Raw genomic sequence first — 135,674 nt, forward strand, 5'->3', positions numbered from 1 at the left:
GTGGCTACAGCTCTGATTGGACCCCTAGCCTGGGAACCTCCATATGCTGCGGGAGCGGCCCAAGAAATAGCAAAAAGACAAAAAAAAAAAAAAAAGAGAGAGAGAAATAAGGGGCACCCTAGCCTCAGTCTCTGGGCTTCTTGGGGACGGGGGACAAGAGGAAGACCCCAAACCCAGTCCGGGCAACACCTTTGTTTCCTCTCTGCTCCGGAAGTTGAGCTGTCACTTAATCAACAGGTCCCCATCTGATGGGGAGACGACATGTACGCCTGGGACAGAAAGTGCCCCCGTATCCATTCACTCCCTGTTTTCACACATGCCCTGCCCATCGGCCTCCCGACACCCGACCCCAACCCCGCCAACCAGTCTTGTCTGTCTGTCCATCAGTCTCAGTGTGTCCACGATATGCGTGAGCCCACCCTGCCAGCCGCTGAGTCAGGAGCGCAGAGGGTGGCCTGAGTATGCAGGACCTTAGGCAGGTTCGGAGTCAGGACAGTGAGTAAGGACTCCTGGGCTGGGCGATGGTCCAGGGACAGAGAACTCCAGGGAGATGAGGGAGGCGACATTTAATCCTCATCAACTTGAGACCATGATGTACGTGGACATCCACCCCTTCAGTGGTCCTTCTGGACTCCCATCCTGCGGGCTTGGCACACTCACTTCTGGGGGCAGCCAGGCAGAGGCCTCGGACAGCCCCGGGGGCAGGGACAGGTACAGACGGTTCCCCTGCTGGTGGGGCCTTGGCCCATTCTCTTGACCCAGATTTCTCACTCTTCACACTTGACATTTGGGGACAAGATATTTCTTCGTCGCGGGGGCTGTCCTGTGCACTGTGGGATGTTCAGCAGCATCCCTGGCCTCTGCCTACTGGATGCCAGTCGCCTCCCCTGCCCCACACCCCAGTCAGGACAAGCAAGATTGTCCTTAGACAGGAGTTCCCACTGTGGCACATAGGGATTGGCCCAGTGGATTGGGGATCCGGTGTTGCCAAAGCTGTGGCTTAGGTCACAACTGTCTCTCAGATCTGATCCCTGGCCCAGGGACTCTGTATGCCATGGGGTGGTCAAATTAAAAAAAAAAAAAAAAAAAAAAAGGAGTTCCCATCGTGGCGCAGTGGTTAACGAATCCGACTAGGAACCATGAGGTTGCGGGTTCGATCCCTGCCCTTGCTCAGTGGGTTAACGATCCGGCATTGCCGTGAGCTGTGGTGTAGGTTGCAGACGCGGCTCGGGTCCCGCGTTGCTGTGGCTCTGGCGTAGGCCGGTGGCTACAGCTCCGATTCAACCCCTAGCCTGGGAACCTCCATATGCTGTGGGAGCGGCCCAAGAAATAGCAACAACAACAACAAAAGACAAAAAAAAAAAGTCCCTAGACATCACCCAAGTGCTTCCTGGGGCGTGACTACCCCCTCTCCTCAGGGAGAAGCACTGACTTATCCTCTCTGGGAACCATAAGACCAAGCTGGCCAGGAACAGTCACTCCTGCCCTGCTGGCAATGCTGGCTGAGGATGAAGATGGGGAGATGGTGTTAGGTCCCCTGGCCCGACCTTCCTGCCAGAGAGAGGCACCTCCCTCAAGGGCAGGGAGGGATGAAGCTCACAAGCCTAGCTTGGGTCTGCAGTCAGGCTCAGTCCACCCCCACCCTCTCCCTGGGATCGTGGGCAGCTATGAAGCTCAGGGCTCCAGCTTCCTGTGCTGGTAGCTGTGGGCATGCCCAGCACAGAGCAGGCCCTCTGGACTGTCAGCCCTGCTGTTCTAACCCTGCTCCTGGCCTGTCAGCTCAAGGGAGATGCTCAGCTGAGACCCCCAGCTCCCATCTCTGAGGAACGCAGCCCTCTGGGGGGGTCCAATCCAGTCTCCCCTCCGGACAGCCCAGGAGCCCCCTGCCCCTCTGCAGCCGCTCTCTTTGCCTCGCTCTGGATTCCTCTCACACCCCAGCCTCAAGTGGACTCTGTTTAGCCTAGACCACATCCTTTCTCTTTTGCTCCTAAGCACGTCCTTATTCCAGAGGCAGCTGAGAATGTGGGGAGTCCAGGGGACCAGCCTGTGTGGCGTAGGACTGGAGATTCAGGGTGGACCTCGGCTCTGGGGCCTTACCTCCTCTTCCCCCTCCTCGGCATTCACCCCCCGGGTCCACTGTTGGAGTCAGTCCCGTGGGAGTCTGGGGGCAATACTCAGGAAGGATGGAAGAGGTCACAGTTGCTCTGGGACAGGAGGGTCCTGGTCCCCTGCCACCCACTGGCCTGGGATCTGTTGGCCCGTCTGACTGTTCCTCTGAGACCCAGCCATCCCACCCACTAGGCCATTCCCTAACTGGACCCTTCCCCACGGGCACCCCCTTCCCCTCAGCCCTCCTGCCCTCTACATTCCAATTTTCACTCTCCCCAAAAGGCAGTTATCTATTTGCATGGTCTGAAGCTCATTTTATTTTATTTTATTTTATTTGCTTTTGAGGGCCACAACCCTGGCATATGGAGGTTCCCAGCCTAGGGGTCCAATCGGAGCTATAGCTGCTGGCCTACACCACAGTCACAGCAACTGCAGATCTGAGCCACATCTGCGACCTACACCACAGCACACAGCAACGCCAGAACCTTAACTCACTGAGAGAGGCCAGGGATCAAACCTGCAACCTCAGGGTTCCTAGTCAGACTTGTTTCCACTGCGCCATGATGGGAACTCCTGAAGGTCATTTTTCAGGAGTTGTTTTATTGACGTGGTAATAATAATAAAATACATAATTAAATAATTGTGTATTTTACTATTAAATAAATATATTAGTAATTAAATATAATATAATTAAATGCAATTAATTATAAATATATTATATTTAATGTACATAAATATAATAATTATTAAATAAAATAATATAATACATGATATACAAAATAATAATTATGACATTGTGATAATTTCTGCTACACAACAGAGTGATTCAGTTATACGTATACACATCCATTCTTTTTCAGATTCTTTTTTTTTTTTTCCTTTTTTGGCCACCCCAAGGCATATGGAGTTCCTGGGCCAGGGATCAGGTCCAAGCCCAAGTTGTTATCTAAGCCCCAGCTGGGGGCAACCCCAGACCCCTCAGCCACTGTGCCAGGCTGGGGATCGAACCTGCAACCCAGAGCTCCCGAGATGACTCTGATCCCATTTTTCCCTAGTGGGAACTCCCATTCTCAGATTCTTTTCCCATATGGATTATCACAGAATATTGGGTAGAGGTTTCCTCTGCTGTACAGCAGGTCCCGTTGGCCAATCATTCCATATACCTCAGGGTGCATATGCTACTCCCCAACCCCTGAAGGTCATTTTTTAAAAGAGTTCAATTGAAATATGATTCACAAACCATACAATTCACCCATTTAAAGTGTGTTGTTCTGGAGTTCCTGTCATGGCTCAGCGGTAACGAACCTGACTAGTATCCAAGAGGATGGAGGTTTGATCCCTGGCCTCGCTCAGTGGGTTAAGGATCCCCCATTGCTGTGGCTATGGCATAGGCCAGCAGCTGAAACTGATTAGACCCCTAGCCTGGGAACTTCCATGAGCCTCAGGTGCAGCCCTAAAACCAAAATAAATAATAAATAAATACAGCGTGCAGTTCTCAGTTCCTGCTCTGATGCAGTGGGTTAAGAATCCAACTGCAGTGGCTCGGATCACTGTGGAGGCAAGGAGTGGATCCCCGGCCGGGCACCATGGATTAAAGATCTGGTGTTCCCCGGCCCAGGAACCTCCATATGCCACAGGTGTGGCCATTCAAAAGAAAGAAAAAGGATCACACACGCTGTAGTCAGAGTATGTACACACATACAGCGATTGGCTGGCGAAAGGAAAGAAAACGTAAAGAAAGTGTGCGATTCCATGGTTTTCAGGAAATTCACGAAGTTGTGCCACTATCACCACAATCAATTTTAGAACATTTTCATTCTCCCCACAAAGAAACCCCATAGCCTTTAGCCATCAACTTCCAATCCCCAAGCCCCTGAGCCCTAAGCAAGCACAGGTGCAAGTCCCTTCTCTGTATAGATTGGGCTATTTGGGGCATTTTACATAATCGGAACCACACAATACGAGGTCCTCTGCCACCACCACCTTCTTCACTTAGTGTAACGATCATCCATGTGGTGGCTGCACCAGTACTTCATGTCTTTTTATGGTTGAATTATTTTCCTCATTTTGTGTGTTCATTCATCAGCTGATGGACATTTGTGTTTTGTTCCCACTTTCTGGTGCTTGTGAATGATGCTGCTATGAACATTTTTGTACAAGTTTGTGTGTGGGTGTATATTTTCATTTCTCTTGGGTACACAGACCTAGAGGTGAAATCGCTGGATCAGATGGTAATTCCACGTCTAACTGAGGAGAGCCCAGACTGTCTTCCAAAGTGTCGGCACCCTTGTACGTTCCCACCAGCAGGGTACAGGGGCTCCAGTTTCACCGCCTCCACGCCAACACTGCATGTTTCCAGTCTTTTTGGATTATAGCCATCCTAGCGGGTGTGAAGCAGTATCTCATTGTGACCTTGACTTGCGTTTTGTTTTTTTGGTTTTTTTGGTTTTTGTCTTTTGTCTTTTTAGGGTCGTACCCGCCACATATGGAGGTTCCCAGGCTAGGGGTCAAATCGGAGCTGCAGCTGCTGGCCTACACCACAGCCACAGCAACAGAGGATTTGTGACCTACATCAAAGCTCATGGCAACACCGGATCTTTAACCCACTGAGCGAGGCCAGGGATCAAACCTGCATCCTCATGGATACTAGTAAGATTTGTTTCCGCCAAGCCACAATGGGAACTCCTTGACTTGAGTTTGATGATGAACAATGTTGAGGATTTTTTTATGTGATTATTGGTCATTTGTATGTATACTTCATAAAAATACCTATTCAAATCCTGTATCCTTTTTTTTTTTTTAGCGCTGCACCCACGGCATATGGAAGTTCCCAGGCTAGGGGTAAAATCTGAGCTACAGCTGCCAGTCTGCACCACAGCCACAGCAACAGCAACATAGGATCCAAGCCATGTCTGCAACCTACACCACAGCTCACTCTCGGCAGCGCCGGATCCCCAACCCAGTGATCGAGGCCAGGGATCCAACCTGCATCCTCAGGGATTCTAATTGGATTCATTTCCACCGTGCCACAAGGGGAACTCCTTCTGTCCGTTTTTTTAACTTGGCTGTGCCTAAGGCATACAGAATTTCCCCGGGCTGGGGATCGGACCCAAGCCACAGCAGTAACTGGAGCCACGGCAGTGACAATTCCAAGTCCTCAACTGCTAACCACCAGGGAACTCCCCTTTGCCCATTTTTGGTTTGTTTGTTTGTTTTTGGCCATAGCATGTGGAAGTTCCCAGGCCAGAGATCAAACCTGTGCCACCCAAGCCCCTGCTATGACAACACCAGATCCTTAGCCCGCTGCACCACAAAAGAACGCCAACCTTCAGCCCCCTTTTTTTTTTTTTTTTTTTTTTTTTTTTTGGTTTTGGCCAAACTTTTTATTTAGTATTCTGTAGTTGCTTAACACACACTTAAAGGTCTTATTGAGGGAGGGGGAAAGGAAGGGTTTCCTTGTAGATTCCCAAGGAAATGTCAGAAAGGCAAAATACGGCCATTGTCCATTTGTTTTTTTGAGTGTTTACTGGGCGAACAGCACTTTCCTTACATATAAGCATCTGATCTCAGGTGTTTCATACTGAGAACATGGAGATTTTTGTTTGAAGACATTTGGAAATCCTAAGAGGAGCATTCCCCAACCACCCTCTAATAGCTAGCTTGTTTGAATAGGCAGGAGGATTCATCTATTTTAGGTGGCTAGATATTTTGTGGAAGAGCTTAGAATTGCTTGCCTCATCATTTACGGGGAAAAATCTTAAAGGAAGTGGCCTTTAGCGACACCCTTCCTTGGAAAATTACAACGCTAGTACACATGTCACATCTTAACACATTTAACATGTGCTTGTTGAAAGCAATGTCATAAACTCAAATATGATTTAACATGTTATGTTTTTCCTCACAAGAACATAAAAATTATGGCAGGGGAACTTAACAGGAAATTTGAAAAAGGCAACACACTTTTTCCTTTTAGTCCTTGGGTCATGATGACAGGCTCGGTTCCACTTTTGTTTGTTTCTTTGAACAGGGATTTTGGTCCAAAGTTTCGTTTGTTTTATAATATCTGCTTCCGCCTTCCCCTCTATCAGATTGGCTTCCTCCACGGCCACCACCTCTCCGTGCTCTGAGGCTTGACCTGCCATGGGACCCTCGTGGAGGAGGGTACCCCCTTTCCATCGAAGGGGGAAGCCCTCTTTCTTGTCTGCCAACCCCGATCACGCTCAGTCCATTTTTTAATCGGGTTCTCTTTTCCTTATTAAGCAGAGACCAGTATCACTAACAAGGGGATAGCGGCTCACATAACCCAGAGCCGACTAAGGGCCAAAGGTGTGGGCCAGCAGCACAATGCCGAGAACTACAACAACCAGAGCTTTGAGGAGCTGCGAGCAATCTGCCTACGGAAGGGGCTGCTGTTTGAAGATCCCTTATTCCCTGCCGAGCCCAGTTCGCTGGGCTTCAGGGAACTGGGCCCCAACTCCAAAAATGTGCAGAACATCAGCTGGCAGCGACCCAGTGTGGGTACTGGGAGGGGAGGCACGGACTCATGGGGCGGGGGTTCTAGTGACACCCCAGTTGCTTGGATAATCTCCACACACCCCCAATCTGGCCCTGCACTAGGATCCACCTGCATCAGGGCTGGGATGGTTCCGGACACGCTTAAGCAAAACCACTCAGACAATCCGGGAAGGCCACTCCCTGACCTTTGCTGTCACAGACTCCATGTCACATGCCAAGCTCCCCCTGCCTGCCATCCATGTCTCCCCCTAGAATCCAGAGGCGGGCTTTTTTCCTGGAGGTAGGAGGGAGGTTTGGGGGGCCGGGTATCTAACTCTCTGAAACCTTTATTCCTTCACTGCAGCAAATCACCAGCAATCCTCAATTCATTGTGAATGGGGTCAGCCCGACAGACATCTGCCAGGGGGTGCTTGGTGAGCGGGGAGCAGGAAAGCTGGGGGTTGGGGGGGATGGGGGAAGAGGGCTGAGGTAGGGGAGTGTCAGAGTGTCTTTTTTTGTCTTTTTTCTTTTTTTCTTTTTTTTTTTTTTTTTAGGGCCACACCCGTGGCATATGGAAGTTTCCAAGCTAGAGGTCCAATCAGAACTACAGCTGCGAGTTTACACCACAGCCATAGCAACTCAGGATCCAGGCTGTAACTTTGACCTACAGTGCAGCTCATGACAATGCTGGATCCTTAACCCACTGAGCAAGGCCAAGGACTGAACCCACGCATCCTCATGGTTACTAGTCACGTTTGTTACTGCTGAGCCACAATGGGAACTCCCAGAGTGTCATCTGAGGCTGTGGGACCGCCAGCTCTAGGTTCAGACAGGCTCTTCTATTTCCCAGGCTCTTCCCCTAATCCCAGTTCCACCCCCATCTGCTGCCCTCTGGGTCTGGGAGTAAGCTGGGGTGCTATATTATCCATTGCTAGGCAATCGATTGCTCCAAGACTCACTCAAGATACCAGTTGGGTTTGTTACCACTGAGCCACAACGGGAACTCCCTAGACTTGGTGATTTAAAGCAACAACAAATATCTATCATCTCACCGTTTCTCTAGGGCAGGAATTGAGAAGCAGTATAGCTGGATGGGTCTGGCTCAGGGTCTCTCCTGGGGCTTCGGTGACCTGAAGGTTTCATGGAAGTGGGAGGGCCCCCTTCCAAGGTGACACACTCACTTGGCAAGAAGCCTCAGGTCCTGCCACACAGGCTTCCCTGTAGGACACTAGAGTGTCCACACAAGAAGCTGGTGGTAATGAGTGCACAATCCAGCCCACACTCAAGGGGAGAGAAATTAGGCTCCTGCTCCTGAGGAGAGGATGATCAGAGGACTTGTGGGCACATATTAAAGCCACTGCGAGGGGTTCCCGTTAGGGCTCAGTGATAACAAACCAGACTAGAATCCATGAGGACTCAGATTCAATCCCTCACCTTGCTCAGTGGGTTAAGGATTCAGTGTTGCCATGAGCTGTGGTGTAGATTCCAGATGTGGCTGGGATCTGGCATTGCTGTGGCTATGGTGTAGGCCGGTAGCTGCAGCTCTGATTCGACCCCTAGCCTGGGAACTTCCATATGCCATAGGTGCGGCCCTAAAAAGACAAAAAAAAAAAAAAAAAAAAAAAAAGGTCACGGCGAGTGCCACGACTTCCTCAGTCTGGGGTATCAGGTAAAGGAGCAGCCCACCCTCCTGCAGGCTCCCATGGACAGGCCCCCAGACATACCTTCCTCCCTAAGCCCCATCCTTTCCCACAGTTTCCTCCAAAGCCCTCGTTGAATCTCTAGGGATGGAGTTCCCATTGTGGCTCAGCAGGTTAGGAATTTGACTAGTATCCATGAGGATGAAAGTTCGATCCCTTGGTCTTACTCAGTGGGTTAACTTTCCATAGTTGCTGCAAGCTGTGGTGTAGGTCGCAGACGCGGCTCGGATCTGGCATTGCTGTGGCTGTGTGGAGTGGGACGGCAGCTGTAACTCCAGTTGATCCCATAGCCTGGGAATGTCATATGTCATGGGTGCGGCTCTGAAAAGATCAAAAAAAAAAAAAAAAGAATCTCTAGGGATAAGGCCAGGGTGGGCTTTCTCTGAGGCTGAATTCTGTCCTCTTTGGGGCAGAGGCAAGGGCAGGATGTGGGCAGGGCAGAGGCCCAGGAGGCTTCAGGCCCCATGGCTGCAGCAGAAGGGGCTGGGGCTCCAGGAGGGGCTCCAGAAGGAGAAAATGCCTCTTCTAGGTGCCCTTTTGATGATAGCAGTTGGAGCATCCTTCACTTTCCCTTCCCACCCTATGCTTCCCTCCAAGGGCATCTCAGGCAGCCAGGAGGCCCTGGTCATCACAGAAGCTTTCCCAGTGCCCTCAGCCTCAGCCAGGCCCTGGGCCCCACACAGGGCACCACCCTGCCTCCACAGCCCCACCTGTGATCTGAGGCACCCCCCCACACAGCAGGAGAGATGGCCGCAGATGACCTCAGACCAAGAATCCTGCCCCTGTGTCCCAGCTGGGGTACAGACTGAGCCCCCTGGGTCTCCAGTATTATGGGGGTGACCCAGTTTAATAATGAGACAGAGGTGGGGGTCATGGGAAAGGTGACTGGCCTTGTTCAAGGGACGGGAGATAATTGACTGTGCCCACCCCCAAAGGCAGGTCCCAGAGGGAGAAGCAAGACCAAGGCCAGAGGTTCCCTTCATGGCCCAGTAGAAACGAATCCAACTAGGAACCGTGAGGCTGCGGGTTTGATCCCTGGCCTCGCTCAGTGGGTTGGGGATTGGGCTTTGCCGTGAGCTGGGGTATAGGTGGCAGATGCGCCTTGGACCCCCGTGTTGCCGCGGGCTGTGGTGTAGGCCGGCAGCTGTAGCTCTGATTCAATCCCCAGCCTGGGAAGCCCCATGTGCCAGCCTAAAAAGGGTACAGCCCTAAAAAGAAAAAAAAAAAAAAGACCAAGGCCGAAAATACCTTCTCTCCCAATCCCAAAACAAAAGTGATTGACTGTCATTTGCGAGTCTCTCACCTAAGAGAAGGCTCTCACCTCTAGAGCCTTCCCTTCCGCTCTCGCTCTCCCCCGGCTGGCTTCCCCCGCAAACAGCCCTTAGCAGGAGGGCCTCTCTAGCGGGGGAGGGGGGCCCTCAGAGCCAGCTCCTGCTCCTTGGGGTCTGGATTCTGAGTTACATGGGGAGCCCTTCTGTCTCTCCAGGGGACTGCTGGCTGCTGGCTGCCATCGGCTCCCTCACCGTGTACCCCAAACTCTTCCACCGTGTGGTGCCCAAGGGCCAGAGCTTCAAGAAAAACTATGCCGGCATCTTCCACTTCCAGGTGAAGGGCAATTTGAAAGCCAGAGTTGTGTGCGAGGGGTGCGTGCATGTGTGTGTGTGTGTGAGAGAGAGAGAGAGAGAGGAGGGAGAGAGAGGAAGAGAGAGAAGATAAAGAATGTGCACATGCTGGATTCCCGTCATGGTTCCGACTAGGGACCAGTGGGTTAAGGATCCGGTGTTGCCATGAGCTGTGGTGTAGGTCGCAGATGCGGCTTGGATCCCGAGTTGCTGTGGCTGTGGTGTAGACCGGCAGCTGTAGCTCTGATTAGACCTCTAGCCTGGGAACATCCATATGCCGCGGGGAGCGGCCCTAGAAAAAACCAAAGGAAAAAAAAAAAGAGAATTGGTACATGCTTTGAAGTTCATCTTTTTCGTATTCTTTTTGAAAAATGACATTTACTACGATGGATTTTTGCCTAATTATCAGCAAAACATCTGCTCACTGGAAGACATCATGGAAGCTAACTTTTTTTTTTTTTTTTTGCTTTTTAGGGCCACACCTGCAGCATATGGAGGTTCCCAGGCTAGGGGTCATATTGGAGTTGGAGCCACTGGCCTATGCCACAGCTCACGGCAACGCTGGATCCTTAACCCACTGAGGGAGGCCAGGGATCGAACCCAAAACCTCATGGTTCCTAGTTGGATTTGTTTCCGCTGCACCTCAGTGGGAACTCTGGAAGCTAATTTTTTAAAGCCTCCAAAGAAAACAATTATCAGTCTGTGGCTCTTCCTCCTTTTCCTCTCCTTGTCCTGCTTCTGTCTCTGTCTCTTCCTCCAGGGGAGATACACACGTGTATATGCACATTTACATGTATATGCATATGTATAGGTATGAGCGTATCCGACATTGGGAATTTCTGCCATGTGATTTTTGGACTCTGTTCTTTTAAGTTAAGCGACATATGGACAAATTCCTCCTGTCATAAAATATTTCCAAAAATCACAAGAGGTTTTTTTCTCATCTTTTTAGGGCCGCCCTCGCAGCCATGGAGGTTCCCAAGCTAGGGGTCGAATCAAGAGCTGCAGCTGCCGGCCTATACCACAGCCACAGCGATGTGGGATCCGAGCCCCACACCACAGCCACAGCAACGCCATGCACCCTCATGGACACTAGCCAGATTCGTTTCCACTGAGCCTTGACGGGAGTCTGTGGCACAGTGGGTTAAGAATCCAGCAGCAGAGGCTTCGATCCTGGCCCAGCACAGTGGGTTAAAGATCCAGTATTGCTGCAGCTTCAACTCGAATTCTCTCCCTGTCTGGGGAATTTTCATATGCCATGCGTGCAGCCATTAAACAAGAAAGAAAGAAAGAGAGAAGGAGAGAAAGGCAGGCATCCTAAAGTTCATTCAAGGTCAAAAGGTGGGCGGGTCCCTCGGGAGCCCAGGCAGAACCTGGAGATAAGGATGCTGGGGAGGTTCAGGCCTTTTTAGGGGATGGGCTCTCTGAACTGGTGTGTCACAGAACCTGCCACCAGAAGGCGCTTGTGTCACAGAGTCCTCAGGCAAGGAGGAGAGAGGGAGAGAGAGAGAGAGAGAGAGAGAGAGAGAGAGAGAGAGAGAGAGAGAGAGAGAGGGAGAGTGTGTGTTTGTGTCTTCGCGCGCGCACTCTTGGCCTGGCACAGACAGATATCCCACACTCGGCTGAGACTCAGCTTGCTACCTGCAGATCTGGCAGTTTGGCCAGTGGATGGATGTGGTGGTGGATGATCGGCTGCCCACAAAGAATGGCAAGCTGGTGTTTGTGCACTCAGCCGAGCGCACTGAGTTCTGGAGCGCCCTGCTGGAGAAGGCCTACGCCAAGTGAGTGCTCCAGCCAAGGGGTTGGGCTGGCCTCCAGGTCTGCCCTGACCGTTGGCAGCAATGGGGACAGCTGGAATCAGGGGAAGAGGCATGGGGACCGCAGAGCATCCTACCCTCTCCTCAGCCCACCCTCTGATGTCCAAGCTCACAACTGCCTCCTAGAGCCCAAACAGTGCCCTCTCTGTGCCCACAGGCTGAACGGATCCTATGAAGCACTGTCAGGGGGGAACACAATGGAAGGCTTTGAGGACTTCACGGGGGGCGTGACCCAGAGCTTCCAGCTCCAGACACCCCCTCAGAACCTGCTGAGGATGCTTAGGAAGGGCATAGAGCGATCCTCCCTCATGGGCTGCTCCATTGAAGTAAGCTGTACTTGGTCCTGGCTCAGGGCCTTTGCACCTCCTGTTGCTGTCACCTAGAAAGCTCTTTCCTCGGATACCTGCATAACTAGCTCCTTCTCTTTCATTTTTCAGTTCAAATGCCTCTTCCTCAGGCTAATCTTCTCTGTCTCCCAATCTAAATTAGCTGCTCTTATACTCATTGCTTCTTTACTTTGATTTAATTTTCTCCCCAACATTTATCATGAGCTGAAACTGGCTTACTTGTCTGTGTGTACATTCACGACCTAGCTTCTCTCGACAATTCTCCTATTCCATGAAGGCAGTGACCTTATCTGTCTCACTCACTGCTGGGTCCTAGGACTTAAGATGGTACTTACCATGCAATAGATGCCCAACCAGTACTTGTTCAAATAAATAAATGGAATAAATTTATTTATTCCATTTATTTATTTATTTTTGCTTTTTAGGGCCACACTCGCGGCATATGGAGGTTCCCAGGCTAGGGGTCGAATAGGAGCTGTAGCCGCCGGCCTACACCACAGCCACAGCAGCATGGGATATGAGCCCTCTCTGCAAGCTACACCACGGTTCACGGCAACACCGGAGTCTTAACCCACTGAGCAAGGCCAGGGATCGAATCTGCGTCCTCGCGGTTGCTTGTCAGATTCGTTAACCACTGAGCCACAACGGGAACTCCAATAACATAAAATTTGAAAAATAAAAAGAAATGAACTGTTGATACACACAACAACTTGGATGAATCTCAAGGAATGCATAAAAAAAACGCCCATCCCCAAAGGTTCCATACTGTATGATTCCATTTATGTGACAATCTTGAAATGACAAAAATTTGGGAATTGACAATTCCGACTCTGTAGAACTGAGAGCCACAGAGTCTGGAGTTGTCAGAGGCTGGGGAAGAGGTCAGAAGAGGTGGATGTTGGTTATCCAAAGGCAGCACGGAGTTCCCGTCGTGGCGCAGTGGTTAACGAATCCGACGAGGAACCTTAAGGTTGCAGGTTCGGTCCCTGCGCTTGCTCAGTGGGTTAACAATCCGGCGTTGCAGTAACCTGTGGTGTAGGTTGCAGATGCAGCTCGGATCCCGCGTTGCTGTGGCTCTGGCGTAGGCCAGTGGCTACAGCTCCTATTCGACCCCTAGCCTGGGAACCTCCATATGCCGAGGGAGCGGCCCAAAGAAATAGCAAAAAGCCAAAAAGCCAAAAAAAAAAAAAAAAAAAACAAACAAAGGCAGCAAGATGGATGCTAGTGCTGATGAAGCTGCTTTGCATCGTGACTACAGCGGTGGATCCAGGAAAGTACACATATGATAACACTGCACAAAACACACATAATAAGCACAAGCAAAAGTGAAGACCTGTATAAGACAGACAAATTGTGGAGTTCCCATGGGGGCTCAGCAGGTTAAGAACCCCCATAGCATCCATAAGGATGTCAGTTTGATCCCTGGCCTCGCTCAGTGGATTAAGGATCCAGCATTGTCTCAATCTACAGCTTAGGTTGCAGATGTGACTCGGATCTGGTGTTGCTGCGGCTGTGGTGTAGGCTGGTGACTGCAACTCTGATTTGACCCCTAGCCTGGGAACCTCCATATGCCACAGGTGTGGCCCTAAAAAAAAAAAAAAGACAGAAAAAAAACAGGCCAATTGTGAAATTGTGTCAACATCAGGATCCTGGTTCTGATATTGTGTTATAGTTTTGCAAGATGTCACCACCCAAGGAAATTAGATAAGGGGTGCAAGGGCTATCTCTCTGTTATTTCTTACAATTACATGTGAATCTACAATCATTTGAAAATACGAAATTTAATTTTCTTTCTTTCTTTCTTTTTTTGCTTTTTCGGGCCATACCCACGGCATATGGAGGTTCCCAGGCTGGAGTCTAATTAAAGCTATAGCTGCCGGCCTACACCACAGCTCACGGCAACGCCGGATCCTGAACCCACTGAGCAAGGCCAGGGATCGAACCTGCAACCTTATGGTTCCTAGTCGGATTCAGTTCCACTGGGCCACAACGAGAACATCATCTCTATGTTATTTCTTACAACTGCATGTGAATCTACAATCATTTGAAAATACGAAGTTTAATTTTCTTTTCTTGCTTTTTTTTTTTTTTACTTTTTAGGGTGGCATATGCATATGGAGATTCCCAGGCTAGGGGTCAAATCAAAGCTACAGCTGCCGGCCTACACCACAGCCACAGCAACGCCAAATCCAAGCCCCATCTGTGACCTACACCCCAGCTCACAGCAATGCCCAATCCCCAACCCACTGAGCAAGGCCAGGGATTGAACCCGAAACCTCATGGTTCCTAGTTGGATTCGTTTCTGCTGTGCCACATTGGGAACTCCCAAAGTTTAATTTCCTTAGAAAAGGAAACCAGAGAGTCATCACCTCTCTTTCTGGTGCCCCCGTCCCTCTGATCAGGTCCTGAGTTGGTTTCCTTCCTCTCTGTACGGTAGGTCACCAGCAACAGCGACTTGGAGTCGCTGACACAGAGGATGCTGGTAAAAGGACATGCTTACTCGGTGACCGGCCTTCAGGATGTGAGTCTGACCACAGCACCCCACCTAGAGGGGCCTGAGGAGAGCCTCGCTGACCCTACACCCCTGACCTTTGTCCATCCTCCACCCAGATCTGGTACCACGGCAAGACAGTAACACTGATTCGGGTCCGGAATCCCTGGGGCCGGATTGAGTGGAATGGAGCCTGGAGTGACAAGTAGGCGGCCCTGACCAGCACTTGGGGTGAGGGGTAGAGCACATGCAGGCCCTCCAAGGCCATGCCACAGGGGGACTGATTGGCATCCAGTCCCCTGGGCATCGGGGCAAGTGAACCCCACCCCTCCAGAATCTCCATCTAACCGGGACGTTCAGGGATGGGGGAATCCCTGGAGGAGGAACAAGGTGCCCCCTGACCCCTGCCCCTCGCCTCCCACTGCCCGTCTCCAGTGCCAAGGAGTGGGAAGAGGTGTCCCCAGACTTCCAGAGGCAGATGCTGCACAGGAAGGAAGACGGGGAGTTCTGGTCAGTGCCGCTTGGATGGGACCGCCTCTGTCCCCACACCCTGTCCCACCTGTGCCTTGGATGGGGAGGCTGGCGGGGGGGCTGCGTGCTGCTGATGGCGCTGTCCCCTCCACCACAGGATGTCCTACCAAGATTTCCTGGACAACTTCACCCTCCTGGAAATCTGTAACCTGATGCCTGACACACTCTCTGACTACAAGAGCTGTTGGCACACCACCTTCTACGAGGGCAGCTGGCGGAGGGGCAGCACTGCGGGGGGCTGCAGGAGCCACCTCGGTGGGCACAGGGGACTCCGGGCACAGGGAGCAAGGGATGGGCCACTGACTCACCCCACAAGCAGGCCTGGGGGGGAGGTCACAGGGGTCAGGGGCCATCAGATCCCCCCGGGTCCTGTTGAGGAGGCAGCCACGTGGCTGGAAAGGCCATTCCCGAGGGGGAGTACAGAGCCGTCCGGACCTGTTTCCTCCACAGACACGTTCTGGACCAACCCCCAGTTTAAGCTCTCTCTCCCCGAGGAGGATGACGATGACCCAGAGGCCGAGGAAGCCGTCTGCACCTGCCTGGTGGCCCTGATGCAGAAGAACTGGAGACGGGGGCGGCCGCACGGAGCCCAGCTGCAGACCATCGGCTTTGTCATCTACACGGTGAGCACCCAGCTGGTCCCCCAGCCACTCTTGCTCCCTGCCCCCACCCCATGGCCTCCCCTGTGGGGCCACTGCCCACCTCCGCCCCCTGCCAACAACAGTGACGCCCTCCCATCTCCTCCACAGTCCTGATTTTTCTTGCACATGTGTTGCTTTTAATCTGAAACACTTAGGGAGCAACACACACACTTCATCTGTGCCAAGCATTGTTCCAAAGGCCTCTTGAGGAGTTCCCGTCTTGGCTCAGCAGAAATGACTAGGAACCATGAGGTTGCGGGTTCGATTCCTGGCCTTGCTCAGTGGGTTGAGGATCCGGTGTTGCCATGAGCTGTAGTATAGGTTGCAGACCCGGCTCGGATCTGGGGTTGCTGTAGCTGTGGTGCAGGCTGGCAGCTGAAGCTCCAATTGGACACTTAGCCTCCATATGCTGAGGGTGCGGCCCTAAAAAGACAAAAAAAAAGACAAAGGCCTTTCGAGTAGTAAGGCCTTTAATGAAGAGGAAGGAGATTGGGCCCCAGAGAGGTGGGGTCCCCGTTCCCACACACTCGGATTTCTCCACAACCCCCAGGCTCCCCACAGATGCCCCCCTGGGAAGCATATCAAGTATCAGGCGGCCAAGAGAAATCCCTGTCAAAAGGATCCCACATGCAGCTTCACTAACTCCTAGAAACGCCCACTTATCCATTCAACATGGTCAACGATATTCATGGAACCCCTCCCATATGCCGGCCCCCAGACCAGCCCCAGAGTGTCGATCAAGCACAGTGCAGACACCAGCAGTGTCCCCCTCCTAGGCTGTGAGTCCCCAGGTTAACAGACACCTCCTGAAGCCATTGCCAAGGTTAGAAGCAGCCCTTCCAGGAAAGGCTATATTCACACACTCCAGTGCCATCAGCATATTAAAGGTTTGGGGACATCCCTGGAAGAGAGCAGCTATTTTATCTTTATTTTATTATTTTTTCTTTCTATAGATGCACCCACGGCATATGGAAGTTCCCATGCTAGGGGTTGAACGGGAGCCACAGCTGCTGGCCTGCGCCACAGCCATGGCAACACCAGATCTGAGCAGCATCTGCAACCTACACCACAGCTCACGACAACGCCAGATCATTAACCCACTAAAAGAGGCCAGGGATCAAACCCGAATCCTCAGGGATACTATGTCAGGTTCTAAACCTGATGAGCCACAACAGGAACCCCAAGCAACCTATTTATCTTCGTTTAACTCGCCTTTTTTAACAAACTTCTATGTGCTCATCCCCTGATTTCAATAATTCCCTATTAACTTCCAACAGGAGGTGAGTGCTTAAAGGAAAATGCTCTCCCAGTTTTTTTTTAATCCCAGGTCCTCCACTGTCCAGCAGTGTGAGATTGAGCAAGTTATCTCACTCTGAAGGATTCCATTTCCCATTCTTAACCTGCAGTGGTAAAAATCTCCCCCTGGGAGTTCCCTTAAGGCACAGCAGGTTAAGGATCCAGCATCATCACTATAGCAGCTGGGGTTTGATTCCTGGCCCAGGAACTTCCACATGCATGGGCTAGGCCAAAAAAAATTTTTTTTAAACCCCCCGCCCCGGGGAGTTCCCATCGTGGCTCAGCAACGATGAACCTGACTAGTATCCATGAGGACACAGGTTCGATCCCTGGCCTCACTCAGTGGGTTAAGGATCCAGCATTGCCAGGAGCTGGCGTGTAGGTTGCAGACTCAGCTCGGATCTGGCATTGCTGTGGCCCCGGCGTAGGCCGGCAACTGTAGCTCTGATTCAACCCCTAGCCTAGGAACTTCCATATGCCGCAGGTGCAGCCTTAAAAAGAAAAAAATAAAAATTTTTTTAATCAATAAAAAGAAACATCTTCTCCTGGCAAAATTTTGTGTAAACCATACTCTGCTGTCAGTAGCTGAAGGGTTATCAATGCTGGGACTTTTAGCTATTAGAGCCCACGCACCTCCCCACCACCAGCATCCTAGTGCCCCTGACACAGCCCCCTCCCCTAAACACACACCCGGCTTCCACTGGCCTGAGCCCCTTCACCATTCTGAGGATCCAACCCTCCTCTCTCTTCCCTTTCCAGATCCCGAAGGAGGTACACAAGACATGGGGCTTGATCCTGGGCCACCCCACCTCTGGCTGCACCTGGGTGGGCAAGGGGTAGAATTCTAGGAAAGGCTCTGGGGGCCACTGGGTCAGTCCCCCGGCAGGAGTCAGGAAAGGAAGTGAGCACACCGTGGTTACCTGCCAGCTGGGCAGTGTCCAGACCTCTTGGCCCTGCCGAGCCAGGCCTCATGGTGGGGATCCCTCCACCCCTCCCCCTCCCACCCCCCTTGGGCCCGGTACCCACCCCCAGGGCACATACAGTTTCAGAACCTCCAGGATATCCACTTGAAAAGGGACTTCTTCGAGAAGTATCAGGACCTGGGCTTCTCAGAGATCTTCACCAATTCCCGGGAGGTGAGCAATCACCTCCGGTTGCCTCCAGGCGAATATATCATCATCCCCTCCACTTTTGAGCCGCATAAGGATGCCGACTTCCTGCTCCGGGTCTTCAGCGAGAAGCACAGCGAGTCCTGGTGAGGGGCCCCACCTGACGGTTCCAAGGCTCCCGGCCCCAGAGCTGTACGATGGCAGGCTCAGGGAGCAGTCACCTGGCCCCATCCTCACTCTGTCCCTATTTTACAGACGGGAAAACTGAGGCACAAGGCAGGGAAGTCCCAGGTAGTAGCAGAGCCAGAACCAGAACCCAGATCCCACAGAGCCCAGGCACCTGACAGGATCTCCCGACGCCCCACCCACTGGAATCCCCGTCTCTCTGCCCCCCACCCCCACCCCTGCTCACCCCCAGCTTTCACCCACTCTTGCCCAGGGAACTGGATGAAGCCAACTGCACTCAGCTTCTGCAAGAGGTGAGGGGAGGCTGTGGGGCTGGGGGCTTGGAGGCAGCAGGTGGGGGTGTGGAGGAACTTTCTGGACTGAGTCTCCTCCCCTTCTTTGCCCCCCAGGAGACCATCTCGGAGAATGAAATAGACCAGAACTTTCTCCATTTGTTTCAGATAGTGGCTGGTGGAGAGGTGAGGCACAGAGGGCTGGGGGCTGAAAGGAGGTGGATGCGAGTGGGCTGAAGGGGCCAGAGTAGAGGTTTAGGGCTCCCCTTCCTAGGATAAGGAGATTGGCGTGTACGAGCTGCAGAAGCTGCTCAATAAGGTGGCATCCAAATGTGAGTCCCCCACCCCCTACTCACCACCCCTGCCCCACAGCCGGCGCCCCACCTGACCCACCCCGCCCCCCACCCCTGTTCCCCCCACATCCCATCAACCCGCTACTCACTCCTCCTCTCCTTCCTGCCCCTTGCCTCCCTCAGTCAGACACCTCAAAACCAAAGGCTTCAGCCTGGACGTGTGCCGCTGTATGATCAACCTCTTGGATGTATCTTCCAGTCCAGTGGGCAGTCCTATCCAGCGCTGTCCCGCCCAGCCCCCTACCCCTGAGCCTGGCCCCTGAGGTTGTAGGAATTAGGCTCTGGGGTAGCAAAATATGCCAGACCGGCTGGCTGTAACCATAGTTACCATACAGGACCCTGGTGCGTCACCTCCGTGAGCCCCTTCACTTCCCAACCCCCAGGACGCCCTCCAGCCTCTCCTCGGATATCCTTGACTACCCGCCCTTCCTAGAAAGACAGCTCTGGCAAACTGGGGCTTCAGGAGTTCCAGATCCTGTGGAGAAAAATCAAGAAATGGACGGTAAAGGGCCTTGAGGGGGGCCCGTTTATGGGGCAGAGAAAGAGGCTATCAGGAGAAATGAGGACTAGTAAGGATGAGGCTGGAACAGGAGCCCCTGACTAGACACACACACACACACACACAGCAGGATGGAGCTGTTGATGTGTTGGTTATTTTTCTTATCTTTCGGTGTTTTGTTTTGTTTTACTATTTAGGGCCACATTTGCAGCTTATGGAGGTTCCCAGGCTAGGGGTCGAATCCAAGCTGTAACTGCTGGTCTACACCACAGCCACAGCAATGTCAGATCTGAACCGCGTCTGTGACCTTATACCACAGCTCATGGCAACACCGGATCCTTGACCCACTGAGTAAGGCCAGGGATCGAACCTGCATCCTCATGGATAGTAGTCAGATTTGATTCTGCTGAGCCACAGTGGGAACTCTGATGTGTTTGTTATTAACTAGTCAAAGTATTCAGTAATAAGTACAGTCCAGGTATTGGCCAACATAAAGGATACAGGCAGGAAGCCTCAGGCAGCGGTACCAGGGTGCCAGGATGCCAAGAACTAATCCTACACTCACCAGGTGATAGGAATACTGGAGCTGGGGATGGGGTAGAGAGGAAGCAGCAAGCTGGGGCGTGGGGGGAGAAGACAACGTGGGGGCCCCCCAGGGTCTTGGAAAGCAGTTGCTTCAGCCTTTCATCCCTTTAACCACCACACCACGCACACAGCCCTGCAGCATCTGTCTGTCCCTTCAGGACATCTTCCAAGAGTGTGACCAGGACCATTCAGGCACCTTGAACTCCTATGAGATGCGCTTGGCAATTGAGAGAGCAGGTGGCTGGGGGGGCAGGGAAAGGGCTTCGGGGCAGGGACGGGGGAGACAGTGGCCAGGAGGCTGGACTCTCCGCCTTGGTACTGTTCTCTCTCCCAGGGATCAAACTCAGTAACAAGGTGACACAGGTGCTGGTGGCCAGGTATGCAAATGACGACATGATCTTGGACTTTGACAGCTTCATCAGCTGTTTCCTGAGGCTGAAGGCCATGTTCAGTGAGTCAGACTCCTGCCCACCCCCACCCTAGGCCATGGGACCACCGGCTTTCTCCCACTTTCCCCCACAAGAAGCCATGCTCCAGAAGCACTCCTCTTTCTGGGGCATGGATGCTCTGAGTTCAAATCCCAGCCCCTCCACTTGCTGGCTCTGTTGGCCTTGAGCAAGGCATTTATCTCTCTGTGCCTCTGTCTGCCTTATCTGTGACTGCAGCTAGCAGTAGAGCTCACCTGGGATGGGCGTACACGTTACAAGAGATAGTATTTTGAGAGCACTCAGAACTCGGCCTGGTTCTTAGGGAGGCTGTGGGAGTCCTTGTCATTCATCCTCTGCTGGGCTGGGGGTTTAGCTGGGGAGCAGGAAGGAGTAGCTTCTGCCTCCCTTTCTGATGTCCTCCCTTTGTGGGGAATGGGTCTTGCAGATGCCTGACTCGGCTCCCAACCCCTCTCCCTTTGCCCCTCCCCCCAAAACAGCGTACTTTCTTTTTTCTTTCTTTCTTTTTTTTTTTCTTTTTAGGGCCACACCCACAGCATATGGAGGTTCCCAGCCTAGCAGTTGAATTGGAGCTACAGCTGCCAGCCGATGCCACAGTCACAGCAAGGCCAGATCCAAGCCACGTCTGCAAACTACACCACAGCTCACAGCAACGCCAGATCCTTAACCCACTGAGCGAGGCCAGGGATGGAACCTGCAACCTCATGGTTCCTAGTCAGATTCATTTCTGCTGTACCACAATGGGAACTCCCAAAACAGCATACTTTCTAACCATGGACCCCTTCTCCCTTTGCCTCCTCCCCACCCAAAACAGCGTACTTTCTAACCATGGACCCCAATAATACTGGCCAGATTTGCTTGAACCTGAACCAGGTACAAAGAAGTGATTTTGGGGCACCTCAACCCATGGCTCCACCTGCCCTTCCCTGCCCCCCCCGCCCCCCTCAGCCCCTGCCCCCCTGCCCCACCCACCTCTCCCATCCTCTGAGATCCTCTCTCCCCACAGTGGCTGCAGATAACCATGTGGGGATAGAGTCCCTGCAGGAGCCTGGCTTCCTATTGCCACCACCAGCACCAGCCCCCCGGGGTTCTGGCCTGGAGGACGGGGTACCCCTTGCCACGCTCAGCTCTGCTGTCTCTGCTGATGGAATGGGCCCCAGACGCCATGCTCACTCCAGCCGAGGGACCTCCAGGCTCACCCTCCCAGCTCCAAGTGCTTCTCTCTAACCCCAGCCATCTAGTGGCTGGATTCCCCCCCAGTCTTCCTTTCTGAGTCTATTTCACTGAGGTTAATTGACACTTCCCCAGTGTCCCCTGGCTGGGGAGACTGTCCATGCTTCCTGTCCTGCTCATGCCCTCCTGCCTCATGGCCCCCCTCTTCTTCCCCTCACTCGGGGGCATTATTATAATTAACAACATGCCACTGGCTTCTGAGTCTCTGTGTTTCTATGGCAGAAAAAGACTGGCGGGGGTGTGAGTCGTCTCCTCAGCACCAAAGAGGGGCACCCAGTAACTCTCAGTTGGGGTGATACCACCCCACCTCCAAGGAGCATTTAGAAAATCGAGGTTGTCACAGAAGCTAGAGGGCATTGTTGGCATTTATGGGCAGTGCCAGGGATGCTTAAGGCACAAGGGTCTCTGCCTGTGAACCGTTAACAGAGAGCGGTACCCAGAGCAGCATCCAAGGAGCGGGCTGAGCCACAGGGCCCAGAGCCTCCTCTCCCTCTCCTCCCTCAAACTGGGGTCTCCAAAGGTGGCACTACTGGGGTCTCAGAGCTCCAAAGTCCAACACCTGCAAGAGAGAGCAGGTCCTAGAAATGAACTGCCCCTCCTGGGTGTGCAGCTGAGAGGGGTAAGGACTGTGAAACAGGTGAGTTCATTCCTGCCTTAAGAGTGTTCATGGGGAGTTCCTGTCGTGGCTCAGTGGTTAACGAATCCGACTAGGAACCATGAGGTTGCGGGTTCGGTCCCTGCCCTTGCTCTGTGGGTTAAGGATCCGGTGTTGCTGTGAGCGGTGGTGTAGGTTACAGACGCGGCTCAGATCCCACGTTGCTGTGGCTCTGGCATAGGCCAGGAGCTACAGCTCTGATTCGACCCCTAGCCTGGGAACTTCCATGTGCCATGGCAGAGGCCCAAGAAATGGCAAAAAGGCAAAAAAAAAAAAAAAAGAAAAGAGTGTTCTCGGGAGTTCCTATTATGGCTCAGTGGTAAAGAAACCCACTCGTATCCATGAGGACATGGGTTTAACCCACTTGGTGAGTTAGGCATCATGGCATTGCCATCAGCTGTGGTGTAGTCAGAGATGAGGCTCAGATCCCGTGTTGCTGTGGCTGTGGTGTAGGCCGGCAGCTGCAGCTCTGCTTTGCCCCTAGTCTGGGAACTTCCATATACTGCAGGTGCAGCCCTAAAAAGAAAGAAAGAAAAAAAAAAATAGGGTTCACAGAGTTCCCTGGTGGCTCAGCAGGTTAAGGATCCAGTGTCGTCACTGCTATGGCTCAGGTTCGATCCCAGGCCCTGTGAGAACTTCCACATTCCACATTCTGCATGGCTCCCCCACCCTTCCCGCCCTGCCCCAAAAAAGGTGCTCAGATTCAAACCATTCTTATTTTTAGAAAAATGAGCTTGCTGCCTGCCAAGCTATTGTCCTCACGGGAGGGAGGGAGGAAGGGAGGGAAACTTGGTCCTCCTGTCCTTGACTTTTGAGTCTCTGCCCCAGGTGCCCCCAGCTTGAAGACTGAGGCCACCAGCAGCACCGTCAACTGTACTTCTCCCCTCCTTCCAGATCTCTCTCTGATGTCCCCTTCTGGGGAACTGAACAAGCAAGCATCTCAGCCTCTTGCCTAGAGACAGCCTCCAAATTCCCTCAGATTAGAGACTGATGCATCTAACCCCCAAATGAATCAGAATCTCTCCCGTGTCTGTGTGCTTTCCGCTTCCTGGGGTCACTCACTTCCTTTCCTCCTGCGGTGCATGCTCAGAGGCTTCCTTCCACTGGCACTAAACCCCCTCACCCTGCTCGTGCTTAGTGGGAGGGCTGGGAGTCCAGTCTTCCTGGGTCTGGGGACTGATTCTCTGTGCCAGTGCTGCCCCCCGGCCTCCTGTGTGCCTTCAAAGACTAAACTCAGGCAACTGCCCCATTGATTCATTGTCGTCCCCCCCCCCCGCCACCACCCTACTGCCTCCTGAAGAATCACTTCCCCCACCTGCTCCCGAAGTGCAGTCTAGTCTGAGACACAAGGTTAGCAAGTTTCTTAAAGACTGGTTATGGATTTCCCATCCTGGTTCAGTGGTTAACAAATCTGACTAGCAACCATGAGAATGCAGGTTCGATCCCTGGCCTTACTCAGTGGGTTAAGGATCCGGCGTTGCTGTGAGCTGTGGTGTAGGTCGAAGATGTGGCTCAGATCCTGCATGGCTGTGGCGTAGGCCAGCAGCTGTAGTTCTGATTCAATCCCTAGCCCAGGAAGTGCCATATGCCACAGGTGCAGCCCCAAAAAGCAAAACAAACAAACAAAAAAAAACAAAACACTGATTCCTCCAGGAGTTCCCATTGTGTCTGTGGAGTAACGAACCCAACCAGTATCCATGAGGACATGTGTTCGATCCCTGGCCTCGTTCTTTTTTTTTTTTTTTTTGTCTTTTTGTCTTTTTGTTGTTGGTGTTGTTGTTGCTATTTCTTGGGCTGCTCCCGCGGCATATGGAGGTTCCCAGGCTAGGGGTTGAATCGGAGCTGTAGCCACCGGCCTACGCCAGAGCCACAGCAACTCGGGATCCGAGCCGCGTCTGCAACCTACACCACAGCTCACGGCAACGCCAGATCATTAACCCACTGAGCAAGGGCAGGGACCGAACCCGCAACCTCATGGTTCCTGGTCGGATTCGTTAACCACTGCGCCACGATGGGAACTCCCCTGGCCTCATTCTATAAGTCCGGAATCGGGTATTGCCATGAGCTGTGATCCAGACGCGTCTTGGATTCCGTGTTGCTGCACCTCTGATTTGACCCCTAGCCATATGCTATGGGTATGACCCTTAAAAAAAAAAAAAAAAAAAAAAAAAAAAAGAGGAGTTCCCATCATGGCTCAGTGGTTAACCAATCTGACTAGGAACCATGAGGTTGTGGGTTCGATCCCTGGCCTTACTCAGTGGGTTAAGGATCTGGTGTTGCTATGAGCTGTGGAGTAGGTTGCAGACGTGGCTCGGATCCCACGTTGTTGTGGCTCTAGCAAAGGCGGGAGGCTACAGCTCCGATTAGACCCCTAGCCTGGGAACCTCCATGTGCCGAGGGAGCGGCCCTAGAAAAGGCAAAAAGACAAAAAAAAAGTCTGAGTCCTCCAACCCTATCTTGCCCCACCTTTCTCCTACCGAGCAGCTAAGGAACAAAGTCCCTAGGTGGGGGAGGGCTGTTTGATGGAGGCCTGAAAACTAGCAGGTCCCTTGAGCTTTTGAGAGGACTAGGGAGACCCAGTAGGTTCTGGGGGGCCCAGCAAGGTGCAGACCCCTCCCCTTCTCTGTCCCTTACCCTAGGGTGAGATGTTGCCAACTTCCAACTGGGTAGCCTTAGTCAAGTTATTTATTTCTCTAACAGAGTCTCTTTTTTTCTCATCTGTCAGTTGGGGGTGACAGTGCCTATCTCAGAGGGGTGAGATTATGAGGGTGAATCCCACAGAGGGTAAATTTATCTTTGTTACCTGAAAACTGCACTCTCCTCTTGGTGGGTATCAAGCCAAAAGACCCAACCAAGCCACAGAGCAGGAGAGGGATGAATTAATTATTTGTAGCAAGTAAGGAGAACATGGAGTTCCCATCATGGCGCAGCGGAAATGAATCTGACTAGGAACCATGAGGTTGCAGGTTTGATCCCTGGCCTCGCTCAGTGGGTTAAGGATCCGGCCTTGCTGTGAGCTATGGTGTAGGTTGCAGACAAGGCTCAGATCTGGCATTGCTGTGGCTGCGGTGTAGGCCAGCAGCTGTAGCTCCAATCAGACCCCTAGCCTGGGAACCTTCATATGCCACGAGTGGGGCCCTAAGAAAAAAGTAAGGCGAACCTCAGGGATCTTTTTTTTTCTTTTCTTTTCTTTTTCTTTTTCTTTTTTTTTTTTTTTTTAAGGGCCACACGTGCAGCACATGGAGGCTTTAGGCTAGGTGTTGAATTGGAGCTGCAGCCGCCAGCCTATGCCACAGCCACAGCAACACAGGATCTGAGCCACGTCTGTGACCTATACCACAGCTTATGCTGAAAGGATGAAAATGCAACCTGACCCTCCCAGAACCCAGGAAGTTAATAAGAAGCTCTAAATGCCCTCGAATTCCAGACCCTGTTCCCTATAGGTAAAAGATCATACTTTTTGCTGTTTTAGGGCTTGCTTTCTGTTCTGTACAAAACTATGTGGAAGGGGAAAAACAGGCCCCTGAGTATGTGCCTCTATGCATGAAACTTCTTGAAACTGCTTGAGATAACAGGGAAAAGGGTTCCTAACTGCTTGTTTGGCTTCTGTAAAGCTGCTTGCATAAGATAAAAAGAGGAAAAGTTAATCACCTAACCAACCCCAGTAAGTTTGGTTGCGCCACAATATGTTGAAAATCCTGATAAATATATCTTGGCGACAATATGTCTCCCCAACCCAGGGACAGGCACAAACACGTAACCCCAGAACAACTTAAAATTAATTGGTCCACGAAGCGCAGGCTCTCGAAGTTTTGAATTGACTGGTTTGTGATATTTTAAAATGATTAGTTTGTAAAAGCGCGGGCTTTGTTGTGAACCCCATAAAAGCTGTCCCGACTCCACACTCGCCGCCGCAGTCCTCTACCCCTGCGTGGCGTACGACTGTGGGCCCCAGCACGCTTGGAATAAAAATCCTCTTGCTGTTTGCATCAAGACCGCTTCTCGTGAGTGATTTGGGGTGTTGCCTCTTCCGAGTCCGGACGAGGGGGATTTTCACTCGACTGGCCTTTCAATGCAACACTGGATCCTTAACCCACTGAGCGAGGCCAGGGATGGAACCTGCGTCCTCATGGACGCTAATCAGATTCATTTCTACTGAGCCACAACAGGAACTCCAGCATCAGGGATCTGGCTCAAAGCAGTGTCTGCCCTGAAACAGCAAAGCTGGGGAAGTTTTAAAGGTACTTTCCTATTCCTGAAGGGGCTTGAGCAGAGAATTCAGGATAGAATTGGGGAAAATTTCCAGAGTCTGAGCTTCAGCTGATTGAAGTCATCAGGGTCAGAAAAGGTCAACATCACCATCCTTTAGATTCTAGATGGTCGAGTGCTTCAGGCTAATCTTTACCATTGAAATAGAATTGAGTCTTTTTACAATAGATGTACTATCTTTGTCATTGTTCCTTCTCTCGCCTGATAAGTCATTTGTTCTTCGGTTCCCTTAAAATCACTACTAGGAGACCTTTTCAAGGGCAAACATCGTGGCCAGGCTCAGACCACAAAATGGCTTAGGTCTAAAATGGTTTCTCTCATGTCAAAAAACCTCTATCTGGGTCTTTTCCTCTGGGGCCCCCACCCTTTCTGCTTATATCATCTCCACACTTAGATTCCAGCAGAGGGAGTTCTTGCTGTGGCACAGCAGACATGAATCTGACTAGTATCCATGAGGATGCGGGTTCGATCCCTGGCCTCGCTCAGTGGGTTAAGGATTCGCCTTTGCCACGAGCTGTGATGTAGGTTACAGATGGGGCTCGTATCCTGTGTTGCTGTGGCTATGGTGTAGGCGGGCAGCTACAGCTCCAATTGGACCCCTACCCTTGGAACCTCTATATGTTGTGGGTGTGGCTCTAAAAAGACACACACACACACATACACAAAATCCAGCAGACCCCCATATACAATCTGTGCTCTGAACAACCAAAAGGGAGGTCATTCAGATTATGATGTGAGGCTCCCCCACCCCGAGTTTCCCACATGACTGCCCTGTATTAGAGAAGTGAGATGAACTAGCAGACCTGATTCATGCATGCGTGTCTAATGTGTATGCAAACATGCCTGCGTCACATTCTTCCACATCCAAAATCTGCAACAGAAGTACTCCCCCTCCCCGCCCCCTCCACCAGCTATAACCAGCCAAGGCTGCTCCCTCCTCCTACCTGTCCAGTCTGCTCTCTGCACACACACCTTCACCAGCTCCTTCTGACTTCAATCCCAGTTCAGCTTTGCTTGGTGGAGTTTTGCTAGACCATGCCACCTGCCCCCTGCACCAGGCGCCGGGTGACCTTGATTGAGGCCACGTGCTAATCTGGGGTTCACCTCTGGACAATTCACTGCCAAGCTCCACAGTGGCAGCCCCCTGTTTCCTTCAGACCCTCTGAAGCCTCCGATGTCAAAGACAAGGCCACAGCAGGGAACAGAGGCCCCTCAGAATAGCTCCAGAGCTTGGTCTTCCAGGCTCTGAGGAAGTGGGGTCAAAATGTGCCAGAAATCCAGCCATTTGCAACAACATGGATGGACATGGAGGGCACTGAGCTAAGTGAAACAATTCAGATGAAGACAAACCCTGTGTGATCTCACTTATATGTGGAATCTAAAATATCTGTATACATATACCTTTTTTTTTGGACACACCCACAGCATACAGAAGTTCCCAGGGATTAAACCCGAGCCACAGCAGTGACAACACCCAGTCCTCAACTGCTAGGGCACAAGGGAACTCTCTAAAAATATCTTTGGGAGTTCCCGTCGTGGTGCAGTGGTTAACGAATCCGACTAGGAACCATGAGGTGGCGTGTTCGATCCCTGCCCTTGCTCAGTGGGTTAAGGATCTGGCGTTGCCATCAGCAGACGCACCTCGGATCCCATGTTGCTGTGGCTCTGGCACAGGCCAGCAGCTACAGCTCTGATTGGACCCCTAGCCTGGGAACCTCCACATGCCGCAGGAGTGGCCCAAGAAATGGCAAAAAGACAAAAATAAATAAATAAATAAAAATATCTTTATGAGTTCCCCTTGTGGCTAAGTGGAAACGAATCTGACTAGGATCCATGAGGATGAAGGTTCAATCCCTGGCCTTGCTCAGTGGGTTAAGGTCTGGTGTTGCCGTGAGCTGTGGTGTGGGTCGCAGACACAGTTTGAATCTGGCATTGCCGTGGCTGTGGTGTAGGCCAGCGGCTACAGCTATGATTCGACCCATAACCTGGGAGCCTCCGTATGCTGCAGGTGCAGCCCTAAAAAGACAAAAAATAAAAAATCTTTAAAAATCAGAACTTTCAGGTTTCCCTGGTGGCTCAAAGGGTTAAGTATCCTCTATTGTCACTGCTGTGGCCTGGGTTCAATTCCCAGCCCAGGAACTTGCCAAGAGTGCAGCCAAAAAATTTTAAAAGTTAAAAATTAAAATAAAAAATCTGGGAGTTTCCGCTGTGGTGCAATGGGATTGGCAGTGTCTCTGGAGCACTGGGATGCAGGTTCAACCCCCACACACACACACACACACCCAATAAGTTAAGGATCCCAGCATTGCCACAGCTGCAGCAGAGGTTGAAACTTTAGCTTCGATCCAGTCCTTGGCATGGGAATTCCATATGCACAGAGCAGCCAAAAAACAAAGAAACTGAACTCATAGATACAGAAAAGAGTAATTAACATCTTATTTTAGTGCAATATATTTGTTATAATTAAGAAACCAGTATCAGTACATTAATATTAAATAAAACTCGCATTTATTCAGATTTCCTTAATTCTTACCTAATGTCCCTTTTTCTGTTCCAGGATCCCATTACACTTGGCTATCTTACTTCCTTAGGTTCCTCTTGGCGGTGACCATTTCTCAGACTTTCCTTGTTTTTGATAACCTTGGCAGTTTTTAGGAGTACTCGTCAGGAGTTATGTAAAAATGTCCCTCCAGTGGGATTTTTTGATGTTTTTCTTACAATTAGACTGGGGTTTTCCATTGAGGGGAAGGAAACCACAGAAGTAAAATGCATTCTTTCTCTTTTTTTTTCCCATTTCTGGCAGCACCCACGGCACACGGAAGTTCCCGGGCCAGGGATCAAGTCTGAGCCACATCTGCAGCCTGTGCCACAGCTGCAGTAACGTCAAATCCTTAACCCACTGCACCGGACTGGGGATCAAACTGGCCACTCATAGATACAGAGACAAGCGGGATCATTAACCCACTGCGCCATCCTAAAATGCCATTCTTATCACATTCTATCCACATGGTTTATCACTGTTTTGTTTTTGGGTTTGATTTTGTTTTTTGCTTTTTTTTAGGGCTGTGCCTGTGGTATATGGAGAGTCCCACGGGGTGAATGGGAGCTACAGCTGCCCGCCTACACCACAGCCACAACAACACAGGATCTGCAACCTACACCACAGGTCGAGGCAACACCAGATCCCCAACCCACTGTGCGAGGCCAGGGATCGAACCCACAACCTCACGGAAACTAGTTGGATTCATTTCCACTGCACTACAACGGGAACCCCCATCACTGTTCATGTTAACCTTGATCATCCTCCTAAGTCCTGTTCTCATCATGTTTCTCTGCCACAGAATTACTCCTTTCTCTTCCTTCCATACTGTCCTCTTTGGAAGGAAGTCACTATGTGTGGCCCACACTTAAGCAGCAGGGAACTAGCTCCACCTTCGACGGATTCCCATCATTATGGGGGTTTTGTGTTCGTTTGGTTTTGCTACTTTTTTTTTTTTTTTTTTTTGTCTTTTTAGGGCCACACCCATGGCATATGGAAGTTCCCAGGCTAGGGGTCGCATCGGAGCTACATCTGCCGGCCTACACCACAGCCACAGCAACCCCAGATCTGAGCTACATCTGCGACCTACACCACAGCTCACGGCAATGCTGGCTCCTTAACCCACTGAGCGAGGCCAGAGATTGAATCCTTGTCCTCATGGATCCGAGTCAAATTCATTTCTGCTGAGCCACAACAGGAACTCCTTTACTACTGTTCTTTTTGTTGTTGTTGTTTTAGTATTTCTGCACTTTCTGGCAATACCAGATGTTCCATGCTCATCCTCTGTATTTCCTGCCCCATCCTAGAGTCAGACATGTCTCTAAGGAGCCTTGATTCTGTTCATTGGAGAGTGGTATTAGAAACCAAGAGCTGGAGGTCCCATAGTGGCTCATGGTTAACGAATCCAACAAGGAACCATGAGGTTGCGGAAACTTCCATACGCCGTGGGTGCGGCCCTAAAAAGACAAAAGAAAAAAAAAAGAGACCCCTAGCCTGGGAACCTCCATATGTCATGGGAGCGGCCCTAGAAAATGCAAAAAGACAAAAAAAAAAAAAAAAAAAGAAACCAAGTACTGGACACTGGGTGTGCTTATTGCTTCTCAAGTGTTGTCATTCTGGGGCCCTCTCAGCTGACTATGGAAATGCATACTAACCCTGGTATATACACACACCTATAGATATATTTTATGTAATCATCTCTGTCTATATTAAACTACACAAGAGGGAGTTCCCGTCGTGGCGCAGTGGTTAACAAATCCGACTAGGAACCATGAGGTTGCGGGTTCGGTCCCTGCCCTTGCTCAGTGGGTTAACGATCCGGCGTTGCCGTGAGCTGTGGTGTAGGTTGCAGACGCGGCTCGGGTCCCGAGTTGCTGTGGCTGTGGTATAGGCCGGTGGCTATAGCTCCGATTCGACCCCTAGCCTGGGAACCTCCATATGCCGCGGGAGCGGCCCAAGAAATAGCTAAAAAGACAAAATAAATAAATAAATAAATAAAAATAAACTACACAAGAATTCATATTGCTATTTCTTTTTTTTCTTTTTTGGTCTTTTTTTGTCTTTTCTAGGGCTGCACTAGAGGCATATGGAGGTTCCCAGGCTGTGGGGGGTGGGGTCTAATAGGAGCTGTAGCCGCCAGCCTACACCACAGCCACAGCAACGTGGGATCCGAGCTGCATCTGCGACCTACACCACAGCTCACGGCAACACCAGATCCTTAATCTGATCCTGATCGAGGCCAGGGATCAAACCTGCAACCTCATGGATCCTAGTCAGGTTTGTTAACCACTGAGCCACAAAGGGAACTCCCAAGATGTTTTTTAATTGAAAAAAAGGAAACTATGGACTGATGAGTAGAATATGCTTCCTTTTATGCAAAAAGGGTGGAGAAATGCTATGTATTTGTATTTGCGTAGAGTAACTCTATAAGGATATATGAAGATCTACCAAGAGAATTGAAAATGTACATTCACTGCAAGGAGGTGAACTCAAGGTGCTGACTCGGAGGAACATTTTCCTCCGGCTCATCCCCACAGCAGCCTCACTCTCTCTCCTGGACCCCTGGCCAAGTTCTTCCTGCCCCAACCCCACCCCACACGCCTGCCACAAATGTCAAACTCTTGGTCTCAGAACCACCTTGATCGACAGCTCATCAACCCATCCCCCGCAAAGATGCTGGTTTCCCTCCTTCTGTTAGTGAGACCAGCCAGGCAGAACAGCCAAGACTCACCCAAGCGTTGTTTCCAGCCCACGTCTCGACTTGTGTGCAACATTTCCCGAATTTAGCCGGCTCTGTTTGGCCCCCTACTTTGTTGTTGCTGTTGGTGTTGTTGCTGCTTTTTAGGGCCACACTGGCGGCCTATGGAAGTTCCCAGGAGAGGGGTCGAATCAGAGCTACAGCTGCCAGCCTACACCACAACCACAGCAACACGGGATCCAAGCCAAGTCTGCAACCTACATCACAGCTCCTTAACCCACTGATCAAGGCCAAGGATTGAACCTGAGTCCTCATGGATACCAGCTGGGTTTGTTGCCACTGAACCACAAGAGGAACTCCTGGCCGCCTGTCTTCCTCGCCTGGACCAGTCCCCTTCCAGCAGGTCTCCCAAGCCTGTTTGTCACATGCACCCCATCCTCTGCCCCCAGGCGCCCCTGCCTTCCGTATCCTCTTGAGTCCCCCACTTCCCTGGCTCTGTCCTCCAGGAGGCCTCCTCTGAGAAGCTGCACGTACACACACCCCAGGCCCCAGGCTGGCAGGACGCCCCAGGTTCCCAAGATGCCAGGCACTTCCCCTGGCAAAGCATTTATCTCTCTGTATTGTAATTTCCTGTTTACTTCTCTGTCTCCCCACTGTCCATACACTGGGGGCAGGACAGACTTTTTCATTGACGTATTTCGAGTGCCTGCACGTATGAGCACTAAATAAGTTTGTTGACCAAGGAAAGGAATAGTTTCCCGAGCTACTGTGATCATTCCCCACTTTGAGCCTTCAACGCGCTCCAATGCAGATGCCTCCTGGAAGGCCAAGGTGGCCCAGCTGGAACTGGCCCTATCTTGGATGATGCAAACTCTTCCACATCGAGGGAATGTCTTCCTACAACCCTCTTCCAACTGTCACCGAAGTCCTCTCTGAACCTCAGTTTACTCATCTGTCTAGAGAAGGGAACACTCAGGGGAAAATTCTAAGGACCAAGTAAATCACAGACTTTATAAGTAGCAAAGTGATAAGTGAATACGTAGGGTGGGTACACGATAAAAAAGAGTGCTACTTTTCATGGAACATGTTTTCTATTCTAGGCACTTTTCTAATATCTAACTCTTTTTTTTTTTTTTTTTTTTTGCTTTTTAGGGCCGCACCAGCCGCATATGGAGGTTCCCAGGCTAGGGGTCAAATCAGAGCTGTAGCAGCAGGCCTACACCAGAACCACAGCAACTCAGGATCCAAGCTGCGTCTGCAACCTACACCACAGCTCATGGCAACGCCCAATCCTTAACCCATGGAGCAAGGCCAGGGATGGAACCCCTGTCCTCATGGATGCTAGTCAGATTCATTAACCTCTGAGCCACCACAAGAACTCCTAATATATAACTCTTAATGCCTCTCATCCTAACAAATCAGCTTCCTCTCATAGGAAAGTACACTGAGGCAAAGAGCAGTTAAGGATTTACTTGCCTGGAAAAACACCACACTTGGAGTTCCTTTCAATTAATTGCCCCTCTCTTTCAATTAATTGCACCTTCAATTAATTAATTAATTGGGTTGTAGCACCCAAACATACAATCGCCTTCTCCTGGCATGATTCTAACTCTAATGGTAATTTTGGTTTTTTGTTTGTTTGTTTGTTTGGCCAACACATGGCATATGGAGTTCCTGGTCCAGAGGTCAGATCCAAGCCACAGTTTTGACCTATGCTGCAGCTGACCTATGTGGTAGCGAAGGTTCCTTTAACCCACTGTGCTGGGCAGGAGATCAAACCTGCGTCCTGGTGCTCCAGAGATACCTCTGAACCCATTGCACTGCAGCAGGACCTCTTAAGGGTAATTCTGTAGGTAGATTTTTGTGTAGGTAACCACTCACCACTCAAGAATGGAGACATGGAGTTCCCGTCTGGCTCAGTGGTTAACGAACCCAAATAGTATCCATGAGGATGCAGGTTCAGTCCCTGGCCTCTCTCTCAGTGGGTTAAGGATCCAGCATTGCCATGAGCTGTCATGTAGGTTGGCAGCTGCAGCTCCAATTCAATCCCTAGCCGGGGAACTTCCATATGCTCCAGGTATGGTGTGAAAAAAAAAAAAAAATCACAGAGGAAAAGGGTAGAGGTGAGGGGACCAATACATGTTCCATTATTAAACGACTAATATGCAAAATAAAAATAAGACACAGAGGGCAGTTCCCTGGTGGCCTAGAGGTTAAGGATTCTGCATTGTCACAGTTGTGGCTCAGGTTACTGCTTGACATGGGTTTGATCCCTGGCTGGGGAACTTCTGTATGCCGTGGGCACAACCAAAAAAAAAAAAGATGCATAGGACAGCAACTAATATAACAGAATACTTCCACATATTTAGCACGAAGATTAAACAGTGTTTAGCATTTTACCGTATTTCCTTTAGCTTTCTGCACTTGTTTTTGTGTTTTTGTTTTTTGGGGGTTTTTCTTGATCTTTTTAGGACCATACCCACAGCATATGGAAGTTCCCAGGCTAGGGGTCAAATCGGAACTGTAGCTGCTGGCCTACACCACAGCCTCTGCCACACGGGATCTGAGCCACACCTGTGACCTATACCATGCTCATGGCAACGCGGGATCCTTAACCTAGTGATGGGGGCCAGAGATGGAACTCACATCCTCATGGATACTAGTTGGGTTTTGTTACCACTGAGCCACAACCAATGGGAACCCCATTTTCTTCACTTTTTCAAGAAAGATGATATATTACATACCTGGCTATAATTCCCTCCCATTTCCTGGACCATCATTCCCAGTCCCTCCTCCCTTAGAGGGAGCCAGTCTCCTGGAGTCCTATCTGTCTTTTCCATCTGTGTTTCTACTTTTACAAAATGGGCATATGTGGGTATAGCCGCAAAAATATATACTGCTCATGCGTTCCGCATTTTTACACAGTTGGTATAATTTGGCTTATATTCATTTGCCACTTGGTTTTATCATACTCAACATCATGTTTTCAAAACTTATTCGTACTGATACATGAGTGCATTTCTTTCTTTCTTTTTTTCTTTCTTTTTTTCTTTCTTTTTCTCCTTCTTTCTTTCTTCCTTCCTTCCTTCCTTCCTTCCTTCCTTCCTTCCTTCCTTCCTTCCTTCTTTCTTTCTTTCTTTCTTTCTTTCTTTCTTTCTTTCTTTCTTTCTTTCTTTCTTTCTTTCTTTCTTTCTCTTTCTTTCTTTCTTTTGGCTGTGCCTAGGGCATGCAGTTCTAGAGCCAGGGATCGAACCTGTCCTACAGCAGCAACCCAAGCCACAGCAATGATGCCAGATCCTTAACCCACTGAGCCATCAGAGAACATCTTTTTTTTTTTTTTTTTGTCTTTTTAGAGCCATACCAGTGGCATATGGAGGTTCCCAGGCTATGGGTCAAATTGGTACTACAGCCACCGGCATTCAGCACAGCTCACAGCAACGCTGGATCCTTAACCCCCTGAGTGAGGCCAGGGATTGACCTGCATCCTCATGGATACTAGTCAGGTTCATTAACCACTGAGCCATGATGGGTATTCCCTTTTTTCTTTTTTTAGTGCATTCATTTTTTCTGCTGAATAGTATTCTATATTGATTAAGTTCATGTTCTCCTGTTGGTACACAGTGAAGTTGTTTCTACTTGTTATTATAAAGACCACAAAGGGATGTTGTCACACACACACACACACACACACACACACACACACACACACACACCTCCCCCCACCCCACTCCCTGAGCACATCGGTGAGAACGCCCATGGAGTCACACCTAGAAGTAGAATTGTTAGGTTCCAAGGAAATGTGTGTTTCCAGCTTTACCAGATAATGGCCAAATTGCCCTCCAAAACAATGGTACCGAATTAACTCTCTGTCCAGTACTCCATGAATTTCTGCTTCCCAGGGTGTGAAAGGAGAGCTCTTTCTAGATAGTTTGCATTTCCACAAAGCTAGTGTGCGTAAGTCGCTTTTCACAGTCATGAGCCATTCATGTTTCCTCTTCAGGAAATGACCTGCCCACATCCATTGTTCAACTTTTCTGGTGTGTGTGTGACTTTTTCATACATATTTTAAAAGCACTTTATGGAGTTCCCATCGTGGCGCAGTGGTTAATGAATCCGACTAGGAACCATGAGGTTGCGGGTTCGATCCCTGCCCTTGCTCAGTGGGTAAACGATCTGGCGTTGCCGTGAGCTGTGGTTTAGGTTGCAGACGCGGCTCGGATCCTGCGTTGCTGTGGCTCTGGCATAGGCTGGCAGCTACAGCTCCGATTAGACCCCTAGCCTGGGAAACTCCATATGCCGCGGGAGCGGCCCAAGAAATAGCAAAAAGACAAAAAATAAAATAAAATAAAATAAATAAATAAATAAAAGCACTTTATGACTGATACTAAATCTTTTCCTGTTACGTGAACTGCAAATCTCTTCTCGGGAGTCTGTGGGGTCTGTATTTTCAATTTGCATTGTCTTATTTTTTTCTTTTTTGGGCCGTCCTCGTGACACATGGATATTCCCAGTCCAGGGATCAAATCCCAGCTAGAGCTGTGACCTACACCACAGCTATAGCAGTGCTGGATCCTTAATCCTTTGTGCCACAGCGGGAACTCCTATAGTTTTTTGTTAATGGAAAGTTTTTGAATTATTATTATAATTTTTTTTTTGTCTTTTTGTCTTTTTGCCTTTTCTAGGGCCACACCCGCGGCTTATGGAGGTTCCCAGGCTAGGGGTCTAATCAAAGCTGTTGCTGCCGGCCTATGCCACAGCCACAGCATTGCCAGATCCGAGGTGCAACTGCTGATGGCAACGCCGGATCCTTAACCCACTGAGCAAGGCCAGGGATCTAACCTGCAACTTCATGGTTCCTAGTCGGATTCGATAACCACTGCGCCACAATGGGACTTCCTTGAATTGTTATTGAAGCTGGGTGATTGATATTTGGGGGTTCATTATTCTTATTATTTATTTATTTACTAGTTTTTGGCTGCACCCAAGGCATGCGGAAATTCCAAGGCCAGGGATCGAACCTACACCACAGCAGCGACAATGCTAGATCTTTAATGAGGCACCAGGGAACACCCTTTAAACATTGAAGTGTAGTTGATTTACGATATTTCAGGTATAGAGCAAAAAGATTCATATATATATATTCTTTTTCAGATTCTTTTCCATTATAGATTATTACAAAATATTGAATATAGTTCCCTGTGCTATACAGTAGATCCTTATGGTTTGTTTTATATATAGTGGTGTGTATCTATTAATCCCAAATTCCTAATATATCCCTCCCTCCCCTCATCCCCTATGGTAACCATAAGTTTTTTTTTTTTTTTTTATGTATGTTAAGTCTATTTCTGTTTTGTAAATGAGTTCATTTGTATCATTTTTTTCAGACTCCACTGTAGGTGATATCATATAATATTTGTCTTTCTCTACCCAACTTACTTTACTTAGTGTGATAATCTCTAGGTCTATCAATGTTGCTGCAAATGGCATTATTTCATTCTTTTACAAGGCTGAGTAATATTCCATTTCATATATGTATATATATGAATGTGTATATATATACACTAATATTATATATAAGGATATATATATATGTATATATATACACATGCCACATCTTTATCCATTCATCTGTCAATGGACATAGGTTGCTTCCAAGTCTTAGTTATTGTAAATAGTGCTGCTATGAACACTGGAGTACATACATCTTTTCAAATAAGAATTTTCATCTCTTTCAGGAGTTCCCATCGTGGCGCAGTGGTTAACGAATCCGACTAGGAACCATGAGGTTGCGGGTTCGGTCCCTGCCCTTGCTCAGTGGGTTAACGATCCGGCGTTGCCGTGAGCTGTGGTGTAGGTTGCAGACGCAGCTCGGATCCCGCGTTGCTGTGGCTCTGGCGTAGGCCGGTGGCTACAGCTCCGATTCGACCCCTAGCCTGGGAACCTCCATATGCCGTGGGAGCGGCCCAAGAAATAGCAACAACAACAACAACAAAAAAGATAAAAAGACAAAAAGACAAAAAAAAAAAAAAAAGAATTTTCATCTTTTTCAGATATATGCCCGGGAGTTGGATTGCTGGCCATGCCCACATGGGAAAGTTCCTGGGCCAGGGATCAAACCCATCCCACACCAGTGAAAATGCTGGATCCTTAACCTGATGAGGCCCCAGAAAACTCCTATTTTTAGTTTTTTCTTTTTTCTTTGCTTTTTTTTTTTTTTTTTTTTTTTTGCTTTTTAGGGCCACACCCGCAACATATGGAAATTCTCAGGCTAGGAGTTGAATCAGAGCTGTAGCTGCCAGCCTACACCACAGTCACAGCAACGCAGGATCCAAGCCGTCTCTGTGGCCTGCACCCCAGCTCACGGCAACACGGGATCCCCGACCCACTGAGTGAGGCCAGGGATCCAACCCCCATCCTCGTGTATACTAGTCGGGTTTGTTAACCACTGAGCCACGAGAGGAACCCATATTTTTTAAGGAACCTCCACACTCTTTTCCATAGTGGCTGTACCAATTTACATTCTTACCAGCAGTGAAGGAGGGTTCCCTTTTCTCCACACCTTCTCCAGCGTTTGTTATTTGTAGACTTTTTCATCATGGCCATTCTGACCGATGTGAGATGATACCTCATTGTGCCTTTGATTTGTACTTCTCTCATAATTAGCAATGTCCAGCATATTTTCATGTACCTATGACCCACCTGCTATTTTCTCTACTTTGGTGTCATTTTGAAAATTACCCCAACAAAAAGTTTTGTAAAAATCTATAAAACAGGAATTCCTGTCATGGCACAGCAGAAACAAATCTGACTAAGAACCATGAGGTTGTGGGTTCAATCCCTGGCTTCACTTAGTGGGTTAAAGATCCGGAGTTGCCACGAGCTGTGGTGTAGATTGCAGCCGTGGTTCAGATCCTGTGTTGCTGTGGCTGTGGTATAGGCCGGCAGCTGTAGCTCTGATTAGACCCCTAGCCTGGGAATCTCCATATGTTGCAGGTGCAGCCCTAAAAAGAAAAAAAAAAAAAAATTATTAAACAGGTAATTCTCTACCTTTCCAAATTCCTAAAAATCAGCTCCTATATTTCATAGTTTTACTTTCCACTTTTGGGTCTCTAATGCCTCTGGAATTTTTTTTTTTGTGGTTGGTGTGCCAGAGGATCAAATATTATCTTTCTTCCATAGGTGGCCAATTGTCCCAGCTCTATTTCTGACCCTTCTCGTCTGACCAGAAATTTCTCCTCTGCCTCATATATCCGTGGGTATTGTTTCCAAGCTCTCTGTTCTGAGCTTTAGTCACTGTGTCTATTCTTGCCTTTTGCCAGTTTTAATCCCCATATGACCAGTATCTCTCAGGCCAGATTGGTCTCCTTGCTTCTTTTTTCTTTAGAATGACATGGCTATTCTTGACACTTCTTCCTTCCATATGCATTTTTATGATCAGCTTACCCAGTTCCAGAAAGGGAAAATACCCCACACTTTGGGGTTAATTGGAATGGCGTTGGATTTCCAGATTCATCTGGGGGAGAACTAATATCCTTATAACATGCCACTTCCACTTTCCTGACTACCTTGGCACATCTGTCCACATCCAAGATTTTCTTTTTTGGTCCCTAGGTAGAAATTTTGCTTGTGGTCTCCACGAGGGTCCTGCTCAGTCTTTGTTAGACATGCTCCCAGGGCCTACGGGGGTTTAGGGCTCTCCCCTCCCCCACACCAACCCCGCCCAGCGCCCAGCGGCGCATCCTTCCTCGGCCCCTCCCCCAGCCCCAGGGGCCACATCCTCCCCTCCCACCGTCCAGGGAGCAGCTGTCCTACTCCAACAGCTGAATGTTCCTGGGAGCCTCGCAGGAGTGGACAGGGCTCCCACCTCCCACCTTGGGGCCCCGTCAGCTGAGTCTGGGGAGAGGGACAGTTGTTTCAGTGGGGACAATGAGCTGCATTCTATTCAGGTCCCTCTCTGGGCCTCCCCTGGGCCTGGCCAGGGCAACTGTTCTGGTGGGTAGAGAAGGGCTCCACCTGTCAGCTCTACTTACGTACTCTTTCAGGCAACATCCAACTCCCTGACCCATTTTCTTTCTCGGCTTATTTATTTATTTATTTATTTATTTTTGTCTTTTGGCCATTTCTTGGGCTGCTCCTGCAGTATATGGAGGTTCCCATGCTAGGGGTCGAATCGGAGCTATAGCCACCGGCCTATGCCAGAGCCACAGCAACTCGGGATCCGAGCCGTGTCTGCCACCTACACCACAGCTCACAGCAACGCCAGATCCTTAACCCACTGAGCAAGGGCAGGGATCGAACCCGCAACCTCATGGTTCCTAGTCGGATTCGCTAACCACTGAGCCACGACAGGAACTCCTTTTTAGGCTTTTTAGGGCCGAATCTGAAACATATGGGGGTTCCCAGGCTAGGGGACGAATCGGAGCTGTAGCTGCCGGTCCACACCACAGCCACAGCAACAACAGATCCTTAACCCACTGAGCAAGGCCAGGGATCAAATCCGCATCCTCATGGATACTAGTTGAGCTCATTTCTGCTGAGCCACAACAGGAACTCCTCCTCACCCATTTTCTTCTTGTCTTACAAGCCTGCCTGGTTTATGCCCTCTGGCCCGATAGCCTGTTCACGAGTCTGTCATTGCCTGGAGTTGGTGTAAAAGAATGGCGGCTGTAGGTAAGGTTCCATCCTTCTCTAACCTCAGAGGAGCTGACATCCCCACAGTATTTTCTTAGTTGTTACCTCCAACTAAGGAACTGTCATGTTCAGTCCCACTCCAGTAGAACAGTGTCTACTGTTTCAGGCAGAGAGGTGCAGTGAAAGGTGACAGGGCTGAACTCCCAATTCCAGGCTAGAACCCGGCCCTCCCGCCAGCATGCCCTATACCTGGCTGGCCTCTGCACCTGCTCCCCTCAGCACTCCCTGCCCTGGATGGGGCATCCCTGGCCTCTTCAGAATCCTTGTCCAGGAATTAGCCCTCCCTCAGTTGGGAAGGGCTGCAGGCCAGTGCTGATCCTCCAGGGGTGATGACAGGCCACTGGAACATGGCAGAGACCAACCCGGGCCTCCAGGGCTTCTTCAGACTTTAAATGAGCCCCAGCATCCCCCAACGCCCCCGCCCAGTGGCTGTTCCCGAGCGTCGGGATGCCTCATGGCAGGTCTTCAAGGCCCATAGGGCTGGCCTCAGACATAGGGGCATTGGAGGAAAACCCCAAATGATGGAAGAAAGGAAACTCTTATTTATTTATTTATTTATTTTTCCACTGTACAGCCTGGGGACCAAGGTACACACACATGTAGACATACTTTTTCCTCCCATTGTTGTGTTGCGATGTGAGTATCCAGACATAGTTCTCAATGCTACACAGCAGGATCTCATTGTAAATCCATTCCAAGAGCAATAGTTTGCATCCGTTCACCCCAAGCTCCCACTCCCTCCCACTCCCTCCCTGAGCAGCCCCAGCGGGTCCCAGAGCCGGCATGCGGATCCAGATCCAGGTGACCATCAGTGACCCCTGTGCGGGTCAGAGCAGAGTGAGGGGCCAAGCAGTGGAGTGTTGACCCCTGGATGGAGACAACAAAAGGAGTGGGAGGAGCAGCCGAGTGTTTCCAGATCTCAGGAGAACCCATTACAGCTCTCCCCACTGCATCCTTAGTTTGCCCATCTGATTGTTTTGTTATTGTTGTTGTTTAAGGGCTCCATCTGTGGAATATGGAAGTTCCTGGGCTAGGGGTCGAATCTCAGAGCTGCAGCTGTCGTCCACACCAATGCTGGATCCCAGTCGAGCCCTATCTGCAACCTATGCAGCCAATGCCAGATCTTTAACCCCCTGAGTGAGGCCAGGGATCGAACCCGCAACCCCATGGTTCCTAGTCACATTCATTTCTGCTGTGCCACAATGGGAACTCCACTTTTTTTTTTTTTTTAATTGACTTTTTAAATTGTGAAACAGGAGGTTTGGCCAATTTCCTCCCCAACTAGCAGAAGGTAGGGGGCAGAGGTCAGGGCTGTGCAGACAGGCTCCATTACTAAATCAGGAACTAGAAGGAACTGCTCCCAGGGAGCTTTGTGGCCAGAAGGGATGGTTATCTTTCCAGGAAGGGCTGAGGAAATCCTTAGGTTTTCTGCCTTGGGGCAGGCCAGGATGGGGAGGGGGGAGGGGGGTTAATCTCAGGAGTGGGTAGGACAGAGTTTAAAATGGGCGTTAATCCCAGGAGAGGTAGAGGGGTAGAGAATAAACTCAAACCAGTTGCAGACCCTGGACACAGCCGCTGCCCCTCCTCCACCAATCTTCCCAACCCTCTGGGGTTTCCCATTGTTACCAGAGACCGCATCCTGTTTCCTTTACCTACCTCACTGCCCCAGGCCCCTGGAGCCCCTCACTGTTTACATGGGGGCAGGGGTGTTCCAGAAGTCTGTCCCTAGGCCCTGGATCCTAGGATCTCACAGCTGGAAGATCCTGCAGCGATGGAAACTGTACTTGAGGGGGGGGGTGCGGGGCAGACTTGCACCGAGGTTGCAACTGCACATCTGGGCCAGCACTTGGTGGGGCCTCCGTGCTTCCCTGAAGGATCCCAGAGGGAACCTGACTTTCCCTCCTTCAGGCTCCGCCTGGTCAGTTCCTCTCCTCCAGGCGCTCTCTCCAGATGAGTGTACTCTCTTCAGCTGAGTGTGGCCTGCGGTGCTCTCACATGCATCCTAGGAGTGCGTTTGGCTCCACGGAGCTCTGGGACAAGCAGGCTGGGGTTTGGATCCCATCACAGAAAGGTTTTTTTTTTGTTTGTTTTTTGTTTTTGTTTTTGTCTTTTTAGGGCCACACCTGTGGCATATGGAGGGTCCCAGGCTAGGGGGTCCAATCAGAGCTGTAGCTGCTGGCTTATGCCACAGCCACAGCAACACCAGATCTGAGCCTCAATTTCAACCTATACCACAGCTCATGGCAACACCAGATCCTTAACCCACTGATCGAGGCCCTGGGATCAAACCTGCATCCTCATGGATGCTAGTCAGATTTGTTTCCACTGAGCCACGAAGGGAACTCCCACAGAACTTTTTTTATTTCTTCTTACAATAAATGTTTATTGGAGTTCCCGTCATGGCTCAGTGGTTAATGAATCTGACTAGGAACCATGAGATCGTGGGTTTGATCCCTGGCCTCGCTCAGTGAGTTAAGGATCCTGCATTGCCTACAGCTGTGGTGTAGGTCACAGATGTGGCTCAGATCTGGTGTGGCTGTGGCTGTGACTGTGGCATAGGCCAGCGGCTATAGCTCTGATTAGACCCCTAGCCTGGGAGCCTCCATATGCCACGGGTGCAGCCCTAGAAAGACAAAAGGACAAAAAAATAAAAATAGGGAGTTCTCTGATGGCCTAGCGGGTTGAGGCTCCTGCGTTCTCACCGCTGTGGCTCTGGTTGCTGCTGTGCGGTGTAGGTTCAATCCCTGGCTCAGGAATTCCCACATACTGCCTGTGTGGCAAAAAAGAAAAAAAAAAAAAAAAACAAGAGAGAACCTGAAATAAACGTTGCAACTCTCAAAAAAAATAAATAAATAAATAAATAAATAAAAATAAAAAAATAAAATAAATGCTCATTGCCAAGGATGGGGGATACAGCAGCAAACGAAATAGACAGAAGTCCCTACTCTCATGGAGTTTACATTCTACTGAGAGTGGCAGATAATCAACAAGGTAAGGAAGGAATCTATATAGCCTGCCAGAAGGATTTGCCGAGGAGATAATGCAGAGGAGGGGCTGTAGAGAAGGCAGCAGGAGATGGGAGTGGAGAGAATGTTAGATAGAATGGATGGGTAATATCTGGGCAGACTGAAAGGAAGTGAGAGGTTGGAGCCATGTGGATGCCTAGAGAAAGAGCCCTGTAGGGAGGGGCAATAGCAGGTGCAAGGGCCCTGAGATAGAAACATGTCTGGCACAGTTAAGGAGCCGCAGGAGGCCACTGTGGCTAGAGCAGAGAGAGAGAGGCAAGGACTAGAAGTTGACTCAGGAAGCAAGCCAGGGGGAGGTCAGACACCCAGGGGCTTACAAGTCACAATTAAAGCCTTTGGCTTTAACTTTGCCTGAAAAGGGAGCCATTAGACCATTTGAGCAGGAAAAGGACAGGATCTGACTCATGTTTTTTTAGAATGATCATTTGGGCCACTGTGTGGAAAAGAGAAACAAGAACGCCAATTAAGAGGCTGCTACAATTCAGATGAAAGATGACATGTCAGATAAGGCTCGTGGGGGTGGCACTGGTGAGAAGTGGCGAGATGCTGAGTATTTTGAAAGCGGAGCCACCAGGATTTATTAACATGGGTCGTGAACTAGGAGTCGAAGAGAGGCCAAGAATAACTTCCAGGATTTTAGCCAGAGTAACTAGAAAGATGCAGTAGCTACTTGTAGAGATGGGAAAGCTTGAGGGAGAGGGCAGGTCTGGGGGTGGGCGTGGTGGGTGGAGACCAGGCCATTTCTCTGCTGTGGGATTCTGGGGAAGTTGCTTAACTTTTCAATGCTGGTTTCCTCATCTGTACAAAGATTATAACAGGCACTCCCCTGCAGAGCGGTGGCAAGAATTGAATGAGATCACCAGCTCTTAGGCATGATGCATGCAGGTAAATGCGTGCTCAGTGCACGTCCCATCCACTGCCCAGGGATGACAGTGACCATCACAGCTTCTTAGGAGGACATAGGAAGGAAAGGGAGACTCTACCTATGTCTGTATTCCAGCTCCTCTCCCCAACTTCCTCCAGGTAGAAAGAGGACAGACTTTTCGGACAAAATTGGAAGTTCTCTCTCCTCTGACAGGTTCCCTGGAGGATGGAGACAGACCCTGTTCACCTTGGAGACCTGCTGTGGACACCCCCTCCCAGAATGTGGCTGCTCCAGTTGGGCATCAAGAAACAATGGCCAGGAGTTCCCGTCGTGGCGCAGTGGTTAACGAATCTGACTAGGAACCATGAGGTTTTGGGTTCGATTCCCTGGCCTTGCTCAGTGGGTTAAGGATCCAGCATTGCCGGAAGCTGTGGTGTAGGTTGCAGATGCGGCTTGGATCCTGCATTGCTGTGGCTCTGGCGTAGGCCGGCGGCTACAGCTCTGATTGGACCCCTAGCCTGGGAACCTCCTTATGCCCTGGGAGCGGCCCTAGAAATGGCAAAAGAAAAAGACAAAAAAAAAAAAAAAGAAAGAAAGAAAGAAAAAGAAAAAGAAAAGACAAGGACCTGCAGAAAACAACTGCCTGCATAGATGAACCACCTACAAGGCTTAACTGCCCTTTGTCATGGGACTCGACGCCCCTACCCCTCCCTTGACCTTCCCCTCCTCCTTCTTTGTTTTGTTCCTGCCATGATCTCCATCCAGCCACAGATTCTTTATAAGCCCAGCATTTCCTCCAAGTCAGAACTGGTGCCATCGTGAGCTCAGCCCGTGCCCCTCTGATGCCTTAGTAAATCTCTTTTGCTTCACTAACTTGGCCTGCCTCGCGCGTTCCTCCCTCAGCAAATCCAACATCCTCGAGGTCTTTGATGGTTTTGGAGAGGGTGACGGAGCTAATAGCGGATGGTGGTGGGTTGACGATAGATTCTATTCCCATGACCTTATTACCAAACACTCTCCGGACCATTATCTCATCTCAGTCCAGCAAGGCAAAAATTACACCCATTTTATGAAATAGAAGAAAGAAGCATTTAAAAACAAAATAAAACAAACTCAGACCTTTTCTACCTAGCTAACTCATGGAACCGCATTTAATCTTGAGGGGAAAATATGGGAGAAGAGGGGCTTAACATGGGTCTCCCTCTTCCTGTCCCCGAGTGGGAATGCCACCCAGCTGTGTCCAACTGGGTCCTTCAGTGAGATGGGCTGTGACCCCACGCCTCTATCCCCAGGAGAGGGCCCATGGGTGCCTGCCCTGATCCTACTCTGTCTCAGCCACTCTGAGCACGCCCCGGGGGCTGCAGCCTTACTGCATCTGAGGTTTGGGTCAGTAGAGCTCATCACAGTCCCATTCCAGTTACTCCTCCCAGTTCCTCCTAGTTACTGAGGCATCGGACAAAGGCACCAGGAACCCAGAAGAATGAACGTGCCTCAGGTCACACCGTTAGAAAGTGCAGTCTGGAATTCCCGTCATGGTTCAGTTCCTACTAATCCGAGTAGGAACCATGAGGTTGCAGGTTCGATCCCTGGCCTTCCTCAGTGGGCTAAAGATCTGGGGTTGCCGTGAGCTGCAGAGTAGGTCGCAGACGCGGCTTGGATCCCACATTGCTGTGGCTGTGGTGTAGGCCAGCGGCTACAGTTCCGATTAGAGCCCCTAGCCTGGGAACCTCCATATGCCGAGGGAGCGGCCCAAGAAACGGCAAAAAGACACAAAAAAAAAAAAAAAGAAGAAGAAGAAGAAAGAAAGAAAGTGCAGTCTGGCTTCTGACTCTGAAGTCTGCACCCAGCAGGAGGAATTCCTGCATCACTTCTCCCAGCCCAGCTGCCCTGTCCCTTCCACATACCAGGTGCCAGAAAACAGCTGTCTCTGCCTTGTTCCCCCAGCCTCGGCAAGCTGTCCCGGGTGGGGCTGAGCTGGGTGGGGCAGCCCTGTGTAGTGTCCAGTGAGGCTGTGGCTCCTGCAGGCAAATTCAGCCAGACATTGATGCTGAGTGGCTGCTCGGACTGGTGAGAGCTGCTGCCCATCCGTGGGGGTGGGGACCTGGGAGGGTAGGAAGCCTCAGGTCTGGGGGGATCGAGATCCCTGAAAAGAAAACTTAGACCTGCCCAGGGAAGAACTCCTGCTGGACTGAGGCACAGGGGTTAGGGAACGCCAGGGGACTGAGTGTGCCTGAGGAGGGGGTGAGTAGAGGAGGGGAGGTTCGAGGGACAGTAGGAGACCCCTGGAGGCTGGGAATGGCGAGCTGCAGGTCCCAGCCCCCTCTTTACTCTTGCTTGGCTCCCTGTCTCCCTCTGTACTACAGTGAGAACCCTCCTGTCCCAGCCCCCCTTCCCAGAGGAAGGGCTCCAGGAAAGCAGAAATGACCTATGAATTGAGACCTGGGGGCAGGAGGGTGTAAACATAAGCAGGGGTGAAATCTGCCCAGCCTTTGTCTTGGCCAGGTGAGGAGGGAAGCAGGAAAGACAAGCCTAGAGTCTGGATCGCCTTGGCAGTCACTGACCATGCCCGCTCCGCTGCTCCCGCTGCTGCTGCGAACGCTGCTGGCCCGCCTGCTGCTGCCCGCTGCCCGCCTGGCCCGTCGGCACCTCCTGCCTCTGCTGCGCCGGCTGGCCCGCCGCCTGGGCTCCCAGGATATGCGAGAGGCTTTACTGGGCTGTCTGGTGTTCCTCCTCAGCCAGAGACACCCGCCAGATGATGCCGCTGCTGCCGGGGAGGCCTCCAGAGTGGCCCGCCTGGAGAGGAGGGAGAGGATAGTTTCTCAAAAATGAGGCTGCGAATCCCAGCAGTAGCTGTATTCATTGAAATGCTTTCTTTTGGAGTAAGACAGCCTTGGCCCCTTCACTGACCGCAGCCTGCCCAGTGGGCAGAAGACATGGTGGGGGCACTGAGCCTGAGAGGGGTCTAGCCCAGACGTGCCTCCTCTCTCCCAGCAGAAATTGTTGGAAGGATGCTCTCCGTATCTAGCCGAAAACCATCATTCTCCCTCCCTCCCTGCATTCTTCCCAAGTCCATTTCTAATCACCTCGGGCCTCTGGGGGAAGAACGGACTCTCCTCCGCCACCCTCCACCCCCAGGCTAACAGGAACATGAGACCCAATGAGGGCCATTGCTTAACCCAAGGACAGGCGATTTAGCTAATCCAGACTGTCTGTCTGTGAGTCAGGATTCACCTTAAAGTAATAAGACCTTTGTTCCTTAGAGAGTCAGTCCTGCCCTCAAAGTCCAGCATGCAGCAGGTGCTCAATAAATATTTGTTGCCTTGAATTCTTGGCATGCCTTTTCCTACCTATTCCATTGTCCCTCCCCATCCGCTTCGCCCGGAATTTCTCTTGTCTAACTTGAGTAGATGACACTGTGACCCAGCAGTCTGTGATCTGGCTGGTCAGTTCAAGGTAAGGAGGTAAAAGTCCTCGGGCGACGGAGGAGACTCTTGTCAACTGGTGCTGTGGAAAGAGGGAGATCTGCTTGCTGTGGGACCCTGAGGGCATCCACCCAGAGGGGCCCCTGAGGGGTGCTCTGCCCAGGAAGGGACTTGGGGGGTAGGGAGCTGGGTGCGGTGTGATCTGAAGAATTCACCTCCCCATTTCCCCTCCCCAGTGAGAGGCCCTGGGGCATCAAATAGGAGTTGTCAGAGGCATTTGCATGCCAGCCTCCGGATAATTTGCTTAACTTTCCCAGGCAATATTCCTCTCTCCCCATCCCAGAGAGTCCTGGGCTCTCAGTTCAAAGGGGGACAGTGAGGAGACTACAAGGCCCCTTTCAGGACCGTCATCCCGTCAGCATAGCCCTCAAAGGTTGGCCTTGGGGAAGAACCGAGACCAGGGCCCGGCGCCCCCAAGCTGGCCCCGCGGGGCTTTCCGCCAGACCCCCGCCTCCCTACCCCCCAGCGCCATCTGTTTCCACCCGGAGTCCACAGAAGCCAGCGCACGTGCTCGCCCGGCTCCGGAAGCTGGCCTCGGGGGGAGGGGCAGGGTGAAAGGGGTTCCAACACCTGGTGCCCTCCGGGGTCACAGGCGCCTTTATTTATTTATTTATTCAGCCGTACTCTGGGCCTCGCCTCCCGCTGGCCTCCTGGGGCGCTCCCCGCTACCGAGCAACGCCGGCGCTGATCGGAACCGAGCCGGCCGCGGGGCGCTGGGCGAGCGCCAGGATCGCCCGTTGCTGCTCCTTCATTGCCGGGGAAGGGGGGCAGAGACCGGTCAGACCCGGCGCGGGCTACGGTTTCTGGACAATGGCGACGGTCCCAGTCCTGAGATGAGGAGGCCAAACTGGGACTAGGGGCCGGCAGGCCCGGGAATTTCCGTCCCCGCTCGCCGACTCCGGATGCCCCTCCGAATGTCCCAGCAGGTGCGCGGGGAGCAGAGGCGGGGCGGCGGCCAGAGGAGTTGTCTACGCAGTTCCCCCGAGGGCGGGGCGGAGAGCGGTGTGGGCGGGGCGGAGAGCGGAGAGCGGGGTCCTTGTGGGATGGGGAAGTTAATGGAGTCCGTGGCATCTGCGGTTTCTGGCGGAGGAGATCCTTTCCTTGGACTTTGGAGGCCCTGCTTAGATGACTGCCCTATTTTAACCATATGCAGATGTCCCCAAGATCAGCGACCTCCCCACAGCAGAGGGTTGGGGCAGAGGTCTGAGAAAGACAGCTGAAAAACCAAGCCCAGACTGGTGAACAAAGAGTTGAGTCTTCCTGAACCCTGACTCCTGTACACATCCATAAGGAAAGTGAGGGACTTGAGGTGTCTGACTCTGAAAGGGCCAGATCCTACCTTTAGCTTATTTATTTATTTATTTATTTTGCTATTTTAGGGCCGCACCTGCAGCATATGGAAGTTCCCAGGCTAGGGGTGAATCCCAGCTGCAGCCACCAGCCTACCCGCAGCCACAGCAACATGGGATCGGAGCCGCGCCGCGTCTGCAACCTATGCCACAGCTCAGGGCAGTGCGGGATCCTTAACCCACTGAACGAGGCCAGGGGTCCAATCCACATCTTCATGGATATTAGTTGGGTTCTTTAGGCTGAGCCTCAACAAAAACTCCCTAATTGATGTTTTGTTCATGGGTTTTTTTGCATTAACTTTTGACTTTTAAAAAAATATTGCGTTAAAACATTATCTGAGAGTTCCCATAGTGCACAGTGGTTAACGAATCTGGCTAGGAACCATGAGGTTGCAGGTTCGATCCCCGGCCTTGCTCTGTGGGTTAAGGATCCGGCGTTGCTGTGAGCTGTGGTGTAGGTCGCAGACACAGCTCGAATCCTGAGTTGCTGTGGCTCTGGCGTAGGCCGACAGCTACAGCTCCGATTCGACCCCTAGCCTGGGAACCTGCGTATGCCGTGGGAGCGGCCCAAGAAATGGCAAAAAAACAACAAAAACATTATCTGAGGAGCTACCTCTGTGGCACAGCGGGTTAAGGGTCTGATTGCAGCTGGTCTGCTGCTGCAGGGGCGCTGGTTCCACTGCCAGCCTGGCACAGCTGATAAGGATCCAGTTTGTCACAGTTGCAGCTCGGTTTTGATCCCTGGCCTGGAAACTTCCATGTGCTGTGGGTGTGGCTGAAAAAGGGGGAGAAAAAAAAAACAACCCACAATCATTATCTGGATTCTGGAATATTTGGGTGCCCCCTTAAATTCTGCCCCCCAGGCAAGTTGCTTCTCTGGCTTCTACCTAGTCCCAGCCCTGCCACAAGGCAGTGGAGATAGTGTTGCAAACATGACTGAGAACATAGTCATGAGATGTGCTGGTGACAAACTGCAGAGCCAAGCAAACATACTTCCAGCAGACACAGATGGAGGCAGGGCTGGGGAGATAGGACTGTGGGTAAGGTGATGAGGCAGGCATGGGGCCTGGAAGGGGGAGGAGGGTGTCTGGGGCAAGCCACCGTCTCAAATAGGTGGGGGATAGGGTGGGGGGGGGTCCAGCTGGATCAGCCCTACACCTTACTCCTGTGCCAGGGACCTGGGCAGCCCAGGGAGGGAGGGAACCCTAAGACTAGGCAGAGTGACAAGGACTGGCTGAGCCTGGCGGGCTCTGAGGCTGTCCAGCAGAGGGCCCTGGCACTCAGCAACCATCTCTGCATAGGGAGTTGTCTCCAGAGGGGTGTGGGTGTTGGCTGGGGGCCCAGGCAGGGAGACTGCCAGTCAGGCTTCTGTCCAGCAATAACAGCCCTGGCTGTCGCTATCCAGTGAGCAGGCCAGGCCTCTGCGGGGGTGGGGAGAGGGACCAGCCTTCCGCTGTCTGGCCTGGGACCCTTGCCACTTCCCTCCAATTTCTTCCCACTTCCAGCCCCCTTTGCATACAACTGTCACCTCTGGCTACCAGCCATGGCGGATCTTGTTTGACCACTAAAGCCTGCCACCCCCGCAGACCCAGAGACAGGGGCCAAGCCAGAGGCCAAAGAAGGGCCAGGAGAGGACGAGAGAGAGGCTGGACAAACACAGGGTAGGAACGGGGGTGGCGGGTAGACCCAGACATGAAGCTGCCCTCAAGCCATGGGGCAATGCCTAGAAAAACACCACCCATACCCCTCTTCCTGCCCAATGTTTGGGTAAGGCTGGAGGATGATGGTCTGTTATGTCTCTGTGGGGCCAGGAGCCAGAAGGCTAGAAGCAGCCCTTCTGAGTATCTTGGAGCGAGTCCATTGATCAATCCGAAGTAGAAAATCTACCCTACCCTCAGGACCTGCTCTGTTCTCTGGGCAGAGAGCGTGACTCTGTCTTATTCCTGCCATGTAAAGGATGTCAACACTGCTAATGGTTAATCAGTGTCTGCGGCTTTTCCAGGGGACAGGTGTCAGGCTGGACTGGATTTTCTGTCCTCGGCACCTCTCTAGCCCCCCAGGACTGAGGACTGCTCTAGGGACTGTGACTCCTCTGTCCCTCAATTTTACTGACCAACAAAAGCGGAGGAAATCCTTCCTCTCCCTTGGAGGTCTAAGAAGGGACCGACCCACTTCTTCCTCTGCCAGGGAGGATGTGGGGCTCAGCAAGACTTCTGCCTCTGAGCATCAGGACCACAGCTTTCACTCCAGGATGTAGGCTGTTCCGGGCTTTTTCTCGTCCCATTCCCAGCTGTGCCTCAGCTTTTCCAAAGTTTTGGATTTAGGAAAGGGTGAATCACGAGGGGGCTGCAGGGCTGGGCCTCCCCCCATTCCCACCCCGGGCACACATCCTCAAGTCAAAGTTGTGGGACAAAGTGTCTGTAAGTGTTAAAGGTGGGAAAACCCAGGTCACACATCATACTGATTCTGTCGGAGGGATCCCACAGCGTTGGGGGGGGGGAGGCAGAGGAGCGCATAGTCTGAAATGAAAGTGGCACTGAAAAGCGAGGGGGCCGCTGGAAAGGCAGACGGGGCGGTGTTGAAGAGAGTCGTGTGGGAGAGGGCTTGCGGAGCGATAACCTCAGAGATGTCAACCTCTTAGAACATCTGGTATACGGAGGCCGGGGAGGGGTGCGTCAGGACCTGCCCGAGCAGTTAGTCGCCGGGAGAGTCGCGAGACAGCTGTGTAGGAGTTTGTGTAACCCCCGCGAGGAGGCCAGGGGTACCCACTGTGGGGCTGTACCCTCCAGCCCCACGGGCTCCACGATGGGGCAGGGTTCGGCGTGGCAGGGCCGCCAGCGGTCCTATTTGCAGAAAGACCTTAGAATGTGAGCCAGGCGTCGCTGGGGGGGGAGGGGGCACTGGGTCGCGAGGGAGGGTCTCACGGCGGTCGCAGCTGCCGAGCAGGGGGCGGGGCGGGGGCAGGCGGGGCGGGGCCGCGGCGGGCGCTGCGAGCGGACGCGGGCGGGGGACGCGCCGGGGCGGGACGAGCGGAGGGCGGGTTTGAATGTGCTCCGGCGGGCGCGGGAAGCTGCCAGGAGAGCGCGCCGACCTCCGCGCCGGAGGAATCCTTCCCCTCAGGTGCTGCCCTGGGTCTGGGGTTCGGGGGACTGCAGGGCGGTAGGGGCCGCTTGCCGCCTGCCACGAGGGCAGGGAGGCCGGACGTGGCAGCTGCGCAGCCGGGAGAGGGGACGCCGAGTAGGGCCCCGGCGCGGAGCCGCGGCGCACGTGGCGCGCCGGGGCCAGGACGCGCGGGCATCCTGCCGGGATCCTGGACCCGAGCCGGGGTGGGCGACCTGGCTCCCGGGCTTGAAGCCGGCTGTTGCCGAGCTGACCTCCGCAAGGGGCGGGCGAGTTGATGGTTAATCTCGATCAATCTTGTGGTTGGTACTGGGGAGGGGCCGCACCCGTTAACTGAGCTGGGTGCGGGGTGTGGGGATGTGAGGCCACGCGAATGGAGGTGGAGGAGATGTCTCTTTAACCGCTGCTTTTTATTGGCTGAATTCGTGTCCCTGGCCTCCCCTTCCTGGGCGCGTCCTCATTTACTCTCAGAGAGAGGACCTTGCTTCACTCAGAGAAAGGACAAGGACATACCCCAGATTTTCTTCTCGGGGCGAAGGGGAGCATGGTGGTGGATGAGGAATGATCCCACCCCTGCTCCTCACCCATCTCGGGGCTGCCCCTTTCCCCATGCCTTCCAGTCCCCTCTAGACCCTCTGGCCTGTGCTCCTGCCCGGTGTGAGCTCTCCTTGCCAGGATGTGTGCGTGGTGGGTGAGCCTTACACTCAAGTCAGCCTGGAGATGACCTCGACCCCTAACCTTATTTTTACCCTCGCCTCCCAGTGTCCTGGGCTGGCTGGGAAGCAGCCTTTAATACCTCCCTCCCCACCCGGAAGGAGACAAGAGTAAGCTGCACATTGGGCTTGAATTCCAGCTCACCCATTTATTAGCTCTAATACTTTAGGCAAAGGACTTAACCTCTCTTGAACCTCAGCTGCTCGCATCTGTTCACTGGAGACAGACAGTTTTGTACCAGCTTATGGTGCTTGGGAGGGCAGCCAAGGGCAGGAGAGGGTATCTGCAGAAAGTGGCTGGCCCCACACGGGATCCAAGGAAGTGGTAAATCTGATGCTACCACAAGGGTGTCCATAGAAGTTGGGGCACATGAGAGGTGCTGGGAGCCCCCAGGTTGGGGAGGTGCTCAGTTGGGTGGCTGCTTTTTCAGCAGGCCAAGGCATGACTGGAGGGACACCAGATGCTCTGAGCTGGTATCAAATCCCCTTTGCTGCTGGGCAAAGGCAGACAAAAACAAAACACCTGGGCTGGCCAGCTGAACACCAGGATGTGGGCAGGGGGAGCTGTTGGCCCCTGGAATTGAATTGTGCCCGCGATTGGGGTGGAGGCAGCTGAGAAGAGAGCAGAGGTGTCCCTGGGGGCGAGGTCAGAAACAAATACGTCTCTGAGTCAAGACAGGTTTTACTGAGGAAGGGGAGACACTCTCTCCTCCACCCTAGATGCCCGTCTGCCTTGAAACCACTTGCTCTTGACTGCCAGGAACCTTGCTGGTGGGGGCGGAGGGTGGAGCCCAGGATGGGCTGAGGTGGGAAGCTGGGGGTTTCCCCTAACTGCTACCTAACAGAAAAGATGAGTCCCCAGTCTCTTCTGCCCATCCCCCAGCATAGAGCCTTCTCTCCCCCTGAACCTCTAGAAAATGTAAAAACTGTCGTTCACCGCAGTCCCAAGTGCCCAGAACAGTGCCTGGCTGGCGTGCTGAGATCCTCTAAATATTTGTCAGAGGAAGAATGAAACACGCCCTCAGCCTCCACCTGGAGGTGTGGTGTGTGCTCTGCTCCTCCCCTCCTGGTCCTATATCCCAGGTTGCAGAGAGAGAGACACGGGACAGACTGAGGAAGGCCTTTGGAGAGGCTGGAGTTTACCCAGGGAGGGGGAGAAAGGCCCACTGAGGTCCTTTCGTGGGGTCTCCAGGGCTGGCTGTTCCAGGCTGGGGCCCGGAGCACTGGCTGCACCTGTGAGCTGACCCACCCCCTCAGCTCCCCTGCTGGGACGGCTGGTGGTCTTATCTCCCAAGCTGCAGGGCTGGGTTTTTGTTTTTTTTTTTGTCTCCCTGGTTGTGTTTGTGTGCGAGGCTTCTCAGAATGGGGCTGCTCCCTCCCACCTCGAGGCCTGGGGGGGTCTCTCCGGAAACACCCCGTGCCGCCTCCTTCATTCTGGATCCTCACCCAGGAGGAGCCCATGGACAAGGCCTGCTGCCTGAGCCTGAGCTAGGACCACCTCCCCCGGACCGCCCGGACCCCCTCCGCCCCGATCCTGCTGCTGGCGAGTCTGGGCGTCCGGTGAGTGCTGGTCTGGTCCAGGCGGGTGAGGAGGCCAGTCCTCAAGGGCAGACCTGGCTCCAGGGCTGGGCCCGCACGTGGGGGATGCGCCCGCACACGCCCGCCCGGCTTTCCATGCCATCCAAGGGAAAACTGTTTCCTCGGCTGGTGCCGGGGAGCCTCCCCCTGCCGAACACAGAGCAGAGGAGGGATATAGAAGGGGGAGGCTGGGCACCCGGGGACTCCGCCGCCGCCACCGTCAGGCAGCCTGTGCTCTCATCCCTCCTCTTCTGTCCAATTTCACTCTCAGAAAGGGGAAGAGGACAGGGGCCTGGGAGTGAGTCAGAGAGGAACTGAGGGGGGATGGGGTGACCCTGGGGCCAGGCCAGGACCAGGGGGTCGGGGGAAGGAACAGGCTAGACTCCAGGAGGCGCTGTGGCCCCACACCCATCTTCAAGTCTTTTCCTGGAAAACTGGCCAGGAACCAGGAAGCCTCGGGGCCATGGCTGGGAAGGATGGTAAGACGCCACCCGCAGAGAGGCTGGAGTCTGGGGTGCCTCCAGGAGGGGACCAGCTCTCCAGAGCCCACCCTAGCCGTGAGCCCAGGGGTGCTCTTTCTGGGAGGGCAGAGAGGTCGGACTTGCAGAGGGACCTGAGGAGGGAGGCCTCTCTGGCTCGGCTTGGGTCATGACCCTTGGGGCTGCTGCGGCTCCTGTGGATCTGTTGTTCTGTGTCCTCCCCCTCCCCTCCCCCCTCCCCCCGTTTTCTGTTTCCCTCCTGTGTCCCCTTCCACTGTCGTCACATCACTGTCCCTGACCCCTCTCCTCCTCTTCCTTGCCTGTGCCTGCTTCTCCCTCCCTCTCAACCCTACTTCCCCCTCCTTCCCTCCCGCTCTCCACCCTCCGGTTTCCCCTGCTTACAAACTGCTTCGCTGCTGGATAAAAATAGCAGTGGCAGCGGCCAGGCCAGGCCGGCAGCCAGGTAGCTCCGGAGCTGGAGTGGAGCAGGCAGGGGGGCCCAACGGGATGGGCCCGAGGGGTCAGATTGATCAGTCCTGAGAAGCAGGGCTGGGAGCAGGGGGGGCCTTCTGGATTCTTCGTTGGTCTGCCTGCTCTGTCTGCCCCCATCCCATCCCTCCCCAACACCCCTGGAGAGTCTGAAGAGGCCTCTGGGGAAGCAGGGCCAAAACAAGGCCTCACACTGTTTCTGCCCCCAGCAAGCACCAGAAGGAGGAAGCTCTCAGCCAGGCATAACCGAGAACGCCGTCACCATGACAACCAGTCACCAGCCTCAGGACAGGTACTGGGGGACCTGGGCTGGGAATCCAGGGGAGCGGCAATGGGTCTCCAGGGCTTTGGGTGCGGTGTCCTTTGGAATTTGGGGTTGCCTTGGCTGATGGGCCTTCCAGCCAGGTAGCTGTGAGTCAGGTCTGCGTCCAGGGTGGGGGCCCTGCGTGCTGAGGCTGGGTGCTGGCTGGGGTGTCTCTGGGAAGGCTCAGGAGTCGGGGCTGGGGGGGGTACGGCAGCCCCTCCCAGGCCAGTCAGTGTTTCCACTGCTGCTCTCCAGCGGCTTCCGGCTCCTCCCGCCACCATCGAGGGGGGACTTTTGGCAGCAGCCCTCCTTCCAGAGCACATCTGGCAGGGCTGCCCCTGGGGCCTCTGCCTGAGATGACCTTGGCCCAGCCTGGTCCTCGCTCTGACCTTCCTCTCACTTCCCCAACCCCAGAGCCTGAAAGTTCCCTCCAGTTAGACCCCAACCGTGATCATGCATGGGGTGTTTTGGAGGAAGAGGATTCGAGTTCTCCAGGAGTCTAGGCCCCCAGAAGGCCGATGAAGCCATGCCTGGCGTCCCCAACATCCTTCCTTTCCGGCCTCCCAATCCCACCACGTCGCCGCCACTCATCCTGTCTGCCCTGTGCCAAAGGCCACAGAGCGAGGCCACTTCTGGCTGTGGGGCCTTGGGCACTTCACTTGATCTCTCTGGGACTTTTTCCCTCCTGTAAAAGAGAGGCGAGGTGTATTCATATGGGAGGGAAATTTTTTTATTTTTAGGGCTGCAGGTGCTGCATATGGAAGTTCTCAGGCTAGGGGTTGAATCAGAGCTGCAGCTGCCAGCCTATGTCGCAGCTGCCACCGCAGCAACGCCAAATCCGAGCCACCTCTGCAACCTACACCACAGCTCAAAGCAACACTGGATCCTTAACCCGCTGAGCGGGGTCCAGGGATCAAACCCGTATCCTCATGGATACGAGTTGGGTACGTTTTCCACTGAGCCACAGTGGAACTCCTGGATGGGATGGAATCTAAGTACAGGCCCCAGGTCATTGGTTGGTTCCCTCCCTGGTGTCCTCCGTTCCCAGGCTGCCTGCCGCCCCATCCCCAGCACCCCCACTCTGGTGGCAGCTCTGCACCCCTCTCCCTTCCCCATCAGCCTTGTGGCTACTCACCCAGCCCCACTCTGGCCCTCCAGCCTGTGTGATCTCGGCTGGGAGTTTCTCCCTTCATCTGGGCCTCTGAATCAAGCCCTCACCCCTCTTCTTCAAGGTGGGGAATATGTGAGGGGGGGCCGGTGGGGGGACCGCGCTTGTCAGGGATCAGACCTACCCATTTGGGGTGCTCTCCCAGACCTCACGGTCTGTGGGGCCAGGTCCTGCGCCCTGGCCAGACCGTGCCCTGACTGCCTTGGGCTTGTCCCTGCCAGCTCTGTAAGGAACATGGTTGTGGGCTCCGGGGAGAGAGTGGCAGACAGACATGTCTGGAGACCATGTTGGGAAGGTCCAGGGCTGCCTGGGGGAAGCTGGAAGCTGTCTGATCCCAGACAGGCCCTGGGGAACAGGGCTTGGGGCAGTGCTCTCACCCAGGCTGGGTGGTGACTGTTTACACCCTGGGGCCCAGATGATGATGTCCAGTGGTCTGGCCCCCCCCGCCCCCGGCCCGCCTATCTTCCATGGTGGGCCCTACAAAGCTGGTTCTGTCTGGACCAGGAGAAAACAGCTCCCTCACTTCCCAGCACCCTGCCTGCCTGCCTGCGTGTCCCACTAGGTCCAGAATGGTCTGGGAGTTTCCTGACCTCAGATCCTATTTGGAGAGCCACCCAGCCTGCCCAGCCAGCATAATCACTTCCAGCCTGCCCGGCAGGGGTGGAGGACACTTGTGTTTGCTTTCTCACTCATCCGCCCACCCCTCAGCCTTCGGCAGGATTTCCAAAACCACCTCCGGATGTGTGGGTCGCCCTGGTTCCCAAGCCTGCAGGGTCCCCCGAGTCTTCAGGGCTGAGAACCAAGGTCCTTAGGGCCATGCCCTTCGGTCCTGTGTCCCTGGTCCCCTTCCCCCTCGGGACTCCTCTGTGCCTTTCCTCCCATCCCAGGCCTCCTCCTCCTCCCTCTCCTCCACATACACCCCTAGGAGGCTGCATGCCCTGTGCTCTGGGACAGCTGAAGAGGACAGAAGATGGGACAGGGGGTGCCCCAGGTTTGATCTGGGAAGGAGGATGGGCTGGCGGGTCACCTGGTCCCATTCTTCTTTTCCATTCCCAGGTACAGAGCCGTCTGGCTCATCTTCTTCATGCTGGGGCTGGGGACGCTGCTGCCCTGGAATTTTTTCATGACAGCCACTGCGGTGAGACGGGAGGGCAGGCAGGGGCTCAGGGGCCCTGTCCACTGGGCACACAGGGCCTGGGTCTGAGCTTGCGGCCACAGGGAGAGAGGGTCCAACACTCCTCTCTGCCACCCTCAACAGTATTTCACAAACCGCCTGGACATGTCGCACAATGTATCCTTGGGCCCTGCTGAATTGAGCAAGGACGTCGAGCTCTTGGCCACCTCCACAGCACCCTTGGCCACCTCCACCACACCCTCGACAGAGCGGAACTATCTCAGCGCCATTTTCAACAACGTCATGACCTTGTGTGCCATGCTGCCCCTGCTGCTGTTCACCTGCCTCAACTCCTTCCTGCATCAGAGGTGAGCCCCCCATCCCTCGCTGCCTCCTGCCCTCCCCCCACTGAGCCCCTGCCCTGTCTTCACCGCCCGTCTCTGCCACCGCCACTGTCACGGCCTCTCCGCAGGATCCCCCAGTCTGTTCGGATTCTGGGCAGCCTGGTGGCCATCCTGCTGGTGTTCCTGATCACTGCCATCCTGGTGAAAGTGTCCCTGGACCCTCTGCCCTTCTTTGTCATCACCATGATCAAGATCATGCTCATTAACTGTAAGCGGGGTGGGGAGAGCTTCCCATGTGCCCGCCCCCTGCCTTCAGACCCGCAGTGGGCATTCCTCCCCCAGGGGGTCAAGGTTCAGAGGCCCAAGTGCTCACGGACCAGGGCCGGGAGTGGGATGAAGAAAAGGGAGTAAAGGAGTTCCCGTTGTGGTGCAGCGGAAACAGATCCGACTAGGAACCATGAGGTTGCGGGTTCGATCCCTGGCCCCACGCAGTGGGTTAAGGATCTGGTGTTGCCGGGAGCTGTGGTGTAGGTCACAGACGCGGCTTGGATCTGGCGTTGCTGTGGCTGTGGTGTAGGCCGGCAGCTGTAGCTCTGATTATCCCCTAGCCTGGGAACCTCCGTATGCCACAGGTGTGGCCCAAAAAAAGACAAAAAAGAAAAAAAAAAAAGACTAGAAAAGGGAGTAAAGCAGGAATCATAGGGACCTGTTTTCCCAGGGCCCCCCCCCACCCATCCGGCTCCCCCCTCCCCTGCTGATGCCCACCCTGTCCCCCAGCGTTCGGTGCCATCCTGCAGGGCAGCCTGTTTGGCCTGGCCGGCCTCCTGCCCGCCAGCTACACAGCCCCCATCATGAGTGGCCAGGGCCTGGCAGGCTTCTTCGCCTCCGTGGCCATGATCTGCGCCATCGCCAGTAAGTCTTTCTGTCTGTCTGCCTGTTGCCCAGATTGTGGGGGAAGAAGGGGTGGGACCTGTCTCTGATCACTGATACCCTCTACCCCAGGTGGCTCGGAGCTTTCGGAAAGTGCCTTCGGCTATTTTATCACAGCCTGTGCGGTTATTATTTTGACCATCATCTGTTATCTGGGCCTGCCGCGGCTGGTGAGCGCCTGGAGAACGCTGGGGTTTGCGGTCTGGGGGTGGATCCAGGGCTCCAGACCCAGGGTATTCTGAGGCCTAAACCTGGGGGAGGTGAATTCTGGAGATTCCGAATCTGAATCCACCTCCCGGTCTCCCTCACTTGATAGGAATTTTACCGCTACTACCAGCAACTCAAGCTTGAAGGGCCTGGGGAGCAGGAGACCAAGCTGGACCTCATTACTAAAGGTCTGAAGAGCCTGAGGAAGCGGGGGGTGGGGGGTGGGGGGGAGCCTGAGCAGAGGGCAAGAATGAGCGCTGCTGGAGTCCCCATCGTGGCTCAGTGGTAACAAACCCGACTAGTATCCATGAGGATGCGGGTTTGATCCCTGGCCTCGCTCAGTGGGTTAAGGATCTGGTGTTGCCGTGCGTTGCCGTGTAGGTTGCAGATGAGTCTCAGACACACAGCGTTGCTGTGGCTGTGGTGTAGGCCGGCAGCTGCAGCCTCCGATGTAACCCCTAGCCTTAAAAAAAAAACGAGCGCTGCTGAGATGCCAGAGACCAGAGGGCAGGAGCCAGGGATGGGGTGAGGGCTGGGATCGAGAGGACAGCCTGGGTGGCCTTGAATGCCTGAGGACATTGGGAAGCAGTTTCAGATTCTTGGACAAGGCGTAACCTGCCCAGAGGCTCCTGAGAGAGGTCAGGACCGGGATTCAGAGGAGGTCTGAACTGGCCGGGTGTGGCTGTGTGCTGGTCAAGGGGGTGTCTGCTCCCAACTAAGCCCAGCCCTTTGCGGGAAGATGTTTGTGCCATCTGTTGCCCTGTCCTTCCCCCCAACTTGAAGATCCTTCTACAACCTGTCCCCCGCCAGGAGAGGAGTCAAAAGCAGGCCAAGAGGAGCTCAGAGTTTCTGCCTCCAACTCTCAGCCCAGCAACAAAAGCCACTCTGTCCGTGCCATCCTCAGAAGTGTACGTGGCCCTTGGGGCATCCTGCCTTCTGCTCCTCCACCCTTTCTCTCTCTCTCTCTCTCTTTTTTTTTTTTTCATTCCTTCTTCCCCCGCTTCCCGAGCTACCTCCTAGCACTGTCTATCCCTTCCCTTTCTTTTTTTTTTTTTTGCTTTGTTTTTTTAGGGCCTCACCCATGGCACATGCAGGTTCCCAGGCTAGGGGTCAAATCGGAGCTGCAGCTGCTGCCTCTGCCACAGCTCATGGCAACGGCAGATCCCTAACCCACTGAGCAAGACCAGGGATCGAACCCATATCCTCATGGATACTAATTGGATTCATTTCCCCTGTGCCACAATGGGAACTCCCTATCCCCTCCCTTTCTGATTAAAGACTGGCCACTTGCCTGGATTCTTGCGTGCGTGCATGTGGGCACACACCTCTGTGTGTGCGTGCATCTTTCTGTCTGTCTTGGGGTGGGGAGTCTTGGTTCTTTAATGAGGCACAACCGCCATGAAGACACGGGCCTGGGTCCCTTTCCTCCAGATCTTAGTCCCGGCTCTCTCCGTCTGCTTCGTCTTCACGGTCACCATTGGGGTGTTTCCTGCCGTGGCTGCCGAGGTCAAGTCCAGCATTGCGGACACCACCAGCCCCTGGAGTGAGGACACCATGGGTTCCCAGGATGGGGCAGGAAAGGGGCTTGAGCAGGGCCGGGAGCCCAGGAGGAGGGGAGTCTGGACTGCTGCCTCCCCAGCCAGACCTTCCTGGTTCATTTGCCCTTCCCTGGGCTGGAAACATCTCCATTTTACAGCTGGGAAAACTGAGTCCCAGTGAGGGTCAGGGTTGCTGGATCCTGCCTCTCCTGGACCTGATAACCCTCCCCCAATCTCCTCTTCCTCTTCCAGATAACTACTTCATTCCTGTGTCCTGTTTCTTGACTTTCAACATCTTTGACTGGCTGGGCCGGAGCCTCACAGCCGTCACCATGTGGGTAAGTGCAGGAAAGGGGTACCAAGTCCCTGCGAGAGGGGAGTCAGCCTGAGGCCCAGAGAGGGAACCAAGAAAGTATGGTGGGAAGGGGGCCAAGACATATGGAGTTCCTGATGTGGCTCAGTAGGTTATATACCCAACTAGTATCCGTGAGGTTGCAGGTTCGATCCCTGGCCTCGCTCAGTGGGTTTAAGATCTGGTGTTGCCATGAGTTGCAGTGTAGGTCACAGATGCGGCTCAAATCTGGCGTGGCTGTGACTGTGGCATAGGCCAGCAGCTGCAGCTCCAATTCGACCCCTAGCCTGGGAATCTCCATATACCATGGATGTGACCCTAAAAAAAAAAAAAAAAAAAGACATGATCTATGTATAGTGAGGTGCACAGTGTAATGAATATATGTATACACACCAGTAAACAAACATCCCTGATAGTCACTGCCCAGGTCAAGAATAGATCATTCCCGGAGTTCCCATCGTGGTTCAGTGGTTAGTGAATCTGACCAGGAACAATGAGGTTGCGGGTTCGATCCCTGGCCTTGCTCAGTGGGTAAAGGATCTGGCATTGCCGTGAGCTGTGGTGTAGGTCACAGACGTGGCTCGGATCCCGCATTGCTGTGGCTGTGGCGTAGGCCGTTGGCTGCAGCTCCGATTGGACCCCTAGCCTGAAAACCTCTATATGCTGCAGGAGCGGCCCAAGAAATGGGAAAAAAAAAAAAAAGAGTAGAACATTCCCCAGCCCTCTAGAAGGTGCTACCAGGCCCTCTCCCCATCAGTCCTGCCAGGGTAACTGGATCCCAGGGGACCCCAGGTGGAGCCCTGGGGGCCTGGGTGTGCCCTTGGGCCAGCCCAGCCTGACTTGGGCACTGCCTGGTCCCTGCAGCCTGGGAAGGACAGCCTCTGGCTGCCGATCCTGGTCCTGGCCCGACTGGCCTTCGTGCCTCTGCTGCTGCTGTGTAATGTCCAGCCCCGCCACTACTTGCCCATGGTCTTTGACCACGACGCCTTGTACATCTTCTTCATGGCTGCCTTCGCCTTCTCCAACGGCTACCTCGCCAGTCTCTGCATGTGCTTCGGGCCCAAGTGAGTGGGGAATGTGGTGGCCTCTGGCAGGGTCTCGAGCTCTCGTGGGGGCTACTCCAAACAGGGAGAGAGGGCAGGAGATTCTGGTCCTGGAGCTGGGGGGGTGCTCTCAGGACCAGCGGGAGAGAGGCGGGATGGGTGGGTGAGCAGAGTTCGATCCTCTGGGGGGGACTGGGGTCGGGGGCGGGGGGGGTGCCCATCCTAAGGTGGCTCACCCTCCCTCCTTTAGGAAGGTGACGCCGGCCGAGGCAGAGACCGCTGGAGCCATCATGGCCTTCTTTCTGTCTCTGGGCTTGGCGCTGGGGGCCGTCTTCTCCTTCCTGTTCCGGGCGATCGTGTGACCATGGGTGGCTGGAAGGACGGCCGGCAAGGACAGCACCGGCCACCAGCTCCCACCCGCTTCTTCTTCAGGGACAGGCAGGGGTCATCTGGAGGTTTCCCTTCCAGCTGACTCCTGCTGCTTTCACACGGCCTGTGCTGGGCCTGGCACCCAGGTCCGGAGGAGTGAACCTCTGGATGGACGGTGGGGACATGGTGGGCCTGAGGGCCAGAGTCGAGGGAGGGGACACAGCCTCTGCATCTGCTTAAGTACCCCCAACACACACACATGGCTCTGACCCCTGCCTGAGCAGAGTGGCAGAGGCTCTGAGCCTTGCTCTGAGCCTTGGGGGGGGATGTGTCTGTGTGTCTATCTGCCTGTACCGGGGTGGCCAGGGGCCAGGACTCGTTGTTCTAAAGTCCGATCTGATATTTCCATCCGGCTTCTGGCCTCTTCCCCCTTCCTCTCCGTGTTCCTACCCATCATGAACCCTGTACAGTTGCCATTTATTTTGCTGCCTTTATATATATACACACACACACACACACACACACACACATACTCAAAACAGGTGCCTTCAGAGGCTCTCTGATTAAATAAACTTTTTTTTTTTTTTACTCTCCATGGCTTCCGTCCTCCAGGCACAGGCTCCCTGTCCTCCATGCCCTGGAGAAACTAGAAGGATGGCAGCCTGAGTCTGGGGGGATGAGCATGACCCAGATGGGCCTTGGCCAGCGCTGGGCCTGGCTCCAAAGTGTGTGTGGGGGTTTGTCCTCTTAGCCCCGGAGGGACTACAGTGCCTCCTACTGGGGCCACTGAGGAGGGGCAGGCCCGGAGCCAGGACACCCAGACCGTTGGCCATTCTCCTTTGCTGTTTCATTCCTTTCATAAGCCTGGGGGTGGAGACAGTGCCCCATCTTTGTTTTGTCTTCACTGTCACCCCCTCCACTGTGTCCTCACCTCAAAGCCACCGGAGTGAGCACTCTAAAACTGGCCAGTCCCTTCCGCCCCCCCCCCCAAACTCCAGGCTGCCCCACTCCCATCAGGAAAGTTCTGCTCTGCCTGGCACTCTGCCCTCACCCTGAAGCGCAGACTGCCTGGTGAACAAGGGGCTTATGTGTCCTCATTGAAGCTGGGCCCCCTCTTCCAAGACTTGCCTAGGGAGGTGTGGGGTGGTGGGGGCCATACCACTGGGTCCCTGTCTCAAAAATGACTCCCTGGAGTTCCTGTTAACAAACCTCAGTGGTTAACAAACCTGACTAGGATCCATGAGTATGCAGGTTTGATCCCTGGCCTTGCTCAGTGGGTTAAGGATCCAGCGTTGCTGTGAGCTGTGGGTAGGTCGCAGATGTGGCTCCCATCCCATGTGGCTGTGGTGTAGGCCTGTGGCTACAGCTACGATTCAACCCCTAACCTGGGAACTTCATATGCAGCAGGTGCAGCCCTAAAAAGACAAAAGACCCTCCCCCAAAAAAAATCCCTGATAGGAAATGGGACCAGAGTTCTGGGCCCCTGAACACCCCCCATCCCCACCACCCCCACTCTGTCCCTTGGCGTTTCCATCAGGGCTTTATTTCTCACAATTTAATTGAAGGCTTCAGGCTTCATTAAAGGCTGTTGGCACATTTTTAAAGGTCTTCAGTGCGCTCTGAGGTCCTGACAGGGGAATTAACTATATCTTCACATTGGGAACCAGAGTCTGGAGTCCACATATATGTCCCAGGGGTACCTGTCAACCTGGGATAGGTAATCTGAGGGCAGAAAACATGGTGTTCCTTTCTTATCAGGTTCAAAAGCCAGGGGGCGCCATCTCTGCTCCCTCCCAGTCCACCTTGATACCTCCATCCTACCCAAAGCCAAGAGTCCTATTGGGCTCTTCCCATTATGGCCCCTCAGGGACCCTGTGCTTCTTCCCTGGGTCCCTCCCCTACCTTCTGCCTGACCTTTCAGGAGTCAGGTCTCCAGCCCGGCCCACAGGTTGTCACAGGATAATCTGAAAACACGTTTAGTCACAGGCTGGTTTCTCTGGAGCATGCCAGGCATTTCCTGATCCTCCACCAGCAGCGGGCAGTTCACACTGCCCTCCCCCCACTGCACCTCAGAACTTCTGCAACTGGTTTATGCTCTTACCCCACTTACCAGTCATGTCTTTCAGGTTCCAATAAACATTCCCTTTGTTTTCACTCAAGCTACTAGTGCAGTCCCTGGATCCTGATGATACTCAGAAATGTTTGCTTCCAGAGTTCCCGTCGTGGCACAGAGGCAATGAATCTGACTAGGAACCATAAGGTTTTGGATTCAATCCCTGGCCTTACTCTAAGTGGCTGAAGGATCCGGCGTTGTCTTGAGCAGGGGTGTAGGTCACAGACGGCGGCTCAAAGCTGATGTGGCTGTGGCTGTGGTGGTGGCGGCTGTGGTGTACGCTGGCAGCTGCAGCTCCAAATCAACCTCTAGCCTGAGAACCTCCATATGTCAGGGGCGTGGCCCTAAAAGGCACACACAAAAAAGTTTTGCTTCCTTGCATCTGCTTGTCCCTCTGCACACAGGGGACTCCAGCTTTGTGCTAGCACTTATCTTCTCATTGCCTGTGCCCATGGGATAATGGATGGACGTTGAGTAGTTTTCTTTCAACTGCAGTATTGATTTGAAAGCCGAAAAGCATTGAGATTACAGTCACTTTTTTTTTTTTTTGTCTTTTGTCTTTTTGGTTGTTGTTGTTATTGTTGCTATTTCTTGGGCCGCTCCCGCGGCATATGGAGGTTCCCAGGCTAGGGGTTGAATCGGAGCTGTAGCCACCAGCCTACGCCAGAGCCACAGCAACTCGGGATCCGAGCCACGTCTGCAACCTACACCACAGCTCACGGCAACGCCGGATCGTTAACCCACTGAGCAAGGGCAGGGACCGAACCCGCAACCTCATGGTTCCTAGTCGGATTCGTTAACCACTGCGCCACGACGGGAACTCCTTTTTTTTTTTTTCTTGTCTTTTTCTTGAGCCGCTCGCATGGCATATGGAGGTTCCCAGGTTAGGGGTCTGATCGGAGCTGTAGCCGCCAGCCTACACCACAGCCACAGCAACGCGGGATCCAAGCCACGTCTGCAACCTACACCACAGCTCACGGTAACGCTGGATCCTTAACCCACTGAGCAAGGCCAGGGATTGAACCCGCAACCTCATGGTTCCTAGTCAGATTCGCTAACCGCTGCGCCATGACAGGAACTCCAACAGTCACTAATTTCTAAACTGAAATTGAGGAGAATTACTGGAGTATTTTTTCCAAAAGTTTGTCTAATGCAAATGGCAACAATTACGACTCATGACCTCTGTCTTCACCTGATAATGGGGAGTGGTGGTGGTTAGAGCAGCTCCCAGGCCTCTTGTCAGTGTAGCTGCAGTGATGGCGCCCGGTCACAAGTGGGCGCTCTGCAGACAGCACCGCCTGTTGGAAGGCCGAGCTCTGAGGCCTGGTCACCTTTTTCCTCAGCATTTTGCTTCTGCTCATGTGGGTAAGGGCTGAGCATGAATCAGCCAGGTGGTCCTCCTCCTGCCATGACTTGTGCTGTTCATCACCTTCCTTCCGTGTGACATTTCTGCCCCAGGAAGTGGTCTGTGTTTTTGGCCACTGTACTTTCTGGGGTGGCTGCCACTGCGACACAAACATTTTCCTCTTATTTAATCTTACATGGTGAATTGAAAAGTTGAGAGCTCCAGAAAGATTAGCAGTCATTCTTAAAAGTAACATGAAGCCTCAGGTGTAATTGTATTCTTTGGGGTGAGTATGGAGAGGGCAGTAGGCTAGGGGGGTGCTTGACAGGAAACCCCCGATTGTTGGGAAAATTATTCTCTGAATCTAGTGATTCAAGATGGTTGTGAGCAGAGAAGTGCAGAGTCACTTTAAAGAGATAGCCCTCTGGCTAGCAGGCCTTGCCAGAAACCAAGGTCTTGACACATAGGAAGAGTGGCGGGCTGAGGGAGGGAGAGGCCAGGCTGGCAGTGAGGTCCATCTGGTTCCTGGGGCAAGTTGGCAGAGAGTGGAGATGGGCAGAGCCCATGTTTGCCTCACCACCCTTTCAGGGCTGATGTCCCAACTGAGTTTCCTCTAGCTCATCTGTACCTGAGCTCACATTCTGCGTGGGTCCCCTTTGAGGGCCTCTGTGCTCACTAGGCCCTGCACAACCTTGGCAGTCCTGGTGCTCCCTGCCAATAAGCCAGCTGGCGGTCTAGCTTCTGACAGCAAGGCAAGTGCTAAATGACTCAGCAGGACCCCGCAAAATCCCCTGCTTCTGCTCAGCACAGCTGCCTGTTCCATGGATTGGGAGTGGTTCCGATTCAGAGCTGAGGATTCCATCTTGGGCCTGCCAAGTGTATGACCTTGGACTAGTCACCCAACCTCTATGGCCCAGATCCTTGTTCTTTAAACCAGGTGACATAGGTGTGGACTTGCTGAGGATACTTAAGGGAGTCTGCGGGAGAGCCTGGGCACAGGAGCTGCGGACCCTAGACAGAGACGTGGTGCCGGTCATTAGGACAACATCAGCCACCCCCACCCCCATCTAAGCGGCTCTCTGCACCTCCCAGCATGCCGTTCGGCCCCCGCCCCCGAAGCTTCCAGAACTAAGCCTCAGTACCTTCACCCCAGCCAAGTGCGAACCACCACTTGGGTCCCTGCCTCGCGCGGGAGAGTGAGAACCGCAGGGCCTGGCGAGAGCGAGAGGAGCTGGGAGCCCCTGCTCAGCCCCGCCCGGCGGCGTCAGGGAACGGAAAGTGACGTCGCCCGTCTCCCGCGCGCCCCCTGGCGGCAGCGCGGCCACTAATCAAGTGGCTCTTTGTATCTGACCTCCGCCAGATGGGGGACCAGACCCTACCCGCCTTAATTCCAGGTGCCCTTGAACCAAGCACTTTCCTTCGCGGAGGCACTCGTCTGTAAAGCAGGGGTAATAATATTTGCTTTGCCTCCCTCTCCTGGTTGTGAAACTCCACTCAGTTAATGAATAACGTTCGCCTGCCGCTCTGCGCCCTCCTAATAATCCTACTGAGTGCTGACTACTGTGCCCCTCTACTCCAGAAAACTGAGGCTGAAAAGGTTAAAGGATGGAAAATAGTTTGTAAACTGCAAAGCACTGGGTAAGTAGAAGTCTCTGTTCGTCTGTGTGTCTGTCTCAGTCCCCATCTCCCCATCTGTGATACACACACACACACACACACACACACACACACACACACACACACACACGCGCGAGTTTCCAGGTGGTGAAGGCATGCAAAGGTGCAAGGCCGCGTGGGATAGGGCGTAACACAGGCTTGGTGCCCCTCCTCCCTCGCCTCCAAACAGTCCAGAGAGGCATCTTTTTTCACAAGCTCCTAAGATCCTGAAGTCCCATGTCATCCTTCCCAGGTGAAACCAGCAAGGTCCTTCCTGTCTGAAAGTTCCTCACCCCCAGTAGCACTACCACAGCCTCGCCAGTTTCTTATCTGGTGCAGGTGGGCCAGGCAGGCACTGGGCCTAGTGAATGACCTAGAAATCCAGCCAGTTGAGATCTGCACGTTGAGCAGCAACTTGTGCCTGGGGCAGGACAGGTGGCAGGCAGAACAGTTAAGCAGGTCAGGGTTGTTTGTGGTGCCACCTGCCCTTGGCCCCTTTCCCTGCCCTGAATCAGTTTGGGTTGACATTTTACCTTCTTAGTCAAAGGAGGCCTGGAACACTGAACAACACCCAGGACATGAAGGGATGCCTGGTGGGCGTGATGGCAGGAGAAGGACAGATGTTTTTGGGCTGGGCTGATAATAGCAGGTAGGCAGGGTTCTGTCACAACCTTAGGCCCAAGATACTATACTCTTAGTCAAGACACTGATGTGGGTTTTTGTTTTTTGTTCTTGGCCATGGCATGCAGTGGCTTGATGTGAGATCGCAGTTCCCAGACCAGGCATCGAACCTGAGCCACAGAAGTGCAAGCACCAAGTCTAGACCACTAGGGAACTCCCTGATATGGATATTAAAGAACAGGTTACCAGGAGTTCCCGTTGTGGCACAGTGGAAATGAATCCGACTAGGAACCATGAGGTTGTGGGTTCCATCCCTGGCCTCACTCAGTGGGTTAATGATCCAGTGTTGCCGTGAGCTGTGGTGTAGGTTGCAGACGCAGCTCAGATGTGATGTTGCTGTGGCTGTGGTGTATGCCGGCAGCTATAGCTCCCATAGACCCCTAGCCTGGGAACCTCCATATGCCACAGGTGTGGCCCTAAAAAGACCAAAAAATTTTTTTTAATTAAAAAAAAAAAGAAAAGGCATACAGTGCCTCTTCCACCCCTGTGTGAGCCCCCCCGCTTCAGCCTCACCCTTCTGCAAGCTGTATCCCTGGGAGTTTTCAAGTGTTTTGTTTGTTTTACAGTGTTTTTTTCCCTACTTCATACAGCTGTACCCATGACATATGGAGATTCCCAGGCTAGGGGTTGAATCAGAGCTGCGGTTGCTGGCCTACACTACAGCCACAGCAATGCCAGATCCAAGTCACATCTCCGACCTACACTGCAGCTTGCAGCAACGCCGGATCTTTAACCCACTGAGCAAGGCCAGGGATCAAACCCATGTCCTCGTGGACACCACATTATGTTCTTAATCCACTGAGCCACAACAGGAAGTCCTCCGAGGTTTGCTTTTTTTTTTTTTTTTTTTTTTTTTGCTTTTTAGGGCTGCACCGTCAGCATATGAAAGTTCCCAGGCTAGGGGTCCAGTTGTAGCTACAGCTGCCAGTCTACACCACAGCCACAGCAACGGGGGATCTGAGCCGCGCCTGCAACCTATACCATAGCTCATGGCAATGTCAGATCCTTAACCCACTAATGCCAGGGATTGAACCCGCATCCTCATGGATCCTAGTCGGGTTCGTTAACTGCTGAGCCACCAAGGGAACTTTTTTTTAAGTGTTTTATTTTGTTTGTTTGTTTGGAACAACACAATTAACTGGCTTGATTTAATAGATTTAACATATTTAGCATATCCAACAACTAGATAATATATTTTTTCTCAAACATTCATGGAGCTTTTATAAATTTTTTGTTGTTGTTGTTGTTGTTGTTGTTGTTGTTGTTGTTGGTATTTCTTGGGCCGCTCCCTCGGCATATGGAGGTTCCCAGGCTAGGGGTCCAATCGGAGCTGTAGCCACCGGCCTACGCCAGAGCCACAGCAACGCGGGATCCGAGCCGCGTCTGCAACCTACACCACAGCTCACGGCAACGCCGGATCGTTAACCCACTGAGCAAGGGCAGGGACCGAACCCGCAACCTCATGGTTCCTAGTCGGATTCGTTAACCACTGCGCCACGACGGGAACTCCAGCTTTTATAAATATTAACCAATTCTAGGTTACAAACGAAGTCTCAGATACAAGAGATAAGTATCATACACACTATTGTATACCTACAACATAATGGAAGGATAATGAAGCAATTTAATATTTTAAACACTTTAAAATTGATCAACAAAGATACCATAAAAGGAACCCAAATCCTTAAAATGGAATTATAATAAAAATACTATATACTGAAACTTGGAGGGCAGCTAAAATTTTTCTTGACAAGAAATTTATGGCCTTAAATCCTTATGCCAGAAAAGGGAAAAGCTGAAATTTAACGTGCTGAGTGTTAAAGTTAAGAAAATAGAAAAAGATGGTGTTCCCACTGTGGCACAGCGTTAACCCATTGGTGTGTTTTTGGTGCCTTGGGTTTGATCCCTGGCCAGGCACAGTAGGTTAAAGGAGCCAGTGTTGCCATGGCTGTGGCATAGGTCACAGCTTGGATTCAGTCCCTGGCAAGGGAACTTCCATATGCTGAGGGTGTAGCCATGATGTGTGTGTGTGTGTGTGTGTGTGTGTGTGTGTAATGTCACAATTCCCCATCCCAATATGAAACTAGCCAAAGATAACATGTAAACAAATGAGCTGAGCATAGCTGTGTTTCAGTAAAACTTTGCAAACACAACTCAAAGTTCATATAATTTTCACCTGCCAAAAATATCTTTTGATTATTTTCAACCATTAAAGAGAGGAAAAAGTGGAGTTTCTGTTGTGGCTCAGCAGTAATGAACCCAACTAGTATCCATGAGGATGTAGGTTCCATCCCTGGCCTTGCTCAGTGGGTTAAGGATCTTGTGCTGCCTTGAGCTGCGGCATAAGTCACAGATGTGGCTTGTGTTTGGTGTTGCTGTGGCTGTGGTGTTGGCTGGCAGCTGCAGCTCCGATTCGACCCCTAGCCTAGGAACTTCCATACGCTGCAGGTTCAGCCCTAAAAAGCAAAAAAAAAAAAAAAAAAAAAAAAAAAAAAAGGAAAAAAGGAAAAAGCATTCTACTTTTTTTTTTTTTTTTTTTTTTTTGTCTTTTTGCCATTTCTTGGGCCGCTCCCAGGGCATATGGAGGTTCCCAGGCTAGGGGTCGAATCGGAGCTGTAGCCACAGGCCTACGCCAGAGCCACAGCAACGCAGGATCCGAGCCGCGTCTGCAACCTACACCACAGCTCACGGCAACGCCAGATCGTTAACCCACTGAGCAAGGGCACGGATCGAACCCGCAACCTCATGGTTCTTAGTCGGATTCGTTAACCACTGCGCCACGACGGGAACTCCGGAAAAAGCATTCTTATCCATTAGCCACATGAAAACAAATGCCCCCAGCTGCAGACTACAGTTTGTGAGTGCTGCTTCTTCTGGCCACTCTCCAACAGCAGGTTGGGCTGGGTCTTTGAAGCTTGGTTGGGAAAAGGGTATCTTAGGAACATAAAGGATTGCAAGTGATGCTGGGAATAGGCCTCTGGAGATCCAGGGGGTTTAAGCCATCTTTAATAGCCCTCAGTGGCTTCCCTCATCCTAAGTTAAAGTCAGAACTGCTTAGCATGGCATTGTGGCCCTCTGTGACCTGACCTGGGAATGTGGGGCCACTTTCAGTCCCTGCCTCCCTGAGGTTCCTCTCTCAGTGCTGTGCCTTTCCATGCTTTTCCTCTGCTGGGAGTAGACCTGTGCCCCCGGGCCTGGCTAGCCCCGAGCCCGCCCTCTTCCCCAGGCCGTGCTGGGAAACTGATGCGTCTCCCAGGCTTCACACTTGGTCTGCTGCAGCTCCCCCCAGTGGGCTGAGGGTGCCTTGTCCTGTTTATGCATCTCTGCTTCCCCAGGCAAAGCTCACAGTGGGGGCTGAGTGAGTGTCAAAGAGCTGGAGAAACCATCCTGGAAGACTCCCAGAAGAGAAGGTAGGATTTCTGTGCTGGTGTAAGAGATTTGAGATTTTTCCCATTAGAACCCCCCCTGAGGAGTTCTGGTCCTGACAGGAGTGATTCTTGCTCCACCCTGGGCTTGGGTCCTGGGAGGGGAACCCGTCCCCACACCGTTTCTGGAGCAGGGAGCAAGGGCGTTAGGGGAGCATAGGCTCCGAGGTGACCCACCCTGCGGTACTCCCTGAAGCCTTCCTCTCCCGGTTCCTAGAACGCACAGACTCACTTTTACCCCTTCAGGCGGCAGGGGACAGTGAGCTGTGAATGCTCTATGTGAACCAGAGAGCAGGTGTTTGATTAGCTAGGCCCCTTCTGCCCAGAGGGAGGGAGGGTGTGTTGGGGGACGATGCTCCCCGTTTCCATCTTGGAACAGAGCATCCTGGGGCGTTCCTAGCAGCAGCACTCAGGCCCCTTCCCACATTCCTTGAGTTCTCCCAGCCACCGGCTTCTTCTAGACCAGAAGAGCAGTGGAAGAGTAAGGAGAGATGAAATCATGAAATCGGGGTAGGGGTGGCACGGGTGATGAAGTCAGGAGTGTGGGGCAAGGAAAAGGAACGCGAGGGTCCTTTGTTCTTTGGAGTTCAACAGCTGGACAAAGAAGTGCTACAAGACTGCACACCAGGGCTGCCGAGGGAGGTCTGCGGGTCGGAGGTATCCCTCTCCCAAGCATTCCAGGGGCGGACAAAGTGGGCCACGAAGGGAGTTGAGGGAGTTGCTGGGCATCCACAAGGTCACGGCGCAGGGAGCGGTCATTCTCTCCCGGAGGGGCTGTGGGGCGGGTGAGCTCCAGAGATGAGGCCTTGGAAAGGCGAGGACAGCGTACCCGCCCCGAAGGCAAGCAAAAGCGGCAGGGCCAGGCGAGGCAGCTGGGCCGGCGCTTGGCTTGGGGGCTCCGGCGCCGCAGCAGCTGAAGGGGAACAACCTGGTTCTGCCCGCCAGGAGCGAGCAGCCCTTTGGCCAGCATGAAGGCGCTGGTGTCTTCATGCCACCTCCTAGAACCCCCGCCACCCAGCGGGGGTCCCTGGAGATCCTCCCCTCCCCAGACCTAGACAGTTGCAGGAGGGGAAAGAATTTTTGTAAAAAGAAAAGGAAACCAGATTGTATGTGCATGCCCCTGCGTGCGACACGCGTGGGCGGCTGCAGAGGCTGGGGAGGGTTTCTCAGGTAGCGACGCCACCCTCAGTCTCGGCTCCGAAGGCGGTTCTCGCAGAGCCGCCCCAATAACCCGTGTGCTGTGTGACTGACGGGGGAGAAAGGGGGGATCATCCCTGTTCCACCCCACCCTGGACGCAATGCTGAGCGAGCTGGGTCTGGCGGGTGGCGAAGAGGGTGCCGGGTGTAGTTGCCCGCCAGCAACATAGGATCGAAGTTGCCCACCTCTCCCGGAGATTCAAGCATAACGTTGGAGAGGCGGAGCCGCCGCAGAGGCACAGCCCAGTCCGCAGAAAAAGGGGTGGAGCCCCAAGGGAAGAGGGCGGGGCGGGGCGGGACAGGACCGTAGAGGCGGATCTGGAAACTGCTGGAAGATCGCAGCACCGCCACTGTCGCTCCTTCCGCCGCTTGCAGACAAAGAGTGCCCTCCACACCCGAGCCGGCGACCTTCTAGCAGCGGAAGCCACGCCCCGCAGCGAGACGCTGGCACTGCCCATTGTCCCCTGGGAGTGCCAGGGTTCGCGGGCTGCCCAAAGTTCGGCTTCAAATTCCCCAGTGTCCCCGGAAAGGACCCTTTCCCCTTATTGGGCAGTAGGAATGTGTAAGGAAGATTGTAGCAGGGAGGGAGCATAGGTGGGAGTAGTTGGTCCCCTTTCAGGTGTTCCTCTGGGATTCTTTGGTGTGGAGGCACCTGCTCTACAGGTTTTTACTGAGGTCAGCGGGGATTCTGTTCCCTAGAGCCACGGCATTTGTCCTATGAGTATACCCAACATCTAGCTCTGGTGGTGTCCTGTCTTCAGGACGCGGAGATGGGACTAAGAAAAAGTCTACACATGCGCGCCCTTGCTCTTCACCGCCCCCTCCCCTATTTTGGACCATGACGTAAAGGTGGGCGGGCAGCGGCAGGTGCGGGGCTGACAGACAGCCTCCTTTAAGGCGGAGGGATCTGGGGGCGGGCAGCGAAGGTGTGCTTCGCCTTATATAAAGCGACTGGGGTCTCACAGCCGTTCTCTTGAGTCACCCCCCGCGCAGCCTTGTTCTGGCGTGAGAGCCGGAGGCAGTCCTTCCCCGCTCAGCTTTGTGGTGTTTGTGATCCTTATCCTTTAAGGTAAGGTTGCACTCTTAAGGCATTTCTGGTTAAATTTCAGGTTGCTTTCGTCCATTCTGTCCTTTCTGAGACCCAAGTTTTTGTCGTGCTGGGGCGGTTTGCTGGACAACGCTCCCAATTTTTTTAGAGGGTGGGTGGAAGGGAGCTCTCGAGTTTAGCTTTTCCTTCCATGCTTGGTGTCGGGCCTTCTAGGCGGCTGTTAGGCCTGGGCGAGTGGGGCTGGGGGACTGGGCGGCTACACGTGGTAGCCGCGCCGGCCCGGGACGCTGCCATGTTTGCCCCTCTACTTCCGGACGCGACTACGGGGCGCCAGAGGGTGGGCAAGGTTGGTGGGTGTGCGGGCCCGGTGTGACTCAGCACAGCATGGTTCTGGGTAGGTTTTGCCATCTCTTTTATAGAAGGGAGTTTTTCTAGTCCTTAGTGTGAGGGTTTGCGGCAAAGGATGCTTTGGAGCTCCAGTGGCCCATCGTGCTTCCTGCTTCGAGCTCATTCCTGCAGTCAGGGTGGAGGGGTAGCGGAGGAGGCAGGCTTGAGAATTTATGGGAGCATTTCTTCGTCGTCCTCTTTTCTCCCCGTTGGCTGGAATTGTTCTGGAAGGTTCTGGAACTCGGCGCCCCGCCCTGGTGCCCGGATGCTGAGGCGAAGGGAGGCTGCGCGGTGGCGCCCCCTCCTCGCGTGGTCCTGGCCGACGCATGTCCGGCATCGACGAGCGTCGGCCCCGCGGACTACGCCACCATCTTAGTTGTATTTGGTTTGGTCCTGTACCTCAGTCACGTGTGCTACAGGGACAGAGTGGAGCCTTTTGCTTTATCGGTTCTTTGTCTTAATGGCATCCCAAGTGGGTATCCCACGATTCTCTCGCGTTAGCCTCCCTTACCACGTGAGGTAGCAATTTCACATCTTCCTGGAGGTGAAGGGAGAGCAGTTTCAAATGATAGCCCCTTTAAGGTAAAACTGGTCTGTTTGGGGGGGGGGCTCCCTCCCCTCCACCAGAAATGGTAGAACCGTAGTTACTAATTTGTACATTTGAATATGTATGTAGGTCTTCTGCTTATTCACATTTAAGAAACCGGGGTTGGGCGAGGTACTCTGCATGCCTAAGAGATTACCAGGTGATGAGAGGCTGCTGATCCGTGGATGGATCGCCTAACATCCTAACAAAATGCTTAAGAGACCTTAAGGCATTTTGGGGGCTGTATTAGCAGCCCCCCCCCCCCCCGCCCCTCTTATTCTCAGACTGAGGGCGCAGCCTGAAGTCTTTAAAGGAAAGGTCTTGCATCTCAGTACTCGGTTCAGAACAACTTGAACTGAACCTCTTAGTGTCTTTATTGTAATTGGGGTGAACTTGAGTCCAAAGTTCTTCATCTCTCTTATTTTAGATGCCTGAGGAAGTGCACCATGGCGAGGAGGAAGTGGAGACTTTTGCCTTCCAGGCAGAAATCGCCCAGCTCATGTCTCTCATCATCAATACCTTTTATTCCAACAAGGAGATTTTTCTTCGGGAGTTGATCAGTAATGCTTCTGATGTGAGTTCCCTGAGCGTCTTCATTGGCATTTGTTTGTTTCTCGAGTACTTCAAAGAAGGAGAGGGGTGATTGGGCATTTTGTGGGTTTTATTTTTGAAGGGAATATAAACTTCAATTCTAAAAAGGTTTTGCCTTGCTTTATGTGGATAGATGGCGTACTCTAACTGGATGTACGTCTCAAGCTTCAAATGAAAGGGGTTATCAGAAATGAGGTTATCTGGGAGTAGGAAAAAACTTTTTCTATTGGATGAGGTGGAAGCAGAATTGTAAAACTGCAATTTGTATTTTCAGGCCTTGGACAAGATTCGCTATGAGAGCCTGACAGACCCTTCCAAATTGGACAGTGGTAAAGAGCTGAAAATTGACATCATCCCCAACCCCCAGGAGCGCACCCTGACTCTGGTAGACACAGGCATTGGCATGACCAAAGCTGATCTCATAAATAATTTGGGAACCATTGCCAAGTCTGGTACTAAAGCATTTATGGAGGCTCTTCAGGTATGTGGTATTTCAGCTAGGCATGCACCATTCATATTCATTGATGTTTAGTTTGCTGTTTCTTCAAAACTTGTGTTTGACTTTTTAAAACTTTTTGGTAGGCTGGTGCAGACATCTCCATGATTGGACAGTTTGGTGTTGGCTTCTATTCTGCCTACCTGGTGGCAGAGAAAGTGGTTGTGATCACAAAGCACAATGATGATGAACAGTATGCCTGGGAGTCTTCTGCTGGGGGCTCCTTCACAGTTCGTGCTGACCATGGTAGGCTGATTTTCCTGTTGGGTGTCGGGGATAGAATTCTGAGGGAACAGTGGTAAAGATCTTGAGCATTCTAATGGTGAGACATTGGTCTTTGTTGTTCAGCACTTAGTTTTCTTTTTCACTCCGTTTTGATTGACTTTCTAGGTGAGCCCATTGGCCGAGGTACCAAGGTCATTCTGCATCTTAAGGAGGACCAGACAGAATACTTAGAAGAGAGACGGGTGAAAGAGGTGGTAAAGAAGCACTCACAGTTCATAGGTTATCCCATCACACTTTATGTGAGTATGAACTGGTAACTCAATTGTCTGCTGCAGGAGACACTTGGTTTTTTATTTTCTGTAGTCTGAAATTTTCATCTTTGATACTTGCAGCTGGAGAAGGAACGTGAGAAAGAAATCAGTGATGATGAGGCAGAGGAAGAGAAAGGTGATAAAGAGGAGGAAGATAAAGATGATGAGGAGAAGCCCAAGATTGAAGATGTGGGCTCAGATGAGGAGGATGATAGTGGCAAAGATAAGAAAAAGAAGACAAAAAAGATCAAGGAGAAGTATATTGATCAGGAAGAACTGAACAAGACCAAGCCCATCTGGACCAGGAACCCTGATGACATCACCCAGGAGGAATATGGAGAGTTCTACAAAAGCCTGACCAATGACTGGGAAGATCACCTGGCAGTCAAGGTAAGAAGCCTTGTTTGTTGGCGCAATAGGAAGAGTTGGTAATGGGCAAGTGGCACTTGCCCAACTGATTGGGAACTGGGAATGCCATGAGTTCACCTACTGATGGACCCTTCCAGGGCAGGGGAATGACATCTCCAGGGACTTCACTGTGTCTCTGGCAGCTTTGCCCATCTAGCATTCTGAATTGGCTATTTCCTCGTTAACACAAGGATTATGTACAGGTTGCACTATGTTGGATTCATTTAGGGCATTATTAGGGCTTCTCAACAGCTACCATAGAGTCTAGTCTATTCCTGGTGCTTAAGGGGGAAGGTCTTTTTTTCCAAATAGTTTTTTTTTTTTTTAAATAACTTAATTTTTTTGTTTTTTAAGGGCCGCACCCACGGCATATGGAGGTTCCCAGCCTAGGAGTCTAATCAGAGCTACAGCTGCCAGCCTACACCACAGCAACCCTAGATCCAAGCCACATCTGTGACCTATACCACAGCTCATGGCAACCCTCGGTCCTCGACCCACTGAGCAAGGCCAGGGATTGAACATGCGACCTTAGGGTTTCCTCATCAAATTCATTTCCGCTGCGCCACGACGGGAACTCCCCAAATAGTTTAATTTGGTGTTGGGACAAAAGCCACTCTTAAAATACACAGTTGGCTTATCTTGGATTTCTCTCACAGCACTTCTCTGTAGAAGGTCAGTTGGAATTCAGAGCATTGCTGTTCATCCCCCGTCGGGCTCCTTTTGACCTCTTTGAGAACAAAAAGAAAAAGAACAACATCAAACTTTACGTTCGCCGTGTGTTCATCATGGACAGCTGCGATGAGCTGATACCAGAGTACCTCAGTGAGTACCTTCTCTGCCTAATGTAGTTGGTCTCAGCTTTCTCAAAGGAACTGAAGCCTTGATTTTTTTTTTTTTTTTTTTTTTTTTTTTTCTTCTGGGCCACACCTGCAGGATATGGAGAGGTTCCCAGGCTAGGGGTCAAATCAGAGCTATAACTGCTAGCCCACACCACAGCCATAGTAACGCAGGGTCCGAGCTGAGTCTGCGACCTACACCACAGCTTACAGTAACGCCAGATCCTTAACCAACTGAGCGAGGCCAGCGATTGAACCTGCAACCTCATGGTTCCTAGTCAGATTCATTTCCACTGCGCCATGATGGGGAACTCTGATGAAGCCTTTGTTCTGAAGCTAAGGGTCCTCTGCCGTGTAACTGGTGCAGCTGGATGGCGGTGTATACTTTTTTGTTTTTGTAGGGGGGGTGTCTAACTGAGCATCCATGTTTGATTTCAGACTTCATCCGCGGTGTGGTTGACTCTGAAGACCTTCCCCTGAACATCTCCCGAGAAATGCTCCAGCAGAGCAAGATTTTGAAGGTCATTCGTAAAAACATTGTTAAGAAGTGCCTGGAGCTCTTCTCTGAGCTGGCAGAAGACAAGGAGAACTACAAGAAATTCTACGAGGCTTTCTCAAAAAATCTAAAGGTAAGCAGACAGCAAATGCTTGCTTTTTTAATGATGAAGATGGCTGTTTTTCATTCATGTAGGGGATAATTATTTTCTAGTAAGACTTTCCCTTTCCACCCTTAAAGCTTGGAATCCATGAGGACTCCACTAATCGGCGGCGCCTTTCTGAGCTGCTGCGCTACCATACCTCCCAGTCTGGCGATGAGATGACTTCTCTCTCAGAGTACGTCTCACGCATGAAGGAGACCCAGAAGTCCATCTACTATATCACTGGTGAGTGGAACGTAGGGCCTGACCACAAAGCCTCTCAGGTGTTAGGAGAAGGGGAGGACACAGGGATACCTGGGAGCTGGCTGGCTGGGGCATTCTGATCCTTGAGTCACATTTAATAATCCTATAGGTGAGAGCAAGGAGCAGGTTGCCAACTCTGCGTTTGTGGAGCGTGTGCGGAAGCGGGGTTTCGAGGTGGTGTACATGACAGAGCCCATCGACGAGTACTGTGTGCAACAGCTCAAGGAGTTTGATGGGAAGAGCCTGGTCTCAGTTACCAAGGAGGGCCTGGAGCTGCCTGAGGATGAGGAGGAGAAGAAAAAGATGGAGGAGAGCAAGGCCAAGTTTGAGAACCTCTGCAAACTCATGAAAGAGATCTTGGATAAGAAAGTAGAGAAGGTAAGCAGTGAACGGAGTAGTAAGTGCTTTCAGGGCTTTGCCCTCAGTTTCTGGTTGCTACACGATTAGTGGTTTGGCGCAGCCTTATTTGTTTAGAGCCATCCTATTTTATTCTCTTAACTGGGCAGATTTTTTTTTTCCCTCTCTTCAGGCCCCGCCCACAGCATACAAAAGTTCCCAGGCTAGGGGTCAAATAAGAGCTACAGCTGCTGGCCTATGCCACAGCAACTTTGGATCCAAGCCATGTCTGCGACCTACACCGCAGCTCACAGCAACACCAGATCCTTTCACCCACTGAGCAAGGCCAGGGTTTGAACCCAAATCCTCATGGACACCAGTCGAGTTTGTTCCCGCTGGTCCACAATGGGAACTTTTATTTTTGTTTTTTGTGTTCTTTTACTGGGAAAGTTTGTCATTGCTCTAAGACTTGGCAAAGATGAGGCTTTATTTTCCCAAGGATAGAACTTCAAAATACCGTTTTTTGCCTTGAGGTAGTTTTGATTTAAGGTAAACCAAAGATTTTTGTGGTTGTCCACAGGTGACCATCTCCAACAGGCTTGTGTCTTCACCCTGTTGCATTGTGACCAGCACCTATGGCTGGACAGCCAACATGGAGCGCATCATGAAAGCTCAGGCACTTCGGGACAACTCGACCATGGGCTACATGATGGCCAAAAAGCACCTGGAGATCAACCCTGACCACCCCATTGTGGAGACGCTGCGACAGAAGGCAGAGGCGGACAAGAATGACAAGGCTGTCAAGGACCTAGTGGTGCTGCTGTTTGAAACGGCACTGCTGTCTTCTGGCTTCTCGCTGGAAGATCCCCAGACCCATTCCAACCGCATCTACCGCATGATCAAGCTTGGCCTGGGTAAGTACCCTTGCGCAGTAGGTGTGGCGAGGAGTTGGAGAATTAGCCTGGTGGACACAGATTTGATGCTTTTGGGGCCAGATCTCAAGTGGCATTCTTTCTTCCCTCTTTCTAGGCATTGATGAGGACGAAGTGACAGCAGAGGAGCCCAGTGCTGCTGTTCCTGATGAGATCCCCCCGCTCGAGGGTGATGAGGATGCATCTCGCATGGAAGAAGTAGATTAGGAGTTGCTACCTGCAAACTTTGTTCCCTCTGTATAGTGTCCCCATTGGCTCCCCTGGCAGCAGCCCCCAGTGGCCCTAGCCCACCTGGTCTCCTCTGCTGATGTCTAGTGGTTTTATTTGTTTTTCTGTCTAAGGCAGGCTACAGGGGCCGCAAGCCCTAATAACCCTTCCCACATTTGACACTGGGTTTGGGTGTCGTGTACTGTGCTCGTTTATTTTGTTCTGAGATTAAAGTATGCAAAATAAAGAAGATGCAGTTTTATACAGTTCTGCGCTCTCGTAAGTATATACAACACTGCTTTTGGAGTTTCCCTGGCTTCTCACTCCCTAGTCTTGAGTACAGTCACATGGTACATGGGGGACATGGTTACTGCTAACTATGTGACAAGCGGTAGTTTTGAGCTGCCATCTGTACAACACTCAGTCCCCTTCCTAAAGGATATATAGATGGCCTTCCACTCACAACAATTTTTTGACTTTACTATGGTAGCATGAAAGCACACATGCAGTAGAAATTTTTTTTTTAAGGCTGCACCCCACAGCATGTGGAGGTTCCCAGGCTAGGGGGTCTAATCAGAGCTACACACATTGGCCTTTGCCACAGCCACCCCAGATCCATTGAGCGAGGCCAGGGATTGAGTCTGCAACCTCATGGTTCTTAGTCAGATTCTTTTCCACTGCACCATGATGGGAACTCAGGAGAAACTACTTTTCAGCTTTGATCTTTTCCTGGGCTGACAGTATGGCTAGCTACGAGAGGCGCAAGGGTAAGGTAGCTTGTGAGTTTTCAGGTGGGCTAGCCTAAGCTGTGATGTTTGGTGTATTTAAACACATTTTCAATTTCTGATGGGTTTATTAGACATAACCCCACCTTAAGTGGAAGGTCAACCGAAACACAGGACTAAAGCCTGTTGCAGCAATTTAATTTAATAAAATAAAATTATAAGAGCAAAAGTTACATTTCCGAAGTACCAAAACCTGCAACAGGCTCAAGGAGAGCCTAGGGATCCAGGAGCACAGAGGGAGGAGGTGGTGCTGGGCAGGACAGCCAAGCCCCTCCCACGGCACAGCACCTTCCACTTCCTCTCCTGGGAAAATGGCATGTGGAGCCTGTGCCGCGCTTGTGCTTCTCTCACCAGAGATGAAGTGCAGGTCTCTTGAGTCTGAGAGGGTAGATATTCACGGTAGGGGCCAATGGTGGGAGGGGATCTGTTAAGTGCTGCTTCCTCACAAGCCACACCTCCCCCCTCACCTTCACCTGGGGACTGCCAGAATGCTGCCCTCTAGAGGAAGGGGTGCCTAAGGCAAAGGGGAAGGCTGCCTGCCTCGGGGCTCCCTGCCCCCAATGCTGGTTTGTAATACTGAGAAACCTGCACTTTGCCCTGGAGCCAGCCACCTCCGAGAAGTTACAGTAGGAGAGGAAACTGGTACAGTGGGTCCTATTCACTTCATCCTTCAGGTCCCTCACACCTTCTGCACAGACGACTCAACAGGCACAGCCTTCTTTCCCCGCTGCTTTAGACGGCCCCGGGCATAGACTCGGAGCAGGAGGGCAGCAAAGACCACAGCCACCCCCAGGCCCCCCACCACAGTGATAGTGTGGCCATAGAGGAGGCAGGAGAGGAGGATGGCAAAGGCCTGGCGGAGGGTCATGATGATGGTGAAGACGGCAGCCCCAAACTGCCCAATGGTATAGAAGATGAAGAGCTGGCCACATGCGGAGCAGATGGACAACAGCAGAGTGTGCGCAGCAAACTCGCTGTGCCGGCCCATGAAGCGGACCCCCTCCAGGAGGGCCCCCTGCTCTAGCAGGGAGCCCACTGTGAAGAGGCAGGAGAAGAAGTTGACCCCAAACATCATCTGCACCGATGACATCTTATACGCGAACAGGGCATCCTGCCAGTTGGAGGTGAAGCTGTCAAAGGCAATGTATCCAGCCAACAGGATGAGGCCTGAGAGTGTGGTGGCCGGGGAGCTGTGGGGCTCCGGTCCGCTGGACAGCAGAAACATGCTAACCCCGATGGAGATAAGGCCAGCTGTCAGATACTCCCAGTGCTCATAGCTGCGCCGAGACACCAACTTTCCCATCAGCATGACAGGGATCACCTTGGAGGCCTTGGCCAGCACCTGCGTGGGGAAGCTGACAAACTTGAGAGCTTCATATTGGCACCAGCTGCTGAGCACATTTGACAGGCTGGCAAAGGAGTACCGGTACATGGGTGCCCCATGCCGGGGCTGCTTGCATAAGATGCAGTAGAAGCCAGCCACAATCAGTGCCAGGACGCGGTTCATTAGCACCAGGAACTGTGAGTCTGAGAAGCGCTCACCTGGCGACGTGGCCGTGGCCCCGTAGCTGCGGGTCATCACTCTTTCCTGCAGCACTCCCCAAGTAAGATAAGACACCTGGAAGGGGAAATAAGCAAGAGAAGGGAAAGATGGGCCGAAAAGCACCCCAACGACCTCTTCCTTCCTCAGGATGATGTCGAAAATGATGAAGAGAACAGAATACACATGTGGATTCCTCTGCGGTAACTAGCAATTTCTTCTCCCCTCCAAAACCTGGATTCATCTTGCAGGGAATCAAGTGTGTGTAAAACACAAGAACCAATGCTTTAGGACTGACCAGACCTGCTTTGTCCCCACAGCAGGGTATGTTAGAGCGGACTCCATCCCAGTATTTTCCTATTTTCAACCAATTCAGGGAGGCAAGACTTCTTAAAGCCTGCACACCTGTTCCACGTGGTATACATGGTGGAACCAGGAGTGCCCACCCCAAGACGCTGTAAGGTCAGCATCTCAGCCTACTCCTCACATGGCAGCAGTGGGAGGAGTCTGAATGGTCTCCCCAAACTTTTATCACTGGGTTTACAGTGTATGAGACACATCACCGCAAGGGGAAGGGCGAAATCACAGAAAAGAGGGCCAGAAAAAAGAAGAAAGAAAAGGTGGCTTTTCCTCCAATCACCTCCAAGAAGAAGGAGTGCCTCTGGGAGGAAGTGGACACGAAAGCTTTGGCTCCACAGAGTCCCTGCCCGCCGGGGCCCAATCTAGGAAGAGCAGAAGAGTCTGCCTACCTACCTGGAGCCCCGAGGCACAGAAGAGCAGCTTCAGGGCCTGCCAAGTAGGACTGGTCTCTGCTGGCTCTGACCGGGGAGCCAGGGGAACCTCGTCCGTGGCCTTAGGCTCATTGCCAAACACACAAGTTTTCACGAGGGGAAAGCACAGACCCCTGCCTGGAGGAAGCACACAAAGTCAAACCCTAATTTTCTCCCCAGCACCTCATCTTCCCCAAAGCCGCCAGCCCGCCCTGCTGTCCAGCCTCCTGGCCACCCTGCCTCCCTTGCCAAGCCACATCCCCTTTGCACGGCTGGCCAACACTCGTAATACAAACGAACACACTTACCCACCCTTTCCCCACACACCTGTCTCTAGGTAGTTCTTCCGCCTGAAGTACTGCACCAGCAGATAGCCAGGTACCATAAAGCTCGCATAGCCAGCCGCATTCACCAAAAAGCGGAAGAACCATAGCTGGGTCCACGGCTCTGGAGGGGCTTCGGGGTTCTCCCCACCTGCCCCCGCGGAGGGGAGCGCAGCCAGCACCAGCACTGCCCACCACCTGCGAGGGCCGCCGAGAGAAGGGTCAGGGTGCAGAGCTCCTCGTCCTCTGGACCCTCCAGAGGGAGGACACTGGAGAAGGTCCCGGAGTCTCTCCTCCCCGCCCCCCTCAGCTGTAGCCCAGGGCGGACAAAGAGCCTCTCACTCTCCTGGGGGAGCCAGCGCGGGCCGGGCAAGGCTCCCTCCGTCCCCGAGAGCGGACCCGCCCCTCCCGCCACACAGGTCCCCTCTGTTCCTTCCAGCGCCCGCCGGCGGCTCGGGGCAGAGGCGGCGCCCCTCGACCCCGCCCTCCAGGTTCTTGGAGCGCCACGGTGCCCGGGCTTCCCCGCCTGACACCCCCCGGGCCCCAAGAAGCACGCCACGCCGCGCCCCGACCCATGACGGCTCCTTCCCGGCCGCGCTCGGCCAGCCTCCCACCCCGCAGCTCGGACCCCAGTCGGCCCCCCGCACAGAGGAGCGGCGGTCACGTGGCGCGGTCACGTGGGCTCGCCGCTCCCCCCCAGCCCCTCACCTGGCATCCATGGTCCGGGCCTCGTGGGGCGGAGGGGGGCCGGGGATTGCGGGTCCCCGGGCCGCGCGCTCCCTCCGCTCCAGCGGCGCCTCCAGGAGCAGCAGGCGAGCCGCCGGCTAGCGGAAGTGCAGCGCTCTTCCCGCCTCCCTCCCGGGGGCCGCCCCTCCGCCCCCGGCCGCGACCACGCAGCGCCTCGGGCCGCCGCCGGGCCACAGCGCCCCCGCGCGGCCCGGAGGGAGACCCGGCTCAGCGCGAGGGGGCCAGGCTGCCCCTGCGCGGGGCGCGCTTCACCTCGATGTCTGCTCCTGCTTGGTCATCGCTCTTAGGTCTCCCCGGTGGCCCGGAAGGCATGGTGACCACCAACATCATAGGGACGGGGATATTAAGTACATCCCAAGCACATCCCCTTAGGTCAACCATTTTCCCGTTTTCTGGCAGGAAGATGTCTCCTTTTTGCGAGGGGGACAGGCAGTTCTGTCCTCCCAGCCACATGACCTTTGAGGCTCTGCAAGACCTGGCCCCCAGTCGACCTCGCCCACTCACCCACCCGCTGCAGAGCCCCACTGGCATACTCTCAGTACCTCTGATTCACCAAAGGTCTTGTGGAAAGCTCTCCCCCGATCCCTTACTCATCCTTTGTGCCAGTTGAGATGACATGATCACCCCAGACCACCTGAAGTATGGCCCTCCAACCGCTCCATTGTTCTCCCTCCTACTACTCTTTTCCTTCCAAATGCAACTTGTAATTACGTATTTATTTGGATGTTTATGATTTGGGGGGGGGCAGCACCTGTAGTGTGTGGAACCTGCACCACAGCAGTGACAATGCCAGATCCTTAACCTGCTGCAGCCCACGGGTGCTCCCTGGATGTCTATGATTTCATTGGCTGTCCCACTCACCAGGCTATAGTCCGTAAGTGGCCAGAAACGGTGTTGGTTTATTCCCCCATAGTCTTCATCCCAGCATAGGCCTGACCTCATAGGCCCCTCAAACACATGTGGAATGAGAGAAAAAACACACAAGGCCACAGCTCTTTGCGTCACCCCCCCCCATCCACAGGCTGGCCTTTCTCTCCAGGCTCCCCCAGGGCTGTGGGGAGGTCTCCCATTGGCATCTTCTCACTCCTCTTTGTCTTCCTCCATCCCTCTGCCTTGCCACAGAAAGGACAAGGGTCTGTGTTGGATGGAGGGGCCCGAGAACCCTTGGCCTCCCTCCCCTCCCCAGCCAGGCCTGTCCTGCTCAAGTGACAATTTCCCTCTCTGCCTCCACCACAAGGTCACAGGGAAGGCCTTTCTCAAAATCCCCAATGCACACAGACAAGCACGTGCCACAGAACAACTTGGGGGCTCGGGGCGGGGCGGGGGGGACTTTTTAAAAGTTTCTGCTGTTTTAGTGTCATGGTATTGAAATTTCCCCCTCCCTCGAAGGCTCGGTTCAGGGCCTTTTGTGTGAACTCGGCAGTGAGATGGACCACCTTAGGGCCCTGCTCACTCACAGTTCAGGATCTCTCCCTAGTCAGGAGAGTTCACGTTGTCCAAATGGATGGCCACTTCAGGATGGCCCCATGTGGGTGGAGGCAAGAGCCTCCACCATCCTCGACAGAGGTGATCAGGCTTCGCTCAGGCTGCCTGGGGCTTTAGGGGTCCTTCCAATTCACCCAGAAGCTCTTCCTTCCAGACTGGCTCTTCCTTGCGATCCCTCCTCTCAGCTGGGGACTGTGCTGGCCTCAGCAGTCCCCAGGACACCGGAAGGACGCATGGTCTGGGCCCAAACTGCAGCAGCTGTGGCTCCAGCTTCCAGAGGGGAAGAGGTGGAGCGTCCGGGGCCCCAGAACCTGTCCTGGCTTCAGTCGGCACACAGCAGTGGCTTCCCGGAGATCTTCAGGTCATCAAAGGGCAAAAGGGCAAAGGGCTGAGGGAGAGGAGGGAGAAAAGCAAGATCAGGACCTGTGGACGAAGGCAGCAGTCGGGGAGGGAGCTGGGCTGCCTATCAGGCCCTTTCCTCCCCCACAAGCGACAGTTCCAAGACATCAGGGAACAAATCTTCCTACTAATGCCCAGAATACTGGCCCCTCAGGGCTACACAGAGCCATGAGGTCTCAGGCAAGCCCTTACTCTCTAAGATAATGCCAGATATCAGATCTAAGAAGCACATAGGAGGTGATCCAGCCTATGGGCCTGTTTTTTTGTGTTTTTTTTGGGGGGGGTGTTGGGAAAAGCTACAAAACATTTTGAATATTTTTTCAATCGGAACATTTAAAATAGGAAAGATGGTATCGAAAAATCTAGGTTTCATCGCTCTTTAAAAATTCCAAGACTGGGAGTTCCCATCATGGCTCAGCACAAATGAATCTGACCAGTATCCAGGAGGACTTGGGTTCGATCCCTGGCCTTGCTCAGTGGGTGAAGGATCCAGTGTTGCCATGGGCTGTGGTGTAGGTTGCAGACCCGGCTTGGATCCCACATGGCTGTGGCTGTGGCCGGCAGCTGCAGCTCCAAATTGACCCCTAGCCTGGAAGCCTCCATATGCTGCACTTGCAGCCCTAAAAAGACTCCCCCCCAAAAATATTCAAGACTTGAAACACTAGGCCCATATTGCTCCTCTGCAAATATGTGCTGAGCGAAGCTCAGACATACACGGTCCAGTCTTCCCCAGGCCCCACCACCGGGCTGTCTTTGATACCAGTGTGCTTTGCTGATCTGCTGTAGCTGCATGGCTCCTGTAGGAGTCCAAGTCTGGGCCCCTGATCCTGACCAAATGAGAACACAGGCTGAGAGAGGGACAGAGAGAAGTCCTGCAGTGGGTGAGTGGCAGAGTCGTGGATCACACCCCGGGATTCTAACTCCTTGGCCCTTTCAGCTATACAGCGCTGGTCTCTGCTAGGGATGTGGGAGGCCCTGGACAGCAGGGCTGAGTGTCCGCCTCTTACATCCTCAGCCAGGTCCTGGGGAGTCTCATCCTCCACGTTCCGCAGCAGGGAGTCGGCACCGGCCTGGCACAGGGTGGATGAGATGCTGCTGAGGCCCCGGCCGGCTGCGAGGTGCAGGGGCGTGCACCCATTGAGCATGCGGGCGTCCACCCGGGCCCCAGCCTGGAGCAGGAACTGCACCAGACCACGCTCCTGGGTCTCCACGGCCAGGTGCAGCGCTGTCTTCCCGCTTGTGCCCTCCTGGGTGGGGGAAGAAGGATGTCAGCCTAGGCCCTCAAGAAGAAGAAGCATGCCAAGCCGGAGCCCAGGCCCTGGCTAAGGAGAGGAGCGCCACCCCTTCTGACCACTGGCCAGGGGCCTGGGGGCTGGACCTGGGCCGGGCAGTGCCCTGATTGGCCGGCTCACCTGTGCATCAATGTCAGCTCCGTTCTGAAGCAGCAGTTCCATGAGGGGCCGGTTCCTCTGCAGGGTGGCGATGTGGAGACAGGCCAGACCTGGGATGGGGAGCAAGGGCGGGGGCTGCATCCACCAGCTCTCTCTCTCTCCCTCTATTTAGGGACCTCCCTTACCCCTCAGCCCCAAGGGACGCCCTGCCCATTGAGTGCCTCTGATCACAGGACTGTTAAAACACAAACCCAAAAACCCCCTCAAAAATCTGGGGGGGAAAGGAACTCAAAGTTTCCACCTTTTCAGAGTCATGTTATTGAAACTTTCACGCTTCAGGAGTCAGGTTGCTGAGTGGCACTCCTCCCGCCAATACACACACACGCTCCCCCCACCCCAAACCCTACCTGCCTTCAAGCCTCATCAAAAGCCACCTTCTTCAGAGCTGTCTGGGTCCTCAGGCCTCCAGCCCCTCTGCGGGGGCCACTTCCTCCCGTGAGCTGCCCTAGCAGTTTTGCACCCTCTTTTCTAGCCTGGGCCCATCTCCACTTAGAGAACTAGATTCAAATTCACATCCCTCACCTCTTTCACGTCTCTGCTCAAATGTCCCTGCTCCCTGAGATTTTCCCTGACCACCCTGTTCCAAAACCACATCAACGCCCACCACCGCCCCCGCCCCCCCCGCACTCCAGTCCCCTCACTCGGCTCTGTTGTCCCCTCAGCACTGACTGCCTGTTAACCTCCTAGAGAACTCACTTCTTTTTTTTTGGAGGGAGGTCTTTTTAGGGCCGCATCTGCAGCATATGGAAGTGCCCAGGCCAGACATCAAATCAGAGCTGTAGCTGCTTGCCTACACCACAGCCACAGCAACGCGGGATCCGAGCCACATCTTCAACTACACCACAGCTCACGGCAACGCCGGATCCATAACCCACTAAGCAAGGCCAGGGATCAAACCCACAACGTCATGGGTACTAGTCAGGTTCTTAACCCACTGAGCCATGGCAGGAACTCCAAAGAACTCACTTCTTATGTTTATTGTTTGCCTCAGGCATTCTCTGTTTTGCTCACAGATGTAAGCCATCTTCCGCAGCAGTGCCTGGTACATAGAAGACCTTTAATACACCTTTGTTGAATGGATTATTGAGTTCATCTAATCTCTATTAAACTAAATATATCTTTTTTTTTTTTGGTCTTTTTAGGGCTGCACCTGCGGCATATGGAGGTTCCCAGGCTAGAATTCCAATTGGAACTGTGGCTGACAGCCTATGCCACAGCCACAGCAATGGGGGATCAGAGCCGCATCTGCGACCTACACCACAGCTCACAGCAATGCTGGATCCTTAACCCACTGAGCGAGGCCAGGGATTGAACCCGCAACCTCATGGTTCCCAGTCGGATTTGTTTCCACTGCACCACGACGGGAACTCCTAAACTGAATATATCTTGAGGGAAAGTTAAAGTCTCTGCTTAGCACCCGGCAGTTTCTCAATAAATTCTAAATCAAATTTGTTCATTCATTCATTCATTCAGCAAAAGTGTTCTGAGTACCCATGCACTTAGAATGGCAGGTGTGTCAGTGGACAAGCTGTGACCCTCTCTTCCCTGTCTCCTGTCCCTTCCTCCTCCCACTGGCCCCGAGGCTGCCCGTACCTTGCCAGTTTTGCAGCTGGAGGTCCAGGGAGTGTGGTGGTCCTCTGCCTGGCTCTGGCCGCCCCTCCAGCAGGCAGCGGGCACAAGCCAGGTGCTGGCGCTGGCAGGCCACATGCAGGGCCGTGTCACCGTGCCGGTCCTGTAGCACCCGGCTGGCTCCCTTCAGCACCAGGGCCTGAACGGCGCCTGGCTGGTCCAGATGTACAGCCAGATGGAGTGCTGTCTGTAGACACAAAGAGAGGGTCACAGGGCCTCTGCAGCATGCTCCCACCTCTGGGGACATGCTAGCGTGGGCACAGGAATTGCCAGCGGCCAGCACCTTCTTCGAAGACTGCTTATAAAGGCTATGGCCCTGGTGTTTCAACGAAACGCCACCAAGCCCTTCCTTCTGTTACCCCGCCCCCACCAGGTTCTTGGGACCCTAATTGTGGGGGCAGAGTGAGGAAAGTGGCCCCTTGCTCTTCTTGTGGGTCACCTTAGCCCTGGAGAAAGGAGAGGGGGCAGGGTCTAGCTTCTCAACCTCTGGGGGGACCTCTGTCATCCTAGGTGACGGGCGGCGGGGGGGGGAGGGAGACAGAAGCAGCAGGTAGTCTTCACTGGGCACACTCCTCCTCGACTGCTTGATGCTGATGTCACCTCCTGTCCTAAGCCTTCGCTAGCCGCTTCCCACAGACATCGGATCCCCCAGCAGCTGCTATGTGTCTCCATCACAACCCTTGTCGCCAGGCTGTTTAATTAGGTATGGACACGAGTCCCCTAGCCCAGGCTCGAGCATCTTCTGGGCAGGAGCTGTTTTTGACTTATCTTTGTATCTTCAGCTTTGAGCCCCAGATATGGCATATGGTTGCCCTGAGGGAGCAGCCTAAGGATGCTGTGTGGCTGCTGGGATGGCAGCCAGGGCAGACATGGGCATCTGAGCTCACAGCCCACCCTCTCCACCCACCTGGTAAAGGTTGTTCTGAATGTCCAGGACCTCCTGAGGCAGCATAGCCAGGCAACAGAGCAGCACAGCTGGGGAGTCGTGGATCACCGCCAGGTGGACCAGCCTGGAAGGCAGGGGCAAGATTTGGGGTCAGGGCCCAGGCCAGAGAGGTCCCGGGGTTGGGGTCCTGGGGTTGGGAGGAACACATCAACGTGTAAGTTGCCACCCGGAGAGTGGGTGCAGGAAGTGAGAGTTTGGACCAGGAAGTGAGGGGTTGGTGCGGGGAGCCAAGATCCTGGGGGTGGGAGCTTCAAGTTCCCAACACTGGCCTTCGGGAGCGCCCTGGCTGAGTTGATTGCGGGCAGGGTGCTGACAAGACAAGGGCCTTCCTGTCCAGCCTGCCCACGCTCCGCTCCCCTCTGGCCCCTGGGCCCTGCCAGGCAGCTGCAGCTCAAAGCCAAACTGAAAGCCGCTGGGGTAGCACAGAGGTGGTTTCCAGGGCTGGGCTCCCCACCTCCGCCCCCCCTGCGATGGGGAGGACAGAGAGGGCAGGGGTGGGATCACCCCCACCCCCGCCCGTCACCTCACAAACTCCATGTTACACATTCGGAGAGAGAAGAGACAGAAGCGCATGGAAGAGAAGCCAGGAGGCCATGAGCATCGCCCACAGGGCGGCCAGAGGGCCCCCCTCCAGACAGCAGGGGCTGGGCGGGGCCGGACCCGCCCCCCACCCCCCCTTCCAGTGTTCACCTCCGAGGTCTGTGCAGGGCAGAAAATGTGTGTGGCTAGGGGGATCAAGAGCTTTAACCTGGGGGGTGGGCAGCGGGGAGGGGAAGTTCCAGCCCTGGGGTTTCCCCACATCAGGTGGGGGAAAATGAAAGCGGGTCCAGGCAGGGACAGCTGCCTCGGGGGGGGGGGGGGGGGCAATTGCCAGGGGGTAGCTGGGCTGAAGGGCCCGTCCAGGCTGGGGAGGGGCTGCTCAGGCAGGAGGGTGGGGTGGGGAGGGGCGGGGGGCGCCTTTGGTGGCCGGCGAGGCCCAGGAGAGAGTGACGGAGGGAGGGAGGAGCCGCGCTGGAAATCCCCTCGGCCAGGGCCGGCTCTCTGGTCACATTCCTGCAGCCACCTCCCTCTCTCCCTCGGTGTCCCCTCCTCCCACTTCCTCTTCCCATTTCCATACATCCCACGGCCCAGACACCTCCGGAGGGAAGAAAGGGCCCCCTCCTAGCAGGGAACCCCCTGGGGAGTCTTGACACCTACATCCCCCCTTCCTCCTCTTCCTTCCCCCCCCAGGTCTAGACACCACACCTGTCTCTCTAACTAGAAGTGGTAAAGGCTGGGGCTGAGAGGCTAACAAAGGAGGCCAGGCTCAGAAGTCCCCACTCCTTGGGTCAAAGGTCATCCTTAGGTATTCCTCGGGGAGTGTGCACAATCTGAGTGGTACAAAAAGGCCCCGGGAGTCACCCACCAGGTTCAGAAACTATCTTTGTCAAAGGCCACCCAGGACCCTTGCATCTTCCAAAAAAAGCAGGTCGAGACAGATATCTCCTGCCTCCTCTTATCCCCCTTAGAGGATGTTGGTTCCAGCATCCCAGATCTGGGACCCCAGTCCCCCCGCCACCCTCTTTCCCATCTCCAAATCCCAGGTACCCCCCTCTCGGGTGGGTCAGCAAGGCCAGCGTTTTTTCGTCTTCCTGAAGGGCAGATCCTCAACTGGCCAGCCCCTCCCACACAGCTGCCAATTACTTCCACTGCCCCCTCAGCCCCATCTCCACCAAGCTCCACCTGGCCCCCCCCCAGGGGGGGAGGGGAGGAAGGATACAGCCAGAGGGTCACACAGGACTGTGAGGGGGACTTGCAGGGCTCAGGAGGTGGAGAGTGCCAGTAAGGCTGACTCGAGCCCTCACTTCCCCTTTCTCAGCAGAGAAGGAAGTTAACTGGGGCAGCCAGCCGCTTGTCTGTCTGCAGGCGCGAGTGCCCCAGCCTGGCTCACCTCCTCCTCAGGGCGAGCCCCAGCACTGCACCCTGGCAGTGCCCCCAACCCCAGCTTCCTGGAGCCACTGGCAACCTGTAGCTGGCCCCTCTTGTTCCCTGAGACAGGGCATTCCGAGGTCAGAGGCCGGGAGTCCCAGAGCAAACTAGGATGCCCTGTCCCCCAGAGAGGAAAAAAACAAAACAAAACAAAACAGGGCTGGCCAGGGGAATTTTCCCTTCCTAGGGGTGGGTTACTGGTAGATTTCCAAGATGCTAGCCGGGGTTCCAGGTGCCTGGTAAGGGCCCTGCCAAAAGGTGGGGCTGACAGATGATGCCAGGTCCTCTGGATTAGGCTTGGCTAGAACTCAAAAAAAATGGGTTTAGAGTTAAGTTTGGAAGAGAGTGTGGGGACTGCCCCTTCCAGAGCTGGTGCCTTGAAGGATCCTCACAGAGGGGGTGCTCGGCCTGTTGCAGGTCCTGGGGAGGCCCCCAGCCGGCATCGGGAGGGAAGAAGGGGTCCTCTCGCAGCCTGGCCCCCATACTCACGTGTCTCCGTCCTCAGAGATGTAAGTGAGTGCTTCCAACTGCTGAGGGCTCAGCGCCCTCGCGGCGGGAAGGGGCGAGTCCGGGACTGGGTCCTCGGTCTTGGGGTCTCCAAACAAGGGCAGGGGCTCAGTGAGCGACGAGGAGCCGTAGGTGGAGTCAGCCCGCTCCCCGTCTGTGTCTTCCTTCTCCTGTGACTTCTCGGCTGTTCCCGGAGGATGGGTCCAGGGCTGGGGCCCCCGGCCATCTGAGGGCCCAGAGCCTGGGGCCGGGGTGGGCTCAGGCAGGGAGCGCAGGGAGCGCAGAGACTCGATGCCCGAGTCATACTGGCTCTCATCCGTCTCGTCCGGCCCCTTCCGAGCCTCAGACATCCCCGCGGCGCCGGCCCGCCGGGGCCCAGTCCGAGCAGGATCCGACTCTGCGCTGCCTTTCCGGGCTGCAGGTCCGCGTTGTAAAGCGGGTGCTGGATCCGGACTAGATTCCTTCCTAGGTTGCGGGGGTCCGAGGGGTCGGCGGGAAGCGCAGACGAGGCTCGGGGCGCCGGCGGGGTCCTCGGCAGCAGCTACTCAGGGCAGCTGGGCAGCCCAGTCTGACTCACTCGCTCGCCCCGCCTTCAGGCCCCGCCCCAGGCCCCGCCCCCGAAGCCGCTGTGCTTCCGGACCAAGGCCCCGCCCTTCGGAATCCCCCTTACCCCGCCCTCTGCGCTGGCTCCGAATCAGGGGTTCCCCGGTCCTGACTCACTCTTGCGTTAATTCAACCACTCACTCATTCATTCATTCATCCAACATTCCAACCATCCATTCATTCACACTGTTCCCCTTCTTTCTTCATTCCATTCATTAATTCCATGATTCTTCCCCCCTCCTCTTCTTTCCATTTCTTCATTCATTTTTTTCCATTCATTCACTTATTCATTCGTTGGTTTTTAAAGGACGATTTATTAATCATCTGCACAAGCTGGGTGTCTTGTGGGGAGCGCATCTGGTGATTGGGGCGAGGAAACTTTGCAATCTATCTCCGCCCATTGCTCTCAATTTCTCTTGCTTTTCTTTTCTTTTCAATTTATATGATTTTTATTTTTTCCATTATACTTGATCTCTTGCTTTCCCAGGAGACAAAGGGGACACCCCCAACTTTTTTTTTTTTTTTGTCTTTTTAGGGTCGCACCGGTGACATATGGAAGTTCCCGGTCGAATCAAAGCTGCAACCGCTAGCCTGCGCCCCAGCCACAGCAATGCGGCATCCTTAACCCAGGAATCAAATCTGCATCCCATGGATACTAGTTAGATTCGTTTCCGATGCGCCACGATGGGAACTCCGACACCTGCATCTTTAAAGGAGTTCTCCCTTTGGGTCCTGGATAGAGGGTCTCCTGTGTCAAATTCTGGAATCAAACAAAATTGGACAGGAGGATGAGTTTTTTTGAAGATGGATTTTCCTCGGGAAGACGGTTGTCTAAAGCAGAGTGGTCACTCCACACAGGCATGAAACACTGTCTTTGGGCAGTGACAACATCTGGTTAGGGAAGTTTAGTTCCTCATAGTGGGGCCAGAATGGGGAGGCCCCAGACATGCTGGGCTGCACTCTGCTGAGGTCCCCTTGGCAGCCCCAGCCCCAAAGCCAGCACCTCTTTCCCCCTTCCCTGTCTCTACTTCCCTGGGCCTAGGAAGTCTGTGGGCAAACCCCACCCACACAGTGAACCCCAAGTCAGTACCCCACGATTTACCCCCTACCCCAATGCCAACAATGCCCTTAGAAGGTCATCTCCAAGAAAGCATCTCCGTCTTCCATCTCTGGCATTGGGGGAAGGAAGTTGGGATATGCATAGGCAGCTACTAACCAGCTTCCCTACCACTCTCCCCATGAAATCTCATTTGATTCATCCATTTGTTAAACATACATGGAGCTTCTCCTACATGTCTGATATTGTCCTCTCTGTTGGAAGCAAAACCAAGTATCATGGTAACAGCAATAACCAACAACTCCCCTCCTGTCCCCAACAAAAAAGGTGCCATGGTTACAGCCTTCAAAAAGCCCCCCGGTGGTTACAGTGCGGAGGGATTGTGCTAAGAAAGGAGTGAGAACTGGATGCTGGAGGGGCATAGTGTGGGGCCATACCCAGTGGAGTGAGGGAAAGGGGAGGTTTCCTTTGAACGGGATGGGACGGGAAGAGGGCTGTGGAGAAGTACCTAGACTCTGTTTGGGGGAGGGGGAGAGGTGTGTGGAGAGAGAACGGAGGCGGAAGGGCAGATGGACGGAGATGACCCACTGATTTCCATGCCCACTGATGACCAGAGTGGGGAGGATGAGCATGAGGCAGCAAGGAGCCTTGAGGGGAAAGCCCAAGGAAATTAAGGCATCTCCTTCCCTTAGAGTCAATGTGATTTCAGACATTCTCAACTTCCTCTCTCATCCTCAAAGGGTGAAGCAAAAGTACAGTCCCTGACCACTCCAGACCCTGACCACTTGGGTTGGAGAGTTCCTATTGTGGCTCAGCGGGTTAAGAACCCAACATAGTGTCCCTGAGGATGCGGGTTTGATTGTCGGCCTTGCTCAGTGGGTTAAGGATCTGGCGTTGCCGTGAGCTGTAGTGTAGGTCGCAGACATGGCTCGGATCCAGATCCGAATCCAAATCCAGCATTGCTGTGGTGGTGGCGTAGGTTGGCAGCTGCAGCTCTGATTGAACCCCTAGCCTGGGAACTTCCACATGCCTCGCGTGAGGCCCTAAAATAACAACAACAACAAAAACAGTAATTATTATAATAGAGTTGGGAAGCTGAGGTGAGTTAACTTACCCAAGGTCAAACAGTCCAAAAGGGTAAAGCTGTATTTTCCTGTTCCTAATCCAAAGTTTTAAAAATGTTTTCAGTGAAACTTTCTTTCCTTTATGAAAGTCTTAGAGGTTGGAAGCACCTGAGCCCTATGCAAGGACAAAGAACTCAGGAGTGATCGCCTCTCTTATTCATACAGAAGCTGATTTTAAGGAAAAACCTACTTCAATCCAGTCCAGGGTCTGGCTCTAAACCATAGCAAGTGTGTGGAAGCCCCTTTTCTGTCCACATGAGGGCGGCATTGAGTCAGCAAGGGCTTCCAGCACCTAGCCTGGACTCAGACAGGAAGCCCTTGTGGGAACAATTTGGAATGGGGACAGGGACCCTGGAAGTGTCATCTGGAAGGATAACCTGGGGTCTTTGACTCAGGTCACAGCGTGGTCAGGGTGCTGACTTCACTCCCTCAGTCCCAGTCTTCTCAGAGACTGGGCCCCTCTGGTCCTCCTCTCTCTGCTTTCTGGTTCCCTTTGTCATGCTTCCACTCACCACCTCTGCCTACCCCTGCCAGGCCCATCTTCAGGAAACAGGCCCAGTTGCCATGGCGACCAGATGGTCAGCATTCTCCTTTCACAGGCCCCTCCCTTCACCCCTCTTTTCTCTGGGCTTTGGTGGGGGGGGGTGAGGCGGTAATGTGTATGTATGGAGAGAGGTGAGGGGGTCTTTAGCTCTTGGGAACTCTGGGGTTGGCCCAAAGGAGCTGGACCAGCTCTCTTCCAAAGCCCCCTGAAGTGGGGGCAGGAGGCAGTGGGGCTGGAGAAGAGAAGGAAGATTAGAACAACTAAATGGGGAATGTGAAGATCCTATGTGGGTTAGAAAAGGACAGGGTTAGGACCTCTGCTCTCTGCCTGCAGTGAGGACTGAACTAAGTGGAATGAACTGAAACCAGAAGAAGAGAATTTGGAGTTAGTGGTGAGGCAGGAGTTCCCAAAAATCACTGGGGGGAGAGCGACATTGGAATGAGCAACCACGTGAGGTTCTTCCAGGGGGAGAGGAAGAACCATACCTTTTGGGATCATGCCTTTCCTCTGTTTGGACATCAAGGATGGATTCACTGACCTTGGGAGGATCAGGCAGGCTGGAGAGTTCATAAGTGCCAGGCAGACCAAGAGCCTCCATCACCTTGCCTTGAAAGGGAAGAGTAGGAAAATGGAGGCAGGACCAGGAGTCGGGGGGATGTGGGGTGTGGGGATGGAAGCAGAGACTCTTCTGCCCCAGATGAGGGTCAGGACCATAAGCAGATCAGTGTGATTTTGGATAGGAAAGATCTGGATTCTAGGACCACTGTGTGAATACTAGCAGGTGACCTTGAGCAGGCCACTCACACTCCCCGTCTTGGTTCCTTGTGGGTAAATGGGGAGTCGCTACATGTCGAAGACACACATGACATGCAATAGGATTCCACAGTGACTGCACACACAGATTGATCAAGTGTAGCCTTTATCCTTTTCTATCATAAGACTGGTTTCCATGTCCTCCTTTCCCATTTGACTTTATGCTCCTTGAGGATAGGAAACTGTATTTTGCATTTTTGAACAGGGCACACAGTAGGTACCCACTACTTATTTGTTAAATGGATGCATTCAGAAGTGAATGAATGAATGGCAGGGCAGGGAAAAACCCTGTGGCCTGAAGGGACATGTGACCTGCAGTTACTCAGCCTGGTCTGTGGTCTCTGACTTTGCCTTCTATACCCACAGAAGAAAGTCAGAGCCTTAGAGATGGTCCAACTTTCTCACCGCACAGATGAGGAGACAAAGGCTCAGAGGGGGGAAGGCACTTGCCCAAGGTCACACAGCTAATGACAGAGCCAGAATTAAGAATTTGGACACAGGTGTCCTGATCTCCAGTCTAGGGCAATGTACACACTACATTGCTTCTCTGGGGCTGTTCTTCTAGGGTAGAAGATGGTTCAGTGAAGGCTGATTTAAATGCCCTCTCTTCTGCCCTCTGTTAGTCCTTTCTCCTATCTAGCTCTGATCATTTCCCTTTCACCCTATTCCTTCCCTGTTCAGCTGGGTCTGGCGTCTGAAGTCTGGCACCTGCCTTAACCCTTTACCATCCACCTGGGAATAAGGATTCTCCTTAGGGTTCCAAGGCTTAACTTCCTTTCCACATCCTCTGCCATGGGAACTTGTGGGAACGAAAGATGGAGAGCGATGTTGGCTGAACCTTTGGCGCCCCCTCCGCGGAGAATGGATGGAGAGGAGTTTCGGCTCAGATCTTCCTAGGATCGCGGGGGGTGCATGTGGATAAGGGGTGCGGGGAGCCCCTGTTGCTTTTCTCCTTCGGGGTGTCTCTGTGGTAGGCTTGGGGAAGGCGGAGTTTGGGGGGCCGGGGGCGGGGCTCCTGCGCTGGGAGGAAGGGCGGGGCGCGCTGGCTCCAGCTCTGCTCAGACAAAAGGCGGCGGCGGGAGCGGGCGGGAGGCGGAGCGGCGCCGCGAGGGCCTCAAGGTGACACCCGCCCCCGGCCCCGGCCCCCCCAGCCCGGCCCCCAGCCCGCCTCCCCAGCCCCATTCCCTAGCCCCCTTACCCGTGGTGCCCTTTCCAGGCCCCTCCCCCGGCGGGGGGTGGGGAGCAGCGAGGGCCCCGCCCCCTCCCGCCCCCTCCCCAGGGCCCGCGCAGGATGCCCGCGGCCCCCGGCAGCCCCCCGGGAGGCCCTGAGCTCGACGCACCCCCTCTACGCCATGTCCCCCCCTGGCTCGGCCGCGGGAGAGAGCGGCGGCGGCGGCGGCGGCGGCGGTGGCGGCCCCGGGGTCCCGGAAGATCCCACGGCGGCGGCGGCGGCGGCGGACGAGGGCCCCGCCCGAGAGGAGGTGAGAGTCGGCGGCGCCCCTTCCCCGGGCGCGGCCGCAGCCTGGCCCCCATCCCCCGCCGCGCGCGGCCCCCGCCGGTTCCGCCGCAGCGCGGCCGGCGCCCCGCACCCCGAACCGGCCGCCGCAGCCGCAGTCCCGCGCCGCTGCCCCCACCCGGCAGCCGGAGCTGTCCGCGGTGGCGGGGAAGGGGCCGCGCCGGGGGCGGGGCTCGGGGGTCCCAGGCAGGGGGAGGGGCATAGGGGCGGAGCCTCGCGGACCCTGGCAGGTGGGGGGTGGGGATGGTGGCCGGGATCCAATCTCGCGGAGAGGGATGCTATCGTGAAGGCCGGGAAGGGTGACTTGAAGGGGCTGCGGAGACAGGAGAGCACCTGCCAGGTCCATGGGAGAAATAGTGGTGTCACCTGAGGTGGGATCCTAAGAAGGTCAAATGCATGCAGAGGCGATGCCCCCTGGGGTCACTGGGCGTGTGTGCGGGGTTATGCACCTCTCTCTCCCAATGCCCATGCAGCGCCCCCCCCCCCGGGGGGGGGGCTCTGAGCCCAGGAATCCTTCCGCGTGTAGCGACTGAGCACAATCCTAGTTGGGGGTCCTACTTCTGCACTTGGAGACAAAGAGCCGGAGGAAAGTGCCAGGGGTTCCCCATCTTCCACGCACACTCGTGCACCCTGCACTAGGGCAGAAGCACACAGACAGGGACGGGCCTGCAGGCAGGGCCCCTTCTCACCGGGACAGGCACATGCTCAGGTGAGCACACGAAGGTACACAAATCCCTTCCGCCCCCAGGACAAGGCTCTCTGAAAGGCACAGGTACCCTCGTCTTGTCTACATATACTGCGTACTGTTTCCTAGCCCACCTACCTATCTAACTTACAGATCTTTCCTGGGATTTCATACCAGATCCAGGGCCCACTGCCTGTTAAGGTGCCCTTCCCCTCCTCCCTCTTCTCCCTCCCTCCACTAGCCTCCAGGTCCCGCCTGGGGAGTTGAAGGACTAAGTCAGGATCTCAGCAGGAGGGTGTGTGGAGGGGGTTCCTAAAGCTAGAGAGTGGGGGGAGAAGAGGGAAAGCCCAGGACGCCACCAGAAATCCGACTCAGTGCTGGTCGCTGAGTGGCTGTGGGTGCCAGCACCCAGGATGCAAAGAGAATGAAGCCCGGCCTTCAGGAGCACCCAGTCTAGTGGAGGAGCCAGGCGTGTAAACAACTCAGCGGGGCAAGCGTGGGGCAGAAGTGCTAAGCGCTTTAACAGGCCCCCTACCAAAATTGCGTTCTCTTAGCAAATGCCTGGGCTGCAGCTTCCTGTCTCCCTATCCCTGTCCCTCATCCCTTCTCCCCAGCCACGGGTCCTGGATATTTCCACCTGGACCATCTTCTGCTCAAGGACACAAGCCCCTGCCTCCCATCTTAGAACAGGGGAAGGATGTTAGGGTTCAGGAGGGAGACTCGCAGGGGAATTGGGGTCCAGGGTGTGGGGAAAGAGGGCTTGGGCTTTCCTGGGAGGTGTGAAGCCACTTGTCAGAGACGGGGTGGGTGGGTCAGGGAAAGTGGCTCCTCCTGGGTTCTGGAAGAAGGGAGGGCCCTGCCTGTTAAGTGAGAAGGTGATGTCACGGGCCCCTCCCTCCATTCCTGGAATGCCTGGAAGGGGTCCGGGTCGGGGACCTGCCGTCGCTGATGCCTGTCTGTCCTCCCTGTCTTTCCTATCCACACCTCCTCCCGTTTCATTGCCCATCTTTGTGTCTGTCTTTGGACGCTGTTTCTCTGGGTGCCATCCTATCCATCTGTGTCTCTTCTGCCACCTGGGCCTCCTCCTTCCATCTCTGGCTGTGATCCCTCTGCCTCCTGGGGCGTCCCTCTCTGTACTTCCGTATACTGGCACCCCCCCTTTCATGGCTCACTCTGGGTCACTTTGGTGTTTATCTCTGGTCCTGGCCTCCCATCTCGGCCTGACCTCTTCTCTCCACATCCTCGTCTGTCTGCCCATCATCTCTGGTGCTGCATCTTTGGTGCTGCATCCATCTCTGTGCTGGGTCCTGCCACTCCGTCTCACCCCCCCAACTCATCTCGGCCCTTTCCCTGCCCATTCGAGCAGCAGCGTCCCATCCAGCCCTCTTTCACCAAGTCCCTCTGCCGTGAGTCCCACTGGAAGTGCCTGCTGCTCTCGCTGCTCATGTACGGCTGCCTGGGGGCCGTGGCCTGGTGCCACGTCACCACGGTGACCCGCCTCACCTTCAGCAGCGCCTACCAGGGCAACAGCCTCATGTACCACGACAGCCCCTGCTCCAACGGCTATGTCTACATCCCCTTGGCCTTCCTGCTCATGCTGTACGCTGTCTACCTGGTGGAGTGCTGGCACTGCCAAGCCCGCCATGAGCTGCAGCACCGAGTGGACGTGAGCAGCGTGCGGGAGCGCGTGGGCCGCATGCAGCAGGCCACGCCCTGTATCTGGTGGAAGGCCATCAGCTACCACTACGTCCGCCGCACCCGCCAGGTCACCCGGTACCGCAACGGAGACGCCTACACCACCACCCAGGTGAGGAGCTGGAGGGGAGCACAGGCCAGTCCAGGTGGCGGGGGGTGGGGAGGAGAAGAGCCGGTGTGGGGACCCTGCCTGAATGTCCTCAGGGGGGAGCACGGGCAGCAGGGCTCCCCGCTGAGGGCACTGTGACAGGAGGGCATAATGACCACCATAATAATAACAGCAAACACTAGCAGCCAGGCTCTGTTCTAAGTCCTCTATAAATATCCAATCATTTTCTTAACCCTCATGACAACCCTATGAGGTAGGTAACTATTATCCCCATTTTACAGAAGAGGAAACTGAGGCTTGGAGAGGTTTAAGTAACTTGTCCAAAGTCAAACAGCTCGTGTGTGGTGGAGCTGGGATTTGAGTCCAGGCAGTGTGGCTCCAGGGTCTGCACGGTTTAGTGCTTACCGGCTGGAGATGTTTCACACGCATGGCCTCACAGGTACGCTCTCACCTGTCTAGTGAGGTGACTGCTACCAAGGCTTCTTTCACAGGTAGAGACCTAAGCTCAGAAACTTGCCCAAGTTCTGCAGCTTCTAAATGGTAGCACTAGACTCCAACCTAGGGCCCGTGATCCCAAATCCAAGCACCTAGAGGTAGTGGTCAGTTGACAGAAAGGTGGAGATGGGCATGGAGCGCCTAGAGGGGGGACTCCGCGGACCCGCAGGATCAGGCATATTATAGCCCTGGACGACGAGGATTTTTCCAGATGAGGGCGCCTCTCAGTACTGGGCTGAGGAAACAAAGCCTGGGGCCTGTGAGGATAAAGAAGGAGCATGGGTGCTAGCCAAGGAGGGAGTGGGAAACTAGAGACAAAGGGAGCGCCTCTGGGTGGTGGTGGTGGGGGTAATGAAAACACACTTGTGGAAGGGAAGCTGGGCAGGCTGTCTGCAGCGATGGGAGGGCAAAAGGGGACAAGGGAGGCGGTGGCAGAAGAGTCGGGCAAGCCGGAGAGCCAGTTCAGAGCCTGGGCCTAACCCCCTTAAAATAAGAAGGCTGAGGAGTTCTTTTGTGCCGCTGCTGTGGCGCGGGTTCGGTCCCTGGTCCGGGAATTTCCGGATGCCACGGGCACGGCCAAAAAGTGAGAGAGGAAGAGAGGGAGCGAGCAAGAGGGAGCCGCGAGAGCGAGCGCGTGGAGGCAGGGATGGGTCCTAGACGCGCCCTCATCCTAACTCACTGATGAAGCTGAGCGCCTCGGTGTCTCTAAAAACCCCATGATAAGCTCCTACCCAGCTCCAACCAGGGGCTAAACCAGGAGAGGCTGAGGGTCCGACCGGGCGCCAAGAGCAGCGACTGGGCGGACGAGAGTCTGCGGACAGAAGTGACTCCCGCCGCCTTCCCCGGCGCCGCAGGTCTACCATGAGCGCGTCAACACGCACGTGGCTGAGGCCGAGTTCGACTACGCGCGCTGCGGCGTCCGTGATGTGTCCAAGGCGCTGGTCGGGCTGGAGGGCGCGCCGGCCACGCGGCTGCGCTTCACCAAGTGCTTCAGCTTCGCCAGCGTGGAGGCCGAGAACGCGTACCTGTGCCAGCGCGCGCGCTTCTTCGCCGAGAACGAGGGCCTGGACGACTACATGGAGGCGCGCGAGGGCATGCACCTCAAGAACGTGGATTTCCGCGAGTTCATGGTGGCCTTCCCCGACCCGGCCAGGCCGCCCTGGTACGCCTGCTCGTCGGCCTTCTGGGCCGCGGCGCTGCTCACGCTGTCGTGGCCGCTGCGCGTGCTGGCCGAGTACCGCACGGCCTACGCGCACTACCACGTGGAGAAGCTCTTCGGCCTGGAGGGCCCGGGTTCCGCCGGCGGCAGCGCGGGCGGCGGCCTCAGCCCCAGCGATGAGCTGCTGCCCCCGCTCACGCATCGCCTGCCGCGGGTCAACACGGTGGACAGCACCGAGCTCGAGTGGCACATCCGCTCCAACCAGCAGCTGGTGCCCAGCTACTCGGAGGCGGTGCTCATGGACCTGGCCGGGATGAGCGCGCGCTGCGGCGGGGGCGCGGCGGGCGGCTACGCGCCCACGTGCCGCTACGGCGGGGTGGGCGGCCCGGGCGCCGCGGGCTTGGCCGCGTACCGGCGCAGCTGCGAGCACTGCCAGCGCGCCGTCAGCAGCTCGTCCATCTTCTCGCGCAGCGCCTTGAGCATCTGCGCCAGCCCGCGGGCCGGCCCGGGGCCGGGCGGCGGACCGGGCTGCGGGGGCAGCCGCTTCTCGCTCGGCCGCCTCTACGGCTCCCGGCGCAGCTGCCTGTGGCGCAGCCGGAGCGGGAGCGTCAACGAGGCGAGCTGCCCCACCGAGCAGACGCGGCTCTCGAGCCAGGCCAGCATGGGGGACGACGAGGACGACGACGACGAAGAGGAGGCCGGGCCGCCGCCGCCCTATCATGACGCCCTCTACTTCCCGGTGCTCATCGTGCACCGGCAGGAGGGGTGTCTGGGCCACAGCCACCGGCCGCTGCACCGCCATGGCTCCTGCGTAGAGACCTCACTGTGACCCCGGCTCCCTGGACCGGCCCGCCGGCCTCCTCCCCGCCCCTCGCCCGACGGTGCTCCCTGCGTGTAGCAGGTGGAGTCACGCTGGTGGTGGCCAGGGCTGTGCTGGGCACGGCGGGGGTGGGGTGAGGGGAGGTGAGGGGGAGCGGGACAGACCCCCGATGGGGCCGACCCTCCCCCTCCCTGTACATAAAGAGACAGCTGGGGGGAGGGGTGGGCCGCTCCGAGAGAACCCCCCCCCCCCCGCCGAGCCGTCTCTAACAGCCCCGCCCCGAGTCCCTAGGGAGACCACCTCCCCTTCCTACACGCACACTCGAGTTTTCCCGTCCCGTCTTTCAACGGATCCTCTGACTGTTAGGTGGCGACTGTGCTGAGGGCTCCGCGTTGGGCCGGGTCTCCAGGGAGAGGCCCTCGCGGTGCAGCTGGGGCGGTTTCGAGGCGGGTCGAGGGGAAGGGCAACTGGGGTTTTCCTTCCTCCGCGGCCTGGCCCCACTGGGGCCTCTCTCTACCGGGGCGGGGGGGCCGTGGTTTGGAGAACAGCAAGGCTAGCTTCCAACCAAGCTAATGAATTCAGTGGGTCTGAGGCCGCGGCCGGGTGTCGGCCGCGACGCTCCACCTCAAAGCCGGGGGAACGGCTGCTCTTCTCTTCTTGGCGCTGGCCCCGGAGATGAGATGAGATCGGGATTTCCTTTCTGCCACTCCTTCCGCTGTTGGCTGTTGTTTATCTCACTGGCCCCGGGAGGCTGGGTCCCAGGGTGGGGCTGGGGGGACTGTGCTCACCTGCAGACGTCACCTCCCTTCTCACCTGTTCCCTGGCTCTGAAGAGCTGCTGGCAAGGGCGCGGCGGGGAGGCAAACTGTGGAGGGCAGTGCACCTCAGTCCTTTAAACTGCAGTCTCCTCAAGTGGGTTCTGGGAGGGCACTCCCTTCAGAGAGGGTGGGATACCACCCAGGTGGCATTCCTTCAAGCAGGCCAAGGTGGGGGGAGTGGGACACAGGCCTGGGTGACAAGGGGAATTCTGGAAGCAGGTGGGAGTCGAAGAGGAGAGGGCAGTGAAAAGAGCCCCCTAGAGGTGAGGGTGTCAGTGGGGTGGCCCTTGCCTCCCCTGCACCTGCGGGGAGGAGTGGAGAGTGAGTCCCCATGCAGAGCCTCTGCAGGGCCAAGGATTTTGTCACCAGCCCCAGCTGGAGAAAGACTCAATTCCAGCAGCAGGGCCAGAGGCAGGAGTTGTTGAAATCTTGCTCAACTCCCCTGTCCTGCCCTAGCTTGTGAGCTGAAGCCCTGCTGTGTGTCCCAGGGTCTTCAAAGGGGCATCCTGCCATCGCCCCAGGACGCTGGCCCCACGTCCTGTTCCCTCCCCACTCCTAGCCTGATGTGCTTCCGTGTGCATGTCTGTGTACAACCCCCCTGCCCTCCCCACTCCCTGGCTAAAGTTTTCCCAGCCGATTTATCGCCCAGGGATTGAGCTCACATTTCCAGCTGGAGAGGATAACCCTGGGGCCTCGAGGCTGCTCACCCTGCTGCTTCTCCCCGTGCCTGAGCCATCAGAGCTCTCCTTCCCCCTCCTTCAGCCTCTGCCTTCATCCTCCAGCCTGGCCAGGCCTGCAGCCCCGAGGGCGTGGCCTCCACCTATGCAACATCTCCTCTGGCTCCCCTTCCCTCTTTCCTTGGGGGACTGGGGGGGCACAGACTGTGGGCACACCCTGGCCCCGGGCCCATCCAGGTTGAGCTTAACTCTCACATGGAGATGGCTGAGTGGGAAGGGAGAGGAGGCCGGAGGAGGGGAGGCGTGGGCAGGAGGGAAGAGCTGCCTGCTAGGTCTCCCTGGGCAGCAGTGCCCACCTACCTTGCAGCACTGGACCCAGAGTCTGTGCTCCTCGGGGGCCTGGCGGTTGGAGCGTGCCTCTTTCCTGTGAATGGACATCTGCAAGGTGCAGGTGGTAAGCTGTGGCCTGAGGCCCCAGTTCTTGGCCAGTTGGCAACCTGATGTCATGCTCTTGTGTGGGGCAGCCTGGCCACCTCATGGCTCCCAGAAAGGAGACACTCAGCTCCTCCTGAGATGGACCCCAAGCTCGGAGGAGGAGAGGGAAGGGGAGGCGCTGTTATTATTTTTGCCTGTATTGACCATTTCTGCCTAGGTCTTCTCACACAGACAGCCTCACCTCCCACACATGCACAGATGTAGAGAGAAACCAGTTCTTTGGGTTTTTTTTTTCCCTTGGTAGCTTTATTGATTGCCAGGGAAAATGAAAACCAGAAAATTAATCTCTAAAATTAAACTTTACACTGAATGTTCTTGTTTCTCGAATTAGAACCTCTGCTAGCAGCTGTGGCTATGTACACTCACACACACCCTCACACCTACACGTTTGCACTCCGGAACTGTCAGAGGGTGTCAGGCACAGACCCGAGGTTGCCCAGACAGGCACACACGTGCAGTGGCTCCCAAGCCCCCTCTGGTGCTCTGCTCAGCATCTGCCTATTGGCAGGAGTCCCTGGAAAGCAGGCATCCTGAGGCTGTGGTTGCAGCCTGTGACCCATTCTCTGGACACAAGGGGCTGGAGGTTCTGGGTCCCTCAGCCCAGGGACGATGGGGCATGGGGTTCAGCCTGAATCCATCAGTCACGTCCTCTCGTGGCCTCATGTGTAGATGTGACTCCCATGGGTGTGGCCCCAGGGTGGGCAGCCACAGAGTGATGGGGCCTCATGGAGGGTGCTTAGAAGGTTCCATGTGGCCTGGGGACAAGGGCTTGTGGGGTGGGCTGGGCCGGGCCTGGCTGGGGAGAAGACAGGTCTCTGTCAATTGGGTGCATCACACTGTGGCCTTTCTGTCGTGGATTTCCAAGCGCAAAGATTGTATAAATCAAACTGGTGGATAATAAAGTTGCGGATGACTCACTGACTTCCCTTCCCAGTGTGGCGCCTCTCTTGCCATCTCCCCCTCCTGTGAGCAGCTCTCTGGGGAGATGGCTAGGTCTAATTCCCTCCTGACACCTCTGTTTCCTCCGCCCAAGTTGGGCAGGTGGATTAGGGGTCGGCAAGGCCTGTAAAACTAGATGATTTTAGCAGAGTCAAATAATAGGGAGGTGGCATCTGCAGGGGTGAGGGTGGAAGAGCCAGGCAAAACTCTGCTGGAGCCAGAGGCGGGGGGCGGAGAGGGAGAGAGAGAGAGTGTGTTTGCAGATCAAGAGGTCAAAGATCCATTTGGTACAGAGAAAGATGGTGGGGACAGGGGTCAGGGAGGTGGGTGGGTCCCTATCCCTTAGGGTCTGCTTTGCCTCCCTGTTCCCGAAAGAAGTCAGTCATTTCAGTGGGTCCATCATACCCTCTCCCTGGGTACCAGGGCTAAGTCCCACTTCCTACCCCTATCCCAGGCCCCTTCTCACATCCTTATCTGCACAACTCTTGATCACTCCTCCTGAGGACAGTCTTGGTGTCCCCTCCCCCTCCCCGTGGACCAGTATGACACTCTGCTGCAAGGTGTGGGGGCGGGGCATGAAATGAGGGAAGGGGCTGGGGCAGTGACCCAGGTCTGGTCGCTGCCCCATCCCTGTCCCCATCTTATCCTGCAGGGTTCTCAGGGCCCTTGGCAGTGATTGGTGACATGAAGTGGCTGGGATTCAGGGCCTGCTGGCGGGCTGCTTCTCTGTTGGCACAGAGGGCCTGGCTGATGAGATACTCGCTCTCCTGGGCAATATCTGACAGGCGCAAATCAAACTCCAGGAGGGTCTTGTTGTCTGACATGCCTTCCAGGAGCTGCTTCCCACCATCCTGGGTCAGGAATACAAGGGAAAGGGTCACTTTCCATCACTTATACACATATACATATTTGTATATAGATGTGACTGAAACAACAGTTTCACAAAACAATACCTGACCTGGTTGTACAGCACTGACATTTTTGTTCTTTTTTAAAATTTTTTGCTTTTTAGGGCTGCACCCATAGCATACAGAGGTTCGCAGGCTAGGGGTCAAATCAGTGTAGCTGTTGGCCTATGCCATAGCCACGGCAACGCAAGCTCTGAGCCACGTCTGTGACCTACACCACAGCTCACAGCAACACGCATCCTTAACCCACTGAGCAAGGCCAGGGATCGGACCTGTGACCTCATCAATGCTAGTCAGATTCATTTCCACTGAGCCATGATAGGAACTCTGAGACTTGGTCAAGAAAATTTGAGAGACTGTCTATTGGAAAAGACCCAGGCTTTCAATCTATCCTGGGTTTGAATGATAGCTCTGCCACTTTCTACTGATTGGATGCTCTCAGTCAACTCACTAACTTCTCTGAGACTCAATTTTCCATCCATAAAGTAGGGTTAAGAACATACATTTTGGAGTTCCCATTGTGGTGCAGTGGAAACGAATTTGACTAGGACCCATGAGGTGCGGGTTCGATCCCTGGCCTCACTCAGTGGGTTAAGGATCTGTCATTGCTGTGAGCTGTGGTGTAGGTTGCAGACATGGCACAGATCCGGCATTACTGTGGCTCTGGCATAGGTCGGTGGCTATAGCTCCGACTGGACCCCTAGCCTGGGAACCTCCATATGCCATGGGTGTGGCCCTACAAAAAAAGACAAAATACAAAAAAAAAAGAAAAAAGAATATACATTTTAAGAGATCCTAAATGATACAGTAGAACATTTAGACTTGATATTTTCAGGACATTACATCAGAAAAAAAAAAAAAAGCACAATATATATTCTTTTCAAGTACACATGGAACATTCTCCAGAATTAACCACATACTAGGGCATAAAACAAGCCTCAACAAATTTAAGAGTACAGAAATTATTTCCAGCATCTTTTCTAAACACGATGGCATGAAACTAGAAATCAACCACAGAAGAAGAAGTGAGAGGAAAAAAAAAGACTACATGGAGACTAAACGACATGCTACTAAAAAAACCCAACGGATCAATGATGAAATCAAAGAGGAAATTAAAGAAATACCTTAGGTGAATAACAATGAAAACACAACCAGGAGTTCCCATCGTGGCGCAGTGGAAATGAATCTGACTAGGAACTTCCATATTCCATAGACGCAGCCCTAAAAAAAAAAAAAAAAAAAAAAAAAAAAGCCATACTATCCAAAGGATTCTACAGGTTTAAGTGACCCCTATCAAATTACTCATGGCATTTTTCACAGAATTAGAACAATAATTCTAAAATTTACATGGAACCATAAAAGATCTAAAATTTCCAAAGGAATCCTGAAGGAAAAGAACAAAGCAGGAGTAATTCTCCCAGATTTCAGACAATAATAGAGGGAGCCCAGAAATGAACCCATACAACTACAGTCAATTAGTCTTTGACAAAGGAGGCAAAATGTACAATAGGGAAAAAAGCCAGCCTCTTCAGCAAGTGGTATTGGGAAAGCTGGACAGCTGCATGGAAATCAGTGAAGCTAGAATACAACTTCATGCCATACACAAAAATAAACTCAAAACAGTTTAAAGACTTAAAGATAAGACATGATTCCATAAAACTCCTAGAAGAGAACACAGGCAAAACATTTGCTGACATAAATCCTACCAGTGTTTTCTCAGGTCAGTCTCCCAAGGCAATAGAAATAAAAGCAAAAATAAACAAACAGGGAGTTCTTGCTTGGTGCAGCAGGAAAACATCCAATTAGTAACTATGAGGTTTCAGGTTTGATCCCTGGCCTTGGTCAGTGGGTTAAGGATTTGGCGTTGCCGTGAGCTGTGGTGTAGGATGACAGCTGTAGCTCCAATTAGACCCCTAGCCTGGGAACCTCCATATGCTGCAGGTTCGGCCCTAAAAGACAAAATAAATAAATAAATAAACAAACAGGACTAATCACAGTTATAAGCTTTTTGTTGTTGTTGTTGTTGTTGTTGTTGTTGTTGTTGTTGTTGCTATTTCTTGGGCCGCTCCCGCGGCATATGGAGGTTCCCAGGCTAGGGGTTGAATCGGAGCTGTAGCCACCGGCCTACGCCAGAGCCACAGCAACGCGGGATCCAAGCCACGTCTGCAACCTACACCACAGCTCACGGCAACGCCGAATCGTTAACCCACTGAGCAAGGGCAGGGACCGAACCCGCAACCTCATGGTTCCTAGTCGGATTCGTTAACCACTGCACCACGACGGGAACTCCAGTTATAAGCTTTTGCACAGCCAAGGAAACCATAAACAAAATGAAAAAAACCAACCTATGGGACTTCCCGTTGTGGCTCTGCAGTTGACAAGCCTGACTAGTATCCATGAGGATGTGGGTTCGATCCCTGGCCTTGCTCAGTGGGTTAACGATCTGGCATTGCCGTGAGCTGTGGTATAGGTCGCAGACTCGGCTTGGATCCCAAGTTGCTGTTGCAGTGGCTGTGGTATAGGCCGGCAGCTGCAGCTCCGATTTGACCCCTAGCCTGGGAACTTCCATAAGCTGCAGGTGCAGCCCTAATAAGACAAACAAACAAACAAACAAAACCAAAAAACACAAAAAATCCAACAAAACAACCTATAGACTGGGAGAAAATATTTGCAAACCATAGGACTAATAAGGGCTTAATTTCCAAAATATACAAATAGCTCATGAAACGCAATAAAGAAATATAAACAACCCCATCAAAAAAATGGGTAGAAGACTTAGACATTTCTCTAACGAAGACATCCAGATGGCCAATGGGCACATGAAAAGATGCTCAACATTGCTAATTATTACACAAATGCAAATCAAAACTACAATGAGGTATCACCTCACACAGGCTAGAATGGTCATCATTGAAAAGTCTACAAGTAGGAGCTCCTGTTGTGGCTCAGTAGTTAATAAACCCGAGTAGCATCCATGAGGACGTGGGTTCAATCCCAGGCCTTGCTCAGTGGGTTAAGGATCTGACGCTGCCGTGAGCTGTGGTGTAGGCTACAGGCAGGGCTTGGATCCTGTGTTGCTGTGGCTGTGGTGTAGGCTACAGGCAGGGCTTGGATCCTGTGTTGCTGTGGCTGTGGTGTAGGCCGGTGGATGCAGCTCTGATGTGACCCCCTAGCCTGGGAACCTCCTGTGGGTGAGGCCCTAAAAAGACAAAATCCAAAAAAAAAAAAAAAAAAAAAAAGGTCTACAAGTAACAAATGCTGGCGAGGGTATGGAAAAATGGGGGAACCCTAATACACTGTTGGTGGGGAACAGAAGTAAATTGCTACAGCCACTGTGGAAAGTGGTATGGAGCTTCCTCAAAAAACTGAAAATAGGGTCACCATATGATCCAGCAGTCCCACTCTTGGGCGTATATCTAGAGAAAACTCTAATTCAAAAAGATACATGCACCCCTACCTTCAGAGCAGAACTATTTACAATAGCCAATTCATGGAGGCAACCCTAATGTCCATGGACGGATGAAGAGATAAAGATGATGGAATATTACTCGGCCATAAAAAGAATGAAATAATGCTATTCGCAGCAACATGGATGGACCTAGAGTGAAGTAAGTGAAATAAGTCAGATAGAGAAAGACAAATACCGTATGACATCACTTATATGTAGCATCTGAAATTCGACACAAATGCATTGAGCACATACAGGTGAACAAAGCTGCCAAGATGCAGCACAGGACAGACTGAGCTCATGGTCATGGTTGGATCAATCCTGACATGAGCTCTCCCTGCCACATTGAGATGATTCTTACTGAAAAAGAGCAGACTGTTGTTCCTAAGCCAAAAGAGGAGGTTGTACAGAAGAAAAAAGGTACCCCAGAAGAAACTGAAGAAACAAAAACTTATGGCCTGGGAATACATTTTGAAAAAATAAATGCAAATAAGACACAAATGAACATATCTATGAGACAGAAACAGATTCACAGACATAGAGAACAGATTTGTGGTTGCCAAGGGGGAGAGAATGGGGGATGGAAAGATTGAGAGTTTGGCATTAGCAGGTGCAAAGTATTATATATAGGATGCAGCAAGTTCCTATGCTATAGCACAGGGAACTATATCTGATATCCTGTGATTGAAAAGAGCATGAGATTATGAAAAATAATATATATATATGCAAATATATACATATATCTGAATCACTTTGCTGTACAGCAGAATTTAACACAACATTGTAAATCAACTATACTTAAATAAAATTTTTTAAAAATACACATTTTACTAGATAACCGTGAGGGTTAAAGAAAACAAGTGGGAGTTCCCCTTCGTGGCTCAGCAGTTAACCAAACCGAATAGGATCCATGAGGATTCGGTTTCCATCCCTGGCCTCGTTCAGTGGATTAAGGATCGGGCATTGCCGTGAGCTGTGGTGTAGGCTGGCAGCTACAGCTCCGATTTGACCCCTAGCCTGGGAACCTCCATATGCCGCATGTGCGGCCCTAAAAAGCAAACAAACAAACAAACAAACAAAAAGCAAAAAAAAAAAAAAAAAAAGAAGAAAAACGAATGGATATTGGGTGCCTAGCATAGCTGAGAACCCTGAGTAACAGTAACAAGCAGCAATTACTGAGGACCTAGCCAGTGCCTGCCTGAATAACTGCTTTACAAGTAGAATTCCTTTAATCCTCCCAGTAACAACACTTAGAAGTAGATGCTGTTATTACTCCCATTTCACAGATGAGGAAATGGAGGCCCCCAAGGGTCCACTAAGTTAACCAAGCGCTAAAGGGCAGAGCTGGGGTGAGAACCAGGTAAAGGCTGTGATCCAACAATTACCCCGCAGGTGCCGGGCGGCGGTTGGATTCCACACCCGCCTCCCAAGGCCGCAGGGCCTCCCCGCCGCCCTGCCTGCCCCAACGCCCGGCTCACCAGTCCAATGTGGTTGCCGGTCAGGTTGATGCTGGTGAGCGTGGTGTTGATGGAAAGCACCTGGGAGAGGAGCGAGGCGGTGGGCTCGGACAGCTCGTTGCCCCCGAGGTGCAGTGTGGTGAGGCACTTGTTGGTCTGCAAGGCGTGGGCGAGCGCCTGGCCGCCCTCGTCTTCGATGCAGTTGAGGCGCAGGTTGAGGGAGAGGAGGTTGGTGTTGTGCGCCAGCGCGTGAGCCAGAGACTGGGCGCCGGGCGCGCGCACCTGGTTATTGGCAAGGCTGAGCACGCGCAGGCGGCTGTGGCTCAACAGCTTGGCGGCGGCGCGCGCACCCCGGTCTCCAATGAGGTTGTGCGACAGGTCCAGCTCCTCAAGGGCCGGGTGGTCCAGGAGGCTTCGAATCAGGATGCGTGCCTTGTCGTCGTCCACCTTGCTTCGGGTCAGCCTGAAGACCTGGAGAGGGTGGACAGGACCCGGCAGCCAGGTAGAGGAGGGAGCCCCAGGGAGGCCTGAGGTTCTGCTCACCTGCTCTTGGCCACCTGGCTGGCTCTTGGGCGGCAGGCCTACCCAGCATGACAGAGTGGTGCAGAATGGGTGGCAGGTAATAGGGGGAAAGACTACCTCTGATTTAGAAATGACTGTGTGCTGGGTATGCCAGAACATCACCCAGCCGCTATCTACAACCTTCAGCATCCCAGGGAGGCAGAACAAGCGGTCTCCACTTTACAGTAGAAAAGGGAGGCTTTGAGGAGTTCCCATTGTGGCACAGTGGTTAACGAATCCGACTAGGAACCATGAGGTTTCGGGTTCGGTCTCTGGCCTTGCTCAGCAGATTAAGGATCCAGCGTTGCTGTGAACTGTGGTGTAGGCTGCAGACATGGCTCGGATCCTGCGTTGCTGTGGCCCTGGCGTAGGCCGGTGGCTACAGCTCCGATTCAACCCCTAGCCTGGGAACCTCCATATGCCGTGGGAGCGGCCCTAGAAAAGGCAAAAAGACAAAAAAAAAAAAAAAAAAAAAAAAAAGACAAAGAAAAGGGAGGCTTTGAGCAGATACATCATTTGCCCATAGTCACACAATGATTAAGCTGCAGAAGCAGGGGTTTGTTTGTTTGTTTTTCTTTTTTGCTGCTTTAGGGCTGCACCCACAGCGTATGGAGGATCTCAGGCTATGGGTCAAACTGGAGCCAGAGCCAATGGCCTACAGCACAGCCACAGCGATGCCACATCTGAGCTGCATCTGAGACCTGCACCGCAGCTTGCAGCAACACCAGATCCTTAACCCATGGGGCAAGACCAGGGATGGAACCCGCATCCTCATGGACACTATGTCGGGTTCTTAACCTGCTGAGCCACAACAGGAACTCCAGAGGCAGGTTTTGAATTCAGGTCTATTTGATGCCCAGCCCCTGGCTGCACCCTCCTTAGCCGGCTAAGCTCCACCATGGCAGGAAGAGGAACGCTTTGAAGGAGAGTGCCAGGGTAAAAACCAGGGAGAAAGTGGGAAGGTCCAGAAACAGGAAATGGATGGGATGAAGAAAAAAGATAAAAGAAAGGGGGTGGGACTAGCATTACGATTATTGGAGGTGGGACCCCTGTACCTTTCCTCATCACTGGCTTGTCCTGCTGCTCCCTCTGCCTTGAGAACCTGAGTGGTTGGCCCCTCCACTCTCTCCCCATCCTTCAATTCTCTTCTCTCTCTACCTCTCTCTTAGCTTAGAATCTTTTTGTCCTTCCTGTCACTTCATGGCATCGATCTGGCAAAGCTCCAACCCTAGATCAACCCCTCTCTTATTTTCTGCATGTCTGGGCTCAGGCACCTGACATGTGACAATATCACATGACAGGACTGGCTAGAATCGCCAGAAGCACCAATAGGCCTGTGATGCCAACTCAACCCTGTTTATCTGGACGACATATTCTCTTAAAATCTATGAGGACAATGATGATTTCAACTTCCAGCCCCTCACGGCAGGGGGCCACCCTACAGCTTCCTTTCCGTAGGTGAGTCTCCTCCTGTCTCCCCAGCCATTGAATAGGACCCTTCCTTTTCCTAATCCCAAGTATAAGTCCATTGCTACCCCCAACATCCACTCTTCCCTCTGCCCGGAGCCAACCATCCTCCTTAGTCCTAGATCCCATCCCTTCTGCCTTCTCGGGAATCTTCCTTGGTCAACAAACCTATGCCTCTCTCCTGTTCTCAACCCCTTTCATGCATTTACGTGGAGCTTTTGTTTATTTTAAACACATGCAAGTTTCTTTTTTCTTTCCTTTTTTTGCTTTTTTAGGGCCGCTCCTGAGGCAACATGGAGGTTCCCAAGCTATGGGTCGAGTTGGAGCTACAGCTGCTGGCCTACGCCACAGTCACAGCAACACGGGATCTGGCCCACATCTGCAACCTACACCACAGCTCATGGCAACACTGCCCATTGAGCAAGGCCACGGATTGAACCCGAAACCTCATGGCTACTAGTCAGATTTGTTACCACTGAGCCACAATGGGAACTCCTAAACACATGCAAATTTCCTCTTAAGAAAATCCAAACCCCTCATCTTTCTCCCCCTTCAGCTTTTGAACAGCTTTTGATGATGGTCATCCCTCGATTCCTTCTCTCTCCATAAACCACTACCATCTGGCCTCTGCTGCTGACCCTCCACTGACATAACTCCCCCTCAGTGACCACCATGTTTGGAAATCTGGTCCTCACCTCCATCCCACCCATTGCTGCTCACCCCTCTTCTTCTTCTTTTTTTTTTTTTTTGTCATTTTAGGGCTGCACCCTCAGCATATGGAGGTTCCTAGCCTGGGAACCTCAGGGTCGAATCAGAGCTGCAGCTACTGGCCTACACCACAGCCACAACAACATGGGATCTGAGCTGCACCTGCAACCTACACCACAACTCATGGCAACGCCAGAGGCTTAACCCACTGAGCGAGGCCAGGGATTGAACCCATGTCCTCATGGATATTAGTTGGGTTCGTTAACCACTGAGCCATGACAGGAACTCCATCACCCCACTTCTTAAAACATATTCCTCCCTTGGCTCTGTGACAAAACGCCATGTCCTCCTTTTCTTCCTCCTCTGATTTCTTGGCAGGCACTCCCTCTTCCAAGCAGAATATCTGGGACATACTAATACTAAAAAAAAATTTGTTGTGTATCTAAAATTCAAATTTAACTGGATGTCTTGTGTTTTTATTTGGTAAATCTGGCAACCCTATTCCAGTTGCAATCTTACATTTATATGATCGCTGATTAGTGCCTTTTATCTGTACCAGACTGTTAGCTGGCGAACACAAATGGTATAATTGTGCTGACTGTTGAATCTTCAGCACCTAGGACAGGGCCTGGAGTGCAGATGTGCGATGGATGAATAAATAGTTGGTGAACCAGCAAGGCAATGCTTTGCGCATCTCTGCATCCCCAGGACCTGGCTTGGTGCAGGGTGCACAAAAGGAGGCTTGGTCAATGAGTGAGAAGGAAATAGAAGGAAGATGGGGATGGAAGAGGAGGAAGGAAGGGGAGAAGGAGTCAGAGAGATGCTGGAATGGGAGGTGGAGGGACACTGGGGACAGGTGGTACCTTGAGGGTGTGGCACGCCTTGATGGTAGCCGCCAAGGAGTGACAGTCACGGTAGGTGAAGAGGAACAGGTTCCACTCGAAGTTCATGCCACAGTCCTTGACACCGTACACTAGGTCCAGCTCCTCCAGATGGTCCAGGCCAGCCACCAGGTCCCTCAGCTGGTAGTGGTCCATGGCGGGCTCCTCCATCTCTCCCTCACTGCCAGAGTCTGACTGATCCCCGCCATGGGGCGGGGACGGGAGCTGCACGGGTGGAAGGAACTGGTCCACCCGGATGGTGCGGACATAGTTCCTGCAGAGCGGCAGCAGGCTGAGGATCACCTCGGGGTCCGTGGTGCTGGGGATGAAGTGCTTCAGCAGGTTCTCCAGGTGCAGCTCAAAGAACATGCGCTTCCAGCTGCCGCCGTGCTCGTCCACGTGGCACACGGGCCAGCGCTGCATGCAGCAGCGGCGCCAGTAGTTCTCGTCGTCAATAAGGTTGGCAGTCACAGCCAGTGGCAGGTCAGGGGGCAGGTGGCTCAGGACCTTCTTCTGATGCTCTGGGAGCAGCTGCTTCAGGATAGGGTTGTCTTTGGGAACAGAAGCAGGGAAAGTAGGACTCACAGTGTGGGGGATGCTGCACATGGTGCCCTGGCCTGGGCCTGTCTGGATACCTGGACCTGTCTTCAGGGAGCCTTAGCCTAAGAGGGGAGGCAGCCTTTACTCTCATGGGAGCTCCGTCTGAGGGAGATACTGCCCCTAACTCTGGGGTGTTCCTGTTTGAAGGGGGACATCTTAGCATCTGGTCTCAGGGAACTCCCAGTCTGAGGCAGAATCACAGGTCCACCCCTCAGTTATTCCTTAATCTGGTAGAGGAGACAATCCTTGACTCAGAAGCTCCCAATTTGATTTGACTCATTCATTATAAAACAAACAAGGTTTTCTTTGTCTTTTTAGGGCTGCATCCACGGCATACAGGAAGACTCCCAAACAAGTTTTTTTGAGCACCCACTATGTACCACAAGCTTCTCTAGGTGCTGAGGATACACAAGTGAGCAAAACAGGAGTTCCTGTCGTGGTGCAGCGGAAACGAATCCAACTAGGAACCATGAGGTTGTATGTTTGATCCCTGGCCTCCCTCAGTGGGTTAAGGATCCGATCCAATGTTACCCTGAGCTGTGGTGTAGGTTGCAGATGCGGCTCAGATCTGATGTTGCTGTGGCTCTGGTGTAGACCGGCGGCAACAGCTCTGATTAGAACCCTAGCCTGGGAACCTCCATATGCCATGGGTGCAGCCCTAGAAGGATAAAAGACAAAAAAAAAAAAAAAAAGAGTGAACCAAACAGAGGAAGCCACTCCATCTTATGGACAGAGGCAGACAGTAAACGAGTCACATGAATGTACTATAGGTCTGGTGGTGAGAGATGCTGTAAGCAAAATGATGGCTCTGTCCTCAGAGAGCTTTCTACCCAGTAGGAGAGGCTGGCAACTGATCTTTGAGAGCGATGAACAGAGGCTAGAGTACAGAACAAACCCAGAACCTAAGGATGCTGTGGAAGACTCCAAGAAAGTGGAGGATGGTCAACCAGGGAGGGCTTTCTGGAGGAGGAGGTAGATATGGTTCGGGCTGGGCTTTGTCAGGGAGAGTGGGAAAGGTGAGGAGGGGCCAGAGACATGGAGGGCATGGTGTGTGTGTGTTGGGGGCTGCTGGAAGGGGACAGGAGGAGAAGCTGTCCTGGTCTCCAGGGCGGGGGGAAGGGAAGTGTTGAGTGGGAATGAGGACGCTGCGTGGGAGAGCAAGGGCTGCCTGAGGACCCAGCTGTGAGGCCTCGCCGGCGGCAGTCCAGCCTACCCTACCCCACTCCTGGCCTTCTCTCTTTCACCCCAGGCAGGACCAGACTCACTCTGAAAGTTCTTGACAATGTGCTGAATGCAGAGCTCTGTGAGAAGGGGCACGATGGCCAGTGACCATTCGGTATCCTCAGCGATAATCCTGCGCATCCGATGTACACCAGCCCCAGAACTCGGGCCCTTGGGCTTCACCGGGGGTGCGATGGTTGGGGGCTTTGAGGGCTGTGGGCCTGTGCTTGAAGCTTGGCCGGTGGTGGAGGATCGGTCCTGGGTGGAGGTTGAGGACCGGCTGGGGATGGACAATGAGGGTGTTGTCTGGGTTTCCTGCATGCTGGGGACTGGCAACACAGGGACAGGTGGTCCCTTGGTGATGGCCTTGTGACCGGGAGTTTCTCAGACAGGCTGGTCCTTGATGCTGGTGGGAACCTGGAGCAGGAGGAGTTGGGTTGTTACTTTGGAGGCATTTACCAAGAGATGTAGTACAAGGTGGTTCTTAAGGATCAGTCTCCGGATTAGAGTAGATCCAAGTATAAATCCCACTAGCTGGGTGGCCTTGGGCCAGTTGCTGAAACTTGTTGAGTTTCAGATGCCTCCTCTGTGAAGTAAGGACAACAGTTACTGATAAGATGATTGGGAGGAATGAATAAAATAATGCATCCATAGAGGCATAATATATACTGTGACACATGAGATTATAGCAAGCAGCAGCCCCAGAGTTTAGACAATAATAGTGACACGGCAATTACAAGAAACTGCTGGAGTTCCTGTCATGGCTCAGTGGTTAACGAATCTGACTAGGAACCTTGAGGTTGCAGGTTCGATCCCTGGCCTTGCTCAGTGGGTTAGGCATCCGGCGTTGCTGTGAGCTGTGGTGTAGGTTGAAGATGCACCTCAGATCCTGTGTTGCTGTGGCTGTGGTGTAGGCCAGCGGCTACAGCTCCGATTTGACCCCTAGCCTGGGAACCTCCATATGCCACAGGAGCGGCCCAAGAAATATCAAAAAGACAAAAAAAAAACCAACAAAAAACAGAAACTGCTGTATGCTGGACACTCTTTTTAGTTTTTTTTTTTATGCATATCAGCTCATTTGATGCTCATAAAAGCCTTTTTGAGATAGGCACTCATATTAGTCCCATTTTTCTGATGTGAAAGTGAAGTACAGAGAGGTTAATTACTTGTCCAATGTCACACAGCTTGTAAATAACAAGGATGGATTTAAACTCAGTCTATCAAGTTTGGCCAAGTGACCCAAGTATGAAAAAGAACTATTTAGTTCAAAACCCTCCCTACACCAAGTATTTTATAGAACTGCGACTGCCTGACCAGGAGGAAGGGATTGAGAACAGCACTGGACAATAGATGTATAACAGATGCCAAAACTCAAGCCACATATACTATTTAAAAATGCCTTTGAAAAAAAAAGGCGGGAGTTCCCATTGTGGCTCAGCAGAGCCGAATCCGACCAGGGTCCATGAGGTTGTGGGTTTGATCCCTGGCCTTGATTATTGGGTTAAGGATCCGGTGTTGCCATGAGCTGTGGTGTAGGTTGCAGTCTTGGCTTGGATCTGACATTGCTGTGGCCGTGGTATAGGCCGGTGGCTACAGCTCTTAATTCAACCCCTAGCCTGGGAACTTCCACATGCTGTGGGTGCGGCCCTAAAAAAAGCAAAAAAAAAAAAGGTCTTTGGAATTTCCACTGTGGTTCAACGTTAACAAACCCAACTAGTATCCTTGAGGAAGCAGGTTTGATCCTTGTCCTCTCTCAGGAGCTGTGAGCTGTGGTGTAGGTCACAGATGATGCTTGAATCTGGCATTGCTGTGGCTGTGGCATAGAGCAGCAGCTGCAGCTCTGATTTGATTCCTAGCCTGGGAACTTCCATATGCCGTCGGTGCGGCCTTAAAAAAAAGGAAAAAAAAATGTCTTGTACATACATTTAAAAAGTAGAGAAAACAAGTGAATTTTATATTTAATCCAATATGTCCAAAATATCATTTACATATGTAATCAACATAAAAATTATTAATGAAATATTATACATACATATATTTTAATACTAAGGCTTCAGAATCTGATGGCTAGTGGCTACTGCTTCGGGCAGTGCAGGCGAGAGGGGAAGGAGAGTGGGAACTGGATGCATGCCTTGTCCGGGGTGCCAGCACCTTCTCTTCCCTCTGAGGGCTCCAGCTCAGCCCCTCCCTTCAGTTTCCCCATCCTGGGCTTCCTTCTTCTCCCAGCCTACGGGCATTCCAGTCAGCAGCAGGAAGACAAGGCGTGGGAGGCAGAGAGGCAGCTAAATATGGGGCTGAAGACAGAAGACAGAGGATGTATCGGGGCTGCCCTCACACCTCCATCTGGTCGTTCCTGCTCCCTTGCTGCAAGTGTCCCTGCCCTGTCCCTGACTGCAGGCGGAGCAGGGCCTGCTTGGCCCGGCACGCAGCTCCTACTCTGGGTTTGCTCCCTGACACATGAACCGTAGTGGCCGGTGGGAAGGAACACTCTGAACCAGCAAAGGTGTCCTTGGCAGATGGAGGGGACCAGATGGTGCTCCCCAGTCCTCCAAGCACCTCAAGGAGGAAGAGCCTGGCTCTGTGTGTGTGTGTGTGTGTGTCTGTGCATGTGTCTGTGTGGGGAGGGGGAAGGGAGAAAGGAAGAGAGACAGGCTTGAGGGAGCAGTGTAAGGAAGATATTTATGTATTTGTGACACACTTATGCAAATCAAATGCAAATTGACAAACAGACTGTGTCCAGAATTGTGGGATAACCAGCTGGTGCTTTTTGACTAATGGTCCCTCAGAGGGTGTGGCTGGGACGGGGTGCTGCTTAGAGGCACCCAATGACTTTGCATTTCTGGCTTTGCCAGTGACTTGCTCTGTGACCTTGGCCAAGTTACTTAGCCTATCTGAGCATCAGTTTCCTTAACTGTAAAAGGGGATAACGGTATCTTTCTAGGTAGACTGTTGTGAAGATTCCCCTGATATAATACCTGAATCACATAGACAATATTTGACGAGAGGTATGAGGATGATGACCACACTCTGAGGGACAGGGGTCTCAGGCTGGGGAGGGAAAGCCCTGGAGACCTGCTTCATCTTTCTTTCTTTTTTTTTTTTAGGGCTGCATCCACAGTGTATGGAAGTTTCCAGGCTAGGGGTTTAATCAGAGCTATAGCTGCTGGCCTACACCAGAGACATAGTAACGCCAGATCCAAGCTGCATCTGCGACCTACACCACAGCTCAGGACCACACTGGATCCTTAACCCACTAAGCAGAACCAGGGATCGAACCTGCATCCTCATGAATCCTAGTCAGGCTCATTACTGCTGAGCCACAATGGGAACTCCCTGGAGACCTGCTTCTTGACTGCTGACTTGAGATGGTGCCTTTGAGAGAGGCTCTGCTCTGCCTCCAGGAAACACATGAAGGGCAAGGTGGCCAGGGTGGAGTTTGGGTTTGGGTAGAAGGACGAGGGGCCTGGCAGTCTGGGCAAGAGGAGACAGAAAGAGATAACAGGCCAGCCCTGCTCCTTCCTGCTCTGCATCTGGATGCCTGGGGCTCCCTCCCTAATATATTCCACAGTTCCCCTTGATCCCAGATGCATCCTGGACACCCTGTGGGCTACAACGGAGAAGCAGGACCCAGCCTGGCTGAGGGAGCCCTGGGGTACTGCTGGGTGTGGCCCTGGGACCGGCTCTCCAGGCATTTCTCACCAGGCTGCTGGGCCTCCCTGTACCGGTTGGCGGCCCCTTCTCTTTCCAGGAGGCCACGTGTTGGGAAAGCCCACCTGAGGTCTGGAATGGGTGGCCCTGCTGTCATTGCCTAATGCCTCAACTGCCTTAGGACCAGCACCTCTTCCCGAGGTCTGGTCCTAACCACTCCTGCTGCTGTCTGGCGCCTGGGGCCACCTCCAGGCAGGACACTGCAGGACCAGCCCCAGGGCTTGTCCAGGGCCCTGAGCCACCCCCTCAGAGGAAAGGGCCAGAACGTCCCTCCAGGTGCTCCTGGGCCTGGCTGATATGAAAATGAGCCCCTACTGTCCTGCCACGTTTACAGAGATCTCCATACCACGAGGTCTGAGGTCATTATGACATGTGGAAGTTCCTGGGCCAGGGGTCAAACTTGCACAGTTACCGCAGTGACAATGCCAGACCCTTAAACCATTGTGCCACAGGAGAACTCCCCTGATGTCATTTTTTAAGGCAAATACTGAAAACATTGACCTCATAATAAGGTCAGAGTTGATAGTTTTCACTAATCACTTCTTGATTTTTTAAAAAATCGGCATTACAAAAATTGTAAGCAAACTGTTACCAAACAGAGGATTCTTCCAAGGATTTTAGTTCCAAATGTTTTTAAAAAAAAAATATTTAAGGAGTTCCCGTTGTGGCTCAGTGGTTAACGTATCCAACTAGGAACCATGGGGTTGCGGGTTCGATCCCTGGCCTCGCCCAGTGGGTTAAGGATCCGGCTTTGCTGTGAGTTGTGGTGTAGATCGCAGACATGGCTCAGATCTGGCATTGCTGTGGCTCTGGCAAAGTCTGGCAACTACAGCTCTGATTAGACCCCTAGCCTGGGAACCTTCATTATGCTGTGGGTGAGGCCTTAGAAAATACCAAAAAAAAAAAAAAAAAAAATTAAAAGGACCAATCAAGTATAAAACAAAGCCTGTTTCATAGGCTAATAACCAAGGTGAACTCCTTGTCTCCTAGTTATTAATGTTACAAAGATGGGATCAAGTTGTGGGCCTGACCCCTGCCCTTCTCAACTACTGCATGGCCACTATTCCACTCTCCTCCTGCCTCTGGACCACTGTCCAAGTCTCCAGGCTGCTCTGACTCGGCCCTCCTCTCAGGGTTTAGCCCTGGCCACCTTGCCTTCCTCCTTCCTGCTGATGGGCTGCAGCTTTCTCATCTCTGAACTCCGGACTCAGCCACTGACCTACCTCCTGCTCCAGAAGACTCAGTCTGCCCTTGACGTGAATTCAGTACACCCCCCCACGCCCGCCCCACCAAGCCACTCCTCCTGGCTCCCCCTCGGCCAGGGGTGTCAGGAGCCATCCAGGTGCCTGTACCCAGATGCTGGGGAGTCATCTCTCTCCTTCAGGGCCCCACATCTGGTTACTGTTGTTTCCCCTCTGTTCTGCCTCCCACCCCAGTGGCCACTCCTCTCCCTTCCTGTGGTGGCCTTAGCCCAGGGCCTCATCGTCCACTTGGATTGTGGCTGCAGCTGCCCAGCCTGCCCACAGCCTCTGCATAAGCCCACAGCTCACCGGGTGCAGCCCAGCTTCCTCCACTCGGTGACGCAATGCTCTGTTTGAACAGGCCCCCCCTCTGCATCTGGAACATGGCAGGCTAGTTCATGCTCCCCAGCCTTTGCTCAAGCTAGTCCTTCAACCTGGAATGCCTTTCCCATGGTCTCAGCCAGGGAGGTGGACCACCATCGGTCTTTTGAGCCTGAGCTCAAGCACCATTTTCCCTCTGGAGCCTTTTAGCTTCTGTTCCCCACCCTCCCTTTGTCAGAGCCCCCAGTGCCTGTGTCACCTCAGTGATCTGACACCGCCCTCTCCCCACACCCACATGAGACTCTGGGGTCCTCCAGGTGCGGGGACTGTTTCTCACTCATTTTTATCTCTAGTCGCTCACCCAGTGTCAGGTCTGCTGGGGAGGCAGCTGGTGTGTGGGGGCTGCCCCACCTCCCTCTGATCACAGATTCTGGCCAATAGGAGTGCCCTGTATTGGTCAGAGTGATTGGTCCAGGGGTGCACGTGATGGGAGCCAATCATCGTCCTTCTTGGGATTTGTCCAAGTGGAGGTAGAAACAAGGACACATGTCCTTGAAGGATACGGATCCCCTGCTGCTGGAAGCTGTTCCCTTCTGTCTGCAGTAGGAGGAAATGCCTCCTTGTGGAGACCAGAAATGGGGGTTGGACAGAAAGCACCAGGCACCTTTGATCCCCAGTTCTCATCCTGGAGGTCCTCTGAGGGCCTATTTTTCTTCCTTCCTTTCTTTCAGCTGCGCCTGTGGCATGTGAAACATCCCAGGCCAGAGACTGATGATCCCACGCCTCGGCAGCAACCTGAGCCACAGCAGTGACAACGCTGGATCCCTAGCCTGCTGCACCAAGAAAACTCCCTTTCTCCAGTTCTGAGACCTAACTGGACAGCCTTCAGACAAACCCCTTTTGCTGAAGCTAAGAGTTGTGTTTCTGCCCCTTTGGGACCAAAGGGTCCTGACCATTTGAGTAGGTGCATCATTTGATGAATGAAATGACAGGGAAAATCCTAAATCAGTAGATGAACCAGTTTAATGAGAAGGGCGGGAGGCTGCCAGGCTATCTGTCACATACCCAGCCTGACGTCTAATTCTGGTGGCCCATTCCTCTCCCACCTTCCAGAGCCTCCCACCTGTCCAGCCACAGGACGGTATCAGCAATACCATCTGCTCCGCACTTAACAAATATAAGCTTCTCTCGGAATGCTCTTCTCACTGGGAGTCTTACCACCATTCTACACAGAAGGCAGGGCAGGCTTCTCAGGGCCCTCCTATGGCTGAAGAAACCAAAGACCTGACCGGAAAACAACTGGCCCCTGAATATGTGGGAAGGCGGGGGCTGGGGGCTTGGCTGCCTCTAACCACAGTGCCCTGCTCTTCCACGGTCACTTTCCCACCCTCCGTAGGAGAGAAGAGAGCATGTTCTTGCTCCCTGGGAAACAGAGGTTCTATTTTCATGCAGAGTGGACTTGGCAGGCTGGGTGAGCAGCCAGGTCCTTGGCACTCTACTGTGGGCATTCCAGGCCCCTGACATAAGGCCTTCATCCCTGTTACCTTAAATTAAAATGCATTTCCAGAAAATAGTTTCAAATGATGCAACAGACAAGGGCTTAATCGCTAGGATACACAAACAACTTATACAATTCAACAGCAAAAAAGCCAGTCACCCAATGGGAAAATGGGCAAAAGACCTGAATAGACTGTTCTCCAAGGAAGATATACAGATGGCCAACAAGCACATGAAAAAATGCTCAACATCTCTGATTATAAGAGAAATGCAAATCGAAACTACCATGAGATACCACCTCACACCAGTCAGAATGGCCATCATTAATAAGTCCACAAATAACAAGTGCTGGAGGTGGTGTGGAGAAAAAGGAACCCTCCTACACTGCTGGTGGGAATGTAAGCTGGTACAACCACTACAGAGAATAGTTTGGAGATACCTTAGAAATCTATACACAGAACTACCATATAACCCAGCAATCCCCCTCTTGGGCATACATCTGGACAAAATTTCCTTGAAAAAGACACATGCACCCACATGTTCATTGCAGCACTATTCACAATAGCCAAGAGCTGGAAACAACCCAAATGTCCATCGACAGATGATTGGATTAGGAAGATGTGGTGTATATACATAATGGAATACTACTCAGCCGTAAAAAAGAACGACATAATGCCATTTACAGCAACATGGATGGAACTAGAGACTCTCATACTGAGTGAAATAAGTTAGAAAGACAAAGACAAATACCATATGATATCACTTATAACTGGAATCTAATATACAGCACAAATGAACATTTCCACAGAAAAGAAAATCATGAACTTGGAGAATAGACTTGTGGCTGCCCCGGGGGGAGAGGGAGGGAGTGGGAGGGATCTGGAGCATGGGGTTATCGGATGCAAACTATTGCTCTTGGAATGGATTTACAATGAGACCCTGCTGTGTAGCATTGAGAACTATGTCTAGATAGTATCTCTTATAATCAGATACTTATATTGCAACAGAACAAAGGGAGGAAAAAAAAATGTACACATGTAAGTATAACTTGGTCCCCATGCTGTACAGCAGGGAAAACAAAATGCATTTCCTCCCTAACAAAATGAAATACATATATATATATGTGTGTGTATACACACACACACACACACACATTTTGCTTTTTAGGGCACCTGCAGCATATGGAAGTTTCCAGGCTAGGGGGTCAAATTGGAGCTGTAGCTGCCAGGCTACACCACAGCCACAGCAATGTCAGATCTGAGCTGCAACTGTGACCTATGTCACAGCTTTCAGCAAGACTGGATCCTTCCTTAATCCACTGAGTGGGGCCAAGGATCAAACCCGCATCCTCATGGATACTAGTCGGGTTCATAACCTGCTGAGCCACAACAGGAACTCCCAAATAAAATGAAATCTTAATAGTCCATACATCCGTGTGGATGCACCAGTATGTTAAACTTGAACTGCTTTTAAAAAATGCATTTCATCATTTTTGGTCAAACAAAACTATAGTAAACAGGTCCTGCTGTACAGTATAGGGAACTATATCCAGTCTCCTGGGATAGACCATGATGGAAAATAATGTAAAAAAAAAAAAAGAGTACACACACACACACCACACACACAGAAGGGGCAGGGGGAGAATGAAGAACTGGGAGTTCCCTTGTGGAAATGGAGATATATATATACATCTCCAAGCCACTTTGCTGTACAGCAGCAATTGGCACATTGTAAATCAACTATAATAAAAAAATTATGAACTATACACTGATGTTAATGTAGCAAACTTTAAAAAAGTATAGAAGTCACACAATATATTATTCTGACAGTTTAAGTTAGAGAGTGAGGTGTGGGTATCAGTCATCCACACCTCAGTCTGAATGAGTTTTAGGTCCAAAAGCAAAGTTGGGAAGGGGGCAAGGAGAAGGCTCTGCTGAGTGGGGGGAGTGGGGAGAAGGCAGGACTGGGGGAACTCCATGCACTTCACGGAGCAGCCTTGGTCTGGCCTGGCCACTGCCAGTCTGCAGTTGGGGGTGGTTCCAGGGGGCACTATCTTCCCTGGAAGATCGTGGATGGATAGACACCCATTAGCTAGGCCCCCAGACAGTTCCTGAAGTGGCAGAGTGATTACCTTCCTTTCTGGAGCCTTCTGTCCCTGGGGAGCCTATAGTGCTGTCGGAGAATCCCAAGTTTACAGGCTGGAAACACGTTCAAGACTCTGTCACTCTCTGGGGCAGGAATCCTCTTTGATGTTCCAGATGTTGGTGCTACTGAGAGTGAGTGGCTCTTGTGCCACCACCTGTGTCCCCATCTAAAGGCACACCCTGCCCTTGGATGGGGAAAGTGGGGACAACCCAGCAACCTTGCATTTCCTGATGCCTAGGGCCTCATATGCTATGTCTACCTAACCAGCCCAGGACCACAATCCCTGAGGAAAGGGCAATCCTCCGGTCTCCAGGTCCCCACCCTGTGTCCTCAGGACCAGGGTCCAGGGTCCTGAAGTCACATTGAGTCCACAACTCAAAAGGGTTAGGGGTTAGGGTCTGCTCTCTACATGTCCAAGCACAGGCAACAGAAAGTGATGAGACGCCCCAGTTTGACCAGAGTTGTCCTCATTTTTAATGTGTTGGGTGGACAAGTGTTCTGGGAACAAGCTCCCTGCCTATATATAGCTCCGATTTGTTGTGTACTAGGCCCCCGATAGTGCATGCATAGCAGCTAGCTTGGAACTTACACTGCTTGAGGTCAAATCTCCACTCTGCCCCCAGCATCTGGGAGCCCTTGAGCAAGTCAGTCAACCCCTCTAACCTCCACCACTTTATCTGTAACATGGGGATGGTAATTAACAGTACCCACTTCATGAGATTATTCAGAGGATTAAAGGAATGAATGTACGTGGGACATTCCATGTAGTGCTGGGCCGAGGGCACTGTGTGTTAGAGACATGTTAGATGCGTTAGATATTATGATGAAGATGTTAGATGCATAAACCCATGTTAAGTTTATGAAATCTTCACATTACAGAAATTTTTTTTTTTTTCCTTTTAGGGTTGCACCTGTGGCATATGGAAGTTCTCAGGCTAGGGGTCGAATTGGAGCTGCAGCCATTGACCTAGACCATAGCCACAGCAATGCTAGATCTGAGCTGCATCTGTGACCTACACTGCAGCTTGTGGCAATGCTGGATCCTTAACCCACCGAGCGAGGCCGGGTAGTGAACTAGAATCCCCATGGATACTAGTCAGGTTTGTAGCCTGCTGAGCCATGACGGGAACTCCCCTTTACTGAGGATTATATATATTTTTTCCCCCACACTGGTGGCACGCAGAAGTTCCCAAGCCAGGGGTTGAAGTGACATGCAATGACAATGACAGATCCTTAACCACTAGACCACCAGGGAACTCCTATTATTGTTATTATAACACTAATGATTCCCAATTCACATGCAGAAAATAAAAGAGTCTTAGAGAATTTAAATAGTTTGCTAAGCATCATACAGCTAGTAAGTGAAGAAGCTGAGCTTTGAGCTGATATCTAATCAAAGCTCTCCCTTACTTCCCTGCACAAAAGCATAGACAAATCATGAGGTGTAGGGATTGCTTCCTAAACTGCCCCAGACTCAAGTCGACCACAGCGCTTTCCCAATGGGCCTTCCACTCTCTCCAGCACGGAGCCTGGGGTTATCCCCATTGGTGCTGCCCTAGATAACCCAGGCTCCCTTGTTCCCTAGACCACTTCCAGGCATAGGGTCCTTCTGCAGATTATCACCTGTATCCTTCAGCTTTTGAGGCCCCATGAGATACCGCAGAGCTGTGCTCTCCTGCCTCATGCTGGTCCTTCCACGCTCCTCCCAGACCCAGGATTCAGTACTGGACTCTCCAGCATATTCCTTCCTCTCCACAAGGTCTCAGACCCTCTCCATCCTTCTCAAATTCCCAGTTAAACCCCATCGCTTTGGGCGGTGGCTCTCCCACCTGCCCAAATGGGAAAGTTGAAGATGCTTGGGGAGGGGGCACCCTCTCTTCCTACTCATCATATCCCTGGTCCTTACCTTCCTTCCTCTGAACTGAGAGGCAGAAGTGCCTGGCCCTCCTTAGGCCCTTGAGCACCTCTGAAGCTCTGGACACCCCCTCTGTGCTGGCTGGGCTTTGATGGGCCCCTATGCTGACCTCACTTCGATGGCATTTCCTCTGCCTGCTCTGTGATTCTCCGAGAGTCCCTGAGTTTTTGTCTACACTGCCCCTGATGCCTTTCATGCCTACTATCAGATCCTACCTCAGGCCAAGTCACTGCCACGTTCCCACTTGGGAGTTCCCAGTTTGTGGAATCACAAAAGAGAAGCAAAAAAGTTTCTCTGATGGAGCTCTGGCCCAGCATCTTTGGCCTGTGAAACAGTCTGCACATTTATCACAACACCCCTGGGCCTGGCTCTCCTGCCAACTGCCCACTTAGGTCTGTGGTCTTCAAGAGGATTCCAGTGAAGTCGCTCCCCACCCTCAGTCCAGCCTTTGGCTCAGACACCCCAGCAGAGAAGCTGAGCCAGCCCCTCCCACAAATCACCTAGGATGAAGAGGCCCTAGCTTCTTCTGGGTAACCAAGGGAAACCAGCTTTCAGAGGTGGGGGTAGGTGCAGAAGCCTCTGGACCTGCAGGAGGAACTGCAGCCCGCAGAAGCAAGAAATGGGGGGCAGCTTTTTTGTGAAGACTGGGATCCTCGGGGCTTGGGACTGTTCCCCACTACGACCTACCCTTGCTCCACTTTTCCCTCCCTCCATCCCATGGGGTTCCCCTGAGCCTGACCCGCACACTCTGGGCTAGTTTGCAGTGGTTGTAGCGGGACAGGAGGGATGGACCTGCCTCAAAAGTTTGGGGGGGAGCGGTCATCCTGTAGGTACAGGGTACAGCTCTTCCTTGCTTTTAGAAACGTGGAGCCACGGCTGCGCCGCCTGTCGGCTGAGGACGCTGGAGGGGCTCCGGCGCCCCGAGGGCAGGAGTGGGGGCAGGGAGGACTCAGGCCCTAGCTATGCGAGGCCAGGATCGAGCATTCTTTCTCTCAGAAGCCTCTGAGCACCTCCGAAGCTCTGGACACCCCCTCTGTGCTGGCTGGCCGCCTCAATAAGCCCGGTTACTTGCCTTCCCTTCCCGCAGGTCCCTGCGCAGCTGGTGCCGGTCGTTAGGGACGCCTCGCGTCGCTAGGAGGCGGTCCGAGGACAGGTCCCCCCTCCCCCACCCCGTGGGCTGGTCTCTGCGCGGGCGGGGTTGCTGGTCCTTTTAAAAGACTATCGCCTTGAGGGCTCACTGAAAGAAAGTTTCAGTCCAAGGAGCCATCAGCCGGCAGTGGGAACTCTGGCCGTGGGGCACGCTTTATGCATCTGGGGACACATTTAGGAACAGGAGGGCTTTCCCGAGGGAAGGTGTGGAGTGGGGGATGGAGGCAGGACTCCTGCCAGCTCCCGGGGCTCTTCCTTGTGTGAACTTCTTGTGTGGAAATGGGGATTGGGGGTGATGAGTAGGAAGATGGTCCAGGAAAGGCATCAGCAGTCAGTCTCTTCTGGAAGATGAGGAGGAGGGGCACCTACAGGACTTCCTGAACTTCCCCCAGGCCCGGCGGGTCAGCGTGGCTCAATGGCACCAGAGAGTAAGGTCCCAGACCTCCACATGCTCCCAGTCACAACCCTAAGCCTGATGTGATATGTGGTGCCCCGAGGGCAGGAACCACCACACTCCAGGGAGCTGGCTAGTGAGAAAAGGAAATTGTCCTTCAAGAGTGGAAAGGCCACCAGAGGGTGGGGTTTCACCTGGAGGCAGAGCTTAGCTTTCATTTCGGCTCTGCTGATGAGTACTATCTGGTCACCCTGGACCAGCTCAGAGCTTAGAAGCTTGTTAACTCATCAGTAAAAGAGGGGAACCCCAATTCCTCACCTTCATATCCACCTGGAAAGGGCCAGGCCTCTGACGAGCATCCTTGAACAGTGGCCACTGCAGCAGTTGCCAAGACCCTGAGGCAAAGCTTTGCAACTCCTCCGGTCGCAGGCAGCCAAGGGCCAGGGGTTGGGGTCCTTTTCAAGCCCTCACCAGTGATTTACCAACAAATCACTGGTGCCTCTCAGTTGGAATGAGAAATCATGCAGGACAAGATGGCAACAGGACCTGGTCTGCTCTAACGATTCTGACTAAATGGCGCTGGAATTTTGTAGCCAGGGAGCAAGATTGGAGATGGGTCCTTCAAGGTCCCTTCCTTCATCTGGCCACAGAGATGGAGCTCCAGCAGCTGGCTTGGTCCTGGATGGATTCATCTTGCTGGGGAAGGAGGGCCGCGCTCCATCCCTCAGCTTCCTCCTGCTCAGAGCTGCCAGTTTCAGCTTCAGCTTTAGCTCAGGTTTGGGGCAGGCACTGTGCAACTTGTTTTCAAAGAGTAGGCTTCAAGTCCACTCCCTTCTAACCCCAAGAGCTGCCACCTGCCTGCTCACTTCCCCCCAGGGCCTCTGCCCTTGCTCTTTCCTCACATGTCCCCACGGCTCACACCCTCCTCCAGATGCTCCTGACCCCTACCCCCAGCCCCAGCCCGGCTGTCTCCACAGACCTCATCCCCGACACCCTCTCCTATCTCTTCATTGCCGTTTCCCCACTGGAACTAAGTTCCGGAGGGGCAAGAGGCTCTGTCTGGTTCTCACATTCTCAGCAACTGACCAGTACCTGCTGGCTCATTTTATCAACAAATCACCAGGGTCTTCGTTAAAACAAGAAGTCACTGTTAATAAAATAATTGACATCAGAGAGGATCTGCCCACTGTCACGACTGTCACGTAATGGTTCTGAATCCTGGTAGTTGAGGAGGCCTTGGTGGGTGTCCCGAGTGGGCTGGCACAGAGGACCTGTGTGAGCACTTGTGGAGATGGCCTTTCAGTCCAGTGTCAGGGGTCAGACTGGTGACAGGGGACCCATTCCAGGCTGCTAGGAGGGGAAGGTTCCTGCCGGAGTCTCCTATCCTCTGTGAAGTACTTTTGAATAAACAGTCACAGCCAAGGCGACCCATGTCTTCATATTCACCTAGTGGATGGGTGTGTCCCCAGGCCCACTACTCCCAGCGCACACCTTCTGTGTTTGTGCAAGGCCTGGACCAGGGCTGTCTTCTTCAGCTCAGTGGCTTGGCCTCCAGGCTCTGGCCTTCTGCTTCTGCCTCCGGGGAGGTCCTGCAGCTCCTTCAGGGCTCCAGGCACTGGCCTGTCTGCTGTCCCTGGTCTGTGGGGGCCCCTGGGCAAGCCTGGCTCAGAGCTGGTTGAGCGCATAGGCTCGGGCTGCACTGAGGGCAGCCTCCAGATCGGCAGTGCTTCCGGTGCCCTGGGCCACCACCCGAGAGCCCCAGGCCTTGCCCCCCATGTGGCTGCACACAGCCAGTGCCCAGGCCTCTGCTGTGAAGGCTGGCGTGGCGCTCTGGGGACAGAAACAGAAGGGGCAGCAATGCACAGCAGCCCTCCCTGCTCCCATCCACTCACTGTGCCCTTGAAGGGGAATTCCAGTGACTAGAACCCCTTCCCAGCAGGGCGCACGATGGGGGGAACTGGGTGAGGAGACCGGAGAGGGATGGGCTGGGAACATCTGGAGGTTGATGAACGGCTGCTACTTATTTTCAAGAAATGTGCAGCCTGGAGGTGGGGTGGTGGGAATTAGGGAATCTCATGGTGCCGCCTCTGGGGGGATGACCTGGGGACAAGGAGGGTGCTCTATCCCCACCTGGGGGTAACCTCAGAGATCCCTTCTACCCAGCTGTGGCCCCCTCATCTGGGAGGAATAAAAGGCGTGGAATCAGAGAGCTGGAGCAGGAGCTGAGCGAGTGGGGGCCTCCCTTTCCTCACCTGGGCCACCTGACAGGCACACAGCACCTGCCCCAGAGGCTGAGGGCTGAGTAGCAGCACAGACGTGCTGGGCGCCTGCTTACATAGCTGCCGGACCACCTTCACCAGCATCTGCGCAAGGGAGGACAGAAGGTGACCTCTGGCTTCCTCCCTGTCAGGGCTCTCCCCTCCCCATCCCAACCCCAACACTGACCGAGAGGGACTCAGCAGAAACCGTGTCCACAATCAGGGGCCCCTCCGAGTGCCGCTGTAGCAACTCCTGGGTTTTCAGTACAGCCTGCGGGGCGGGAAGGACAGCACAGGGGTGGGGCTGGGAGGCAACAGGCCCCCACGGCTCAACAAAGCCCTGGTCTAGAGACCCCCTCCCATGCCCCCTGCCCCCAGCAAAGGTCTTCAGCTAGGTGCCAGGGGTTCTGCCGAGAATGGCCTACTTCTTTGGGGTTCCCTGCGTGTCCTTCCTCTTCTCCCTTACCTCCTCCCTGTCATCATAGATCCTGGTCCCTACAAATAGGTCGTTGAAGGTGAAAGGACAAGGGCTGGAGCACAGATGGATGAGAGGGGCGGAGGGAGGAGGATTCACAGTCAAGGAGCAATTAGGGCTGAATGGCACAATCAAGTCAGCTGGCTTCCTGGAGGGGGAGCCTGAGCAGACTCAGGAGCTGGGGGAGAGACCCAGTTTGGCAGAGAGAAGTGAGGGAATGGCCCGATGATGCCCAGCTGGCAGGAGAGGGAGAAGCAGCACCCCCCACCCCATGCCAGGCCTTGAGGCTTCTTGGCATGTGTGCTGGCGTCTCTGACCCTTGCCAGGTGGGCCAGGTATCTGGTCCCCCGGGAGCAGCGCAACTTCCTCATACCTGCCCCATTTCCAGCTTCCGGATGGCGGTGTTGGCACGCCGCTGCAGCGCCTTCAGTGTGGCCTGAAGCTCCCGCCGCTGCCACTGGGGCATGACAGAGGTGTCCACGGCCTGTGGTCAGAAGCAGTACATCAACCCTTGGCCTGCCTGAGCCACGGGCTATAAGCCAGGGACCAGCAAGGCCAGAGAAGAGACCACCCTCCACATCCCACCCCACAAACATCTGGCCCAGCTGGAGTCTAATGGGAACGCTGGAGAGAGAGGGGCAGGGTCCAGAGAGGCCAAAGGAACAGGGCCAGGAGAGGGAGGGGACAGCTCCATGGCGGGGGTGTCCCTCACGTCTGTGAGTCGTCCCATGTCCTTGGACAGCCGCTGCGCCTCCACCACATCCCGGCTGCCCCGACTCAGCCGCTCCGCAGCCGCTTCTACCTCCTGGGCCAGGCTCTGGCCCACCTCTCGGGCCTGCAGGGAGGGACCAGGGTGGTCAGAGCATCTTGGTTTAGTTTCACTCCCAAAGGCAGGGGCTCTCAGCTCACTGCTGGGCCGGGCCAAATTCAAAGCATTTAACAACCAGGACCCGCCAGGGCACCAAATAATCACAGCAGATGCCAGCTGCTGGCAGCTGGTACGGCTGTATGGGTGCACAAGTATGAACAGTGGTTCTGCTGTTGGGCACCCGGCAACCTGAGCACATCAGTGGTGCCCTCTGCCCCCCACTCCCTGGAACGCTCACCTGCCGGGCCTGCTCCCCAGTGATGGCCAGCAGGCGGGTGGTGCCCTTGGCGAGCTGGCGCTCCCCGACGATGACCAGGTCCCCTATAGCCCCTGTGCGCAGCAGGTGCCTATGGGCAGGGGGAGGGAAGATGGGAGAGAAAAGAGCAGCCTGAGCTACAAACCAGGGGCCAGTGGCTCCAAAGACCAGGGAAGGGTGAGGGTCCAGGGCCCCAGGCCAGGAGAGAGAAACGACTCACGTTCCACAGCAAAGCTCCACAGAGGTCTGCAGTGCAGCTTGGGAGGCTGGCTCCAGCGCATGGGCCACAGGCACCCCCACAGACACCACCCGCACGGGGTCAGGGTACACCTGCCGGTGAGAGGGGGTGGGTCTGTTAACTGGCCTGCAGCGGGGAGTGGGGGGGGGTGATCTCCACCAAGGCACTCCCCCAACTTACCTCATCCAGCGAGCGCAGCCCAGGGACGTGGGTGGTGCGTGCCAGGGCCACCTCCTCCATGTACACGGCCTCATCCCGCCCCACAGCCTCCTGCACAGTGTCCTCCACAGCCTGGAGCTGCTTTGGGGTCAGTGGAGCCTGGAGGGGTTGGGGGGAGATAAACAGACTGACAGGCAGTCAGCGCCATGCCTAGAAATGAAGCATTAAAAGCAGCTGATGTTCACTGAACGATAGCCAGGTTCTAGAACAGTGGCTAGGACATAACATGTACTCAGTAAATATCTGTAGAGCAGACAATTCTTTTCCTTAGAAAAGCTACCCGGGGGGCTGGGTCTACTGCGAGCTGCAGGCCTTTCACTAGGCGCTGAAAGTTGAAGAAGAAACAGAAAATGGAGGCTCTGTGTTCAGGGAACTTACAACCAGGGGAGCCAGTGGAAGGGAAACACAGGATGGGGGAGTCACAGGAGCGCGGTGTCTTCAGGGGAGCGGGATTTAGTCAGTGAGTGCTTCCTGGAGGATTTGAGCCAGACATACAAAGAGACACGGCGGCGGCAGAGAAGGGAGAGGGCAGCTCAGCTTGAGCAAGAATGGCCTGGGTTAACAGCAGGGACGAGGAAGCTAGATGGTTGGAGGTGAAGGGAGGGCGCCAGACACTGTCCAGCCTGACCCTTGATGGCCCGGAGGAGCCTGATGGGAAGAACTGCCCAAGGTCCCCCAGTGACCAAGCGAGAGGGAGCCCAGGCCCTCTTGGTGGCCAAACTCCCTGCAGCCCCCGTCACCTCCACCAGACCCTCTAAGCCCAGGGCCTCACTGGCTGCCTCTCCATGCCCTGCTCACCTGCGTGGCCACGTCGAAGCGCAGCCTCTCGGGACTGAGGTGGGAGCCTCGCTGCTCTGTGCTGGGGCCCAGGGCCTTCCGCAGCGCCCAGTTTAGCAGGTGGGCGGC

General features: G+C 53.5%; 9 protein-coding genes and 1 long non-coding RNA gene across 22 annotated transcripts in view; 5 read left to right on the forward strand and 5 right to left on the reverse strand.

Annotated features, from left to right (window-relative positions):
- CAPN11 (calpain 11) overlaps positions 1-22,458 on the forward strand; it is a 22,944-nt gene extending 486 nt beyond the window's left edge. The window contains exons 2-22 of the mRNA XM_021100038.1: positions 6,373-6,623; positions 6,968-7,037; positions 9,790-9,908; positions 11,573-11,706; positions 11,900-12,068; positions 14,527-14,610; positions 14,700-14,785; positions 15,016-15,090; positions 15,209-15,366; positions 15,562-15,734; positions 17,808-17,819; positions 18,092-18,303; positions 18,597-18,636; positions 18,733-18,801; positions 18,890-18,947; positions 19,092-19,156; positions 19,402-19,470; positions 20,211-20,289; positions 20,387-20,503; positions 21,313-21,371; positions 21,505-22,458. Of these exons, the coding sequence (XP_020955697.1) occupies positions 6,373-6,623; positions 6,968-7,037; positions 9,790-9,908; positions 11,573-11,706; positions 11,900-12,068; positions 14,527-14,610; positions 14,700-14,785; positions 15,016-15,090; positions 15,209-15,366; positions 15,562-15,734; positions 17,808-17,819; positions 18,092-18,303; positions 18,597-18,636; positions 18,733-18,801; positions 18,890-18,947; positions 19,092-19,156; positions 19,402-19,470; positions 20,211-20,289; positions 20,387-20,503; positions 21,313-21,371; positions 21,505-21,531 (2,126 nt within the window). The 3' untranslated portion in view covers positions 21,532-22,458. The remainder of the gene's footprint in view (positions 1-6,372; positions 6,624-6,967; positions 7,038-9,789; positions 9,909-11,572; positions 11,707-11,899; positions 12,069-14,526; positions 14,611-14,699; positions 14,786-15,015; positions 15,091-15,208; positions 15,367-15,561; positions 15,735-17,807; positions 17,820-18,091; positions 18,304-18,596; positions 18,637-18,732; positions 18,802-18,889; positions 18,948-19,091; positions 19,157-19,401; positions 19,471-20,210; positions 20,290-20,386; positions 20,504-21,312; positions 21,372-21,504) is intronic.
- LOC110261530 (uncharacterized LOC101929726 homolog) lies at positions 46,457-47,799 on the forward strand. 2 transcript variants are annotated; one of them, XM_021098792.1, is made up of 2 exons: positions 46,457-46,541; positions 46,977-47,799. In XM_021098792.1, exon 2 carries the CDS (start codon positions 47,037-47,039, stop codon positions 47,301-47,303), a length of 267 nt encoding a protein of 88 aa, XP_020954451.1. In that variant the 5' UTR covers positions 46,457-46,541; positions 46,977-47,036; the 3' UTR covers positions 47,304-47,799. The 2 variants fall into 2 exon arrangements, with proteins under 2 accessions (XP_020954451.1, XP_020954452.1); XM_021098793.1 differs by lacking the exon at positions 46,457-46,541 and adding an exon at positions 46,603-46,715.
- Positions 47,182-48,669, reverse strand: LOC110261531. 2 transcript variants are annotated; one of them, XR_002345745.1, is made up of 3 exons: positions 48,581-48,669; positions 47,822-47,978; positions 47,182-47,267 (listed from the first exon to the last, which is right to left on the reverse strand). It is a non-coding gene; the product is annotated as an uncharacterized LOC110261531 (long non-coding RNA). The 2 variants fall into 2 exon arrangements; XR_002345744.1 differs by having other exon boundaries at positions 48,527-48,611.
- SLC29A1 (solute carrier family 29 member 1 (Augustine blood group)) lies at positions 48,498-65,207 on the forward strand. Of its 10 annotated transcripts, none has more exons than XM_005666066.3 (14): positions 48,498-48,882; positions 54,589-54,698; positions 55,894-55,976; positions 58,213-58,294; positions 58,415-58,638; positions 58,743-58,882; positions 59,392-59,526; positions 59,617-59,714; positions 59,861-59,939; positions 60,535-60,659; positions 61,183-61,294; positions 61,542-61,627; positions 62,506-62,705; positions 62,935-65,207. In XM_005666066.3, the coding sequence occupies exons 3-14, from the start codon at positions 55,948-55,950 to the stop codon at positions 63,044-63,046; spliced, it is 1,422 nt and encodes a 473-aa protein (XP_005666123.2). In that variant the 5' UTR covers positions 48,498-48,882; positions 54,589-54,698; positions 55,894-55,947; the 3' UTR covers positions 63,047-65,207. The 10 variants fall into 10 exon arrangements, with proteins under 10 accessions (XP_005666123.2, XP_020954449.1, XP_005666122.2 ...); XM_021098790.1 differs by lacking the exon at positions 48,498-48,882 and adding an exon at positions 52,293-52,425 and having other exon boundaries at positions 60,562-60,659; XM_005666065.3 differs by lacking the exon at positions 48,498-48,882 and adding an exon at positions 52,311-52,425.
- On the forward strand, positions 67,823-81,003 carry HSP90AB1 (heat shock protein 90 alpha family class B member 1). 2 transcript variants are annotated; one of them, XM_005666063.2, is made up of 13 exons: positions 67,823-68,149; positions 72,184-72,258; positions 75,919-76,065; positions 76,357-76,563; positions 76,665-76,824; positions 76,969-77,102; positions 77,196-77,504; positions 78,179-78,344; positions 78,797-78,987; positions 79,095-79,242; positions 79,370-79,638; positions 80,177-80,510; positions 80,626-81,001. In XM_005666063.2, the coding sequence occupies exons 3-13, from the start codon at positions 75,919-75,921 to the stop codon at positions 80,733-80,735; spliced, it is 2,175 nt and encodes a 724-aa protein (XP_005666120.1). In that variant the 5' UTR covers positions 67,823-68,149; positions 72,184-72,258; the 3' UTR covers positions 80,736-81,001. The 2 variants fall into 2 exon arrangements, with proteins under 2 accessions (XP_005666120.1, NP_001231362.1); NM_001244433.1 differs by lacking the exons at positions 67,823-68,149; positions 72,184-72,258 and adding an exon at positions 74,298-74,539 and having other exon boundaries at positions 80,626-81,003.
- SLC35B2 (solute carrier family 35 member B2) lies at positions 80,767-85,023 on the reverse strand. The gene is made up of 4 exons (XM_003128416.3): positions 84,862-85,023; positions 84,158-84,351; positions 83,814-83,968; positions 80,767-83,138 (listed from the first exon to the last, which is right to left on the reverse strand). The coding sequence occupies exons 1-4, from the start codon at positions 84,870-84,872 to the stop codon at positions 82,200-82,202; spliced, it is 1,299 nt and encodes a 432-aa protein (XP_003128464.1). The 5' UTR covers positions 84,873-85,023; the 3' UTR covers positions 80,767-82,199.
- On the reverse strand, positions 85,602-96,609 carry NFKBIE (NFKB inhibitor epsilon). The gene is given in 8 exon segments (XM_021100039.1): positions 85,602-86,773; positions 87,792-88,031; positions 88,197-88,285; positions 89,829-90,051; positions 90,772-90,874; positions 93,268-93,685; positions 93,688-93,826; positions 96,595-96,609. Coding segments are annotated over 8 exon segments (1,293 nt in total). The 3' UTR covers positions 85,602-86,707.
- Positions 96,031-106,813, forward strand: TMEM151B (transmembrane protein 151B). The gene is made up of 3 exons (XM_001929577.4): positions 96,031-98,907; positions 100,994-101,434; positions 102,781-106,813. Exons 1-3 carry the CDS (start codon positions 98,779-98,781, stop codon positions 103,912-103,914), a joined length of 1,704 nt encoding a protein of 567 aa, XP_001929612.1. The 5' UTR covers positions 96,031-98,778; the 3' UTR covers positions 103,915-106,813.
- On the reverse strand, positions 106,119-118,850 carry TCTE1 (t-complex-associated-testis-expressed 1). The gene is made up of 4 exons (XM_021098795.1): positions 118,129-118,850; positions 116,246-116,814; positions 112,668-113,117; positions 106,119-107,684 (listed from the first exon to the last, which is right to left on the reverse strand). Exons 1-4 carry the CDS (start codon positions 118,403-118,405, stop codon positions 107,475-107,477), a joined length of 1,506 nt encoding a protein of 501 aa, XP_020954454.1. The 5' UTR covers positions 118,406-118,850; the 3' UTR covers positions 106,119-107,474.
- AARS2 (alanyl-tRNA synthetase 2, mitochondrial) overlaps positions 131,544-135,674 on the reverse strand; it is a 13,277-nt gene continuing 9,146 nt past the window's right edge. The window contains exons 14-22 of the mRNA XM_001929593.5: positions 135,567-135,674; positions 134,730-134,867; positions 134,532-134,641; positions 134,294-134,402; positions 133,900-134,022; positions 133,561-133,671; positions 132,900-132,983; positions 132,707-132,817; positions 131,544-132,284 (exon numbers count right to left, since the gene is read on the reverse strand). The exon at positions 135,567-135,674 is cut by the window's right edge and continues 33 nt beyond it. Of these exons, the coding sequence (XP_001929628.2) occupies positions 132,120-132,284; positions 132,707-132,817; positions 132,900-132,983; positions 133,561-133,671; positions 133,900-134,022; positions 134,294-134,402; positions 134,532-134,641; positions 134,730-134,867; positions 135,567-135,674 (1,059 nt within the window). The 3' untranslated portion in view covers positions 131,544-132,119. The remainder of the gene's footprint in view (positions 132,285-132,706; positions 132,818-132,899; positions 132,984-133,560; positions 133,672-133,899; positions 134,023-134,293; positions 134,403-134,531; positions 134,642-134,729; positions 134,868-135,566) is intronic.

Source organism: Sus scrofa, chromosome 7, assembly GCF_000003025.6.
Source record: "Sus scrofa isolate TJ Tabasco breed Duroc chromosome 7, Sscrofa11.1, whole genome shotgun sequence".
Lineage (NCBI taxonomy): Eukaryota > Metazoa > Chordata > Mammalia > Artiodactyla > Suidae > Sus > Sus scrofa.

Coding starts and splice junctions, on each gene's coding strand:
- TCTE1 (XM_021098795.1), bottom strand. CDS start 118,405: ATGCAGGAAACCCAGACAACACCCTCATTGTCCATCCCCAGCCGGTCC. Junction 116,815..118,128: donor CATTGTCAAGAACTTTCAGA/GTGAGTCTGGTC, acceptor CTGTTCCCAAAG/ACAACCCTATCCTGAAGCAG. Junction 113,118..116,245: donor AGGCGTGCCACACCCTCAAG/GTACCACCTGTC, acceptor CACCCTCTCCAG/GTCTTCAGGCTGACCCGAAG.
- LOC110261530 (XM_021098792.1), top strand. CDS start 47,037: ATGCCCGCTCCGCTGCTCCCGCTGCTGCTGCGAACGCTGCTGGCCCGC.
- SLC29A1 (XM_013977983.2), top strand. CDS start 52,352: ATGTGCTCCGGCGGGCGCGGGAAGCTGCCAGGAGAGCGCGCCGACCTC. Junction 55,977..58,212: donor AGTCACCAGCCTCAGGACAG/GTACTGGGGGAC, acceptor TTCCATTCCCAG/GTACAGAGCCGTCTGGCTCA. Junction 59,527..59,616: donor CATGATCTGCGCCATCGCCA/GTAAGTCTTTCT, acceptor CCTCTACCCCAG/GTGGCTCGGAGCTTTCGGAA.
- SLC35B2 (XM_003128416.3), bottom strand. Junction 83,969..84,157: donor GAAGAACTACCTAGAGACAG/GTGTGTGGGGAA, acceptor TGCTTCCTCCAG/GCAGGGGTCTGTGCTTTCCC. Junction 83,139..83,813: donor TCTGTGCCTCGGGGCTCCAG/GTAGGTAGGCAG, acceptor TTCCCCTTCCAG/GTGTCTTATCTTACTTGGGG.
- TMEM151B (XM_001929577.4), top strand. CDS start 98,779: ATGTCCCCCCCTGGCTCGGCCGCGGGAGAGAGCGGCGGCGGCGGCGGC. Junction 98,908..100,993: donor AGGGCCCCGCCCGAGAGGAG/GTGAGAGTCGGC, acceptor CCATTCGAGCAG/CAGCGTCCCATCCAGCCCTC. Junction 101,435..102,780: donor ACGCCTACACCACCACCCAG/GTGAGGAGCTGG, acceptor CCGGCGCCGCAG/GTCTACCATGAGCGCGTCAA.
- HSP90AB1 (XM_005666063.2), top strand. CDS start 75,919: ATGCCTGAGGAAGTGCACCATGGCGAGGAGGAAGTGGAGACTTTTGCC. Junction 79,243..79,369: donor GTCCATCTACTATATCACTG/GTGAGTGGAACG, acceptor ATAATCCTATAG/GTGAGAGCAAGGAGCAGGTT. Junction 80,511..80,625: donor CATGATCAAGCTTGGCCTGG/GTAAGTACCCTT, acceptor CCCTCTTTCTAG/GCATTGATGAGGACGAAGTG.